This window comes from Pinus tabuliformis, chromosome 2_1 (genome assembly GCF_031772625.1).
Source record: "Pinus tabuliformis cultivar Carrire ecotype Pingquan chromosome 2_1, CPIR1, whole genome shotgun sequence".
Lineage (NCBI taxonomy): Eukaryota > Viridiplantae > Streptophyta > Pinopsida > Pinales > Pinaceae > Pinus > Pinus tabuliformis.
Window position 1 is genome coordinate 391,844,810 of NC_142299.1, and position 144,179 is coordinate 391,988,988.

General features: G+C 40.2%; 1 pseudogene; it reads right to left on the bottom strand.

Moving 5' to 3' along the window:
- Nucleotides 1-94,919: 94,919 nt before the first annotated feature.
- On the bottom strand, nt 94,920-97,572 carry LOC149200510 (uncharacterized; annotated as a pseudogene).
- Nucleotides 97,573-144,179: the final 46,607 nt, after the last annotated feature.

Sequence of the window (144,179 nt, forward strand, 5' to 3'; positions counted from 1 at the left end):
GTATACATACGCTGTAGTACACAGTCATATACACACGCTATATGTGGACAGTCATGTATATAATGGAACACAACCATAAGGGATTATATACAGTGTTCATAAAGTGATATTGCCTAGGTATATAAACTTCGGTGGCATAGAGATAAGAACGTTGTGTGATTTGGACACATATATATAACACAGTATTGGGCAGCAGCATGATGCATGAGATATTGTGGATGGGCAGCGCAATGATACATGGAGCATGAGCAGCAGCATGATGGGTAGCACAATGATACATGATATATGGGCAGCGTGATGTATGAGATCATGAGCAACATGATAATGCATGATGCAGCATGATGGTGCTACACAATCAGGGGCAGCAAATGGACGAGATGTAGAACGATGATAGGTGAAGGACTCACCTTGAGAATCAGTTGAAGAAGAATGTCTTCAACTGATCTCATCATGATACGAAATGATCTATGCTAGATCTAGATAAGTCAATGTATTGACTTCTGTTGTAAATGTACTCTCTCTCTCTCTCTCCTTCTCTGCTGAACTTTGAAGATAAAAGAAGATTTGATCAAAGGGTTTCCCCACACATTGTGGGGTCTGTCCCTGGCTCGTGCCATATCTTGTGTCCTCTTGTCTTGGCTTGTCTTCTGCATATTATATTTATGTTCTATCTACAATTTATTGTAATGTTGATGTGATTGCTAACTGTGAAAAATTAAATAAATTGCTCTAGCATAGAACATACCAAAACTAACATGGTATTAGAGCTGAGGTGAAGACGATGCCCAAGCAAGAGTGAAAGAGCAATCACCGAAGATAGTTGGGACAAGACAGAAGGATCAATGGGTTCCTCATAATTCACCTAGGGTGAAGTCAAAGCAGAGAATGTTATCAGAACGACGCAACGAAAGATTTTGATGGTCCATCTTAAGATCACTTCATTGGGAAGTTCAGATCTAAGGGTGGAAGAAAAGGCGGATGCCTTGTTGAAATAAGTTCGGCCATTATACGAAGGAGTGTCTGAATGGCAGAGACACATATCTTGATGAAGATAACAATCATTCCTGGGACATCTTCAATGATCAAAATAATGACTGGTAATGCAGGTCATCAAGGAAATGGTCAACTCTTCCACAAAAGCAAGGAACCCCAAAATCTCTTTTATGTACCTGATTGAACCAGATGTCCATCTCGGAAATGGAAGTCAAAGGTTACAAGGTGGCACTTATCGATGGAAAGGTACGTGTTTTGAAAATAGATTTTTTAAAGATGTTTTTGAGTTCAGGGTTGTATCAAGTTGCAGGAAGTCCACTGGGGACCATTTCTATTGACTCAGCACCGGAGGTCTGTAAGTCAGATGGTGACTAGGATGCCTGAATTCAAAAAGAAGCATGAAGGTACATGTACCGAAGGAAAATATTATAAGAGGACCATTCCCCTCATGCAGCAGGTTCACAGGTTTGGAACAACCCGAGGAGTTTGAGAATCATGATCAAGGAATCTCATGTGTACAGGTGGAAGAAAGCCCTCTATGGCTTGAAGAAAAACACCTCGGGCATAGTATGAGAGGATTGATAGCTATCTAATGCAGCTAAGATTCACTAGGAGTGAAACCGATCCAAACCATTACTCAAAGGTTGTGGATGATAAACCTTTCATACCAACACCTATGTCTAACAGGTGCAAACCCTCTCATTTATAGGAGACAGAGGGAGTTGGATTCTGAATGTGGGAAGATAAGCTGCAAGCCTGTGACTACCTCGAGGATCTTAACTTTCAGAAGTTATATGGTAATGATGTCGGACCAGATTTGGGAAATGCCTCTGAGTTTCATAAACTCATTTGCGTTGATGTTCTTAGAGAACCTCCGTCCGGACATCTGTGTTGCAGTTAGCATGGTGAGCTCATATTTGGTTGAGCCTCACTAGATTGGTGCCAAGAATCTTCTAAGATATCTTCAGGGCACAATCTCTCATGAATTGAGATACACTGCCGAAAATATGAAACCACATGATTATTCGAATGATGAGTGGGCAGGAAGTATGGAGGATCACTAGAGCACTTCTCAGTGCTGTTTGGATGAGCAGGAAGCAGAAGTCGGTGACTCTGAGCACCACCAAGGCAGAATACATTGCTGATAGTATGGCCTTCTGTGAGGCAGTCTGGTTGCTGAAGCTCTTCAGTGAGCTGTTTGTACACATGATGAATACCACTATGAATCTCTGTGACAACTAGAGATGGGATTCGATTATTGAGGAATCCCGTATTTGACAATTGCTCCAACAGATAGACATCAATTACTGCCTTATCTGGGATATGGTAAGTCGATGATCAAGGAGGCTCCATCACACTGAGATGATGTACAGGACAGAGCCCTGAGGAAAGATCAAATTTGTGATTTTCCCGAACAACTTGGAGTCGTCGAGAGACCTTTGTAAAAGGGTCCTGCATGCTGCATACATTGAGCTCTAGGAGCTTTGGGGGGCTTGCAGTTCTATTGGAGCAACATACGACCACAGGGTGACTCACCCTCCCCTGGTGATGTGCACTGAAACAAGATGATTCGCTCTCTTGTGGGACAAGATGATTCGTTCTCTTGTGTAGCAGGATGATTAGTTCTCCTGTGAGGCCTGGATTGATGTGTTCTCCATGGCGATTGTAGCAGGATTGATGTGTTCTCCTGTGAGGCCTGGATTGATGTGTTCTCCATGGCGATTGTAGCAGGATTGATGTGTTCTCCTGTGAGGCCTGGATTGATGTGTTCTCCATGGCAGCCTGGATTGATGTGTTCTCCATGGCGATTGTAGCAGGATTGATGTGTTCTCCTCTGAGGACAGGATTGATTAAGTTCTCCTGTCGAGGCATCCTACGGTCTACCCATGCAGTCTGGGACTCATGGGAAGTACCTCTCATCTGATCAATGAGCAGGGAAATGAAGTTAGGGACCATAGTAGTACTGATGGACGCATCGTTGTATCTACCGTACTCCCTACGCTAGGATGTCCTCCATTGATCTGGGATCAATGATACTGGTCTGGGACCAGTGGTAGGAGTTGTACATGCTATGACGCTGACTTTGGGTCGGCTGAGACTGGTCTGGGACCAGTGGTACATACTCCGAGACTGACTTCGTGTCAGTGCAGTACTGGTCTGGGACCAGTGAGGGTGGTACACACTATGACGCTGACTTCGGGTCGGTTGAGACTGGTCTGAGACCAGTGGTACACTCTCTGAGACTGCGATACTAGTCGGGGACCAGTGGTAGGAGTGGTACTTACTATGAAGCTGACTTCGGGTCAGTTGAGACTGGTCTGGGACTAGTGGTATGCACTCTGAGACTGACTTCAGGTCAGTGGAGAATGATATGACTCATTCTCGATCAATTCTTCTTCTTCATAGTTCAGCGGAGATGAGCAGAGCAGAGCAGAGCCAGCAGAGCAAAGCTAGCAGAGCTAAGCTGAGTAGAGCAGAGCCAGTAGAGCTGAGCAGAGCAGAGCCAGCAGCGCTGAGCAGAGCAGAGCTAGCAGAGCCAGCAGAGCAGAGCCGAGCCAGCAGGGCTGAGCAGAGCAGAGCAAAGCCAGCAGAGCTGAGTAGAGCCAACAGAGCTAGGTAGAGTAGTGCAAGGCACTAATGGCAGAGATAGTACAGTCGTACATATGGATCAGCGGATGGAGTTCTCCCTAGTTGAGAGGGAGTGATAAATTGGCAACTAGGGCCAAACTCCATGTGGGTTAGCTTATTTCTGGCAGCTGATATTTTTATTGGATCCCTCTCGTCGAGAGGTGTAGGATTGATCCAAAGATCATCCGATTCCGATAAGTATTTATGGAGATATGAATTTATTTTGTTTATGTAATTATTATCAAGCCAACCAACACTTATGTAGGCTCTAGAATCCCAACCGACGTGTCTATTCATTATCCACATTTTAGTATAAATTGGTGAGGATTTGAAGTCATTTTGGACAGGTATTCTTGAGGTGATCTCCTCTCCACGTCTGGGTTTTTGGAGAAGGAGAGAACCAAAAGAATACGCTGGCCTAAAAGGAGCCCCAGCTGCAAGATGATGCCCTACGCTGGTCATGAAGACATATCTATGCTGGTCATGGAGACAAGTCATACGCTGACATTACAAATGATGCCCTAGATCTAAAACGGATGAGCATTGGTCATGAAGAATTCTATTCCCAACAAGGGGAAGGGTCTATCCATAGCTGCAGAGAAGACTCTCCATACGAAACTACAGTAATGGTAATGAAGACGCAGTAAGCCCTAGCTGCAGTGGCCGTAGTGAAGCCCTAGCTGCTGTAACCGCAGTGAAGAAACCTCAACCCTAGCCACAGTAAGCCGCAGGCTTATGAGGAAATCTTATACACTGTCCAATAGCACTTAAATGCAGTCAAAAGATGGAATCTCTATACGCTGATACGTTGTAAACCCTATACAACATACACGCTGTTCATAAAAGATTCATATGCAGGGTATGGTGCAGACATGGCACACAGAATTGTTGACACTCTTGATGTATGCGGATCTAGCAGTGTAAATCATATACGGAACCCACAGGTTGAAACACAGTTATATATGGAATGCTACAGCCAAGGTATGAAGCCCTCAGTTTGGATTATATATGGAACGCAGATCATGCCATAACCCTCGATCCGTAGTCACATGGAATGATTACATGCAGTTCATGGACAGTGAACGTGATGCCTAGAACAGCCGCAGTCATAAAGTTATTAACACGCATTCAATGTTGTTCATGTTATACACGCTATATATATATATATATACGATGTTTATGAGAAATATATTCACGGTTAATGCAACACAGCATGGCATGTAGCAACATAGAAACTTGCAGCTATACATATATGCTGTTCAGAAATACGCAATATAGGAATGAAGATATTCATTATATAAACACTGTCATGATGCTATTGGAACACAATCATATATGAACGCAGCTGTATGTAGACAGATATTGGAACGCAAATATATATGCTATTGGACAGTAGCTGTATGTAGACAGATAATGGAACGCAGGTATATATGTCATATTTATTATGTAAATGCAGTCATAAAAGAACACATTTATATATTATGGAACGACAACAATTGTATGGAACGCAACATGATACAAGTCTTATTCATTATGGGACACAGTCACATTAATGATGTATGGAACACATGAGTGTATACATACGCTGTAGTACACAGTCATATACACACGCTATATGTGGACAGTCATGTATATAATGGAACACAGCCATCAGGGATTATATACAGTGTTCATAAAGTGATATTGCCTAGGTATATAAACTTCGGTGGCATAGAGATAAGAACGTTGTGTGATTTGGACACATATATATAACACAGTATTGGGCAGCAGCATTGTTAAGTTATGGTATGTTTTATGCTTATCACAGTTTACTTCTTTTCCTTATTATATTCCACGGATTAGCGATCACATGTACATAAAGTAAAGTGTAGATAGAACATTAAACGATCGACAGAAAACAAGCCAAGACAAGAGACACAAGATGTGGCAACTAGCCAGGGACAAACCCCACAATATGTGGGGAAACCCTTTGATCAAATCTTCTTTTATCTTCAATAATTCAGCAGAGAGAAATAGTACAATAAATCTGATTCATATGAGTAGTAGCAAACCCTAGATCAGTATCATCAGCATTAGCGGCTTCATTATCAAACTAGGGCAGACCATATCTCACAAACCGACAATCGGATTGACTTCATTCCACCACCAAAAGTTTCGGCTTCCAGAGGAGGTTCAGATGAACCTACAACACAGTTCAGATGAGGAGATATTCTAGGCCACACAAGTCAATCTTTACTTCTGCAGTTGCAGCTTTAGTTTCAGCAGTTTCCGGCTTCAAACTAGGGCAGTCGATATCTTGCAAACCGTTCGTCGGATTGACTTCATTCCACCACCAAAAGTTGCGGCTTTCAAAGGAGGTTCAGATGAACCTACAGCGCAGTTCAGATGAGGAGATCTTCTAGGCCACGCAAGTCAATCTTTACTTCTGCAGTTGCAGCTTCAGTTTCAGCAGTTTCCAGCTTCAAACTAGGGCAGTCGATATCTTGCAAACCATTCGTCGGATTGACTTCATTCCACCACCAAAAGTTGCGGCTTTCAAAGGAGGTTCAGATGAACCTACAGTGCAGTTCCAAAGAGGAGATCTTCTAGGCCACTCAAGTCAATCTTTACTTCTGCAATTGCAGCTTCAAATTCAACAGCTTCCGGCTTCACATGTGTGAGAGAGAGAGACCCATATCTGCGCAGTAGAGAGAGAGAGAGATGTGATGAGATGAGTGAGTCCAAATGAGGAAAAGTCCTCTTATATTTATACACAACGTTGGTGGGTGAATAGATGCGATTGTTGGGCTTCTGAGCCTACATGAGTTGCAGGTCGGCTTGATAATAATTCAATATTATTAACCATGAATAAGAAGACCCACATGAAGTTTTGCCCTGGTTGCCAATTTTAACAAGCATGATGCATGAGATATTGTGGATGGGCAGTGCAATGATACATGGAGCATGAGCAGCAGCATGATGGGTAGCACAATGATACATGATATATGGGCAGCGTGATGTATGAGATCATGAGCAGCATGATAATGCATGATGCAGCATGATGGTGCTATACAATCAGGGGCAGCAAATGGACGAGATGTAGAACGATGATAGGTGAAGGAGTCACCTTGAGAATCAGTTGAAGAAGAATGTCTTCAACTCATCTCATCATGATACGAAATGATCTATGCTAGATCTAGATAAGTCAATGTATTGACTTCTGTTGTAAATGTACTCTCTCTCTCTCTCTCCTTCTCTGCTGAACTTTGAATTCTCCCAAGTTTTCATTAGACTCTTTCTCTTATCTACTCAAGTAGAAAGGTGGAGTGGAGGTGTGTACAAGTCCGCAGGATGGCTGTTTTTCAGGGGGCATTACCCTTTGCCATTGATGACAAAGAGGAAGAGAAGGCGACAGGAAGAGGTGTCAAGATCGCAGGGGGAGTACTTGTGTTGCGATCAATGCCAAAGGGGGAGATTGTTGATTAGTGGTTGTCATTGATGTCAACCCAAGCAGCAGCAGGGACTACCCCAATCTTGCATGGGAATTTTGACTTGAAAACTTACTCTATTCTGAGTCAAGGATATCCTAGATGGATCCTACTCGTCAAGATGTTTACGTTGATATATTGTTAAGTTATGGTATTTTCTATGCTTACAACAGTTTACTTCCTTTTCTTATTATATTCCATAGATTAGCAATCACATGTACATAAAGTCAAGTGCAGATAGAACATTAAACGATTGACAGAAAACAAGCCAAGACAAGAGACACAAGATGTGGCGGCTAGCCAGGGACAAACCCCACAATGTGTGGGGAAACCCTTTGATCAAATCTTCTTTTATCTTCAATAATTCAGCAGAGAGAAATAGTACAATAAATCTGATTTATATCAGCAGCAGCAAACCCTAGATCAGCAGCATCAGCATTAGCGGCTTCATCATCAAACTAGGGCAGACGATATCTCACAAACTGACCATCGGATCGCTTTGATTCCACCACCAAAAGTTGCGGCTTCCAGAGGAGGTTCAGATGAACCTACAACGCAGTTCATATGAGGAGATCTTCTGGTCCACATAGGTCAAACTTTACTTCTGCAGTTGCAGCTTCAGTTTCAGCAACTTCCTTCAAACTAGGGCAGTGGATATCTTACAAATCGTCTGTCGGATTGACTTGATTCCACCACCAAAAGTTGTGGCTTTTAGAGGAGGTTCAGATGAACCTACAACGCAGTTCATATGAGGAGATCTTCTGGTCTACGTAGGTCAAACTTTACTTCTGCAGTTGCAGCTTCAGTTTCAGCAGCTTCCTTCAAACTAGGGCAATCGATATCTTAAAAACCGTTCGTCGGATTGACTTGATTCCACCACCAAAATTTGCGGCTTTTAGAGGAGGTTCAAATGAACCTACAGTACAGTTCATATGAGGAGATCTTTTGGTCCACGTAGGTCAAACTTTACTTCTGCAGTTGCAGCTTCAGTTTCAGCAGCTTCAGGCTTCACATGTGTGAGGGAGAGACCCTTTTCTGTGCAGTAGAGAAGAGACTCTTTTCTGCGCAGTAGAGAGAGAGAGATGTGATGAGATAAGTATGTCCAAATGGGGAGAAGTCCTCCTATATTTATACACAACGTTGGTGTTTGAATAGATGCGACTGTTGGGCTTCTGAGCCTACATGAGTTGTAGGTCGGCTTGATAATAATTCCATAATCAAAATAAATTCATATTTCCATGAATACTTATCGGAATCGGATGATATTTATATCAATCCTACACCTCTCGATGAGAGGGATCTAATAAAAATATTATTAGCCATGAATAAGATGACCCACATGAAGTTTTGCCCTAGTTTCCAATTTTAACACTCCCTCTCAACTAGGGAGAACTTTATCTGCAATCTGTCTATCGGTCATTTCTATTCATCCATTAAATGCACTGTCCTGTACAGCCTGACCCTTGCCCTGCTCTGCTCTATTCTGTCTGTTCTGCTTTGTCTTGTTCTACCTTGTACTGATCTGTATTGTTCTGCTCTGTTTTGCTCTGCTCTTGCATTGTTCAGTTCTGCTATGCTTTTGTCCATGTTGTCGCGCGGATTGACACGACAACGCTCAGACCGGGGGCTGTCACTCTGATCCCCGGTCTCTCCGTTTAAGCTTGTCTCCCACGGCTAAGGGGGGTAGACCCTGAGGAAAGATGAAGGCCAACTGCCAAACAGTTGGGCCGGGAGACGAGATGCACTAAAATGGTTTTATTGATTTGATAGACCAGTGCCTTGTTAGATTGGTGCCTAAATGATTACTTTCTAGGTGATATAAGAGCATAAATCATAAACAGCAATCACCTATCATCAAATGATCAGAACAATGCTTTAAATATCCAGTAAAAACCACAAAGTTCCTCGAATAACAATATCCGGCAAACTAAGAGAAATAAATTGCTTTGAATAACAGAGGAACCAGATACTTATTTCGTATTCAGACCTCAGCACGAAAGATATACGATGATAAACAACTGAAGGCGGTAAGAGCAATTCTCCACAAAAAGAAATTTTTATGCCTTTTCAAAAAAAAATTATTTATTTATTTATTTTTTTTTAATTTTTTTTTTTCAAAAAAAAAAAAAAAAAAAAATTCTAAAACTAAATTAATTTTAAAACTAAACTATATAAAAATTTAAAACTAAGTCTAAAGCCTAAATTTTTTTTTTATTTTTTATATTATAAAAATCTAAAAAAAAGAAACGATTTAAAAAATGAAATTTAGAATCTAAAATTTAAAAATTATAAAATCTAAATTCTAACTAAACTAACCTATTAAAATTTAATTAAAACAAATCTAACTAAACCAAAATCTGAAACATAACTAAACTAAGCATACAATCTAAATCTAAAAAAAAATAAAAAATAAAAATTTAAAGGAAAATAAAAATGAAACTTTATTAAAACTACTTCCAAAGCCCAAATCGTATAGCTTAAAAAACTACTGGAACGGATCAAACCAAAAAAGCTCTAGTCAAAACTAGAACACGTGACCACCAAAACGACTACGCCCAGCAAAATAAAAAAATGCAGGTATTGGAACGATAGTCGAACCAGCAGGAAGCAAGAAGGGTTTGCGTGACCATATGAGGGCGAATCGAGGGGGATTTACAGCAAACGACTGAAGGAAAAAATCGGACTGTGGTACTGTGTGCGACCAAGCAAAAAATGTGACGGCGGATATAAAAAATTGAGGGCAATGCTTCACGTCTGAGGCAAATGCAAAAACCGACTCCCACAATACGCTTCACCCAAGAAAAGAAAACGAGGAGCGGTATAACAGTAGACTAGCACGACAAAAAAAAAAACGCAGAGATGTTGACCTCTACCGGTCAACTACCCATGCAGTACCCCCCCCTTTTTCTTTGCAAAAAGGGGCAGCACCTGATCAGCGTGTCCGTGCCATCCTGCAGTCATCAGCAGCTTAATCTTTTTGATTGTAAACCCAGTCTGCATGTATTGATTGTAAATAATCTTAGCAGACATGAGTCATGTATGTAATTTGCCTAGGTGGACCTAACTTTCTGATGATAATCTATGTCCCGGAAGGTTTTTCGTCTCACCGATCCACGGATCGGCAGAGTTTTCCTTCAAACCTGACCCCAAAGCCGGGATTGATTTTGTCATTAGAACTTTAGGAGAATCCTAGTGTGTTGATCTGCTAGATTATCGTGATGTCGCAGAGCTGGGTGATTTATGAGGGTCTGTATTAAGTGGGCTTGTCCCCTTGAGATGTAAATTGTAAAAGTCATGATGTAATGTGTCCTGAGGGTCGAGAAATGTTTTAAATCCCCTCATGAGTCCTAAGTCCTAGGTCCTAGGTGATGTTTCCGAAAGCTTAGTTCAGTGATCCATGTTAAATGAATTAAAAAATTAAAAAATGAATAAAAATAATAAAATAATAAAAAATAATAAAAAATTAAAAAATGAAGCAAAAACCCTAACTAATAAAATAATAATATTTTAAGTTAATAAATCGACGGATGAGATCAAGAGATGTCTTGATCCTCATCAACGGTCGAGATCATTTCTACATGGATCACTCGAACTAGCCGTTAGGATCATTTCCTTTATATAGGGTCTTAGGGGGTCATTTCAATCATTCGATCTGTGAGTCAAAGACTGAAGAAGCTCTCTTGTAAATTTGTTTCTGGTTAATAAAGAAGACTTTGGGGTCCATATCTTGCTGGTGTTACTCTCTTGAAATGCTGTGAGATTGTTTTATTTTTCTGCATATGTTATTTTCAGCTGTTAATAATAGCTTTTGTAGAGTATTGTGGGTACAGGTATCTTGCTCACTTGCTAGGGTTTGGGTGCTGTTAGGGTTTCTGAAGTAATGGCAGGTATCTCCATTACTTCCTGAGATCTAGCAGCATTCTTGCCCTCTTTACTGATGGTTGTTTCTGAGCTGTGCAGAAAAACCCTTGCTGAAGAAGAATTGGTGGGCGTTAGGGGAAGTTCTCCGCTGAACCAGCCAACTCCCACAAGCATTTTCTGCTGAGCCCAGTGGATTTGATCCTGGGTCTATCATTCGGTTTTATTTCTCTGATCTGCATGAGAGAATTTCTGAAGTTTTTTCAGTGACAATCTGAAATTTCTTTTCTTAAAAATTTTCCGGTTCTTATTGTTAAATCTGGCTGTGAAGGGGCTAAATCTGTACATTAAATTAGCTGATCTAGGGTTTCATTTTCAGTTTCGCTTAGGACAGGTTTATTTAGGGTTTTGATTTTTGTTTTTATGTACATATTTTGGGTGATTTCAGGTGGCAGAAGCAAACACCAGATATTGATCTGAGGGCCAAGCCAGGTCCAAGCAGCAAAGCATTTACCGCCATAGGGCTAGAGGAAGCTCGCCTGAATTTTTTTTACTTGATATAATTCTGCGTTGAGGGTGCAATCAGTTTTCAAATCAATTTACTGGAAAGATCATCCAATGCTGGATTCCTCAGCACCAGATGCCAGCCGCTGACAGTTTGTTATCTAATGCGGTGGTCCATCGTCTCTTTCTCAGAGGATTTATCTGCATTTAGAAGAAAAAGAAACGGAGGACCGACCCATAAACGCAGCCGTCATCTATCACTCACGTTTCATGAACATTTCATCCTTCCGCGCGGGTGCTGCCTCAACACTGCTCTGTCTGTCGACTGTGGGAGGTGTCATTTTGGTTGTTTAAAGTGCTACAGCTTCCATCGAAACCGTCGGCGTATATCTGCGTGGGCATCAAATTTTTTTTTCTTGTTTTACGCCGGTCAGCAGAGATAAATTCAGAGCCGCAGGTAAAAAAATCGCTCCTCAGGTAAAGATAAACTCGCTGGATTATTGCCGTCGACATTGTATTTGCCACCGCAACTGTTAGCAAATCGTTCAGAACTCGCTGAGAAATCGAATCAATTCCACGCCATCACCTGCAAACCCTGCAAAATCGATTTTAAATTCTTCGTGGCCGCCGACAGAGGGTAAGCAGGTAAAAATCGCTTCATCGATCCTCAGGTAAGTATAGACTTGTTTCATATTTGACATCGACTGTGTATCGTTGCAAATTGGGCACGCGTTCAAATTTTTACGCCTTATGTTTTTATCGCAGGCCATCACTCAGGTATATCGTGGGTCACTGCTTTTCGCTTGCGTGGTTTCTTTTTAGGGTTTAGTCGTTTTTTTTTATTCCGATATCCATGCGTAATAGCCTTTTTTCGATTTTGGTTTATTTCTATAGATTCTAGCTTTAGATTTAAAATTTTTTATATAGTTTTGGTTTAATATAGACTTTAATATTTAGTTTTCGTTTAGATTTAATGTTTTAGATTTTTAGATTTGAATTTTTGTTTTATTATGGTTTTAAATAAAAAATAAAAAAGGACTTATTTTATTAAATTTTGGCTTAAGTTTAGTTTTAGTTTAATTTAGTTTTAAATAGATTTTGAATTTTAAATTTTTTTAGATTTTTTTAATTTCCCTTTTTTATAATATTGAAAAATAAAAAATTAAAAAATATTTAAAATTTTTTGAAAAAAATATAAAAATTTCTTGTGGAAAATTCTCTTCATCAGATCCAGTCACTTTCGGGAATTGTCATATCTTTCATGCTGAGATCTAGATTTTCAAGTCGAGATGCGAAGTTGATATCTGGTTAATGGTTTATGATTCGTGGTGGTTTAAAGCATTACTTTTTTTTAAAATTTTCAATTGCTGGATATCATTTTTGTCATTCTAAGAGCATTGTGATTTAGCTGATTCTAGCTGATGATAGATGATCGCTGTTCATGGTCCATGTTTTTATATCATTTAACAAGTAATCGTCTTATCTGCAATCTCTTAAGGCACTGGTCTGCTAAATTAATCAAATCCATCGAGTCCTTTTTATATCGTATCTCGTGTCTCCCAACCAACTGGTCGCCAGTTGGTCTCATCATCTCACAGGGACTACCCCCCTTAGCCGCGGGAGACAGGCTTAAACGGAGGGATCGGGGATCAGAGTGACAGCCCCCGGTCTAAGCGTTGTCGTGCCAATCTGTGCGACAACAGTCCAAATTATGAAGAAGAAGAAATGATCGAGGATGTATCATATTGACTCAAAGTCAGTCTCAAAGTATGTACCACTGGTCCCAGACCAATCTCAACCAACCCGAAGTCAGCGTCATAGTGAGTACAACTCCACTGGTCCCAGACCAGTAACATCCTCCATTGACTCAAAGTCAGTCTCAAAGTGTGTACCACCGGTCCTAGACCAGTCTCAACCAACCCGAAGTCAGCTTCATAGTAAGTACCACTCCTACCACTGGTCCCAAACTAGTATCCAAGCCTTAGAGAGTGTACCACTGGTCCTAGAGCAGTCTCAACTGACCCGAAGTCAGCGTCATAGTATGTACCACTCTCACTGGTCCCAGACCAGTACTGCACTGACACAAAGTCAGTCTCGGAGTATGTACCACTGGTCCCAGACCAGTCTCAACTGACCTAAAGTCAGTGTCATAGTATGGTACAACTCCTACCACTGGTCCCAGACTAGTATCATTGATCCCAGATCAATGGAGGTCATCCTAGCGTAGGGAGTACGGTAGATAAAATGATGCATCCATCAGTACCACTATGGTTCCTAACTTCATTTCCCTGCTCATTGATCAGATGAGAGGTACTTCCCATGAGTCTCAGACTGCATGGGTAGGATGCCTCGAGAGGAGAACTAATCAATCCTGTCGTCACAGAAGAACACATCAATCCTACTACAATCGCCATGGAGAACACATCAATCCAGGCCGCCATGGAGAACACATCAATCCAGGCCTCACAGGAGAACACATCAATCCTGCCACAATCGCCATGGAGAACACATCAATCCAAGCCTCATAGGAGAACACATCAATTCTGCTACAGTCGCCATGGAGAACACATCAATCCAGGCCTCACAGGAGAACACATCAATCCTGCTACAGTCGCCATGGAGAACACATCAATCCAGGCCTCACGGGAGAACACATCAATCCTACTACAGTCGCCATGGAGAACACATCAATCCAGGCCTCACAGGAGAACTAATCATCTTGCTACACAAGAGAGCGAATCCTCTTGTTCCACAAGAGAGCGAATCATCTTGTCCCACAAGAGAGCGAATCATCTTGTTCCAGTGCGCACCACTAGGGGAGGGTGAGTCACCCTATGGTCGTATGTTGCTCCAGTAAGAACCGCAAGTCCTCAGAGCTCCCAAAGCTCAACGTATGCAACATGCAGGACCCTTGTACGAGGGTTTCTTGATGACTCCCAGTCGTTTGTGAAAATCACAGATTAGATCTTTCCTCGGGGCTTTGACAAGGTGTATCGACCTATACATCATCTTAATGCAATGGAGCCTCCTTGCTCATCGTCTTACCATATCCCAGATGATGTCTATCTGCTGGAGCAATCGACAAATATGGGATTCCTCAATAATCGAATCCCACCTCTGGTTGTTACAGAGAATCACAGTGGTATGTGTTCAAACATCTCACTGAAGGGCTTCCCCAACCAGGCAGCTTCATACGAGATCATAGTCGTAGATATGTATCCAGTCTCGGCGGTGCTTATGGCAACCGACATCTGCTTCCTGCTCATCCATTATATCGAAGCAGAATCCAAAGAGAAACAACACTAAAAATTGCTCTAGTGATCCTCCACACTACCTGCCTAATCAGCATTCGAATAATCATGCAGTTACAAATTTCCGGCAATGTATCTCAATCCATGAGAGATTGTGTCCTGAAGACATCTCAAAAGATTCTTGGCACCAATCTAGTGAGGCTCAACCAAATATGAGCTCACAATGCTAACTGCAAAACATATGTTCGGATGGAGGTTCACCAAGAACATCAATGCGAATGAGTTTTTGAGACTCAGAGGCATTTCCCAAATCTGGTCCGACATCACTACCATATAACTTCTGAAAGTTAAAATCCTTGAGGTAGTCACAGGCTTGCAGTCCATCATACCAAATCTTTTCAGAATCTTCACCACATATTTTCCTTGAGATAGGAAAATTTCCCTTGGCTTCTGCCACACTTCAAGTCCTTGGTTCTTCATTTCAAATTCAGAAGCCAACTCCCTCTTACATTTGTGAATGAGAGGGTCTGCACTTGTTAGAAAGAGGTCATCCACATACAGCACCAGTATGAGAGGATTGTCATCTTCAACCTTAAAGTAAAGGGTTAGGATCGGCTTCATTCCTAGTGAATCCCAGCTTTATCAAGTAGCTATCGATCCTCTCATACCATGCTCGGGGCGCTTGCTTCAACCCATAAAGAGCCTTCTTCAACCTGCATACATGAGATTTTCAATGTAAATCTCAAATCCTTCGGGTTGCTCCACATAGACCTCTTCTTTGATCAAACCGTGCAAGAACGCGGTCTTGACATCCATCTGATGTAGGTTCCATCCTTGTGAAGCCACAAGGGCTATGATCAAGTGGATGGTCGTATATCTGGTAACAGGTGCAAATATCACATCATAGTCTATAGGTTCCTTATGGGAGAAACCATGAGCAACAAAACGAGCCTTATACTTTTCTGTACTTCCATCTGCTGAATGCTTTATCTTGTAAAGCCATTTAGAAGTGACAATTGTCTTGTCTTGGGGTCTGGGAACTACTTCCCAGACATCATTCTTCATAATAGACTCATATTCTTCGGTCATAACATCCTTCCATACTTGATGCTTGATGGCATCTGAGAATGATGAAGGCTCATTTTGTATGATTGTGCTCATGATGGTCAGGTATCCCTGATACATGTTAGGTTTCTTACTTTCACGGAAGGTTCCTCAGGGTGCAGCATGTCCTTCAACATCATCAAGTATCTCCCTAAGCCATGAAGGCCTTTCTTGGAAGAGGAAGGCTCAGGTGGATAAATAGGATCCATCGATTCTTCCACATCAAGCATTGTTACATCATCTACCCATAGAGACAGCTTCCACAATCGTACAGTTCTTCCTTTCCGCCACACCATTCTGCTCAAGAGTATGTGGTGTAGTAGTCTTCTTCTTAATGCTAGCCTCAGATATGCTTGAGTGAACCAACTGTGATATATCGGAGGTCTTGCTTAGGCTTGAGGGGAATGGTCCCTTTTTGAGCTTTCCTTCGGCACATCTTGGACATACACCTTTCTCTACTCGGAATTCAGGCATCCCTGTCACAATTTGTCTTACACCGAGTAGAGCTTTATAATGAAGGTGGGCAAACCTCCAATGCCAAAGTTCGGACTGAAGAGATGTGTCATAAGACATGACACCTAGCGGACTTCCATCGACCTAATATAATGAATCAACACTAAACCCAAGAGTAAAGGCATCTTTAACATTATTTTTCCATATACGTACCTTGCCATCGCTGAAGGTTACCTTGTAGCCTTTGTCTTCCATTGCCGAGATGGACACTAGGTTCTTTTTGAGGTCAGGTGCATTTAATACATCCTGGAATTTCTAGCCTTCTTGAATGGTTGTCCTCTTCCTCGATTCCCAGCTCTCCTCTTACCTTTGCTATTGAATTTGTCATTCCTTTGATTGCCATCAGAGGGATTTTGATCATCATCCCGGTGTGAGTCCTTTCTATCAGGGCACTCCCTTGCATAGTGACCTGCTTTATCGCAAATGTAACATCGTCATTTTCTTCCACCCTTAGGTCCAACCTTTCCTTTTGATTTAGTCCTGGAATTATTTCTTTTCTTAGCATGAGAAGAAAAGGCAGCAGGAGGACCTTTAGGCATGGGCATTTCTTGCTCTTCTTCCCTTGTTTCTTCTTGAATGCATCTAGCCATTAATTCCTCGAAACCAGGAATTACATTATTGTTCAGAAGAGTAGTCCTGAACACGTACCATTCGGATGGTAATCCTCCAAGAGTCATGAGTGCCATTTCCCTATCAGTAATAGTCTCCCCAATAGATAGTAGATCGTTCTTGATCTTGATTATTCTTAAGAAGTATGCTTGCATACTCTCATCTTTACCCTTCTTGATTTCCCTCAGCTTATTTCTAAGAAACAAAACTTGATTTGCATCATTAACTTTAAATAAACTCACCAGTCTATCGTAGATTTCCTTGGAGGTGTCCAGTTCAGAGATGTAGGCCACCAAGTGCTTGTCGATAGAGTCCCGGATGATCTTCTTTATTTTGACTTCTCCAGTTTTCCATTTGTACCAGGCAACAGCGGATGCATTTGATGGAGGCTCAACAATATTGCCTCTCACATGGTCCAACACTCCTTGATCTTTTAGGGTTAGATCGATAGGCATCTTCTATCCGTGATAGTTTGCTTTCTCACGGAGCTTGTCTTCGGCAGGAAAGAGTGTTGAGGACCTCATAGTTCTTTTAGGATAGCCTTGCCAATTTTCTCTTTGGTGATTGCTCTTGCTCTTACTCTTGCTCTTGCTCGGGCTTTGTCTTCACCTCAACTCTGATCCCATGTTAAGTTATGGTATGTTCTATGCTTACAACAGTTTACTTCCTTTTCTTATTATATTCCACAAATTAGAAATCACATGTACATAAAGTAAAGTGCAGATAGAACATTAAACAATCAACAGAAAACAAGCCAAGACAAGAGACACAAGATGTGGCAGCTAGCCAGGGACAAACCCCACAATGTGTGGGGAAACCCTTTGATCAAATCTTCTTTTATCTTCAATAATTCAGCAGAGAGAAATAGTACAATAAATCTGATTTATATCAGCAATAGCAAACCCTAGATCAACAGCATCAGCGTTAGCAGCTTCATCATCAAACTAGGGTAGACGATATCTCACAAACCGACCGACGGATTGGCTTGATTCCACCACCAAAAGTTGCGGCTTCCAGAGGAGGTTCAGATGAACCTACAGTGCAGTTCATATGAGGATATCTTCTGGTCCATGCAGGTCAAACTTTACTTTTGCAGTTGCAACTTCAGTTTTAGCAGCTTCCTTCAAACTAGGGCAGTCGATATCCTCCAAACCGTCTGTCGGATTGACTTGATTCCACCACCAAAAGTTGCGGCTTTCAGAGGAGGTTCAGATGAACCTACAACGTAGTTCATATGAGGAGATCTTCTGGTCCACGTAGGTCAAACTTTACTTCTGCAGTTGCAGCTTCAGTTTCAGCAGCTACCTTCAAACTAGGGCAGTCGATATCTTGCAAACCGTCCATCGGATTGACTTGATTCCACCACCAAAAGTTGTGGCTTTCAAAGGAGGTTCAGATGAACTACAATGCAGTTCATATGAGGAGATCTTCTGGTCCACGCAGGTCAAACTTTACTTCTGCAATTGCAGCTTCAATTTCAGCAGCTTCCGGCTTCACATGTGTGAAGGAGAGACCCTTTTCTACGCAGTAGAGAAGAGACTCTTTTCTGCGCAATAGAGAGAGAGAGAGATGTGATGAGATAAGCGTGTCCAAATGAGGAGAAGTCCTCCTATATTTATACACAACGTTGGTGTTTGAATAGATGCAACTGTTGGGCTTCTGAGCCTACATGAGATGTAGGTCGGCTTGATAATAATTCCATAATCAAAATAAATTCATATCTCCATGAATACTTATCGGAATCGGATGATCTTTATATCAATCCTACACCTCTCGACGAGAGGAATCTAATAAATATATTATCAGCCATGAATAAGATGACCCACATGAAGTTTTTCCCTAGTTTCCAATTTTAACATATATGGCATGCCAAGTAATTCTTCACGGTTTGAGAGATATTCCTGTTTGAAGTTAGTAACCCTAGTTAGTGGGCTAAAACCTTATCAGGTTGTGGCATGGCACTCATAATTGGTTTTGGTCATTGAATAGTCAATAATTAATAAAAAGAAAAAAATCTCCTAAAATCCCTCCAACGTTCACTTGTTGAGGACCCTCTCAACTCAAGACATTCATATAAATAATGACCCTCATGTCCTCCTCTAGTAGGGATTTTGTGGCTTCAAACAGGTCATTGTGGTATTTTCGCTATAACTTTTGTTTTGCGAAGCTTCAGAAAATGAGATTAAAACCCATTTAAGAGGAAATTTTGATGAACCGCATGAACGAATTTCAGATCTTGGTTCGCTATATTTTCGGAGTTATGATCTGAGGAATTTAGGGTTTTTATAGGCTCCCAAATTCCCTGTCAAACAGGGGACATTGGGAAAATCATCATAACTCTCTCTGAGCATTGGATTCAAATTTCGTAAATAGTCACAGAAATAGGACGGATTTTAGATTTTTGAGTAGCGTTTTCTGGGCCGAAGGTTGCAACAGTGACACGTGGCACTTTGTAGAAGTTCGCTCTACTGAACTAATCTATAATCAGGTCATTGTGGGAGATTGGCATAAATTTGTCTTGAAGAATCCAATCCTTATCAGACCTGTGGGGTTGGAAAGAGACTCAGAGGACTACCACAAGACGAAATTTCAGACCCTGGAGACCCGAAATTACATAGATACAACAGATTCAATATCGAGCTCCTAGAAGGCAAGAAAAAACTTGCATTCAAGGATCACTGTAGTAAGGACCACACATCAACGGTCAAGGGTAAGTCTCCTACAACAAGGTATGTATGATTAGTGTTTACATTTGAATTTTGAGTATCATCTCTGATATATTTTTTGCAGGACAACGTAAGTATATACAGTGTCTCGGTTATATCTCTATGTCTCTCTATGTCACAATTAGTTTTTCGGATGTCCTATTCTTGATACTACACATTTTATGCTACATATTCTTGATGCTACACCAAGTTTGCTAAATCTATATGAGGTTGTAAGTTCATGTTACTTGTCTTGTCTTGGTTGATAGAATGGTCCCTGTTGTTATACTTAGAACTTGGTCCATCACAAGTCTAGGGTCTGTCATCAGTTTTTATTGTATATATCTTTAGGTCAATTTTGGATATAGTCTTGCATAGAGTCCATGCATATATCAAGAGTGGGAGCCCTTGTCTACTGCTGCAACAAGTCAACAACAAAAGTGACAAACACACTTTAGGTACGCATTGTAATTTTAATTTGTATTTATTCATTATTATGCACTTACATGTGTTTTGCAGGCAGAGGTAAGTTGAAGGGTATTTTGTTTTGTTTTGGGATTGGTTTCGCCGGGCAAATTTTGCATGCAAGTAGAAGAAGATTCAAGTACAACTTCAAGCAAGAATTCAAGAGCAGAAGTATCAAATCAAAGGAAGTATTGCAGCGGGACATCCTTTGAAGACATGACAACTATCCGTATATTATGAAGTCTCAAGGCCAAGAGTCATCATTGTAAAGTTGTAAAAGAATCATTTGTAAAGTTTCATCATTGGAAGAGTCATTATTGTAAAAGAGTCAATCTGCCTAGAGTCGAAAAGGCATTATTGGGAGGTATAGGAGTCTCTGTTGGGATGATGTCATGGTTGGGTTGCAGGTCATAGTGTGATTGGGTGTTCGGTCAAAATCATTGTAAATCATATTATATCGTGGATCGTTGTCCCTAGTATGGGAATCCACATCCTTGTCTCATTTCATTCATTATAGGGTGGCAGGGAGGTGCTAGACTGGTGCATGAAGTTGCCTACAGGTTGGAGCCTGTGAATACTTGAAGGTGGTAGGTTGGTCAAGGATGTTGGGGCATCCATTCAGTTGACTACTGAAGAAACCAAGGTGTTTGGGCATCCTTCCAGTAGGAGCTGGAGAAGAATGCTTTTCTAGAATTCTAGGAAGTTGTTTCTTTCATTTCAGTTGGGGCTGAAGATTAAAGAATTTATTAGAAAAGCATTCGGTGGTTTTTGACCCAGAGGGGGTTTTCCACCTACAACTCTTGTGTCTACTGTGTCCTTTTATTTACTGTTATTACTGCATAAACCTTAATAATAATTGAAGATTAACTAATGCTCTGAAAAGATTTAAAAGTGCTAATTGATAAGGAATATTAATTCACCCCCCTCTCAGTATTTCCAACAATTGGTATCAGAGCTTGGTTCCTTCAGTAACAGCTTAACCGCTGGAAGTCAATTTTCAGAGCATAGAGATCAGAAAGTCAAAGAAGCAGGTTTCAAGGATTTCAAAGGAAGGTACAGGTACAATAAAATCTGAATAAAGGGAGTATTGTGTACGAACCCCTGGTTTTGATGTAGATAATTACTGGATATGGGAATCCGGGATGGAAGTACATTTGCAGGCACATGGAGTATGGGAATCAATTGTTTCTGGAGACACATCTACGGTCGAAGCTAAAAGGTACAATTCAAAGGTCATGAATGTAATTTTGAATGTTTTACCAAATTCTGTGAAAACAAAAGTTGGTCAGTGTTCAACAGCCAAAGCTCTTTGGGAAAAGCTTCATAATCTCTATTCAATAAAGCAATCAAGTCAAGATGTTAATTAAAATTTAGATCCTTCTGATTATGACTAAGAAATGGAGAAATGAGTAAAACAGAGTTTCAAAATCAAGTGATCAAGGTGATAAAGGAACTCAAAAGTCAAAAGGAAAAGACAAGACTTTTGGAAGCAGAATTGAAGATAGCAAAAGAACTCATCAAACAAAATGAAGAGTCTGAGAAGATGATTAGTAATCTTAGAACTCAATTGGAAAAAATCAAGAATACAGCGATACGAGACCTCAAGAGAGAAGTCCAACAGAAGCAACAAGAACTCGACTGAACGTTTGCAGATATTAGTAGGATCACACAACAGATGCAGGAAGCAAAAATTGAAAGGAAGGAATCTAATCAAGGATACATATCCATTGTTGACCAAAAGATAAAAGGAATTAGAAACATCTTCAGTTGAAATAAGCAGGCTCAGGATTGAAAATGAAAAGTAGAAGGAACAAATACAGGTTCTCAACGGAGAAGTAGAGAAGACCACTCTTCTCAAGCTACAGGTTGAGGACGCAGAAAAAAGAAGGAAGATCTTGAAAAGATGGTTTCAAGAAGATCTTGCTCAAAAGCATGAAGAACTTGATGCAACCCATGATGAGATCAACAAACTCAAGGGATCACAAAAAGAACACTTACAAGATAAGACAAATGAAGAAGCAAAATTGAAGGCAATTAAAGATGGTAAAGCTTCAGTTGATGAAGGTACAAGCTCCACATCTTCGTCGGATGATTCCAAGAAGGAAGTTGATCAAAGTGAAAAGCCAAAGAAGAATGAAAAATCTTCAAGGTATGCCCTTTTATTTAATGGTTATTGTTTTTCATGCGCTAACTATGGACATATGGCCAAGGATTGTAAAGTTATTCACAGGTACAACTATCAAAGACCATCACATCCTGATGAACCATTCAGGTACGCACATTTATTTAATGGTTATTGCTTTTTATGTGCTAACTATGGACATATGGCTAGGGATTATGAAGTTTTTGATTGGTACAATCATTATTTGCAAAACCCTAGAAGCAAATTTGCAGGATCACGAGACAGGTTCCACGATGATTTTTTCAGAAGAGAATACATGCTAGATGGGCCAAACATTAAATGTTTCAAATTCCATAACTATGGCGATAGCGCTCGCAGTTGCAGATATAATATGGAATCACCTATGGACAACATTGAATGCTTCAAGTGTCATAACTATGGCCACATGGCTCGATATTGCAGGAATAAGAAGGTCTGGAAAAGGAAACAAGTACAGGAAGACAAAGCAAATAACAAGGTTTCAGCAATTATGCTGTCAGCATTTGTAAAAGCAAAAGGTCATGAGGAATTAGCAGTTGCTTCAGATAATGATTCAATTCAAGATGGCCCTTTAGGTGACTCACTATTTTGAACAATCTGGATTGTTGACTCCTTAATGTTTGTAGAGGAGGAGTCTATGCAACAGGATATGGCACAAGTCTATGATTGACAGGAAGGTAGTTTGAACAAGATGGCAAGTTCATTACAGGATCAGGGGGAGCAAAAGAGTTGAAGGATTACAGGTTACCAAGAACAAGGCAAGATTAGTCTGCAAAGGATATGCACAAGTTGAAGGAATCAATTTTGAAGAAACATTTTCTCTCATTGCCAGAATGGAAGCTATCATGATGTTTCTCACTGATGCTTACTCAAGAAAAATCAAGGTCTACCAAATGGATGTTAGCTTTTCTAAATGGTGAATTGGAGGAAGAAGTTTACATTGAACAACCCAAAGTTTTTTTTCTCTCTGACTAAGAAGACTACGTTTGCAGATTAAAGAAGGCTCTATATGGTCTCAAGCAAGCTTCTAGGGCTTGGTATGTTCGTCTTCACAGATATCTACATCAACAGGGATTCAAGAAAGGAAGTGTTGACAACAATCTTTATGTGAAAGTGGATCGAGATAACCTAACAATTATCAAAGTATATGTGGATGATATAATATTTGGAAGCAGTGATGACAGATTAAGTAAAGACTTTGCCACAAAAATGTAAAGTGAGTTTGAAATTTCTATGATTGGCAAACTGACATACTTTTTAGGGATTTAGATTTCTCAGCAGGAGAAAAGAATATTCATATATCAAACCAAGTACATCAAATAAATGTTCAATAAATTCCAAATGGAAGATTGCAAGCTAGTCCTTACCCCCATGGTAACATATTGCAATTTAAGCTTAGAAAATTCGTGAAAGGATGTGGACCAAAGGTTGTATAGATCCATGATTGGTAGTCTCTTATATGTGACAGCCTCCTGGCCTGATTTGATGTAGGCAGTTGGACAAGTAGCAAGATTCCAGGCAGCACCAAAAGAATCTCATATTATTTCCATGAAAAGAATTCTTCGGTATCTTAAGGGCACAATGGAATATGGTCTATGGTATCCCAAAGGAAATGATCTGGTCATCCAAGCTTATACAGATGCAGATTAGACAGGAAGTGTTGATGATCGTAACGGTACCAGTGGAGCAACATTCTATCTAAGTTGTTGTCTTGTTTCATGGTTAAGTAAAAAGCAATCTTCAATCTCATTATCGATAGCAAAAGTAGAATATGTCACAACAGTAGCTTGTTGTACTCAAGTTCTTTCGATGAAGCAAACTTTGCAAGATATTCAAGTCAAGTTCGATGATTCCCATCTTTTATGATAACACCAACACCATCAATATCTCCAAGAATCCTGTGATGCATTCCAAAACAAAGCACATTTCGATTAAATATCATTTCGTTAGAGAGCAAGTCGCTCAAAAGAATATCAAGCTTGAATATGTTGGCACAAAGGAACAAATTGCTGACATCTTTACCAAACCATTACCTTGTGAAGCATTTGAGTATCTTTGCCAAAAGCTTGGGATTCTCCCAAGTTTTTATTAAACTCTTTCTCTTATATACTCGAGTAGAAAGGGGGAATGGAGGTGTGTACAAGTCCGCAGGATGGCTGTTTGTCAAGGGGAGGTACCCCTTGCCATTGATGACAAAGGGGGAAAGAAGGTGGTAGGAAGAGGTGTCATGATTGCAGGGGGAGTACTTGTGTTGCGATCAATGCCAAAGGGGGATATTGTTGATCAATGGTTGTCATTGATGTCAACCCAAGTAGCACCAGGGGCTACCCCGATCTTGCATGGGAATGTTGACTTGAAAACTTACTCTATTCCAAGTCAAGGATCCTCTAGATGGATCCTACTCGTCGAGATGTTTCCGTTGATATATGGCATCCCAAGTAATTCTTCACGGTTTGAGATATATTCATGTTTGAAGTTAGTAACCCCAGTTAGTGGCCTAAAACCCTATGGGGTTGTGGCCATTGAATAGTCAATAATTAATAAATAAAAAAAATTCTCCTAAAATCCCTCCGACATTCACTTGTTGAGGACCCTCTCAACTCAAGACATTCATATAATTATAAATAATGACCCTCATATCCTCCTCTAGTAGGGATTTTGTGGCTTCAAACAGGTCATCGTGGAATTTTCGCTATAATTTTTTTTTTGCGAAGCTCCAGAAGCTGAGATTAAAACCCATTTGAGCGTAAATCTTGATGAACCACGTGACTGTATTTTAGGTCTTGGTTTGCTATATTTTAGGAGATATGATCTGAGGAAGTTAGGGTTTTTGCAGGCTCCTGAATTCCATGTCAAACAGGTGACGTTGGGAAAATCGTCATAACTTTCTCTCTGAGAATTGGATTAAAATTTCATAAATAGCCACAGAAAGAGGTCAGACTTTAGTTTTTTTAGTAGCGTTTTCCGGTCCGAAGGTCACAACAGTGACACGTGGCACTTCATACAAGTTCGCTCTATTGAACCAGTCTATAATCAGGTCATCGTGGGAGATTGGGCATAAATATTTTTTGAAGTATCCAATCTTGATCAGACCTATGGGGTTGGAAAGAGGACTCAAAGGTCTACCAAAAGATGAAATTTCAGAACCTGGAGATGTTGGCATTATGATGGATGTGTTGTGATGGAAACCCACTTGTATCAGAACAACTCACTTGTATATGGTAACTAGATGAATCTACAGGAGAGATATCAAATGTGACAGAATGCATGGCAGTTGTGTTCACAAATGTGACAAAATGCAGGGCAGTTCAAAGGAATTAGTTCAGAAGTAATGTACAATGGAAAATCACATTATAACAGATCTATTCAGAGGGAACAAAGTAATGGTACAAAAGAATAGGAAGAAGGAACAAAGGACTATAGATCATAATTGAGAAGTTGAAGAAAAAGGGCATTTTCAGGTATGTTAAGTTGTATACGCGGGTTCACTTTACAAAAAGAGCGTATACGTATGCACACACTTTAACAAGAGGAAAAGTGCGTATGGGTTGGAAAATCAAGGAAATTCAAAAGTAAAGATTACCAAGGGTCAACACCATGGTATTAGCCCACAATATTGAGCGGAATAACGAATACTTGATCCCGTCCATGAATACCACAGGTTCTAAGTGTTGTTTTGGTCTGAGGTAGTGAGAAAGGCTAAAACTATATAAGGAGGAGAAGATCAAAGGGATAAGTTCATATGTAATGAATATCTTATGAAGTGTTAGATCAAAAGCAATTATGCATGTTATGGGTTTTTGATGCTTTATTTGATTTGAACTAAGTATGCACCTAAGTGTTTGATGATGGATGAGATCTACTAGTGGATCAGGATCATAATGACTTATCATTATCTGATAATGGATAGGCTAGATCTGAATGCTAACGAATGTTTTATCCTTTATATGTCATGATATGGGTATGTCTAAAGTCTGGAATGGCTGCGAAGTTATAAGTAAGTAATTTTAGATATATACGCTGGTTCGCCTTGGTGAAGGCGCATATACACGCTAGTTCGGCATTTCCAAGTAGCGTATGCAAAAGAAAAGTCTGTTGTTCAGAGATGACTGATCTATCTGATCAGTGTTGCTGTTTTACTATTGTTTGTCAATGATGTCTTCATTAGATCTGAAAGTAAAATTGATTGTATAAGGAGATTGAGTCTGGTTGATTGATTGATTGAGTAAGAAGGGTGATCCTTGCTACTATCTATTTAGAACTCTGTAAATTGATAGTAGATCTTCAGAATGTCACTGATTGGTACAGTTTATGGTTCAGAGGTTTTATGATTCAGTATCTTTAGAGGTATACGCAGGTTGGGCTAAAGGAAGTAGCGTATACACGCAGGTTGGCTTCATTGAAGGAGCGTATACATTCTAACACATGACTTTTGAGGTTACAATTGGTTCTGGTTGTTGATGCAGTGTTCTGGGTTCAGATCTATGTACTAGTTACAGTGATTTTTCTGTTCTAGTTGATTGGTTGAATTTGACTAAGTTTCAATGAATGGCCGATTTAGTTGTGTCAGAGGTTCAATGATTTTTTGATTCAATATGTCAGAAGTTTCAGTGATTGGTTGATTCAGTTATGGTTTATTCAGAGATTGATGATTGGGTTTCAGTGATTGGTTGATGCAGATGTATTTGTTGGATGTATTGCAGTGGTGATTGATTTTAAACTTCAATGTCACTGATGGGTCCAGTATGAAAATTTGATGAAACGTGGTGTACATATTGTGTTGTTGTGTACCAGGAGTATCCAGTCTGAAAAATTATGAAACGTGGTCCCCAGAGGATACTGAGGGTTGGAGCCTTGAGTAAGGAATTTGAAGCTTCCTACTAGTAGTGGTTGGTGATTTAATTAGGGGGTTGGAGCTCCCTTCTAGTAGTAGCTGGAGAACGAGTGAAGATTGTAGTCTTCTATAGGCCGGCACCTACATACTGGTAAACATATTTGGCTAGTACAAGAGCTAGGGGGTTGTAGCTCCCTTCCAATAAAAGATGGAGAATGAGAGAAGGTTGTAGCTTTCTGTAGGTGGGTGCTTGCATACTAGTATGAGTCTGCACCAGTACAAGATTGTAAACAAATTATTATTTATATTAAAAGAAGACAGAGACAACAACAACAGGTGGTTTTTCTCCTGCATTGGGTTTCCACCTTAAATCTTGGTGTTCATGTGTGTTGCTTATGTGTGATGGTTTATTCTGTTATTACTGCACATGGTTACTGTTTAATGTTTAATAAAGTACTGATGCACTGATTAAAGATCAACATATGATGAATTAACTGAATCATAAGTTCACTGGATATACGTTGGTTTCCTTAAGGACAATTGCGTGCACACGCGAGTTCCCTTCACTGAAGTAGTGTATATAAATCTCACTATGGAAACGAAAAATTTATTGATTTGTAAATACTGATTCACCCCCCCAGTATTATTCCCAACAGGAGATCCGAAATTACATAGATACAACAGATTCAATATTGAGCTCCTAGAAGGCAAGAAAAAACATGCATTCAAGGATCACTGCAGTAAGGACCACATATCAACAGTCAAGGGTAAGTCTCCTACAGCAAGGTATGTATGATTAGTGTTTACATTTGAATTTTGAGTATCATCTCTGATATAATTTTTTGCAGGATAACGTAAGTATATACAATGTCTCAGTTATATCTCTATGCCTCTCTATGTCACAATTAGCTTTTCGGATGTCCTATTCTTGATACTACACATTTTATGCTGCATATTCTTGATGCTACACCAAGTTTGCTAAATCTATATGATGTTGTAAGTTCATGTTACTTGTCTTGTCATAGTTGATAGAATGTTCCCTCTTGTTGTACTTAGAACTTGGTCCATCACAAGTCTAGGATCTGTCATTAGTTTTTATTGTATATATCTTTAGGTTAGTTTTGGATATAGTCTTGCATAGAGTCCAGGCCTATATCAAGAGTGGGAGTCTTTGTCTACTACTGTAACAAGTCAACAGCAAAACTGACAAGCACACTTCAAGTAGGCATTGTAATTTTAATTTGTATTTATTCATTATTATGCACTTACATGTGTTTTGTAGGCAGAGGTACGTTGAAGGGTATTTTATTTTGTTTTGGGATTGGTTTCGCCAGGCAAATTTTGCATGCAGGTATAAGAAGATTCAAGTAAAACTTCAAGCAACAATTCAAGAGAAAAAGTATCAAATCAAAGGAAGCATTGCAGTGGGACATCCTTTGAAGACATGACAGCCATCCATATATTGTGAAGAAGTGTCAAGGCCACAAGAGTCATCATTGTAAAGCTGTAAAAGAGTCATTTTTAAAAGTGTCATCATTGGAAGAGTCATTATTGTAAAAGAGTCAATCTGCCTAAAGTTGAAAAGGCACTATTGGGAGGTATAGGAGTCTTTGTTGGGATGATGTCATGGTTCGGTTGCAGGTCGTAGTGTGATTGGGTGTTCGGTCAAAATCATTGTAAATCATATTGTATCGTGGATCATTGTCCCTGGTACAGGAATCCACACTTTTGTCTCATTTCATTCCTTATAGGGTGGCAAGTAGGTGCTAGGTTGGTGCATGAAGTCGCCTACAGGTTGGAGCCTGTGAACACTTCAGGGTGGTAGGTGCATCTAGGATGTTGGGGCATCCATCCAGTTGACTACTGAAGAAACCAGGGCGTTTTGGCATCTTTCTAGTGGGAGCTGGAGAAGAATGCTTTTCTAGAATTCTAGGAAGTTGTTGCTTTCATTTCAGTTGGGGCTGAAGATTAAAGAATTTATTAGAAAAGTGTTCGATGGTTTTTGACCCGAATGGGGTTTTCCACCTAAAACTCTTGTGCCTATTGTGTCTTTTATTTATTGTTATTAATGCATAAACATTAATAATAATTGAAGATTAACTAATGCTCTGAAAAGATTTAAAAGTGCTAATTGCTAAGGAATATTGATTCACCCGCCCTCTCAGTATTTCCAACAATTGGTATAAGAGCTTGGTTCCTTCAGTAATAGCTTAACCACTGGAAGTCAGTTTTCAGAGCATAGAGATGTGAAAGACAAAGAAGCAAATTACAAGGATTTCAACGGAAGGTACAGGTAAAACAAAATCTGAATAAAGTGAGTATTGTGTACCAACCCCTGATTTTGATGCAAATAATTACTGGATATGGGAATCTAGGATGGAAGTACATTTGCTGGCACATGGAGTATGGAGACACATCTAACAACGAAGCTAAAAGTTACAATTCAAAGGCCATGAATGTAATTTTGAATGTTTTGCCAAATTCTGTGAAAACAAAAGTTGGTCAATGTTCAACAACTAAAGCTCTTTGGGAAAAGCTTCATAATCTCTTTTCAACAAAGCAATCAGGTCAAGATGTTATTAAAATTTCATTTATTTAATGATTATTGTTTTTCATGCGCTAACTATGGACATATGGCCAAGGATTGTAAAGTTATTGACATGTACAACTATGAAGGACCATCGCATCCGAATGAACCATTAAGGTACACACATTTATTTAATGGTTATTGCTTTTTATGTGCTAACTATGGACATATGGCTAGGGATTGTGAAGTTTTTGACAGGTACAATCATTATCTGCAAAACCCTAGAAGCAAGTTTGTAGGATCACGAGACAGGATCCACAATGATTTTGTCAGAAGAGAATATGTGCTAGATGGTCCAAACATTGAATGTTTCAAATTCCATAACTATGGCCATAGTGCTCGCGGTTGCAAATATCAGATGGAATCACCTACGGACAACATTGACTGTGTCAAGTGTGATAACTATGGGCACATGGCTCAAGATTGCAAGAATAAGAAGGTCTAGAAAAGGAAACAAGTAGAGGAATACAAAGTAGATAACAAGGTTTCAACAGTTATTCTTTCAAGATTTGTAAAAGAAAAAGGTCATGAGGAATTAGCAGTTGCTTAAGATAATGACTCAAGTCAAGAAGGCTTGTTAGGTGACTCACTATTTTGAACAATCTGGCTTGTTGACTCCTTAATGTTTGTAGAGGAGGAGTCTATGTAGTAGTATATGGCACAAGTCTACGATTGACAAGAAAGTAGTTTGAACAAGATGGCAAGTTCATTACATGATCAGGGAGAGGAAAAAAGTTGAAGGATTACAGGTTACCAGGAACAAGGCAAGATTAGTCTACAAAGGATATGCACAAGTTGAAGGAATCGATTTTGAGGAAACATTTGCTCCCATTGCCAAAATGGAAGCTATCAGGATGTTTCTTGCTTATTCTTGCTTAAGAAAAATCAAGGTCTACCAAATGGATGTTAAGTTAGGTTTTCTAAATGGTGAATTGGAGGAAGAAGTTTACATTGAACAACCCGAAGGTTTTACGCTCTCTAACAAAGAAGACTACATCTGTAGATTAAAGAAGGCTCTATATGGTCTCAAGGAAACTCCTAGGGCTTGGTATGCTCGTCTTGATGGATATCTACCTCAACAGGGATTCAAGAAAGGAAGTGTTGACAACAATCTTTATGTGAAAGTGGATCGAGATAACCAAACAATTATCGAAGTATATGTGGATGATATAATCTTTGGAAGCAATGATGACAGATTAAGTAAAGACTTTGCCACAAAAATGTAAAGTGAGTTTGAAATGTCTATGATTGGCGAATTGACATACTTTTTAGGGATTTAGATTTCTCAGTAGGATAAAGGAATATTCATATATCAAACCAAGTACATCAAAGAAATGCTCAAGAAATTCCAGATGGAAGATTGCAAGCCAGTCCTTACCCCCATGGTAACATGTTGCAAGTTAAGCTTAGAAAATTCGTCAAAGGATGTGGACCAAAGGTTGTATAGATCCATGATTGGTAGTCTCTTATATGTGACAGCCTCCCGGTCTGATGTGATGTAGGAATTTGGACAAGTAGCAAGATTCCAAGGAGCACCAAAAGAATCTCATATTATTTCCGTCAAAAGAATTCTTTGGTATCTTAAGGGCACAGAGAAATATGGTCTATGGTATCCCAAAGGAAATGATCTAGTCATCCAAGTTTATACAGATGTAGATTAGACAGGAAGTGTTGATGATCGTAACAGTACTAGTGGAGTAGCATTATATCTAGGTGGTTGTCTTGTTTCATGGTTAAGTAAAAAGTAGTCTTCAATCTCGTTATCCACAGCAGAAGCAGAATATGTCGCGGCAGCAGCTTGTTGTACTCAAGTTCTTTGGATGAAGCAAACTTTGCAATATCTTCAAGTCAAGTTCGATGAGCCTATTCCCATATTTTGCGATAACACCAGTGCCATCAATATCTCCAAGAATCCTATGATGCATTCCAAAACGAAGCACATTCCAATTAAATATCATTTCGTTAGAGAGCAGGTCGTTGAAAAGAATATCAAGCTTGAATATGTTGGCACAAAGGAACAAATTGCTGACATATTTACCAAACCATTACCTCGTGAAGCATTTGAGTATCTTCGCCAAAAGCTTGGGATTCTCCTAAGTTTTCATTAGACTCCTTCTCTTATCTACTCAAGTAGAAAGGGGGCATGGAGGTGTGTACAGGTCCGCAGGATGGCTGTTTGGCAGGGGGAGTTACCCCTTGCCATTGATGACAAAGGGGGAAAGAAGGCAGTAGGAAGAGGTGTCATGATCGCAAGGGGACTACTTGTTTTGCGATCAATGCCAAAGGGGGAGATTGTTGATCAATGGTTGTCATTGATGTCAACCCAAGCAACACCAGGGGCTACCCCAATTTTGCATAGGCATTTTGACTTGAAAAATTACTGTATTCTGAGTCGAGGATCTTCTAGATGAATTCTACTTGTCGAGATGTTTCCGTTATACGGGGCACGCCATTTAATTCCTCACGGTTTGAGAGATATTCATGTTTGACGTTAGCAACCCTAGTCAGTGGGCTAAAACCCTATGGGGTTGTAGCATGGCACTCATAGTAGGTTGTGGTCATTGAATAGTCAATAATTAATAAATAAAATATTGCTCCTAAAATCCCTCTGATGTTCACTTGTTGAGGACCCTCTGAATTCAAGACATTCATATAAATAATGACCCTCATATCCTCGTCTAGTGGGGATTTTGTGGCTTCAAACAAGTCATCGTGGAATTTTCGCTATAACTTTTTTTCTGCGAAAATCTTGATGAACCCATTTGAGCGAAAATCTTGATGAATTGCGTGACCAAATTTCAGATCTTGGTTCGCTATATTTTCGGAGATATGATCTGAGGAAGTTAGGGTTTTTGCAGGCTCCTAAATTCCATGTCAAATAGGTGACATTGGGAAAATCGTCATAACTTTCTCTCTGAGCATTGGATTCAAATTTCGTAATTGTCACAGAAACAGGATGGACTTTAGTTTTTTGAGTAGCGTTTTCTGGGCGAAGGTCGCAATAGTGACACGTGGCACTTCGTACAAGTTTGCTCTACTGAACCAGTCTATAATAAGGTCATCATGGGAGACTGAGCATAAATCTTCCTTGAAGAATCCAATCTTGATCAGACCTATGAGGTTGGAAAGAGGACTCAGATGTCTACCACAAGAAGAAATTTCAGACCTTGAAGATTTGAAATTACATAGATACAAATGATTCAATATCGAGCTCCTAGAAGGCAAGAAAAAACATGCATTCAAGGATCACTGTAGTAAGGACCACATGTCAACAGTCAAGGGTAAGTCTCCTACAACAAGGTATGTATGATTAGTGTTTACATTTGAATTTTGAGTATCATCTCTGATATAATTTTTTGCACGATAACGTAAGTATATGTAATGTCTCGTTATATCTCTATGTCTCTCTATGTCACAATTAGTTTCTCGGATGTCCTATTCTTGATACTACACATTTTATGCTACATATTCTTGATGCTACACCAAGTTTTCTAAATCTATACGATGTTGTAATTTCATGTTACTTGTCTTGTCATAATTGATAGAATGGTCCCCCTTGTTGTAATTAGAACTTGGTCCATCACAAGTCTAGGGTCTGTCATCAGTTTTTATTGTATATATCTTTAGGTCATTTTTGGATATAGTATTGCATAGAGTCCAGGCCTATATCAAGAGTGGAGTCTTTGTCTACTGCAGCAAAAAGTCAACAACAAAAGTGACAATCACACTTGAGGTGCACATTGTAATTTTAATTTTTATTTATTAATTATTATGCACTTACATGTGTTTTGCAAGCAGAGATAAGTTGAAGGGTATTTTGTTTTGTTTTGGGATTGGTTTCATTGAGAAAATTTTGCATGCAAGTAGAAGAAGATTCAAATAAAACTTCAAGCAACAATTCAAGAGAAAAAGTATCAAATCAAAGGAAGCATTGCAGCGGGACATCCTTTGAAGACATGACAGCCATTCGTATATTGTGAAGAAGTGTCAAGGCCAAGAGTCATCATTGTAAAGTTCTAAAAGAGTCATTTGTAAAAGTGTCATCATTGGAAAAGTCGTTATTGTAAAAGAGTCAATCTGCCTAGAGTCGAAAAGGCATTATTGGGAGGTATAGGAGTCTCTGTTTGGATGATGTCATGGTTAGGTAGTAGGTCATAGTGTGACTGGGTGTTCAGTCAAAATCATTGTAAATCATATTGTATCGTGGAGCGTTGTCCCTGGTACGGGAATCCACACCCTTGTCTCATTTCATTCATTATAGGGTGGCAGGGAGGTGGTAGGCTGGTGCATAAAGTTGCCTACAGGTTGGAGCCTGTGAACACTTCAGTGTGGTAGCTTGGTATAGGATGTTGGAGCATCCATTCAGTTGACTATTGAAGAAGCCAGAGCATTGGGGCGTCCTTCCAGTGGGAGCTGGAGAAGAATGCTTTTCTAGAATTCTAGGAAGTTGTTGCTTTCATTTCAGTTGGGGCTGAAGATTAAAGAATTTATTAGAAAAGCGTTCAGTGGTTTTTGACCGGAGGGGGTTTTCCACCTAAAACTCTTGTGTCTATTGTGTCCTTTTATTTACTGTTATTACTGCAAAAACATTAATAATAATTGAAGATTACCTAATGCTCTGAAAAGATTAAAAGTGCTAATTGCTAAGGAATACGGATTCTCTCCCCCTCTCAGTGTTTCCAACAATTGGTATCAGAGCTTGGTTCCTTCAGTAACAGCTTAACCACTAGAAGTTAGTTTTCAGAGCATAGAGATGTGAAAGTCAAAGAAGCAGGTTACAAGGATTTCAAAGGAAGGTACAAGTACAACAAAATCAGAATAAAGTCAGTATTGTGTACCAACTGCTGATTTTGATGCAGATAATTATTGGATATGGGAATCTAGGATGGAAGTACATTTGCAGGCACATGGAGTATTGGAATCAATTTTTTCTGGAGACACATCTACCAACGAAGCTAAAACGTACAATTCAAAGGCCATGAATGTGATTTTGAATTTTTTGCCAAATTTTGTGAAAACAAAATTTGGTCAATGGTCTTTGGGAAAAGCTTCATAATCTCTATTCAACAAAGCAATCAGGTCAAGATGTTATTGAAAATTTGAATCCTTCTAATTATGATGAAGAAATGGGAGAAATGAGTAATATAGAGTTTCAAAATCAAGTGATCAAGGTGATAACGGAGCTCAAAAGTCAAAAGGAAAAGACAAGACTTTTGGAAGTAGAATTGAAAACAGCAAAAGAACTCATAAAACAAAATGAAGAGTTTGAGAAGATGATTAGTAGTCTTAGAACTCGATTGGAAGAAATCAAGAATACAGCGACACAAGACCTCAAGAGAGAAGTCCAGAAGAAGCAACAAGAACTTGACATTGCATTTGCAGGGATTAGTAGGATCACACAATAGATGCAGGAAGCAGAAATTGAGAGGAAGGAATGTGATCAAAGATACATATCCGTTGTTGACCAAAAGCAAAAGGAATTAGAAACATCTTTAGTAGAAATAAGCAGGCTCAGGAATGAAAATGAGAAGTAGAAGGAATAGATGTAGGTTCTCAACAAAGAAGTAGAGAAGACCACTCTTCTCAAGCTACAGGTTGAGGAGGCAAAAAAAAGAAGGAAGATCTTGAAAAGATGGTTTCAAGAAGATATTGCTCAAAAGCAAGAAGAACTTGATGCAACTCGTGATGAGGTCAACAAACTCAAGGGATCACAAAAAGAAAACTTACAAGATAAGACAGATGAAGAAGCAAGAATGAAGGCAATTAAAGATGGTAAAGCTCCAGTTGGTGAAGGTAAAAGCTCCAGAGCTTCGCAGGATGATTCTAAGAAGGAAGTTTATCAAAGTGAAAAGCCAAAGAAGAATGAAAAATCTTCCAGGTATGTTTGTTTATTTAATGGTTATTCTTTTTCATGCGCTAACTATGGAAATATGGCCAAGGATTGTAAAGTTATTGAAAGGTACAACTGTCAAGGACCATCACATCCAAATGAACCATTCAGGTACGCACATTTATTTAATGGTTATTGTTTTTTATGTGCTAACTATGGACATATGGCTAGGGATTGTGAAGTTTTTGACAGGTACAATCATTATCTACAAAACCCTAGAAGCAAGTTTGTAGGATCACGAGACAGGTTCCACGATGATTTTGTTAGAAGAGAATATGTGCTAGATGGGCCAAACATTGAATGTTTCAAATGCCATAACTATGGCCATAGCGCTCGCGGTTGCAAATATCAGATGGAATCACCTATGGACAACATTGAATGCTTCAAGTGTCATAACTATGGGCACATGGCTCGAGATTGCAGGAATAAGAAGGTCTGGAAAAGGAAACAAGTACAGGAAGACAAAGCAGATAACAAGGTTTCAGCAGTTATGCTTTCAGGATTTGTAAAGGAAAAAGTTCATGAGGAATTAGGAGTTGCTTCAGATAATGACTCAAGTAAAGAAGGCTCGTTAGATGACTCACTATTTTGAACAATCTGGCTTGTTGACTCCTTAATGTTTGTAGAGGAGGAGTCTATGTAGCAGTATATGGCACAAGTCTATGATTGACAGGAAGGTAGTTTGAACAAGATGGCAAGTTCATTACATGATCAGGGGGAGCAAAACAGTTTAAGGATTAGAGAATACCAGGAACAAGGCAAGATTAGTCTGCAAAGGATATGCACAAGTTGAAGGAATTGATTTTGAAGAAACATTTGCTCCCATTGTAAGAATGGTAGCTATCAGTATGTTTCTCACTGATGCTTGCTCGAGAAAAATCAAGGTCTACCAAATGGATGTTAAGTTAGCTTTTCTAAATGGTGAATTGGAGGAAGAAGTTTACATTGAATAACCCGAAGGTTTTCTGCTCTCTGACAAAGAAGACTACATCTGCAGATTAAAGAAGGCTCTATATGGTCTCAAGCAAGCTCCTAGGGCTTGGTATGCTCGTCTTGACGGATACCTACATCAACAACGATTCAGGAAAGGAAGTGCTGACAACAATCTTTATGTGAAAGTGGATTGAGATAGCCTAACAATTATCGAAGTATATGTGGATAATATAATCTTTGGAAGCAGTGATGAAAGATTAAGTAAAGACTTTGCCACAAAAATGTAAGGTGAATTTGAAATGTGTATGATTGGCGAACTGACATACTTTTTAGGGATTTAGATTTCTTAGCAGGATAAAGGAATATTCATATATCAAACCAAGTACATCAAGGAAATGCTCAAGAAATTCCAGATGGAAGATTGCAACCCAGTCCTTACCCCCATGGTAACATGTTGCAAGTTAAGCTTAGAAAATTCGTCAAAGGATGTGGACCAAAAGTTGTATAGATCCATGATTGGTAGTCTCTTATATGTGACAGCCTCCCAGCCTGATGTGATGTAGGCAGTTGGACAAGTAGCAAGATTCCAAGCAGCACCAAAAGAATCTCATATTATTTCCGTCAAAATAATTCTTCAGTATCTTAAGGGCACAATGAAATATGGTCTATGGTATCCCAAAGGAAATGATCTGGTCATCCAAGCTTATACAGATGCAGATTGGGTAGGAAGTGTTGATGATTGCAAGAGTACCAGTGGAGCAACATTCTATCTAGGTGGTTGTCCTGTTTCATGGTCAAGTAAAAAGCAGTCTTCAATCTCATTATCCATAGCAGAAGTAGAATATGTCATGGTAGTAGCTTGTTGTACTCAAGTTCTTTGGATGAAGTAAACTTTGCAAGATCTTTAAGTCAAGTTCGATGAGCCTAATCCCATCTTTTGCGATAACACCGGCACCATCAATATCTCCAAGAATCTTGTGATGCATTCCAAAACGAAGCACATTCCGATTAAATATCATTTCGTTAGAGAGCAGGTCACTAAAAAGAATATCAAGCTTGAATATGTTGGCACAAAGGAACAAATTGTTGACATATTTACCAAACCGTTACCTCGTGAAGCATTTGAGTATCTTCGCCAAAAGCTTGGGATTCTCCCAAGTTTTCATTAGACTCTTTCTCTTATCTACTCTAGTAGAAAGGGGGAGTGAAGGTGTGTATAGGTTCGCAGGATGGTTGTTTGTTAGGGGGAGTTACCCTTTGCCATTGATGACAAATGGGGAGAGAAGGCGGTAGGAAGAGGTGTCATAATCTCTGGGGGAGTACTTGTGTTGCGATCAATGCCAAAGGGGAAGATTGTTGATCAGTGGTTGTCATTGATGTCAACCCAAGCAGCACCACGGGATACCCTGATCTTGCATGGAAATTTTGACTTGAAAACTTACTTTATTTTGAATTAGATATCTTCTAGATGGACTCTAATCGTCCATATGTTTCCGTTGATATATGGCACGCTAAGTAATTCTTCACGGTTTGAGAGATATTCATGTTTGAAGTTAATAACCCTAGTTAGTGGGCTAAAACCCTATGGGGTTGTGACATGGCACTTATAATTAGTTGTGGTCATTGAATAGTCAATAATTAATAATAATAAAAAATTATCCTAAACTCTCTCCAACGTTCACTTGTTGAGGACCCTCTCAACTCAAGACATTCATATAAATAATGACCCTCATATCCTCCTCTAGTAGGGATTTTGTGGGTTCAAATAGGTCATCGTGACATTTTCGCTGTAACTTTTTTTCTGCGAAGCTCCAGAAGCTAAGATTAAAACCCATTTCAGCAGAAATCTTGATGAACTGTGTGACCTAATTTTAGATCTTGGTTCGCTATATTTTCGGAGATATGATTTGAGGAATTTAGGCTTTTTGCAGGCTCTCGAATTCCATGTCAAACAGGTGACATTAGGAAAATTGTCATAACTTTCTCCCTGAACATTGGATTCAAATTTCATAAATAGTCACAGAAAGAGGATGGACTGTAGTTTTTTTAGTAGCATTTTCCAGGCCGAAGGTTGCAACAGTGACACGTGGCACTTCGTACAAATTTTCTCTACTGAACTAGTCTATAATCAGGTCATCGTGGGAGATTGGGCATAAATCTTCCTTGAATAATATGATCTTGATCAGACCTGTGGGGTTGGGAAGAGGACTCAGAGGTCTACCATAAGACGAAATTTCAGACCCTGGAGATCCGAAATTACATAGATACAACAAATTTAATATCAAGCTCCTAGAAGGCAATAAAAAACATGCATTCAAGGATCACTGCAGTAAGGAAAACACATCAATAGTCAAGGGTAAGTCTTCTACAGCAAGGTATGTATGATTAGTGTTTACATTTGAATTTTGAGTTATCATCTATGATATATTTTTTTGCAGGACAACGTAAATATATATAGTGTCTCGGTTATATCTCTATGTCTCTATATGTCACAATTAGTTTTTCGGGTGTCCCACTCTTGATACTACACATTTTATGCTACATATTCTTGATGCTACACTAAATTTGCGAAATCTATATGATGTTGTAAGTTCATATTACTTGTCTTGTCATAGTTGATAGAATGGTCCTTGTTGTTTTACTTAGAACTTGGTCCATCACAAGTCTAGGGTCTGTCATCAGTTTTTATTGTATATATCTTTAGGTCAGTTTTGGATATAGTCTTGCATAGAGTCCAGGCCTATATCAAGAGTGGGAGTCTTTGTTTACTGCTGCAACAAGTCAACAACAAAACTCACAAGCACACTTCAGGGACACATTGTAATTTTAATTTATTCATTATTATGCACTTACATGTGTTTTGCAGGGAGAGGTATGTTGAAGGGTATTTTGTTTTATTTTGGGATTGGTTTCGTTGGGAAAGTTTTGCATTCAGGTAGAAGAAAATTCAAGTACAAATTCAAGCAAGAATTCAAGAGCAGAAGTATCAAATCAAAGGATGCACTACAGTAGGACATCCTTTGAAGATGTGACAGCCATCTGTATATTGTGAAGAAGTGTCAAGGCCAAGAGTCATCATTGTAAAGTTGTAAAAGAGTCATTTGTAAAAGTGTCATCATTGGAAGAGTCACTATTGTAAAAGAGTCAATCTTCCTAGAGTCGAAAAGGCATTATTGGGAGGTATAGGAGTCCGTTTGGATGATGTCATGGTTGGGTTGCAGGTCAAAGTGTGATTGGGTGTTCAGTTAAAATCATTATAAATCATATTATATCGTGGATCGTTGTCCCTAGTACAAGAATCCACACTCTTGTCTCATTTCAGTTATTAACTTATTATAGGGTGGCGGGGAGGTGCTAGGCTAGTGCATGAAGTCGCATACAAGTTGGAACTTGTGAACACTTCAGGGTGGTAGTTTGGTATAGGATGTTGGGGCATCCATTCAGTTGACTACTAAAGAAACCAGGGCGTTGGGGCGTCCTTCCAGTGGGAGCTAGAGAAGAATGCTTTTCTAGAATTATAGGAATTTTTTGCTTTCATTTCAGTTGGGGCTGAAGATTAAAGAATTTATTAGAAAAGCGTTCGGTGGTTTCTGACCCGGAGGGGGTTTTCCACCTAAAATTCTAGTGTCTCTTGTGTCCTTTTATTTACTGTTATTACTGCATAAACATTAATAATAATTGAAGATTAACTAATGCTCTGAAAAAGATTTAAAAGTGCTAATTGCTAAGGAATACTAATTCACCCCCCCTCTCAGTATTTCGAAGAATACCGACCAAAACAACATCTACAACTTGAATTTTAAAATAAAAACAAAATTTCAGACTTCAGTCAAGGACCCTTTACCTCCTCTTCCTTTTGCTAGAGGTCTTGCTGGTGGACGCTTTGGTCTTTGAAGCTTGAGGTGTGAGGTCAATTTTCTCAGTGGGTAGTGGCAGGTTAGGTTTTTCTTCAATTATAGCCTTACATCTCAGCCTTGGCACTCTTCCAGGTGAAGGTGCTTTGGCTGCCTCCTTATACTTCTTAACCAATCACCCTGATTTGTCCAAACTCTTTTTCATCCTCCTCAGTTTTGCATTCAATACTAGATTCCTGAATGGACAATTTCACAAAGTGTTTGCCTCTGCTGAGAGCTCTAGATGCCTCACATACCTCCTTGTCACAATTCTCAAAAACATGCTGCACTGACCTCTTATAGTTCTGATTTTCTTTCCTGAACCTCTTGACTTGTTCCTGACTTTCCTCCAGCTCTTCTAGGAATCTTTGATATTCTTTCTACTGATCAAAATGTGGCTTGCCAGGTGCTTGAGCCACCTTTTTCACCGATTGTACGTAACTGAGTTTTGACTTGGATGCTCTAGTTGAGGGTCCACTGGACTCCACTGCAATATCCTTGGCCTGTTTAGCAAATGAGACATGTTTACCTTTTCTCTTAGCAACAGTTTTAGGAGGTGACTCTGCCTTTCTAGATGCTGGTTGGCCTGCTTCCTTCAGACCTTCGTTTTTCCTTTTCAGGAATGCTATTTTCATTTGATATTTTGAAAGGGCTTCTTTCATCTTGACCATCTTAGGGTATTTTTCCTCATACTTTATGGTGTCTTTTTCATATTTCATTGTGATTTCTCTTTTTTCAAATAAGATTGGTTCATCTTGCTTCACTTCATCTTCTTTGTTGTCTTCTTGTTTTTCTTCCTTTCTATCCTTGGAAATTTCAACAACTACTTGAGGGTTTGTGTTGATTTGTGGTAGCATCGGATGTGATCTAGCCATGAAAATTGGTGGAGAGGCTAAGGCACATGAGATCTCCAAGACCCAGATATTGTTTGGGGAAATTCTACCAGAATGGAGAGATATTAAAATAATTAATATTTTTAATGGGGTTCCTAAGTCTGAACTTAGGAAAATTAAAATATTAATGTGTATTAATATAAAATGGGTGAGAAAGTTCTAAATGATGAGGATCAAGCCAAATATAATCTTAGCCGTTGATTAGGGACTTAATCTCGACTGTTGAATCGTCAATAGGAAAATTATAAGAGGAGGCTTGAGGGTCAGTCGGAGATACACCAAGTAGATCAAGAATTCGATTTTCTGGGGTAGGGTTTGCTGAGAAATCGTGTTAGTGGTCTTTTGCAGCAAGGGGAAGCTCGGAAGAAGGTCGAGAATACATATCAGAGAGGCAGAGAAAGTGTCAGAGAGACAGCGTAGAGCCTTGGAAGGTTGACGCAAAGGCAGCCAAGACTAACGCAGAGGTTGAGGAAGCCGGTGTAGGTGACACAGAGGGCCAAGAGGCTGACATAGAGGCAACAAAGACTAGCAGAGCTGACGCTAGGTTGAGGAGGCAGTACTGAGGAACTTCCGTGGGGCTTACTGGGAGCTGAGAGGCAGACGCAGAGCAGAAGAGGGTGACGCAGTCCCTGGAGGATGATGCAGTTCCATAAGGAAGCTTGGAGTATCTTTAGTTTTCCACCTAAGGAACTGTCTAAGTTGTTGTGGGATCAATCATCCGGTTGTTGATCAGCCAAAATATCTATCTCAAATGAGAGGTACTTTTGCCAAGGAAATTCTCTGAAGGGTGAGCCATTTCTGGAAACCTAGTTGTATTCAGAAACTGCATAATAATAAAACCCTCATATCTACTGCACCGATTTTTCCGACATGGGGTTTTTCCGGGGACGATTTTCCAAAAATAACAGTGTCTCTTGTGTGATTGTCTCAATTATTTTAGTTGTTGATCTGTATATGTGTGAAGGTTGCATTTGTGTTTATTTCGATATTTGTATTTATAAATAACTTGTTAATGGAAAGAACAAGTAGGAGATAATAAACAAGATAATGCAGTAGGGATTTCTGATGTGTTGGACTTAGAAATATCAACGGTCTAACCCCTCCACATTCTTCTTTGTGCTTGACCTAGTCCTAGGTCTCATCACGAACTCTTCATTCTTAACTGTCTCTTCTACCTTGACCTAAAACTTGGTGGTCTGAGATGATGCCTCCTGAACCTTGGTTTCTAAATTTTTCTCTTTGCCTTTCGAAACCTGCTTCTTACCTTGTTTGCCAAGTTTACCTTTGAACCTTTTGTTGGGTTTCTCATCTTTTTCTTCAACTATCTTGGCCTATTTAACTGAGTGAGTGACCTTCTTCTCTTGTATTTCATGAACTTCTTCCTCCTCACAAATCTTTACTGATGAAGATTTTGTCTGTGGTAGTAAACCAATGTTAGACAAGAAGTCAGACCAGTAAATCTTCCTCCTATCAACTGCAAACTTGACCAAAATTTTTATGAGGGAGAAATGAAAAGGACTGGACATATGATTATTTTTCTGCATCTGAACTTTGGTTTCCATCCTTTCCAAACTTTTAAATAAGAAAAAGGGCAAGTTCATAGATTTCTTGTCTGTGAAGTGCCATAGAAGTCTCAAATGATACTGGTATACCCTATTGAATCTACCCTCACACGTGAAATACCTCTAGATAAATTTTAACAGTCCATAATAATGGTCCTAAAGGTAGATGGTAGGAAACGTTGTAGCAAACTTGTCACAGAACTCAATCTTGACAAACTATTTAAAGGTTGAGATGTCAAGTTCATCTCCTTTGAACCATTTTTCACCTCTTGTGGGGAGACTTGTAGCATCTGCAATGAATTTTTCTGTAACAATGATCTCCAGATTCCCTAACTTGGCCTTGTTATCATGGAGGTTCAGGGCGAAAAGGCTAGCCAATTTGATATTGTGACACTCCTTTTGGACTTTCTGACAGAATGGAATGCAAGCAGCATTCTCGAAAGAAACTTTGATGGTTGGGGAGAAATTTATGAGGTTTAAGGTGTTGGGTTCAACGCGTACTATATCCCCTTCCTTTCTGCTAGTAGTGGGAGCCATTAACCCTAATACCTGGCTGGCTCGACTCAAATTTTATGAAAGGTTACGTGTACAATTCAAAGAGTGCAAGACTCAACAAGCGTGATAGCGCAGACTTAACAAAACAGGTGTATGAAATAGTGATGACAAAGTAGGCTTCAAATTTCGAAAGTGAGTGGGCATACACTTTATTTCCCTTTACAATTCACCTTGACCACCCAAGAATTCATGATGGTTACATTTCCTTATCAACAAGACACAACTTTAAATTAGAAATTGACTGTGCACGTGATTGACAGGCAAGGTATGCGTAGCGAATTTTTTCAAAGAGAGAACAAAAAGATCTTTACTGTGCTTAATTGGGTTGTTGAGCAACAAATTCACAAACAAGGAAACTAATTCCTACCTCCCATAATGTTGAGACTGATTTGCATGAGCTCTGGCAACTTCAGGGACACTATGAAACTCTCTGTTGCCTGCCTTCAATGTGTGACCAATTCTTCAGACCTCCTACACGACGAACCAATTCATTCGCCTGTGATCATAAACAAGGACCATTTTATTCTCAACGTTTCAACGACATTCATCCTTCTCATTTCCTCATCTTTCTTCTCATTTCTCATCTTTTCATTTGAACCAGAAACGGCAACATTTTTTTGGTGCCGTTGCCGAGGAAAAGAGTTTTTTCTGTCCCCAACATTTCAACGACATTTTATCTTCATTCTTCTCTCTCATCTGGAATCTGGAATCTTTTCATTTGAGCCAGCAAAATCAACATTTTTTGGCATCATCTCATCTTTTCCGCCATTCATTAGCCTGTCAGACGGCCAACATTCTTTGGCATCATTCGATCTTTTTAGCACCTTATCTTTCGTCATATCAACACCTACTCTTCAGTTCGTTTCTTGTTTGGGTAGCGACTCCATTTCTTTTCATTTATTTTTTCCCAAACAAGAAGCCTCCCTCATATCTGCTTGTTGGTTGCTTTTTGGATCCTAGAATTAGATTCATTGTTCAAGTGGCAACTCCACTTCTTTCATCTCTTGATTTTCTTGAACCAGGATCTCTCTCTATCATCCATTTGGTCCCTCGTTATTCATCATGGATTATTCGTTTAAACCATGTCATTTTACTGATGATCTCCATGATTTTCTGGAAGTGGCCATTTCTAAATTACCTTTGTTCTCGGGTGGTGATTCAGTTGCTGTTAGAAGGCATTTATGGAGTTTTTATCGTATAACGTTCATATATTGTAGATCTCCTCAGTATGATCATGAAGATGTCAAAATGCGTCTATTTGTCCTTTCTTTAGAGGGTGATGTTTTGAATTGGTTTAATAATTGTCCTGAAGACTCTTTTACTTCTTTACAAGACATTTTCAATGCTTTTAAAGATAGATATGGTTATCTAGATAGCTCGCCTTGTGCCCCTAAAATTGTGCAACAGAATGAAAGTAATCTTATGAAAGGTCCAGCTATTGATGAAAGATTTCAAGACAATTCTTCATATCAGAGTGTGTCATCCACCTGTGCCATTGTAGATCAAATCCAGGATAGTGGAAAAGCAGGGACAAATTGTGAAATCAATGACAAGGAAAATCAGAAGCAAATTATAGAAGAACTAATGCGGCTGGTAAAAAATACGGAGATCAATTAAACTAATTACGCCAATGATGTAAGAACTTTATGCACCCACTTGGAAAAACGTAATAAGGAAATGGAGATCGTGAAAATTAAATACTCTGATCACGTAACCGACATGCAAATTCAACATGCTAAGGAAATTGAGACCATGAAAGCTAATCATGACAGGGAAATTAATTTTATACAAAGCAAGTTATCAGGCTTAGAGGAAAGTATGACGATCATGGAATTCGATTATAATAATCAGTTGGCTACCATGTAAGAAAATTATAAGAAAGAGATGAACTCTATGCAACATTGCTGGATGACCATAAAGGCAAAGGATGATAAAGTACTAAAATATATGGAAGCTAATTAGATATGTCTTTAGAATAAGTTACTGACCATGGAAGAAGACCATGCCAGGGAAATCAGTGCTTTGAAGATTGAACACTCTAGTCAGATGGATGCCATTAAAATACAAGTTCAGAAATTTCAACAGCAGTCAGAGGATGAAAGAAACCAGGAAACATTAATAGATCAAAGGCCTCCTTATCTGTTGCAACAAGCTCCATCGTATTATGAGGTCCTTTGTTCCATTGAAAAGTGGATAATTGAAGGTGACCTGGATAAAAGGGAAATTAATGATCAGGTTGACGCTCACACGGTTAATCCACCAGTCATTGAAGATCAAGTTATAACTCATGGCACTTGTGAGATTTATCCATCATCCTTGACAGGGAAGATGCAGAATGAAGAAAGACATGTCACGCATATCTTACATACTTCATTTGAGAGCTTTGAAGCAGAATGTTCCACATCATCAGTGATATAGCCTGCCACAAAGAAAAAACGCAAAAGAAAGAGAATGAGAAGACGATTTGATGCATCAGACGATCGTGAGCAGCTTGATTTTCGGATAGGAAAAAGTCCTACCGTATGCAAAATTGGACATGGCACATCCGAGAAGCAGCCGATAGATTTGCTTGAAAGCAGGCAAATGCTCAGTATACACTATATTGAACACATCTGATGGCATGGGGCATCCCTTGTATTTCTAACCCTACTCCTTCTTCTTTCAGCATTTTCATTTCTGTTTTAGGATTAGATTTACTTTTCATGTTACTAGATAGTTAATAAATGAAGAGCTTATATCTTTCATGTGCTTAATGTTATATGATGATTTTTGGATGGACGCTACTTATGTTTTGTGGTGTCTTGCGTGGATGCAGATTCTGGATTCTCACAATCCTACAATGCAGCAACGTGTCCCCAAGTAGAGCCAGATGTTGACCACTACGTGTCAACTACCCATAGCAGTACACCCCCTTTCACAAAAGGGATAGCGCTTGATCGACGTGTCCGTGCCATTCGACTGTCATCATCAGCCTGATCATGTTATGTTCTAAACCCAGTCTGCATGTGTAAATTGTAAATAATCTTAGCAGATCTGAGTCATGTATGTAAATTTCCTAGGCAAACCTAATTTTCTAGTAATAATCTACGTTCCAGAAGGTTTTTTGTCTCACCGATCCATGATTGCCAGAGTTTTCCTTTAGCTTAACCCCAAAGCCGGAATGGATTTTGTCATTAGAATCTTAGGGGAATCCTAGTGTGCTTCGAGTCTATGTAAAAGTAATTTGGAAATAATCCTAATTATTTGGTTAGGTCATTACAAATTACTTGATCTGTTAGATTATATTTGTGTCGCATAACTGGGTGGTCCATGAGGGTCTATGTCAAATAGGTTTTGCCCCCTTGAGATGTAAAACTGTAAAAGTCATGATGTAAAGTGTCTTGAGGGTTAGAAAATGTTTTATCCCCTCATAAGTCCTAGGTCTTAGGTGTTTTTTCCCAAAGGCTAAGTTCGAGGATCCAATAAAAATAATAATACAAATAATACAAATTAAAAAATAAAAATAATAAAAGATATAAATAATAAATAAAAAATTTAAAAATTTAAAAATAATAAAAATAAAAATTGAAAAATAAATCAAAGTTTTGAGGAAATAAATGCAAGATTTTTTTTTTTTTTAATATATTAAAATGCATTTAAAATTTCAACGGATGAGATTAAAAGAGATTTTGATCCTCATCGACGATCGAGATCATTTTGACATGGATCACTCGAACTAGCCGTTGGAAAATTTTCCTTTAAATAGGGTGTCAGGGGTCATTTGAGATCATTTGATCTTAGAGTCGTGTGCTAAAGAAAGCTCTCTTGTAGTCATTTTTTTTTGTGCAATAAAGAAAGACTTTGGGGTTGAAAATCTTGCTGGTGTTACTCTTCTGGAAATGTTGTAAGATGTTTTATTTTTTAGCATAAATTTAGTTTCAGCCATTGATGATAGCTTGATGAAGATTGATTTAGGCACAGGTATCTTGTCTGATCTCTGGGGTTTGAATGATAGTTTAATTTATGAATAAAATGGCAGGTATCTTCATTTGATCTGAATTTCACTGTTGTTTTCTCCCTCTATGTTAATGGTTGATTTAAGCTGTGCAGGATATCCTTAATTTTGAGTTTACTAGGCATTAGGGGAAGTTCTCGGCTGAACCAGCCAACTCCCGGATTGCGTTTTCTGAAAGAGCCCAGCCAGTTTTAATCCCGGGCTTATCATTAAAATTTTTGTTGCAGATGCATGAAGGGTTTTCTGAAGCACCTCACATTAAGTTTAAAATTCTGAAAATATTTCTGTGGCATAACGATAAATCTGGCTACTTAGAGCCTTTAATTTGTAATTACTGTAATTATTTAGCTAGTTTTAGGGTTTTTAGTTTTGTTTCTTGCACATTTTTTTCTGGGTGTTTGTTTTTGTTGTTACAGGTTTCAGATTTGAAGATATAATCTTGTTCTGAAACCAGATCTATGCCCTGCAGGGTAAGATCTAGCCTCAGCATCATTTTTGCAAGGATACTCTTCAAAAGATTTTCAAGTTTTTTGAAAAGGTTCAAGGTTTTCCAAGCCATCTGTCTGCTGCTACCTAGGGTGCCTGGGGTTTCATTGAAAAATCCGAAGTACATGTGTGAAATCCGTTTTCTGGAATTCGAACATTCTTCTGAGGGTTTCAAGATTGTTTTTAATCGTTCTGGCAAATTTAGAAAAAATTTCTTGCTGCTATAGCCACCCTCAAATCCTTGCGTCCATTACTGCCAACGCATCAGTTGCCCTCATCCATGCAGTCTCGCTCTATTTTCGTTTCCTCCTGCCTCATGCCATCTTTACGCTGCCTACCGTATCCAAAACGCTTTTCCCTCTCTGCATGATCTCCTTCGCTCCTTAGCAACGCTACCTTCACTCTCTTTCTCTCCACGCATTCCTTCTCACCTGCTCTCTTAACCCTTTCACCTTCAAAATATATCCGCATTCGATCCTCCATACCCTTCGATCCACCATCCCTGCAGATGCCATAAGCCTGTACGCTGCTCCACATTCAGCTGCCATCGATTTTCCAATTCCTCGCAGCAAACCACCCTCGCTTTCCACGTTAACCTGCAAACAAATTGCCAAACGTTGTCCATGCCTTTCTATGTGCTGCCAGGACTGTCCTCCAGATGCTCATTTCCCCTCCAGATTCGCGTCCTTCTGCCACTACCCACGTTGCTTCCTTCCACAGCTCCCACACTCTTCCACGCAGCCATCTAAAACCTGTGCAGTCATATTCTCATCTTTGCCTCCGTCAAATTCCTCTCACGCAAACCTGCATAGCCATAAATTAAATGCGATTTTTTCTTTCTTAACTGGTTGGGGTTTTTCATATGCATTGGTTAAGTTTAGGTTAGGTTTTTGTTTAATTTAGATCTGAGTTTTTTTTAGTTAGGATTTAGATTTGTGTTCTATAAATTTTCATTGTTGTTATTATTTTCATATGTTAAAGCTAGACCTTAGGTTATAGTTTCAGATTTTTGTTTCTATCGTATAGTTTAGATTTTTTTTTATTTGATTTTCATTTAAATTTTATGTAGATTTTAGATTTTATAAATTTCACTTTTTTGCATATATTAGATCAGGTTTTAATCTCTAGTTATAGTTTAATTTTAGTTTGTTTTATTTAAATTTTGAAAAACAAAAATGGTTTAAAAAATAAAAAAAAAGTTCTTTTAGGATTTAGTTTTAATAATTTTAAGTTTCATTTACTTTAATTTGTTGCTTAGTTTAGTTTTGTTTTATTTTAAAAATATTAAAATATTTAAAAATTAAAAATTTTGAAAAACCTTAACAAAAAATTGAAAATTCATTTTTGGCGTCTTTCGTGGTATCTATGTTCCACTTTTCTATGGTTAAATGCACTTAAATGTTTATTTAAAATTAGCTATATGAAAGTGGTAATTGGTTGGCATTTAAATTGTATGGTGGTTTAATGTATTCAATCTTTATAGATTTAATTGTTGGATCATTATCATAGCGTTGTGAGTATATTGAATATCTTGCATTGCTGGGGTTATTTGATGATATATGATTGTTTTACGAGGTTCATATTTTTGCAACATTTAATAAATAATCATTTAATCATTAACTCCATAAGGCACTGGTACATTAATTTCTAAAATCAATCAGGTGCTAAATTGCCTTGCTGTGTCTCCCAAACCAACTGGTCCACAGTTGGTCTTCCTTTATCCCATAAGGTCTACCCCCCTTAACCTCGGGAGATGGCTTAAATGGAGAGATCGAGGATCAGGGTGACAGCCCCCGGTCTAAGCGTTGTCGCACTGCCTGGACAATCTGTGCGACAACAGGTTCAACGCGTACTATATCCCCTCCCTTTCTACTAGTAGTGGGAGCCATTAACCCTAATACCTGGCTGGCTCGACTCAAACTTTATGAAAGGTTACGTGTACAAGTCAGAGTGCAAGACTCCACAAGTGTGATAGCGCAAACTTAACAAAACAGGTGTATGAAATAGTGATGACAGAGCAGGCTTCAAATTTCGAAAGTGAGCAAGCATACACTATATTTCCCTTTACAATTCACCCTGACCACCCAAGATTTCGTGATGGTTACATTTCCTCATTAGCAAGACACAACTTTAAATTAGAAATTGACTGTGCACGTGATTCACAGGCAAGGTATGCGTAGTGAATTTTTTCAAAGAGAGAACAAAAATATCTTTACTGTGCTTAATTGGGTTGTTGAGCAACAAATTCACAAACAGTGAAATTGATTCCTACCTCCCATAATGCTGAGACTGATGTGCGCGAGCTCTGGCAGCTTCAGGGACACTATGAAACTCTTTGTTGCCTGCCTTCAATGTGTGACCAATTCTTCAGACCTCCTGCACGACGAACCAATTCATTCACCTGTGATCATAAACAATAAAAATGGCTGCCTCTTGGAGAGATTTGAAAATGATTCAAAATTTGTGCTGATGTAATTAAACTTATTGCTTAAATAACGCTCCACCTGAAAAACAATCATATTTAAATTTTGGGAGAGTGATAGGATCTGGGAAAATGGTGTGGGTATGATGACCAAGCTTATGTATGGTGTATTCGGGTGAATTTTAATCACCATACGAAATGATGTTTTAGTAGGGGAATTTAGGCCTAGGATTAAAAGGGACTTAGGATTAGGATAAAGGGGATTTAGGCCTAAATAGGAATAAGGGATGCATGAATGATTTGAAATAGGGAATAATTCTAAAGAATAAGGGGATAAGGGAATAGGACAAATAGGAAATAGAGCATGAGGGGAATAAATGATATATGAAGAGGGAGAAAATTGTAATATTTGTAACCATGTTGCTTTGACATCATTCCTTTTGACTGTAAACACATTGTTTAGTTGAACAACTCTATCAAATCCCCAAGCTCTGACTCAAAAATGATAATGACAACTCTCAAAACTAAAACACCCCTTCCCATTACTGATTAAGACTTTGATGACAAATGAAAACCACTTTTATAATGACTTCCCAGGCAGTGGTTAGTCAAACTCATAATAGTGAAAAAGTTTGTGAGTTTGACCTTTTGTATGACAGCAAGACTATGAATTTTCAAAGACCTTTGACTAGTAATAAACTAACTGACTCTAACATTGGCTCCATTGGGGATGGCAGCCTCCCTGTGAGGTGCCAAGAATGACACCACAGACCAGAAGCCTATCCATTGGGCAACGGAAATAATGTACAAAACTGAGAAAAAGACTGACAAATCTGAAAAATTTAGTGACCGGACTGACTGAAAAAGACAACATAACTGACAGACTCCTATCTGACAAACTGATTTATTTATGGCAACAGAAAGCCAAGACCTTATGGCCTTCACCTTGGGCTTCAAATCCCAACTCGTACTACCCACACTTGCATTATTCAAAAGTAAAATGGTATAGACAATGACATGATATTGCAGCTGTGACATTATGTGAGAAAATGTTTGAGCAGCCTGCCATTTACAGGCCCTACTCCAACTGATTGATCAGATAAATCCTCAAGCAGATAAGCATTCTTTCCCCTGAATGCAACAATTTTAAAAGGTCCCTTCCACAGATTTTTGAACTTTCCATGTTTGCCCTTGTCTTCATTTCGGGCATCCCACTTTAATACTAGATCTCCAATTTAAATATTTGTTGCTTTTGTTATTTTGTCATAAATTCTTTTTATTTTGTCTTGTATCTGCTGTGTGGTTTTGAACACCTCTTCTCTGGACTGTTGTAGTTGAATCATTTGGCTCTACTTTAGCGTCTTGCAATAGCTTCATAACTGGGACTCCCAATGAGGAAGGAAAGAGTGCATCTGTTCCATAGACCAGTTGAAATGAAGACATGCCTATCGACTTCTTAGTACTCACACGGTCTGCCCACAGCACATGTACCAACTTTTTGTGCCAACTCTTCTTATTTTCTTGCAGCATTTTCTTGATAATATTTACCAAACTTTTATTCAAGGATTCTGCCAAGCCATTACCTTAAGGGTAATAGGCTGTAGAGTGTCCTAGAACAATGTTGTATCTGTGACAGAACTATATCATCTTTTAGATCTAAAAGCAGCGGCATTATTTGTGATAATCTTTTGTGGACAACCAAAACGAGACAAAATGTTACCTTCCAAAAATTGGATGATTACCGTGTCCGTAGCTTGTCTGGTCGAGATTGCCTCAATCCACTTGGTAAAATAGTCGGTTGTTATCAATATCCACTTGTGTTGTCTAGAAGAAGTGGGATGAATTTCACCAATAAAATCGAGTCCCCATTGTTGAAATGGTGACTCAACTGCTATAGGCTTCAGGGATAGCGAGAGCAACTTCTCTCTTCCTTCAAACATCTGACATTCCTGACAATTGGGCACCTTTTTATAAACATCAACAAACAAACTAGGCCAATAAAGCCCAGCTCTTAAGATTTTGTTCGTTGTTGTTTTCCAATACAAGTGCCCACCACAGTCTCCTTTGTGGAACTCCTCCATTACTACTTGAGCCTCGTCTTCTAGCAAACAATTGAGTAGCATTCAACTGGGATCCTTCCAGTATAAGAACTAATCAATAATGGAGAATTTAACTACCTTCAATTTTAGAAAGCGAGCTTTAGTTTTAGGCCAGTCTGGAGGTGCTTGTAAATGTTTGAAGGAAGAAAGAAGTTACTCTCGCTACCCTTGAAGCCTATAGCAGTTGAGTCACCATTTCAACAATGGGGACTCGATTTTATTGGTGAAATTCATCCCACTTCTTCTAGACAGCACAAGTGGATATTGATAGCAATCGACTATTTTACCAAGTGGATTGAGGCAGTCCCGACCAGACAAGCTACGAACACGGTAATCATCCAGTTTTGGAAGGTAACATTTTGTCTCATTTTGGTTGTCCACAAAATATTATCACAAATAATGCCGCTACTTTCAGATCTAAAAAGATGATAAAGTTCTGTCACAGATACAACATTGTTCTAGAACACTCTACAACGTATTACCCTTAGGGTAATGTCTTGGCAGAATCCTCGAATAAAAGTTTGGTAAATATTATCAAGAAAATGCTGCAAGAAAATAAGAGTTGGCACAAAAAGTTGGTACACGCATTGTGGGCAGACCGTGTGAGTACTAAGAAGTTGGTAGGCATGTCTTCATTTCAATTGGTCTATGCAACAAATGCACTCTTTCCTTCCTCATTGGGAGTCCCAGTTATGAAGCTATTGCAAGAATATGAAGTAGAGCCAAATGATATGCAGCGGAGGATTGGCCAAATGATTCAACTACAGCAGTCCAGAGAAGAGGTGTTAAAAAACACATAGCTGATACAAGACAAAATAAAAATAATTTATGACAGAAGAACAAAGGCAACTGATTTTCAAATTGGAGATCTAGTATTAAAGTGGGATGCCCGAAATGAAGACAAGGGAAAACATGGAAAGTTCGAAAATCTATGGAAGGGACCTTTTAAAATTGCTACATTCAGGGGAAAGAATGCTTATTTGATTGAGAATTTATCTGATCAATCACTTGGAGCAGGGCCTGTGAATGGCAGGTTGCTCAAACATTTTCTCACATAATGTCACAGCTGCAATATCATGTCATTGTCTATACCATTTTACTTTTGAATAATGCAAGTGTGGCTAGTAGGAGTTGGGATTTGAAGCCCGAGGTGAAGGCCATAAGGTCCTGGATTTCTGCTGCCATAAATAAATCAGTTTGTCAGATAGGAGTCTGTCAGTTATGTTGTCTATTTCAAACAGTCCGGTCACTAAATCTTTCGGATTTGTCAGTATTTTTCTCAGTTTTGCACATTGTTTCCGTTGCCCAATGGATAGGATTCTGGTATGCGGTGTCATTCTTGGCACCTCATTGGGAGGCTTCCATCCCCAATGGAGCCAATGTTAGAGTCAGTTAGTTTATTACTAGTCGAAGTTCTTTGAAAATTCATAGTTTTGTTGTCATATAAAAGGTCAAATTCACAAACTTTTTCACTATTATCAGTTTGACTAACCACTGCCTAGGAAGTCATTATAAAAGTGGTTTTCATTTGGTCATCAAAGTCTTAATCTGTAATGGGAAGGGGTGTTTGAGTTATGAGAGCTATCATTATGATTTTTGAATCAGGGTTTGGGGATTTGATAGAGTCGTTCAACTGAACAATGTGTTTACAGTCAAAAGGAATGATGTCAAAGAAACATGGTAACAAATATGACAATTTTCTCCCTCTTCATATCATTTATTCCCCTCATGCTCTATTCCCTATTTATCCCTATTCCCTTATCCCCTTATTCATTTGAATTATTCCCTATTTCAAATCATTCATGCCATCCCTTATTTCTATTTAGGCCTAAATCTCCTTTATCCTAATCCTAAGTCCCTTTTAATCTTAGGCCTAAGTTCCCCTACTTGAACATCATTTCGTATGATGATTGAAATTCACCAGAATACACCATATATAAGCTTGGTCACCATACCCACATCATTTTCCCAGATCCTATCATGCTCCCAAAATTTAGATATGATTGTTTTTTAGGTGGAGCGCTAATTAAATAGCAGGTTTAATTACGTCATCATAGATTTTGAATAATTTTCAAATCTCTCCAAGAGGCCGCCATTTTGATTGTTTCTGATCACAGGTGGATGAATTGGTTCGTCGTGCAGGAGGTATGAAAAATTGGTCACATATTGAAGGCAGATAGCAAAGAGTTTCAGAAATTGTGCTGCGTCGTCACTATGCAAGGTGCTACACAACCGCTACACATATTGTCCCTGAAGCTACCAGAGCTCGCACAGATAAGTCTCAACATTATGGGAGGTAGGAGTCAGTTGCCTTGTTTGTGAATTTGTTTCTCAACAACCCGATTAAGCACAGTAAAGGTCTTGTTGTTCTCTCTTTGAAAAAATTCGCTACACATACCTTGCTTGCCAATGATGCACATAGTCAGTTTCTAATTTAAAGTCATGTCTTGTTGATGAGGAAGTGTAACCATCACGAAATCCTGGGTGGTCAGGGTAAATTGTAAAGGGAAATAAAGTGTATGCCTTCTCAATCTCGACATTTGAAGCCTACTCTGTCATCACTGTTTCATACACTTGTTTTGTTAAGTCTGTGCTATCACACTTGTCGAGTCTTGCACTCTCTGACTTGTACATGTAACCTTTCATAAAGTTTGAGTCAAGCCTGCCAGGTAATACAATTAATTGCTCCCACTACCAGCAAAAAGGGAGGGGATATAGTACGCGTTGAACCCAACACCTTAAACTTCATAAATTCCTCCCTATCCATTAGAGTTGCTTTTGAGAATGCTGGTTGCATTCCATTCTGTCAGAAAGTCCAGAAGGAGGGTTAGAATACCAGATTGGATAGCCTTTTCGCCCTGAACCTCCATAATAACAAGGTCAAGTTAGGGAATCTGGAGATCATTGTTACAGAAAAATTCATTGCAGATGCTACAAGTCTCCCCACAACAGGTGAAAAATGGTTCAAAGGAGATGAACTTGACATCTCAGCCTTTAAACAATTTGTCAAGCCTGAGTTCAGTGATAAGTTTGCTACAACGTTTCCTACCATCTACCTTCAGGACCATTACAGTGAATTGTTAAAAGTTATCCAGAGGTATTTCATGTGTGAGGGTAGATTCAACAGGGTATACCAGTATCATTTGAGACTTCTATGGCACTTCACAAACAAGAAACCTATGAACCTACCCTTTTTCTTATTTAAAAGTTTGGAAAGGATGGCAACCAAAGTTCAGATGCAAAAAAATAATCATATGTCCAGTCTTTTTCATTTCTCCCTCATAAAAATTTTGGTCAAGTTTGCAGTTGATAGGAGGAAGATTTACTGGTCTGATTTCTTGTCTAGCATTGGTTTACTGCCACAGACAAAATCTTCATCAATAAAGATTTGTGAGGAGGAAGAAGTTCATGAAATACAAGAGAAGAAGGTCACTCACTCAGTTAAAGAGGCCAAGATAGTTGAAGAAAAAGATGAGAAACCCAACAAAAGGTTCAAAGGTAAACTTGGAAAACAGGGTAAGAAGCAGGTTTTGAAAGGCAAAGAGAAAAATTTAGAAACCAAGGTTCAAGAGGCATCATCTCAGACCATCAAGTTTCAGGTCAAGGCAGAAGAGACAGTTAAGAATGAAGAGTTCGTGATTAGACCTAGGACTAGGCCAAGCACAAAGAAGAATGTGGAGGGGCCAGACCCTCAAGTAGTTGTTGAAATTTCCGAGGATATAAAGGAAGAAAAACAAGAAGACAACAAAGAAGCAGAAGTGAAGCAGGATGAACCAGTCCAATTTGAACAAGGAGAAGACAAATTTAATATGAACAAGACACCATACAATATGAGGAAGAAGACCCTAAGATGGTCAAGATGAAAGAATCCCTTTCAAAATATTAGACGAAAATAACATTCCTAAAAATGAAAAATAGAGATCTAAAGGAAGCAGCTCAACCAACAACTGAAAAGGCAGAGTCACCTCCTAAAATTGTTGATAAGGGAAAAGGTAAACATGTATCATTTGTTGGACAGGCCAATGAGATTGCAGTGGAGTCCAGTGGACCCTCAACTAGAGCATCCAAGTCAAAACTCAGTTATGTATAGTAGATGAAAAAGGTGGCTCAAGCACCTGGCAAGACACATTTAGTTATGTACAGTAGATGAAAAAGGTGGCTCAAGCACCTGGCAAGCCACATTTAGTTATGTACAGTAGATGAAAAAGGTGGCTCAAGCACCTGTTAAGCCACATTTTGATCAGCCTAGAAGAGCTGGAGGAAAGTTAGGAATAGGGCAAGAGGTTCAGGCAAGAGAATCAAAACTATAAGAGGTCAGTGCAACATGTTCTTGAGAACTGTGACAAGGAGGTACGTGAGTCATCTAGAGATCTCAGTAGAGGTAAACAGTTTGTGAAATGGTCCATTCCAGTGAGGAGACAATGTAAAAACCTATATGTCAGGAATCTAGTATTGAATGCAAAAAATGAGGAGCGCGAAAAAGAGCTTGGACAAAGCATGGGGATTGGTTAAGAAGTATAAGGAGGCAACCAAAGCACATTCACCTGGAAGAGTGCCAAGGCTGAGATCTAAGGCTATAACAGAAACAAAACCTACCTTGCCACTACGCACTGAGCAAATTGACCTCACACCTTAAGCTTCAGATACCAAAGCTTCCACCAGCAAGACCTCTAGCAAAAGGAAGAGGAGGTAAAGGGTCCTTGACTGAAGTCTGAAATTTTGTTTTTATTTCAAAATTCAAGTTGCAGATGTTGTTTTGGTCGGTATAATGGTATGGTTCTGATGTTTGGAGCGGCTTATACTAGCATGATGGTGTTTTGTTAAGACTGGAAGGAATTTAAGAGATAGTTTTGAAAATGTAGTCACTGCACAGCTGTTGGGTAGGCCCTACTTATACACTTGCACGCATATTGGGAGGAAGCCACTTGTCAGGGTTTGAAGCTATGAACATGGAACAAATGTGGCAGCGGACTCAAATCTTCAGCAACTAGCCACATGTCAATTTTGAAAGGAAAAAGCATCGACACAGTCGTTTCCTAGTCGTTGCTCAGTCAGAGTCTAGATTTCCCTGCTTTTACTATTTTATTTGGCTCATGAAGATATGTCTTCAAAGATAAACTTGTTTTACATAAATATTTAGTTTTTTTCTAAAGTCATGAATGCGTTATGATTTTTGTTTTTGATCATAAGGGGGAAAGGACTTAAAACAACAAAAAGCTTTCCTCTTTTTAAATTTTGCTTCGATCCATTGTTGGATAAGTGATGCAACGAACCTAGACACTTATTATATTTTGTTTATGGTCTATTTAAGATGGTTAATACATATGAAATAGGTGGTTGTTGGCATTGTTTTAAAAAGCAGCTGAGTCGACTCCGACTCGGCCGAGTCAGACTGAGCCAATCCCTCGCCGAGTCGGCTCGACGGCGTAAATGGAACGACTGGCCGAGTTGTTACCGAGCCAATCATTGACTCAGTTGGCTCGGTATCAACTCGGTAATGACTCGGCCGACTCGATAACAACTCGGCCGACTCGGCTCTTTGACAAAAATCCTGAACCACATTTGTCAAAAGTTGTTCTACCTCTTACATATCAATGGTTGGGTTGTTTTTTATTGTTTTTTATTGCATATTTATAGCCCTAAAGTAATCTATCGCTGTGAGAAAGTTTTGAAAATTACAAGGCCAAAGTATGGTTATCCTAGTGGCATGAATTAGAAAACTGAAACAATGCATTGAGCCATACAATGTTTTTAAAAAAGCAAATATTCTGGAAATGGACTAATAAATACATATTTACCTCTGATTGTTCTGGAGCTTGACTAGAATTAAATCAAGGGTTTTGGGACTTCATTAGGGGCAGAGAATTGGTATTATTATTGTTGTAGTCTAGTGATTGTCCTTAGGCTGAGGCAGAAAAGAATTCTGGCATTGGTGGCTAAGTATGAACTTTGTATTGGACAATGCACTGGGTGTCATTTTGATATAATGGATATATTCATGAGCCTACTTTGATCATATGTTGTCTTCTCTCTATACTCTAAAGCTTTGTGTTTGGAAACATGAATGAAAATCTTTAAAATTATGTTTTTAATATAAAAACAAATATTTAATGTATTTTTTACAACGACCGAGTCATTGAAATCAAACCGGCCGAGTCGATACCTAGTCAGAGTCGGAGTCAGAGTTGACCCTCGGTCGTTTCCGAGTCGGAGTTGGAGTTTTAAAACATAACTTGTTGGTTTTAAGATTGTTTCTAAGCTATTGTAGCCATATGTTGTGATCTATATTAATGAGTATGCATTGATGCTGAAGAGATTCTAGTTATATTGTAGAGATATTTGTGGTATGAATGCTTCGAAATTGTTGTTCTTTAGTTTATGTGTAATCTTCTTTATGTTATATTCTTAATCTACTTTAAAGGTGTATGGAATAGCTATGCTTGAATTCATTTCACATGCTCTTGTCTAGTTGCACCGAAATATTTCAGTTGCAAATGGAATGTTTATACCTTTGAATGCTTTGTCTTTTTCCTCTTGATATTCATTCATCCAAGTTGCAGTAATGAAATGTCATTTGTTCTACCATTATAGATGAGTGCCTTGATGTTCCTATTCCGCTATACTACAAATTGTTTTCTCATTTCGAAGTTGTACTAGTCAAGCCTCTGTATATGAAACTGGTTGGGAAATGCATAGGCATGATGGACCAGGGAGGTCATGATCACATGCATTAGTTTTCCTAGAATCCTCTACCACCCCCAAATCAAAAAATTAAACACTTTTCAAATCTAGTCTCTGCTAAATATTGTGTTTCAAAGTTTTTATCTCTGAGTTTTCTCAGTGAGGGAGCCCCCTCAGGTTGAAGAAGACCAGTCTGCCAACATTCCCAACAGCTGGCCACCTTTTTATACACATCAACAAACAAACTAGGCTAATAAGGCCAACTCTTAAGATCTTGTTCGTTGTGGTTTCCCAATACAAGAGCCCATCACAGTCTCCTTCATGGAACTCCTCCATACTGCTTGAGCCTCATCTTCTAGCAAACAATTGAGTTTTCGCCGGGATCCTTCTAGTATAAGAACAAATCAATAATGCAGAATTTAACTGCCTTCAATTTTAGAAAGCGAGCTTTAGTTTTAGGCTAGTCTGGAGGTGCTTGTAAATGCTGCAACACGTATAAAATATCAACATACCAAGGTGAGGCAACAAACTTTTCCAGCACTTGTTGCACAGTACTTGAAAGATCTTCTTCTGTTGACATAGCCAAGAAATTAATTTGAAGTGATTGTAGATTTGATTCAGCCAACATTCGAGCCAAGACTTGGACTTTAATCAATTTTGTTGGCTTGATTTCGATGTCATCTTCAAGTATCGAAGTGATCCACTTGCCCCTTCTTCCATCTAGATCACTTTGAGTTAAAATGTTTTTTACTGCAGCACTAGGCACATAAGCCACAACATGAGAATGCAAAATGTATACCCAAAAATCCTTCAAATCCTTAACAAGAGCAAATGCTTGTTTCTCCATTATGTCATATTTGAGCGTAGCATCTCTGAGCACCCTACTAAAAAATGAAATAGGTTGTTTTACTCCCTGCTGATTTTTCTGCAATAGGACAGCAACAATACTGTGCTCAGAAGCGAAAGAAAATACTATGAATTCTCATGCATAATCTACACTGGCCAACGTGGGAGCACGAGACAATGTTGCCTTAACTTCACTGAAAGATTTCTTGTTTTCTTCACCCCATTTCACCTCGTTGTCCCGCTTTAACATGTTTGTAATTTTCCTCAAAATTTCAGCCAAATTCGGAATGAACCTCCTCAAAAAATTGATTCTGCCCAAAAAGGATTGAATCTCCTTTTTACTCCTAAGAACTTCCATTTTCTGAATGGCTACAACTCGGTTAGGGTCTATTTTGATACCATCTTTTGAAATAATATGTCCCAAAAGCATGCCTTCCTCCAGCCCAAACAATGATTTCTTGGGATTCAAGGATATGCCATATTTCCTACACTTCTCAAAGACTGCTCTTAAGTGCTGTAAATGATCATCATCAGACTGTGAATAAATAGTAATATCATCAAGGTATATGACAAGAAACTTATCTTTTTCTTCTGCAAAAGGTATATCCATAGCTCGCTGAAATATTGCCCCTACATTCATCAGACCGAATGATATCTTGGCATATTTGAAAGTACCCCAAGGTGTGGTGAAGATAGCCTTATCTTGGTCTTTTGGGTGTGTTGTCGCGCGAATTGGCACGACAACGCTCAGACCGGGGGCTGTCACTCTGATCCCCGATCCCTCCGTTTAAGCCTGTCTCCCGCGGCTAAGGGGGGTAGTCCCTGTGAGATGATGAGACCAACTGTCGACTAGTTGGTTGGGAGACACGAGATACGATATAGAAAGCACTCGATGGATTTGATAAATTGATCAGACCAGTGCCTTATAAGATTGTTATTAAAATGATTACTTGTTAAATGATATATAAAAAACATGGACCATGAACAACAATCATCAATCATCAGCTAAATCAAAACGATACCCAGCAACTGAAAGATTCAAAAAGATAAATGCTTTAAACCACCACGAGAATCCTAATCTAGATATCAATTTCGCATCTCGGCTTGAAAATTTTAGATCTCAGCATAAAAGATGATAAATCTCGAAAATGACTGGATCTCACGAAGAAAATTTTCCACAAAAATTTTATATTTTTTCAAAAAAAATTTTTTTTTAATCTTTTTTAATTTTTAATTTTTCAATATTATAAAAAAGAAAATTAAAAAATCTAAAAATTTAAAATTTAAAATCTATTTAAAATTAAAATCCAAAACACTAAACCTAAGCCTAAATTTTTTAAATAAAATCTTTTATTATTATTTTTTTATTATTTTAAAACCGAAATAAAACAAAAAATTTAAATCTAATCAAATCTAAAACATAAAATTAAAACAAAACTATACAAATTTTAACCTAAAAATCAAATCAAAATCTAAATGACGAAACTAAGCTTGACCCTTTTTTGTTTTATTTAAAATAATAAAATCTAACCAAAATTAAATCAAAAAAAGAGCTAGTTAAAATTAAAACAAAACTATACAAAATCTAAATTAAAACAAAATGAAAACTCAGAAAATTTAAAATCTAAATAAAATCTAACTTTTTAAAAGAATGAATTAAAAAAAAAAAAAAAACTAAAGTTATCAAATCCTAAAATCTAACATAGGCTAAATTTAAACACTAACTAAAATACAAAAACCTACGCTAACAAGAAATGCACGTATCTAATCCTAAACTAAAATATGAATCAAAAGAAAACCTAAATCCTAAAAATATAACGTAACTGATATTTCAAAGGCATTGTGCATATATGATATAACAAAAAAAAAAAAAAAATTCTTAATCTAAAATTAACCTATGGAAACCAAACCACATATATATCTACCAAAAAATCGAACGAGCGTAATGAGAAAAAGGCTCAATAAAAAAAACACGATTCAAAGGGATCGAGACTGACGGCAGAGGTTCCGGAAAGCCTGCGGGAAAGCTTTGCGAGGAGAAGATGGATGATATAGTGAGAAACGACAGCTGCAGGGAGATGAGGCTACGTAAGGCAACAAAGACTTCAGCTTGGACGGATTTGATCGCCAACGATTCTATCAAAACCCAAGCAAAATTTCCCTGACGCCCACCAGAAAAGCTCAAGGACTGAATACGCGGAGAAAGTTCGATATGAGGAATGGCGACGGCGGAGTGATTTACCTGGCGGCGGCTTTGAATCGATTTTCTGAAACTTACCTGGAACGAAATGGTACACACCGGAAATGCATTTCTTACCTAGACGGATATTCATGCAGTCGTTAAAGTTTGAGCGATTTTCAATCTACCTGATACCGCACGCGCAAATTCGCTGACGCCCACGAAATATTTAAAAAAGAAAACGATGCTGCCTGGGGCGTGGACTGTCTGTAGGTGATTTTAATGGCGGAACGCATCAAATCACTCTTCGTTGATATTTCTTTTCGGGCCAGGTTTGCCAGGAAATCTGACTTCTTCCCCGCTTCCGAGAGCCAGTTAATGCGTGCACAATGGCATCAGCGTCCTCGCTGTCTTAGGCAAGAGATTAGTCGCCAGCGGATGGATTTTCTCTTTGCAGCTTTAAAAAAAAAAATCGAACTCCTTACTGTTCAGTGCAAAGAACAAAACCTGGCCCGATGGTGAGGATGACAGACGTATTGCAGTTATTGAAAATTTCTGGCCGATATACAGTATGTGGATTGTTCTGGCGGACAGGGATGTGATCACAAAATTTTCTGCTCATAAACCCCTGAAGAGAAACCCTTTTCCTACAATTTCAAAAAAAACAAAAAACCCTAATTAAACCTGCATAAAGGAAAAATTTGAAACCCTAAAACAGCTAATTAATTTACAGATTTGGCCCCTCAACAGCCAAATTCAGCGATAAGCACGGAAATGTTTTTAAAGAAACAGAAATTTCAGACTGTCACTGTGAAGAACTTCATAAAATCTCTCATGCAAAAATAAACCGAATGATAGACCCAGGATCAAATCCCACTGGGCTCAGCAAAAAATGCTTGTGGGAGTTGGCTGGTTCAGCCGAGAACTTCCCCGAACGCCCACAAAATCTTCTTCAGCAAGGGTTTTTCTGCACAGCTCAGAAACAACCATCAGTAAAGAGGGCAAGAATGTTGCTAGATCTCAAGAAGTAATGGAGATACCTGCCATTACTTCAGAAACCCTAACAGCACCCAAACCCTAGCAAGTGAACAAGATACCTGTGCTCACAATACTCTTAAAAAAGCTATTATCAATCACTGAAAATAAAATATGCAGAAACTAAAACAATCTCACAGCATTTTAAGAGAGTAACACCAGCAAGATATGGACCCCAAAGTCTTCTTTTATTAACCAGAAACAGATTTACAAGAGAGCTTCTTCAGTCTTAGACTCACAGATCCAATGATCTGAAAATGATTCCTAGCACCCTATTTAAAGGAAATTATCCCAACGGCTAGTTCGAGTGATCCATGTAGAAATGATCTCGACCGTTGATGAGGATCAAGACATCTCTTGATCTCATCCGTCGATTTATTCACTTAAAATATTATTATTTTATTAGTTAGGGTTTTTGCTTTATTTTTTAATTTTTTATTATTTTTTATTTATTTCATTTTTTAATTTTTATTTATTTTATTATTTTTATTCATTTTTTAATTTCTCAATTCATTTTAAAATGGATCATCGAACTAAGCCTTCGGAAACATCACCTAGGACCTAGGACTTAGGACTCACGAGGGGATTTAAAACATTTTTCGACCTTGAAGACACATTACATCATGACTTTTACAAATTACATCTCAAGGGGACAAGCCCACTTAACACAGACCCTCATCAATCACCCAGTTCTGCGACACAACTATAATCTAGCAGATTAACACACTAGGATTCTCCTAAAGTTCTAATGACAAAATGCATCCCGGCTTTGGGGTCAGGTTTGAAGGAAAACTCTGCCGATCCATGGATCGGTGAGACGAAAAACCTTCCGGGACATAGATTATCATAGAAAGTTAGGTCCACCTAGGCAATTTTACATACATGACTCTGATCTGCTTAGATTATTTACAATTCATACATGCAGACTGGGTTTACAATTGAAATGATCAAGCTGCTGATGACTGTAGGCTGGCACGGACACGTCGTTCAGGTGCTACCCCTTTCTGACAAAGAAAAAGAAGGGGGTGTACTGCATGGGTAGTTGACCAGTAGAGGTCAACATCTGGCTCTACTTGGGGACACGTTGCTGCTTGCAGGAATGTGAGAATCCAGAATCTGCAACCATACAACACAAAAATAAGTAGCGTCCATCCAAAAATCATCATATAACATTAAGCACAGGAAAGATAAAAGCTCTTCATTTATTGACTATCTAAAGCAGAAACAAAAATGCGGAAAAAACAAGGAGTAGGGTTAGAAATACGATACAAAGGATGCCCTACGGCATCAGATGTTTTCAATATAGTGCATACTGAGCATTTGCCTGCTTTCAGGCAAATCTGTCGGCTGCTTGTCGGATGTGCCATGTCCAATTTTGCATATGGTAGGACTCTTTCCTATCCGAAAATCAAGCTGCTCGCGGCTGTCTGATGCGTCAAATCTTCTTCTTATTTTCTTTCTCTTGCGCTTTTTCTTTCTGGCTGGTTGAATTACTGATGACTTGGTACTTTCTGTTTCAAAGCTATCAGATGAAGTATGTAAGATATGTGTGCTATGTCTTTCTTCATCTTGCATCTGATCTTTATCATTCTTAAGTCTGTCTGGATCACCCTCAATCAACCATCTTTCAATCGAATCAACAACCTCCCAATAATAAGATGAATCTTGTTGCAGCAAATGAGAAGACTCCTGATCTGTTGATGTTTGCTGGTTTCTCTTATCCTCTGCCAGTTGCTGAAACCTTTGAACTTGTATTTTAATGGCATCCATCTGACTAGAGTGTTCAACCTTTGTAGCACTGATTTGTCTGGCATGGTGTTCTTGCATGTCTTTTATTACTTTAACATTCTTTTCCTTTATGTCCATCAAGCAATGCTGCATAAAATTTATTTCTTCTTTATGATTCGCTTGCATGTCAGCCACTTGATTATTATGATTGAACGTCATGATAGTTATTTCCTCATCCATAGTTAATAACTTGTTTTGCATAGAGTCAATTTCCTTATCATGATCAGCTTTCATGGTCACTATATTTTCCTCTAAGACTGACAACCTGCTTTGCATGATTTTAATTTCTGTTTCATAATTAGTTTTTATGGCCTCAATTTCTTTAGCATGGTGACTTTGCGTGACCTCAATCTCCCTATTACGTTTTTCCAGATGGGTGCATAAAGTTTTCACACCATTGACATAATTAGTTTGATTGATTTCCATATTTCTCACCAGCATCATTAGGTCTCGTATAATTTGCTTTTGCTCTTCTTTTTCATTGTCATTTGTCCCTGATTTTTCACTATCATGAACTTGATCTGCAATATTTCCAGTGGATGACACATTCTGACATGATGAATCGTCTTGGGATCTTTCAGCTGGACCTCTGATCAAATTACTTTCATTCTGTTGCACAATTTTAGAGGCAGAAGGCAAGCTGTTTGGATAACCATATCTATTTTTAAAAGCATCGACAATGTCTTCTAAAGAAGTGAAAGATTCCTTTGGAAAATTGTTAAACCAATTCAAAGCATCATCTTTTAAAGAAAGGACAAATAGACGCATTTTGATATCTTCATGATTAAACTGAGGGGATCTACAGTATATGGTCATGATGCGAGTAAACAAGACTATATGCCTTCTAACAGCGATTGGATCACCATCCGAGAAAATAGGTAACTTAGGAATGGCATCTTCCGGAAAATCATGGAGACGTTCAGTAAAATGACATGGCTTAAATGAATAATCCATGATGAAAGATAAGGGATTAAAAGGATGATAGAACTAGATACCTGCTCAAGAAAATCAAGAGATGAAAACAGTGGAGTCGCCACTTGAACAATGAATCTGATTCTAGGATCCAAAAGGTAACCACAAGCAAATATGAGGAAAGCTTATTGTCTGGGAAAAATGAGAAAGTGGAGTCGCCACCCAAACAAGAAACAGACTGAAAAGATGCTACTGATATGGCGAAAAATAAAGCAATAAAATATCCAAATGATAACCCAAAAGGTTGAATTTGCCAGCTCAAAATGAGAGATGAGAAATATGAGAAGATGAATGTCGATGAAACTCCAGGAATAGAAAAACTCTGTCCCCGGCAACGGCGCCAAAAAATGTTGGCGTTGCCGGGCCAGATGAATGATAGACAGATGAATGATGAATGATGAAAAGATGTTGAAACACCAAGGACAGAAAAACTCTATCCCCGGCAACGGCGCCAAAAAATGTTGTCGCGCGAATTGGCACGACAACGCTCAGACCGGGGGCTGTCACTCTGATCCCCGATCCCTCCGTTTAAGCCTGTCTCCCGCGGCTAAGGGGGGTAGTCCCTGTGAGATGATGAGACCAACTGTCGACCAGTTGGTTGGGAGACACGAGATACGATATAGAAAGCACTCGATGGATTTGATAAATTGATCAGACCAGTGCCTTATAAGATTGTTATTAAAATGATTACTTGTTAAATGATATATAAAAAACATGGACCATGAACAGCAATCATCAATCATCAGCTAAATCAAAACGATACCCAGCAACTGAAAGATTCAAAAAGATAAATGCTTTAAACCACCACGAGAATCCTAATCCAGATATCAATTTCGCATCTCGGCTTGAAAATTTTAGATCTCAGCATGAAAGATGATAAATCTCGAAAATGACTGGATCTCACGAAAAGAATTTTCCACAAAAATTTTATATTTTTTCAAATTTTTTTTTTTTTAATCTTTTTTAATTTTTAATTTTTCAATATTATAAAAAAGAAAATTAAAAAATCTAAAAATTTAAAATTTAAAATCTATTTAAAATTAAAATCCAAAACACTAAACCTAAGCCTAAATTTTTTAAATAAAATCTTTTATTATTTTTTTTTTATTATTTTAAAACCGAAATAAAACAAAAAATTTAAATCTAATCAAATCTAAAACATAAAATTAAAACAAAACTATACAAATTTTAACCTAAAAATCAAATCAAAATCTAAATGACGAAACTAAGCTTGACCCTTTTTTGTTTTATTTAAAATAATAAAATCTAACCAAAATTAAATAAAAAAAAGAGCTAGTTAAAATTAAAACAAAACTATACAAAATCTAAATTAAAACAAAATGAAAACTCGGAAAATTTAAAATCTAAATAAAATCTAACTTTTTAAAAGAATGAATAAAAAAAAAAAAAAAACTAAAGTTATCAAATCCTTAAATCTAACATAGGCTAAATTTAAACACTAACTAAAATACAAAAACCTACGCTAACAAGAAATGCACGTATCTAATCCTAAACTAAAATATAAATCAAAAGAAAACCTAAATCCTAAAAATCTAACGTAACTGATATTTCAAAGGCATTGTGCATATATGATATAACAAAAAAAATAAAAAAAAATAAAATCTTAATCTAAAATTAACCTATGGAAACCAAACCACATATATATCTACCAAAAAATCGAACGAGCGTAATGAGAAAAAGGCTCAATAAAAAAAACATGATTCAAAGGGATTGAGACTGATGGCAGAGGTTCCGGAAAGCCTGCGGGAAAGCTTTGCGAGGAGAAGATGGATGATATGGTGAGAAACGACAGCTGCAGGGAGATGAGGCTGCGTAAGGCAACAAAGACTTCAGCTTGGACGGATTTGATCGCCAACGATTCTATCAAAACCCAAGCAAAATTTCCCTGACGCCCACCAGAAAAGCTCAAGGACAGAATACGCGGAGAAAGTTCGATATGAGGAATGGCGACAGCGGAGTGATTTACCTGGTGGCGGCTTTGAATCGATTTTCTGAAACTTACCTGGAACGAAATGGTACACACCGGAAATGCATTTCTTACCTAGACGGATATTCATGCAGTCGTTAAAGTTTGAGCGATTTTCAATCTACCTGATACCGCACGCGCAAATTCGCTGACGCCCACGAAATATTTAAAAAAGAAAACGATGCTGCCTGGGGCGTGGACTGTCTGTAGGTGATTTTAATGGCGGAACGCATCAAATCACTCTTCGTTGATATTTCTTTTCGGGCCAGGTTTGCCAGGAAATCTGACTTCTTCCCCGCTTCAGAGAGCAAGTTAAAGCGTGCACAATGGCACCAGCGTCCTCGTTGTCTTAGGCAAGAGATTAGTCGCCAGCGGATGGATTTTCTCTTTGCAGCTTTAAAAAAATAAATTGAACTCCTTACTGTTCAGTGCAAAGAACAAAACCTGGCCCGATGGTGAGGATGACGGACGTATTGCAGTTATTGAAAATTTCTGGCCGATATACAGTATGTGGATTGTTCTGGCGGACAGGGATGTGATCACAAAATTTTCTGCTCATAAACCCCTGAAGAGAAACCATTTTCCTACAATTTCAAAAAAAACAAAAAACCCTAATTAAACCTGCATAAAGGAAAAATTTGAAACCCTAAAACAGCGAATTAATTTACAGATTTGGCCCCTCAACAGCCAGATTCAGCGATAAGCACGGAAATGTTTTTAAAGAAACAGAAATTTCAGACTGTCACTGTGAAGAACTTCAGAAAATCTCTCATGCAAAAATAAACCGAATGATAGACCCAGGATCAAATCCCACTGGGCTCAGCAAAAAATGCTTGTGGGAGTTGGCTGGTTCAGCCGAGAACTTCCCCAAACGCCCACAAAATCTTCTTCAGCAAGGGTTTTTCTGCACAGCTCAGAAACAACCATCAGTAAAGAGGGCAAGAATGCTGCTAGATCTCAGGAAGTAATGGAGATACCTGCCATTACTTCAGAAACCCTAACAGCACCCAAACCCTAGCAAGTGAACAAGATACCTGTGCTCACAATACTCTTAAAAAAGCTATTATCAATGACTGAAAATAAAATATGCAGAAACTAAAACAATCTCACAGCATTTTAAGAGAGTAACACCAGCAAGATATGGACCCCAAAGTCTTCTTTTATTAACCAGAAACAGATTTACAAGAGAGCTTCTTCAGTCTTAGACTCACAGATCCAATGATCTGAAAATGACTCCTAGCACCCTATTTAAAGGAAATGATCCCAACGGCTAGTTCGAGTGATCCATGTAGAAATGATCTCGACCGTTGATGAGGATCAAGACATCTCTTGATCTCATCCGTCGATTTATTCACTTAAAATATTATTATTTTATTAGTTAGGGTTTTTGCTTTATTTTTTAATTTTTTATTATTTTTTATTTATTTCATTTTTTAATTTTTATTTATTTTATTATTTTATTATTTTTATTCATTTTTTAATTTCTCAATTCATTTTAAAATGGATCATCGAACTAAGCCTTCGGAAACATCACCTAGGACTTAGAACTCACGAGGGGATTTAAAACATTTTTCGACCCTCAAGACACATTACATCATGACTTTTACAACTTACATCTCAAGGGGACAAGCCCACTTAACACAGACCCTCATCAATCACCCAGTTCTGCGACACAACTATAATCTAGCAGATTAACACACTAGGATTCTCCTAAAGTTCTAATGACAAAATGCATCCCGGCTTTGGGGTCAGGTTTGAAGGAAAACTCTACCGATCCATGGATCGGTGAGACAAAAAACCTTCCGGGACATAGATTATCATAGAAAGTTAGGTCCACCTAGGCAATTTTACATACATGACTCTGATCTGCTTAGATTATTTACAATTCATACATGCAGACTGGGTTTACAATTGAAATGATCAAGCTGTTGATCACTGTAGGCTGGCACAGACACGTCGTTCAGGTGCTACCCCTTTCTGACAAAGAAAAAGAAGGGGGTGTACTGCATGGGTAGTTGACCAGTAGAGGTCAACAGGGTGAACCAAAATCTGGTTGCCCGGAAAAACCATCCAACAATGACATTCTTTTTGCACCAACTACCTTCTAAAGTATATGGTTCATTTTTGGCAGTGGATAGTTGTCCTTGAGCGACACCCTGTTCAAGTTTCTAAAATCTACACACAATCTGATCTCACCTATCTTCTTTTTGACTAGTACCAAGTTAGATAACCAATCAAAAAATCGAAGAGGTACTATAATGCCAGCATCAAACAACTTCCTTACCTCTTTCTCGATCAAGGGCAACAACACCGGATTTGTCCTTTGCAACTTCTTGAATGGTTTTTGATCTGCTTTGACTGGTATTGTGTGTTGGATAATGTCTTTATTATACACCTTCAAGTCTTCATACCCCTAGGCAAACACATCGGAAAATTCAGTAAAAAATTCCGAGTATTTTTTCTTCATTTCTGGACTCAAGGTCTTGGATAGTTTTATCATTTTTGGGTGTTCTGTTGTACCTATATTGCATTCTTCAACTCCTTCTCCCACAGGTGCTAGTTTTGGCCTTTTGGCCACATCATTCTGGTCAAACAGTTCCTCCAAAGGTACAAGCCCTCTTGGAAGGACATTGTCTTTGAGCTGCAATATTTTTAACTCAGTACCCTGCTTATCTAACTCTTCTTTCAGTTGATTAATAAAAATCTCTTTATCTACATCTTCCCATCCGCCATCCCTTTCCAGTTTCATTTTGGCAAATTCCTCCATTAGCAAAAAATTCTCCAACTGCTTGTCATTTTTGAAGACTTGCCAGTGCTTCATGTTATCTGGGACAGCAGGCCTATGTCTGACTTCTACCTTGTATTTCCCTTTAACACTACTGGGAATTTCAAAATCAAAGGCCAAAGTGGCCAATGCATCCGCAACAACATTATCCTTCCTAGGAACAACTGAAAAACTGTACTCAACAAAATTCTACAAATAATCTAGGACAACATTACGATAAGCATGCATCCGGGGGTGTTTTGTTTGATATTCACCTTTGACTTGTCTAACCACCAGCTCAGAATCCCCGTAGACAGCTATTCTTCTAGCTCCTGATTTCTTCAAATTTCGTAGACCCAAAATAAGAGCTTCATATTCCGCTACATTGTTAGTACAATCAAAAACTAACTTGTATGAACATAGCTTTGACTTACCAACTTCTGGGCTGATTATCCATATCCCCACACCAACACCTTCTCTGCTTGTTGCCCCATCGAAATGCATGGTCCAAACATGCTGTTTTTTCTGCTCTTTTTTACCCCTTTCAGCCTTCAAACTTTCAGATTTCTCATGGACAGTTTGGCTGCTCTGTTCCTCATTTTTGCTGCTGTCCTATTCCTCCATTTCATGACTGTCTTCTTCATAATTTTGCTTGTTGTTTGCTTCTTTTGAAATGTCTAGAACAACTGATTTTATTCTGCTGTCTTGTTCAGAATATTTGCCCAAAATTTCTAAATTCTGAGTGCTGTCCTTTTCCTCTTCCACATCTGAAGCGGTCTCTTCATCATTGGGACAATCCGAATTGAACAACACAAATGAGTCCAGATCGGAATGAACAGCATACCCTGGACGATTCACGGGTTTATCTTTACTACCGGTCATGTATTGCATGAGTGATTCCCTGTATAACCTCCTTGACTTCCCTCCGAAAACTGAAACTGTGATATAGGACATGTATGTTTGCAATGCTCCGTGCAATTTCGCCATCCAGGATCTAGACAAAATCATACCATACCTGGGAGCTATATCCGCCACCACAATATCCATAGCCATGCATTTTGAAGCAATTTGAGTTAAAGACACTGCTAAATGTTTAATTAATCCCAGACATTTCACTTTATTGGAATCAAATGAATAGAGGTCTTTGTATGGTCTTGTAATATCTAGGCCTTATCTCCATAATCACTTTCGGCATTAGATTGTGTGAGGCTCCAAAGTCTAGCATTGCATTATGCAGTATTTGCTCATGCACATTCAAACTAACATAGAAAGGACAAACATCCCCATCTTGCCCTTTGTAATCTTTGGTCCAAAAATCATAGCTGGATGATCATCTGCTATATTGACTATATCAGAGGATTTGTCTACTTTGAGTACCTTTGAAATCTGAGATTTATATTGATTGTTCTTTACCAATTCACCAAGAGGAATGGAGATCTTTAATTTAGCAATTTCATCTTCAAGGTTAAAGGGGTTTGATATCCTTTCAACCTATTTATGTGCAGCTTCCTTCTTTTCTGAGCATCATTGGACGTATATTCTTTCCTCTGTAAGATGGTGATAGGTGGCTCCTTCTTTTGGGCACTTGTACTAGGAAAATCCTTATTTTGAGTACTTCTACTAGGAACATCCTTCTTTACATTGCTAACTGCCATTTCTTTCTTTGTTGTATTGCTGATTGGTATTTCTTTTTTCGCTGCATTCCTGCCCATAGTTCTATTCCTCAAATTATATTGTCGCTACACTTGCATGATGGCATTTTGATATCCCTTCCTATACTCCTCAGATTCAGTCATTAACACATCACTTTGAGACTGAGCAAACAACAATTCTTCATCCTCTGCCTCAAAATTTTCAAACAGCTCCTGCTCTTCATCTTCTTTAGTCAAATACACATCTTGCTGCCCATCACCAAAAAACAGAATTTGATCTTCCAGTAATTGCTCATCCTCATCTTGATCTTGAGCATAATTCTGCTGAAATGGTGGTCTTACTTGCTGTTGTGACTGCTCCGGACCCTTCTGCTCTCTGGGTTTGTTTGGCAATTGTGGCTGCCTTCGAAAATTTGGGTTTCTAATTTGTGTACCAATATGAGGTTCTCTAGCTGCTGCCCGGTCAGTCAGAGAGATTTTCTCCATCATCTTCTCCATGGTTTTGACCAATGTATCAAACTTAGCATCAACAAAAGTAGTGGGCTCTTATTTTATTATCACTCTTTTCTCTGCTTTCATTTTGGATTTCTTTGCTAACAGATTAGCCTCCACACTGACTGCATTGTTTTGCATGTCCTCCAGTGTTGTCGAATTCCTCTCCCTAAGCTGGTAGGCCATCTCAGGGTCAAAAGCATCAGGATAATGAAGGCCAGCCCGGGAGGCGGTTTTATCTCTACAGGAATAGAATTGTACACTTTATTGAACCTTACAGAAAAGTCTTGGACAGTTTCTCCAAGCTGTCTTTTTAGATTATTATACTCAGCCAAAATTTGCAAGGGATTCTTCTTCTCACCCCACCTTGCAAGGAAAGCATCTTCCAACTCTTGATAATTGGAAAAATCTCCTGGGCGAGAACTCCTGAACCACTTCTTGACATCACTAGAAAAGCTTTGAGCAAACAATCTGACTTTAACATCATCATGGTCTACTTCCTCCAAATCTACAAAATCACTGACCTTATCAACATGTTGCTTAGCAGTAACTTCTCCTACACCATCATATTGGGGAAGCCTTTGACCATAATTAAGAGGCAAATCATGAAGCTGAGCAGGAAAAACCAGAGGGGCATATCTTGCTACCATAACTACTACCTGAGTAGTTGGGTGACTAGTAGATGGTGTGCCAGAAACTACAAATGATGGAAAAATTTTGATTTGGGGTAGCATCGGATGTGCTCTAGCCACGAAAATTACTGGAGAGGCTAAAGCACATGAGATCTTCAAGACCCAGAAATGGTTTGAGCAGAATCTAACCAGCTTGGAAGATATTAAAATAATTAATATTTTTAATGGAGTCCTTAAGTCTAAACTTAGGGAAAATAAAATATTAATGTGAATTAATATAAAACTGAGTTAGAATGGTCCAAAAGTCATGGATCAAGCCAGATCTAATCTTAGTCATTGATTAGGGACTTAATCTCGGCCGTTGATGGACCAACGAGAAAAGTATAAGAAGAGGCTTGAAGGTCAGTTGGAGAACGCACTTAGGGAGACCAATCAGTTTGATTTTTGGTGCAGGGTTAGCTAAGAAATTCGAATTAGTGGTCTGGAGAGCAACAAGAGGCAACAAGTACTGAGCAGAGAGTCAGGATAAGCAACAGAAGACTAACGCGGAGGCAGGAGAGGCAGACGCAGGGCCTTTAAGGTAGACGGTGAGGCAGCAAGAGGTTATGCAGTCATTAGAGGGCCTGCGTGGGTGACGCAAAGAGGCCCAAGGTTGATGCAAACAAGAAGGGGCTGACGCAGAGTGTCTGGGAGCTACGTAGAGGTCAGCCAAGCTGACGCTAGGACTGGGAGAAGTGCTAGAGAATTTTTCTCTCTGTTGGGTAAGCCAGTTTGGCACCCAGTTGTACTGAAGAATTGTTGAATAATAAAATCCTCCCTTGCTGCACTAGTTTTCCCACATTGGGTTTTTCTGGGGACTGTTGTCCAAAATATTTGTGTCGATGTGTTGATTCTTGTGCATGTGTTTGTCTCTGTATTATGGTGTGTTATTTGCAGCAAAATTTATTTTAATGTTTATTGAAGGAATTTCATAAATAACTTATTGAAATTAAGTAGGCAAAGTAAATCAGATGTTGCAGTGATAGAATTTTCACATGGTATCAGAGCAAGTAATCAGAGACAGGAAGGGAAAATCAGTTATGGGTCGAGACCATGATGCAGAGGCATCCACATCAGGGGAATCACACATATTTTCAGAAAATTGCACAAGAGATTTCGGTTTCTCCATGTTGGCTTCTAGGATGGAAGAAGAAGTGGCTTGCATGACTAGTTTTGCATCATCAGAAGTATGGTATATAGACAGTGGAGCCTCTTGGAATATGATGGGAATTAGGGAATGTTTCTCAGAGTATCGAGAAGAGAAGATGAACTTTCAGATCACCATGGGAAACAAGGCAAAGTGTACTCCAGTAGGGAAGGGTACCATAGTTTTTCAAACAGAATCGAGAGAACGGTTCTGTGATACAAATGTGTTGCATGTACCAAGAATGGGGATGAACTTACTTTCTGTGTCGCAACTTCAAAGCAAGGACTATGATGTCTACTTCATGAAGGAGAATGTATACGTCAAACACCCAAGCTAGAAAAAGAAATTGCAAATCAGGATCAAAAGTAACAGGTTATACAGATTACAACTAGAATCACCAATGGCACTAATAGGTAGTCATGGAGACAAGGACTTGAACGAACTATGGCACAGAAGAATGGAACATTTGCACCATGGGGATCTGAGAATTCTCAAGAGCATTGTAACAGGAGTTCTGGATCTTAGTATGCAATGAGATGATGTATGGAGAGGATGTGCTCTAGGAAAGTATGCCAAGGCAACATTTCCTAGGAGTAAACACATGGCCAAGAGTGTACTAGGATTGATACACTCAGATATCTGTGGACCTATGTCCACCAAAGCTCTTAGTGGTGCCAAGTATTTCCTTACCTTCATTGATGACCACTCAAGGAAAACTTGGATTTATTTTCTGAAAACCAAGGACGAGGTTTTCTGTCGATTCAAAGAGTTCAAGGCTCTAGTGGAGAATCTGATTGGGAAGAAAATAAAAGTTTTGCGCTTAGATAATGGAGGAGAGTATGTCGATAAGGACTTCATTGATTTTTGCGCTAAGGAGGGCATTAGAAGAGAGTGGACAACTCCATACAATCCGGAGCAGAATGGAGTAGCAGAAAGGAAGAACAGGACTATTGTAGAAGAAGCTAGGGCCATGATGTATGATCAGGATATGCCAAAATTCTGTGAGCAGAAAAATGCAAGACAACAGTCTATGTTCAGAACAGGACTCCTCATCGAGCGTTGGGCAAGATTACTCCAGAGAAAATTTTCACAGGGAAGACACTTGAAGTCAGTCATTTTAGGATATTTGGGAGTTTAGCATATTGCCGCATACCCGAGGAAAAGAGGAAAAAGCTGGATCAAACTACGGAAAAGGGATATCTAGTGGGATAGAGCGAGAATGCTAATGCATACATAATCTATCTTCCAGGGAGCAGGAAGGTAGTGGTTCGACGATATGTAAGTTCATGGAGGACAGGCTTTCAGAAAATCTCGTGAGATGCCTTCCGAGGAGCAGTGAAAAGAAGAGTCATTGGTTAAACCTCTTCAACCAAAGGAAGTAAAGAATTATTCCTCGGATTAGGAAGAGTCACAAGATGAGGAAGAGCTAATAGAGGCGCCTGCTGGCAGAGGAAGAACTAGCAGGGAACTTCGTCAGATTCTGCTAGATGCAGAGGACTTCATCGGTGCCCCAAGAAACAATAAGAGGGAGTGAAAACAGCCTGATAGATATCAGGCATTAGTAGCTCAGGATGGGGAGCTGGCTAGTTTCCAAGGAGCATCTCAACATCAAGTTTGGCTAGATGCGATGGTACAGGTATACAACTCCATAATGGTGAACAATGCCTGGGAGGTAGTGCCAAGGCCTCAAGATAGATCAGTGGTAGGTTTGAGATGGATCTACAAGATCAAATATGCTACAGACAACAGTGTTGAGAAATACAAGGCTAGGTTTGTGGCTAAGGGGTATGCTCAAAAGGAAGGAATTGACTACGAAGGGACCTTCGCCCTAGTAGCAAGGTATACATCTATTAGGACCGTGATATCTCTTGCAGCTCAGATGGGGTGGGAGATTCATCAGATGGATGTCAAAATGACTTTTCTGAACAGGGTAATAGAAGAAGAGGTATACATTGAACTACCAGAGGGCTTTGAGACACATGAGAAGAATTCTCATGTATGCAGATTGAAGAAAGCCTTGTATGGGCTGAAACAGGCACCTAGAGCATGGTATGGTTGAATTGATGGCTACTTGTAGAAGATGGGATTTGTCAGGAGTGACGCGGATCTGAATCTCTACTATTTGGTTATAGAGAATGAGCCACTAATCTTAGTATTGTATGTGGATGATCTCTTTCTGACAGGATCATCCAAGCTCATTGGGAACTACAAGAAAAATCTAGCCATAGAATTCAATATGAAGGATTTGGGACTAATGCATTACTTCCTAGGGTTGGAAGTTTGGCAGCAGAAGGGAGAGATATTCCTTGGGCAAGGGAGGTATGCTACAGAAATCCTGAAAAGATTCAGGATGGAGGATGGTAGACCCATGGCTACTCTAATTATCACCAACTGGAAGAAGATTGATGCATCAGAAGACAAGAATGTTGATCCCACCCTATACAGGCAGCTCATAGGGTCCCTAATGTATCTGGTCAATACCAGGCCAGACATCTGCTACGTTGTCAACACCCTTAGTGAGTTCATGGTGGAACCGAAGAGGGTGCACTGGGTAGCAGCCAAACACGTTCTCAGGTATTTACAAGGAACAATCGATTATGGACTCTTGTACACCAGGGGTAAGGATATCAGATTGAGTGGATTTGCTGATGCAGATTGGGCAGGAAGTTCAGTGGATCAGAAAAGTACCTCTGGGTACTGTTTCAACATTGGATTAGGAATGACTTCCTAGGGCAATAGGAAACAAAAGTTTGTGGCTCTAAGCTCATCTGAGGTAGAATATATGGCGGCAAGTACAGCTTCGTGTGAGACCATATGGCTTAGAAAACTGCTTGTGAACATATTTAGAAGGAAAATGGAGGTGACCAGGATCATGTGCAATAATCAGAGTTGCATCAAGCTCTCTAAGATCTAGTATTTCATTATCAGTCAAAGAATATTGATATCCGGTGTCACTTTGTAAGAGACTGTGTCCAACGAGGAGCTGTACAGTTGAGCTACACTCCTATAGGAGAACAAGTGTCGAACATCCTCACCAAGGCCCTCGGAAGGACAAAGTTTGATTACTTTAGGGAAAAGATGGGGATGGTAGTAGCAGAAATAGGGGTGATAGCAGCACGGATGCAGAGTGAGTTGCAGTGCGGATGCAGTGTTGGGAGAAAAGGACCAGCAGAAGCATGAATGCAGAGGGAGTTGTTGTATAGATGCAGCAGTGGCAGTAACAGAGCCATGGGCAGCAATACAGGATGCAGCAGTGCAGAGGATGTTGGGCAAGGAGGCTTAGAATCAGCATAGGGATGAATGCCGAATGATCAGGGTGATACTCAGTGAGGAGTATTACTAAAGCACAGTCCTCGCTAAGAGTGAGTGTTGATTTTGGGTAGCATCCGATGTGCTCTAGCCATGAATATTGTTGGAGAGGCTAAAGAACATGAGATCTCCAAGACCCAGAAATGGTTTGGGTAGAATCTAACCAATTTGGGAGATATTAAAATAATTAATATTTTTAATGGAGTCCCTAAGTCTAAACATAGGGAAAATAAAATATTAATGTGAATTAATATAAAACTGAGTTAGAATGGTCCAAAAGTCATGGATCAAGCAAGATATAATCTTTGCTGTTGATTAGGGACTTAATCTTGGTCGTTGATGGACCAACGAGAAAAGTATAAGAAGATGCTTGAGGGTCAGTTGGAGAACATAATGAGAGAGACCAGTCAGTTCGATTTCTAGAGCAGGGTTAGTTGAGAAATTCAAACTACTGATCTGGAGAGTAGCAGGAGGCAGTAAGTACAGAGCAGAGAGTTAGGATCAGCAACAGAAGACTAGCATAGAGGCAGGAGAGGCAAATGTAGGGCCTTTCAGGCAGACGTTGAGGCAGCAGGAGACTACGTAGTCACTAGAGGGCATGCAGGGTGACGCAAAGAGGCCCAGGGCTGACGCAGAGTGTTTGGGAGCTACGCAAAGGTCAACCAGGTTGATGCTAGGACTGGGAGAAGTGCTGGAGAATTTTTCTCTCTGTTGGGTAAGCCAGTTTGGCACCCAATTGTACTGAAGAATTGCTGAATAATAAAATCCTCCCATGCTGCATCGGTTTTCCCACATTGAGTTTTTCTAGGGGCTATTGTCCAAAATATTTATGTCGATGTGTTGATTTTTGTGCATGTGTTTGTTTCTATATTATGGTGTGATATCGGCAGCAGAATTTATTTTAATGTTTATTGAAGGAATTTCTTAAATAACTTATTGAAAATATGTAGGCAAAGTAAATCAGATGTTGCAGTGATAGAATTTTCACAAAAAGCTAGATGGATAGAAGTTGAAACAGATGATGAAGGAACCAGAAAAGATGAGAAGACAGAACTAGAACTCAAACTGACTTGTAAAGGGACTGTTTTTTGGGATAAAACTGTCTTTTCAATAGTTTTCTTAACTTTATTAACCAAACTTTTCAGTTTATTGAAGAATATTCTGACTGAGCTCCCTTTCTAGAAGTGTGATATTGTAATATCCCTTATCAGGAATATTCCTCAAACACAAGCCAACTCCAACCAGAGATGGACTGGGAGGGCATTTACCAGATATGTTGTCTCAGAAAAGAGGACGAGATCCGGAGGCTACCTGGCCCTTTCCAGACTCTGTCTAAAGAGTATAAGAGAAAACACACAAGTGGTATAATGGTCGAGAATGCTCAAGAGATAAAAATAACAATGGTGCAGCATATAACAATATAACCATAATAGACACTCAAGAAATGCAGAGATAAATGCTAAGCCATTTTATTATACTGAGTAATAGAATGAGTACAGGAGGTAATCAGAAAGATGGCACCTTGACTTGTACAAGGCAAGTGAAGAAATACACTCAGAATAGCAAAGGAATGGCCCCTCTCTGAACTGCGTCCAAGATGCTGGAGCACTGTTGTGCTGCTGCTGCTGTTAGAAGTCAAACGAGGATTTGGGGCTGCTCCCCTCCTCAAAAAAGGCTAAAACTCTAGAATCGGACTCTACTCAAGAAACCCAGAAAGCTTTCCTGAAATGGCCAACCCCCGAAAATCATGCCCTTGGGGTTCTGCGCAGTCTCTCAATGCTCTGCGCTGCCACTGAATGGAACCCTCCTGAAATTTGCCTGAAACCTCTACCAAGCTCTCCAATATGTAAGGGCTGATCCCCTACTCTATCTCTCAGCACAAATCCAACTGCAAACCCTCACCCAGAACTCCTGCCAGAAAGAACTGCATCACCCCTCTCAGTGCTGCGCAATCCTCCAAAACGCTGATGGAACTGCTGTTGAAATGCTGATGAAAATACTGCTGAAATACCAATAGAAATACTTTGCCCAAGCAGGCACTCGAAGTCCCCAGGGGCTAAGGGTGAGATCTCCGAACAGAGACACTCAATGCACTAAACAGTGCTGCAGACTAGCTAAACAGCCAGCGTGCTCTAAGTCGAAATGACTATCACAAATGCTCATAACTAAATGATCAAAATGAGGGGGCTCCTCTCTCCTTTATAGCCTTTGCCTCTCTCAATCCCAAGGCTCACCTCCTCCTGCGTGATTCCTCTCTTGCCACGTGTTTCTTCCCTCCTGCACAGTCCCTCCATGTGTCTACGTGGGCTCCATTTCTGCGTCCCCCTTTGGCCCCCTTGGCTCCCCTTTAAGTCACAACGTTGTGCTACTAGGAAGTGACTTTTTATTCTAAAAGTGAGTTATGTCCCCCTTCCTCACTTTTTTATTTACAAATAACTATAAAAGGCAAAATTTGAACAAAATGAATATTCCAATTAGCCATGGCTAATTAAGAATATTACAGTCTCCCCTGGCAAAATGTTGCTTATCCTCAAGCAATTGAAGTGATGGATGCTGTAAGATCTTCTCACTCTCCCAAGTGGCATCCTCATTCGGCAAATTCTTCCACCTCGCCAAGAATTCCCAGACCGTCCTGCTCCGCAGCTGCCTCTCCCTGGTATCAATGATAGCCTCTGGCTGCAATACCAAATTCCCCTCATCATCCATGGGTGGTATCTCATCTGTCACTGTCACCTGTTGCCCCAATGCCCTTTACAAGCATGACACATGAAAAACGCTATGAATCTTGCTGCCTTAGGGCAGCTCCAACTCATATGCAACATGTCCAATCCTGCGTATCACCCTGTATGGCCCATAAAAGCGGGGCTTGAGCTTCTCAGCCCCCTTCTGCTTCAGTGACGACTGTCGGTATGGCTGTAATCATAGGTATACCATGTCCCCTACCTCGAACTGTCTCTCCACCCGACCCCTGTCGGCATACAACTTCTGCTGGTTCTGCGCTGTAGCCATGTTATCCTTGAGAGCTCGGAGGATATCTTGACTCTCTTGGATCCAAATCTTGGCTCTAGGAGCCTTGCTATCACCAAACATCACGTCAGCAAAAGATAAAGGATGATACCCATATAAGGCATAGAATGGTGACATACCAATGGTCATGTGATGTGAAGTATTGTAGCAGTACTCCCCCCAGATGTAGCCACTTCAGCCATGCTCGTTGTTGCCCACTGACATAGTTACGCAAGTAGCCCTCCAACCACTTGTTAACTATCTCTGTCTGCCCATCCATCTGTGGGTGATAAATGGTACTCGGTGTCAACTCCGTCCCCACCAACCAGAAAAGCTCCTGCCAAAACCCGCCCATGAAACGGCTGTCCCTATCATTGACGATGGTCTTAGGAAGACTATGTAGCCTGAAGATATCTCTGAAGAATAGCTTGGCCACCTGTGCTACTGTATAGTGTGCGGATATGGCAAAAAAATGTGTGTACTTCGTCAGTCGATCAACGACGACAAAGATACAATCCTTGCCCTGTACCATGGGCAACCCTGTGATGAAGTCCATCGAAATACTCTCCCATTTCCTCTCCAGAATCGGAAGAGGCTGCAACAAACCCGCGGGATGGCTCATCTCTCCCTTGTTCCTCTGGCAAACATCGCACTCCCGGATGTGCTAGAATACGTCCTCCTTGAGGCCCTTCCATGAGAACTTCTCTCTAATGGCCCTGTAGGTTTTGGTAAACCCTTGATGTCCTGCCAATGGTGAATCATGTGTTGCTTGGAGTATCTTCTTCTTGAGCTGAGACCCCTCAGTCAAGAAGATCCGGTCCCTGTAATAGATGATCTCATCGACCACTCTATACCTGTCATCTGCCACCTGCCCATCAAGAACCTCACATGCAAACCTGTCCTTGGAGTACTCTACTAAGAGTCGAGCCCTCCAGTTTGTATCCAAGCTCATAAGAGACAACGTGGCTGGTCTACGTGAAAGGGCATCCGCTACCATGTTGTTCTAACCCTTGACATACTCAATGTCAAAGTCATATGCTTTGATCTTACTAATCCACTTCTGCTGCCTCTCCTGTAGCTGCTTCTGCTCTAAAAAGAACTTGAGGATGTTGTGATCAATCCTCACCCTGAACCTGTTACCCACCAAATACTGTCGGTACTTAGCCAATGCATGCATGATGGCCAACATCTCCTTTTCGTATATAGAATACAACCTCTAGTGCAGAAGGAGCTTCTGGCTCTCAAAGGCTATAAGGTGACCTCCCTGCATCAACACTGCGCCGATCCCCTCTCCTGACGCATCACACTCCAAAACAAATGGCTGTGTAAAATCTGGCAACGCAAGCACTGGGCAGCTGCTCATAACCTCCTTGAGCCTGTCAAAGGCTCGTTGCGCTGTATCCAACCAACTAAATGCTCCCTTCCTCTTCAAATCTGTCAGGGGTACAGCAAGCTGTGAGAAACCTTTGAGAAAATTCTGGTAGTAAGTACAAATGCCAATGAATCCTTGGAGTTCCGTCACGTTTCTTGGCTCCGGCCATTCTCTGATGGCCCTGATCTTCTCCTCGTGGACTCTCACTCTGTCCACCCCTATGATGTGTCCCAGATACAACATCTCTGTCAACCCAAACTCACTTGGAGAGTTTGGCATAGAACTGCTGCTCCTGTAAGATACGCAATACTATCTCAATGTGCTGGAGATGCTCCTCCCAAATTTTGCTGTAAATGAGGATATCATCAAAGAATACCAACACAAACTTCCTCAAGTGACTACGGAAGATGTGATTCATGCAGGACTGAAATGTAACGGGGGCGTTGGTTAGCCCAAAAGGCATCACCAAGAACTCAAAGTGTGTTAGGGTCCCACCCTAACCCCCTTATTTATGTAATGGGATCACGTCATAGTCAAGAGTCAATAAAGCCCATATTAATAATTGTAAGTGGTTAATCCGCAATTAATGACGGAACCACAGTTAGTTGCAAATGGGCCGTAGTATTAGATAGATGGTATTAATAAAACCCATGGTATTGGCCCATGGTATTGCATGTATGAGTCATATATAAAGGATAGAGACTCCCTGCGAGGAGCATTGTGTCTTATTTTGTAGTCGAGCTCTGCTCTATTGGAGGTTGCCCCCTCGAAGAGGCAAGTGAACATTACTCTCTGAATAATAAAATCATTGCTATTCTGTGTTTTGGGTATCTTTTCTTCGCATATTCTATATTTGGGTATCATTTTGCAGGTTAAGAGCATAACAAGTGGTATCAGAGCACTTTCCAGGACTGGTTGGATCTCCATTTCTTAGCAAAAAAATTTTTGGCTAGAGATGTGTTCCGGCGTCTTTAAACCACGAGATCTGTCGTTGAGCGCATAAACCTGCGGATTTGGGGAGGCATGCACGCAGGAAATACAAGAGGTGGTCACGTCTGTTGGACTCCCTTGTAACCCCTGTGGGTATCCCTTCGAGTAGTAGCGCATTAGACAGAACCGCGCACGGATTGTCTTCCACATACCCTCTGGGTATATCGGAAGCCCCCTAAGCTCCCTTGAAACCTCGCCATAGATAAACCGTCGGCCGTTTTGCAGCTATAGTACACCGAGAACAGCACTCGGGGAGATTACTCGCCCGTACGATAGGGTAGTCGGGTTGTATGGCTAAGGGTACGGTTGATCCTCCTTAGTTAAAGCCCTGAAACATTGGGCCGAGTACTACTGCTAGACCCTTATGTATATTGCGATCTGTAGCACCTGACACTCCTCAAGACCATAGTTCCCTTTTCTATCGGGGGATCACACAACATCTCTTCCAGATCCGCTTGTGCGAAGGGGTGCAGCAGTAGCAGACATCAGATCCGCAAAAGCAGTCTGTTCCGCCATCAGATCCGCCATTCAGATCTCTCTGATCCACTAGATCGGAGTCGTTGTGAAGGGTTCCTATACCGGGGTATAATTTTCGCAGGACTTTTGGCCGCATTGACATTTTGAGGATTTGGCCACTGCAGTATTGATAAGGAAGGAGTAAAACTCCGTTAGGAGTTTTCAAAAAAAAAAAAGTCTGAGATCTTTCGGGGTGCTTATTGGTGATCTAGCCCATCAGAATCAGGACGACGAGCTGAGCATGGTGGTACCATTCACTTCTTAGTGAAAATTTTTTAGGCGGTCCCAATTTTCAAAAAATCCGATTGGTGTATGGTAGAAACTAGAGCTCAAGCGATGGCCAATGAAAGGATGGAAAAACTTGAAGAATCAATGCACAACCTCCACATTCAGCTTACCGGACTATGTAGCATGGTCGAGAAAATAGTCCCGAAGGGCAAGGAGCAAGCCCACGAGGAGTATAATGGCACTGAACACAATGAGGGTGAGTCTAGCCACTCTCCTCACGTCTGGCACACCCACCCACCACCCAGTCAGCGACCTCCCAAGTTGGATATGCATAAATTTGACGGTTCTCACCCGTCGACTTGGATAGCACAAATGGAGCAGTATTTCAAACTGAATCACATCTTCGATGATGCAACTCTGCTTATGTTGGGGAGCATGTACTTGGACAATGAAAGGTGGCAATGGTGGGAATGGCATCAGCGTTGCACTGGACCTTTTAGGACTTGGACCAAATTCAACAAAGCTCTTCAAGACCGCTTTGACCAGGAATCATCTTTTTTGGGTCGTCTTACTAAGCTCCGACAGACTGTACAGTGGATGAATATATTACAGCTTTTGAAGCCTTAGCCTTCCGCACTTGGGGTCTCTCAGATGTGTTCTACACGAAATGTTTTATCAGCGGTCTTAAAGAAGCTATCAAAGCCCAAGTCCTACTGCACCACCCTCCCACATGGATGGAGGCTTGCAAGGTAGCTCGTAACGTGGAACATGCATTAGCAGCCCAATACAGTCGCCCAAATTTCTCCGCTAAAGGTCGCCCCCCACAGGCTCACAACACGACTCAAACACTTAAGGTCCAAAAGGTGTTACCTGTGGAAATCTCCGAAAGAAGAAAGCAAGGCCTATGTTACTACTGTGATGAAAAATACTCCCCAGGTCATAAATGCAAGGAGCCCAAATTTTTTCAAATTGATGCCACTGACTACAGCTCAACACAGGAAGATCCACCACTGGAGGAACAGGAGCCGCTAGAAGAAGACAACCAAAAGGACAATGTCTCTGATGAACCAGTTATTTCGTTGCATGCTTTGGCAGGGATTTCTTCCCCTCAAACTCTCAAAATCAGAGGTTTTATTAAACATCGCCCAGTAGTAGTCTTGATTGATAGTGGAAGTACACATAATTTCATCCATCAAAAAGTCGCAGAAGCAGTGCATTGTTTTGTACGAGCAGTTTCTAACTTCCAAGTTCAAATTGCGAATGGAGGCACAATGAAATGTGAAGGCCGTTGTGAAAATGTCAAACTTCAAATGGGGGATTATCAGTTGAAAACCCACATGTTTGCCATACACATGGGGGGTTGTGACATTGTCCTCGGCGCTGAATGGCTCCGCACTCTTGGGCCAATCACAATGGATTTCCAGGAGTTATATATGAGTTTTAAGCAGAACAACTACACACATACCCTCCGTGGACTCCAGGTGGGAGCCCCCTCTATCATCAGCTCGCATAGGGTGGAAAAATTGTTAAAAAAGGGCAATCATGGAGTTGTAGCTCAATTTAATGCCATCCAGGCAGTCGAAACAAAGCCTCTGCCAATTCATCCTGAGATGCAACAGATTTTAAATAACCATCTACCGGTCTTTGACAAGCCTCATGAGCTTCCACCCTCGCGAGGGGAACATGATCATAGCATCACCTTGGTTCCAGGGGCCCAACCCCCAAATGTGCGCCCATACAGGTATCCGTTCACCCAAAAGAATGAAATAGAAAAAATCATCAAGGAACTTTTGGAAGCAGGTGTCATTCGTCCCCGCATTAGTCCCTATTCATCCCCAGTGGTCATGGTGCTCAAGAAAGATGGGGAGTGGCGGATGTGTCCCGACTTCAGGGCCCTCAATAAGTTGACAGTCAAAGATAAATTTCCCATCCCGGTGGTTGATGATTTACTGGATGAACTCAATGGGGCTCAATTCTTCACTAAGCTGGATCTTCGCTCAGGCTACCACCAAATTCGCATGAAGGAAGTCGACATCCCCAAGACTGCTTTCAGAACTCATGAAGGCCATTATGAATTCCTGGTCATGCCATTTGGTCTTTGTAATCCCCCCTCTACTTTTCAGAGCCTTATGAACCACATTCTAAAACCATATCTCAGGAAATTTGTCCTTGTCTTCTTCGATGACATCCTCATCTATAGTTGCACTTGGGCCGCACATCCTCAGCATGTAAATCTACTCTTGCAACTGCTCCGCAAGCATAAATTATTTGTCAAGATGTCCAAGTGTTCGTTTGGCATGGCAGAAGTAGAGTATTTGGGCCACATTGTGGGGCGTGAATGTGTCAAGGTGGACCCCAAAAAGATCCAGGCAATGCAGGAATGGCCTCAACCTAGGACCTTGAAGAGCTTGAGAGGATTTTTGGGTCTCACAGGCTATTATCGTAAATTTGTCCACAACTATGGTCGCATAGCGAAGCCCCTCACCCAACTCCTAAAGAAAAATTCATTCTTCTGGAATGAGGAAGCACAACAGGCCTTTACAGCTCTAAAAAATGCCATGTGTTCCACTCCAGTCTTAGCACTACCTGACTTCACCAAATCTTTTGTCATTGAATGTGATGCTTCGGGTACAGGTATTGGGGCGGTCTTAATGCAGGAAGGGCGACCGTTGGCCTTCACAAGCCAACAACTCAGTGGGAGGAATCTGGGCCAATCTACCTACGAGAAGGAAATGATGGCCATCTTACATGCAGTCGAGACCTGGCGACCTTACTTATTGGGGCGACATTTCCAAATCCGTACAGATCATCACAATCTTAAATATTTTTTGGAGCAACACCTATCCTCCCCACAACAAAATAAATGGCTAGCCAAAATGCTGGGATATGATTATGAGATCATTTACAAGAAAGGGAAAGACAATAGTGTAGCAGATGCATTATCTCGCCAATTTGAGGAGGAAAGTACTCTGCTAGCAATTTCCCTCCCCATTCCAGAATGGATTGAAGAGGCTCGCAGGGAATGGTTTTCACACCCCGGGCTCTCCCAACTCATTTCTCAATTGCAGGTAGATCCAAATTCCACCAAGGGCTACTCGTGGCAGGATGATATTCTTCGCTACAAGGACAGAGTCGTAATATCACCATCCACCCTCAAAAGTCGCATTTTGGCATAATTGCACTCATCTCCCATTGCAGGACATTCGGGCTTTCAGAAGACGTATGCTCGCACCAGAAGATCATTTTTTTGGACAGGCATGAAAAAGGACATCCTTACTTTTGTAGCAGAATGTGATGTCTGTCAATGCCACAAAGGGGAAACCATCAACACACCAGGCACATTACAACCATTGCCCATTCCGGCATCAATTTGGACGGAGGTTTCTATGGATTTCATTACAGGTCTTCCAAAGTCAGGGAACAAGTCAGACATCATGGTGGTTGTGGACCGACTGTCGAAGTATGCTCATTTCTGCGCCCTACCCCACCCATTTACACCAAATTTGGTTGCTCAATCTTTCATGGATCAGATATTCAAATTGCATGGCATGCCCACTTCTATTGTGTCCGACTGCGACCCGATCTTCACCAGTAATTTTTGGCAGGAACTCTTTAGAATACAAGGCACTCAACTCAAACTCAGTACTTCCTATCATCCGCAAACAGATGGTCAAACCGAAGCCGTCAACAAATGTCTAGAAACCTACCTTAGGTGTTTCACTTCAGAAAAGCAACACCTTTGGGTACAGTGGTTACCTCTGGCTGAATGGTGGTATAACACCAACTATCATGCCACCACCAAAATGACTCCCTATGAAGCAGTATATGGTCAACTCTCGCCTTCACCTACTTCGTATCTCAAGGGATGCTCAAAAGTACAAGCAGTGGATCAACTCCTACAACAACGTACAACCATGCTCGCCCATCTTCGAGAGAATCTTCATCAAGCTCAGAACCGCATGAAGCAACAGGTAGACCAGCATCGCTCAGAGCACCAATTTCAAGAAGGGGATCAGGTCTTTTTACGGCTACAACCATATAAGCAAACATCACTCAAGGACAAGGGGTGTCAGAAACTCTCTCCCAAATTCTACGGTCCATATCAAGTACTTCAGCGCATTGGAGAAGTGGCCTACAAGTTGGCCTTGCCACCTACTGCAAAAATTCATCCAGTTTTCCATGTCTCATGCCTCAAGAAAGTGATTGGGAACAATTGTAGAATTCAGACCAGTCTACCTGAATTGGACGAAGAAAGGTCCATTTAGCTTCAACCCGAACAGGTCCTAGACACACGAGACAAGCAACTGCGCGGCCGCATGATTAAGGAAGTCCTCGTCAAATGGAAAGACACCTCTCCGGAAGATGCAACTTGGGAACCAGCCACTATTCTTCAGCAGTTTTCGCAGCTTCAGCCTTGAGGACAAGGCTCGTCTTAAGGGGGAGGGCATGTTAGGGTCCCACCCTAACCCCCTTATTTATGTAATGGGATCACGTCATAGTCAAGAGTCAATAAAGCCCATATTAATAATTGTAAGTGGTTAATCCGCAATTAATGACGGAACCACAGTTAGTTGCAAATGGGCCGTAGTATTAGATAGATGGTATTAATAAAACCCACGGTATTGGCCTGTGGTATTGCATGTATGAGTCATATATAAAGGATAGAGATTCCCTGCGAGGAGCATCGTGTCTTATTTTGTAGTCGAGCTCTGCTCTATTGGAGGTTGCCCCCTCGAAGAGGCAAGTGAACATTACTCTCTGAATAATAAAATCATTGCTATTCTGTGTTCTGGGTATCTTTTCTTCGCATATTCTGTATTTGGGTATCATTTTGCAGGTTAAGAGCATAACAAAGTGCCCATACTGACACCTGAAGGCGGTCTTGGGAATGTCCTGCTCCCTCACACGAATTTGATGGTACCCAGATCTCAAATCAATCTTTGAGAAGAAACGTGCTCCTCTCAACTTGTCCATCAACTCATCAATCCTAGGTATGGGGTACCTGTTCTTCAGGGTCTTCTTTTTCAAGGCCCTATAGTCAATGCACATCCTCAATGTACCGTCTTCTTCTTCACCAACACCACAGAAGAAGCAAAAGGACTCGTGCTTGGTCGAATGTGCCCAAGAGCCAGCAACTCCTGGATAGCCCGCTCAATCTCATCCCGCTAGGCCTTGGGGTGCCTATAGGGGGTGGTGATCACTACTTGTATGCCCTGCTCAAGCTCGATGGTGTGCTCAAACCCCAGATCCGATGGCTGTCCTGGTGGAATCTCCCCAAACACTATGCCATACCGATCAAGGATGGATTGTATCTCTGGATGTACCGTCTGCCCTGTAGTCCCTGCCTCTGATGCATGCAGCTCCACTGCCCACTCTATGTCTTCCTTCCGAAAGACTGCCTCCATCCGATGATTCGAAGCAGTCTGAGGCGGATATGTTTGTTGTGCCCGTATCTTCTCATGCCTCCCTGTCTTCTCATCATCCCACTCCATTTCTAGGGTCTTCCAATCCGTCGTGACCTTCCCTAGAGTGATAAGCCACTGAACACCCAATATCATGTTGGTGTTCGGAATATCGACCACGAAAAAGTGGTCAGTCAATGTGTAGGTGCCCATCATCACTGAAAGCTCTGGAACATAACGAGCACATATCATGGTCTGATCTCCTGGGACCAAGACTGAAAACCCATCGAAGCTCTCTGTCTGTATACCTCTCCGCTCAACCATCTGTGCATCGATGAAGTTGTGGGTCGCCCCACTGTCAACCAAAACTGATACTTGCTGGCCACGTACTATCCCTCGTACGTGTAGCATCAGATACTTGGGAACTCCTCGCAGGGCTGCAAGGGCCCCTCCGGTGGGTGCAAAAGATGCACCACCTGCTGCTGGCGGTAGAGGTGGCAAAGGTCCCTGTAAGGCATGGCTATCTCCTGCCTCCACATCATCCTCATCATCCTCTTCTCCACTGCTCTCGGAGAAGACCTTAATAAAGTGTGCTTTGCCAGTAGCACATCTATGTCCTGGTGCCCACAGCTCTTGACAGGTGAAGCAGAACCGCTTATTCTTCAACTCCCTCCTAGCATCGTCGTCAAGATGTACTCGTCCTGGATTCCCTTTTGGGGGTGGAATCCTCACATCCTTCCCCTTAGACTGAAAAGTCCGTCTCTGGGGGTAAGGTGTCCGGGTCCTGGGTAAGACATCCTGTAAGTCCCGGGTCCTATTGATAGCGTCCTGGAGTGTGGCTGGTCAAGTGGATCGGACTAAACCTCGAAGTGGCTCTGCTAACCCCTTAACATACATATAGACCCTCCGCGCTGTGGATAGGTCTAGCACCATCACGAAGACCCTCAAGAAATCTGCAATGTAGGTCTCTGGGCTCCCTGTCTGTTTGAGCCTTGTCAGCTCAACAAAATGCTGCTCTGGATCCCTCCGATCAAATTGCTCCATCAATCTCCTAGTAAACTCAGCATATGTCGTCACTGTGGAGTGCCAGAGTGTAACCATCCCATGAAACCACCAATCCTGGGCCTCACCATCCAAATGCAATGTTGCCACCTTGATAGCCTCTGTCTCTGACATCTGGTTAAGCTGGAAATAAATATCCAGCTTCTCCACCCAAGACTTTGCCGAACTGTTTGATGAACCATCAAACGTAGGCAAGTGGAATCTACTCGCTGCACGGTGGGTGTCACCATCATGGTAATGTCGGTACCCTCTGTGATGGTTGCGGGGTCTATTATCCCGCTGGAGCTGAACAAAATCTTTGAATGAGAGGGCTTCCCTAAACTCCTGCCCATATGCCTGGTACTCTGCAAAATAATCACCCATATGTCCGAGCTCTGCCTCCTGCTGGGCTACGGCCCCCGTGTCTGCTCCTAAGAAGGTGGGCATGGTAGAGCGTGTAGGGGCATGTGAGGCCACCTGCTGCGCAGTATCACGCTGCTCTGGCAAATGGTGGGATGCGCCCGATCCCTCACCAACCTGGAAAACCCATGGGCTCTCACGTTGTCTGGCCTCTACTGCCATGAATCTCTGCCCCATCACCTCAATCTGCCTCGACAGATCCTGCACTGATTTGAGGAGCATATCTGCAAATCTCTTCCCGTCATCATCTGCCATCAGATCCTTTTGCTCTGCATCCACCACAGGCTCCTTCTATTCTGCGTCCACCGTAGGCTCCTCCTATTCTGCGTCCACCACCGGAACACAGTCTCCCTCTCCGTAAGTGTTCTCCAACCTACTCCCAGTGTCTCTGTATCTCTAATCTCTGTAACAGATGTAGGGTTTTTCCCCCTGTGTCATAGATTGCTAGCTCCATAGGCTAAGCCAGATCTATTCTCTGATACCACTGTAATATCCCTTATTAGGAATATTCCTCAAACACAAGCAAACTCCAACCAAAGATGGACTAGGAGGGCATTTACCAAATATGTCGCCTCTGAAAAGAGGACGAGATCTGGAGGCTACCTGGCCCTTTCCAGATTCTGTCTAAGAGTATAAGAGAAAACACACAAATGGTATAATGGTCGAGAATGCTCAAGAGATAAAAATAACAATGGTGCAGCATATAACAATATAACCATAATAGATACTCAAGAAATGCAGAGAGAAATGCTAAGCCATTTTATTATACTGAGTAATAGAATGAGTACAGGAGGTGATCAAAAAGATGGCACCTTGACTTGCACAAGGCAAGTGAAGAAATACACTCAAAATAGCAAAGGAATGGCCCCTCTGAACTGCGTCCAAGATGCTGGAGAACTGTCGTGCTGTTGCTGCTGGTAGAAATCAAATGAGGATTTGGGGCTGCTTCCCTCCTCAGAAAAGGCTGAAACTCTGGAACCGGACTCTACTCAAGAAACCCAGAAAGCTTTCCTGAAATGGCCAACCCCCGTAAATCACCCCCTTGGGGTCATGCGCAGTCTCTCAATGCTCTGCGCTGCCACTGAATGAAACCCTCCAGAAATCTGCTTGAAACCTCTACCAAATCTCTCCAATATGCAAGGGTTGATCCCTTGCTCTATCTCTCAGCACAAATCCAACTGCAAACCCTCACCCAGAACTCCTGCCAGAAAGAACTACGTCACCCCTCTCAGTGTTGCGCAGTCCTCCAAAACGCTGATGGAACTGTTGCTGAAATGCTGATGAAACTACTGCTGAAATGCCAATAGAAATACCTTGCCCGAGTAGGCACTCGAAGTCCCCTGGGGCTAAGGGTGAGATCTTCGAACGGAGACACTCAATGCACTAAACAGTGTTGCAGACTAGCTAAACAGTCAGCATGCTCTAAGTCAAAATGACTATCACAAATGCTCATAACTAAATGATCAAAATGAGGGGGCTCCTCTCTCCTTTATAGCCTTTGCCTCTCTCAATCCCAAGGTTCACCTTCTCCTGCGTGATTCCTCTCTTGCCATGTGTTTCTTCCCTCCTGCTCAGTCCCTCCATGTGTCTGCATGTGCTCCATTTCTACGTCCCCCTTGGGCCCCCTTGGCTCCCCTTTAAGTCACAACATTGTGCTACTAGGAAGTGACTTTTTATTCTAAAAGTGAGTTATTTCCCCCTTCCTCACTTTTTTATTTACAAACAACAATAGAAGGCAAAAATTGAACAAATTCGAATATTCCAATTAGCCATGGCTAATTAGGAATATTACAGATATAATCAACAGATGAGTCCACTAGAATCTCGGGGATACAGGAGCAAGATCTGGTTTTGGACAAAGGAACTTGAGAAGCAATTTCTGGTAAAGAGACAAATCTTATAAGAGGTATATTACTTGCTTGACTTTCAACCACAATCCTCTCCTTCCTAAGTAATCTTTCAGGATCACAAACAACCACAAGGGGATTTGGATCAGGATTCTTCCTAGTATACCTCCTAGAAGCTAGATCTTCTCATATAAAGTTGCATGCAACTAATTTCACTAACAATCAAAACAACTATGAAAATTTCAGCCTATGGTGTGAATTTGAAAATGAAACAACTTCCGTGGAAAATTAGACTTTTCAATCCCTGGCAACGGCTCTAATATGTTAGCACTCCGTAAATTTCCCTAGGTTGAGGAGAGCAATCACAAAGGTAACCACAAACCTCTTTTAGGCTAAGGTCCAACCCCCCTAGCCTTGGAGGGCTCTCTCGCTATGTTCTCCTATCAATCAATTGAATGACTGATGGGATCTAGGTTTTAGGCTGGTTATGATGATCAGAGAATGGCTTTAAGTTTGATTTATTGAAGGTGGGTGTAGAGGACAAGGCAAATCAAGATCAAGGCATTATTGAAGATCTGAATGAATAAGGGATATGGTGGCAATCCTCACAGGGGAAAGATAGTCAGATCTATCTGTAATCTTTGAAAATCGTTGTAGTGGTAGGATGAATGAGGTAGAAATGACAAACTAGGCATCTATCGAGGATGAATTCAATCTATCATAGAGGAAAAACACTTATAATTTTCAACAAGTTTATTCAGAGCAAACTCATTTGAATTCTGAAAAAATTCTTCAAACTAACCATGAAGAGATAAACAACATGGATCTATGAGATATAAGAAAATCTAAAGAGATAATATCACATCACAGAGACAAACAACATACCAATAAAATCCAACACAGGTATCTCTACTCAAACCAACTCCTACCTTCTTCTATTCATTCATAAAAATATGTACAATTTGCAGAATGGTAAAGCCTAACCTCTAACACTCCAACTAGAACCTTTTCCATGTCTTTCCATTCATACATACAAAGAGGAATTCGAAATTATCACCAAGGTGGCCGAATTCCCTTAAAAAAAAAAACAAATAGGCCAAATACAATGTATCCTCTATCTGCAAAGAAGATCGATAAACTCCTATTTTAGAAACATCATGACTTAAAGCTTGATAAAAACTCGGCAACATCTAGTTTAGAAAATTAATCTTATCCACTAAGCTTCAAAATTATCCTTCTCGATCATGATAATATAGTTCCCGATTCAAGATAAAAATTGAAACAACAGAGAACTTGTGTTGTGCAGTGACTCCAAGTTGGGACGCACACCTGTAGCACTGATGGATAGATGGTTGATGGAAGATTATGAATAGGTTGCTGAGGTGGAGAGAGACCCATCTGATGTCTCAAACCTTTCAAAAATTCGAATTCACAAATCGAATTTCAAAACAAATTTCAGAATTCTGGCTGCAAGTTGTGAAAATGGGTCTCCAAGTGACACCTATAACTACCAAACTATACCACCTGTGTAAAACATGGGATACGTTTTCTTAGATAAACTTGTTTTGGAGAGAAACCTCTCTCAGTTTCCTCACATTCTTCCCCAACTCCTCAGAATCTGTTCCCCAAAATCATGGCTGAAACAGTCAATTACACAGTCTGAAAAATAGGCTTTAAATATGCAGTTGAATCTCCCAATCCATGGTACCTGTGCAGAAACTGAAGAAGGTTTTTGTTTTTTAACCCGTGATGAACAAAAACCTCTTTTGGTCTTCCAAAATTCATCTTCAGTTGGTCAAAAATATAGTTTAAAAATGGTGACTAAAACAGTCACTTTGCGCAGCATAATGTGGCAGAATTTTAAATCTGTGGTTGCACCATGTCTTTTCTTGTGATATTTTGAAACACAAAATAGGAAATTCTACATGAGAGATTGAAATTTAAAAATATAAAGGTTCCCAGAGCTTGTAGCAGCAACTAATTTCAAACTTGCAATACCAACTTCTTTTAATGATCACTAGTAAATGTTTATCAACATTGGTTCACACAGGTTTATATTGTTTTAACTCTTCTCTTCCTGAAGTGGCACGTTAATGCTTCAGGTACAGTCAATTTTCATGGAGAAATTCATCTGACTATGGTTGGCATGGAATCTATTCATCACATTGTTAATGTCTCCATCCTCTTGAATGGCCATCCTCCATTGGTGGTTGCAGAAAACCAATGAACTTTGTTCCATCCTTGGACTATCGAGCACCATAACATTCTTTAATTCTTATTTCAAAAGCACAACAATTTGGGTGAACATGATATATGTTTCCTCCATTGACCATAGGAAATTATGCGACAAATGATCTCCATTGCCATTTCATTTTTCTCAATCCCATCGCCCATAGATGGGCCCCACCATCCATCACTACTTCTATGAACATGCTTTGCTAAAGCTTGTGCTCCCACTGTCAATATATTTCATTTGGATTGTTAACAGCTAAGAATGAGGACAAAAGAACAGATCTTGGAGGTGGAAGTGCATTAGGAACAGTTCCAGTTGTGGATATGAGTCCCAATAAAGTTGTTACTCCTTCAACTTGCAAATCCTCTTGGTGCATTGTTGAACAAGTTTATAGGTTGACAACTCTTCTGATATCAGCAAATACCCCACGCTTGCCCTGTGGTATGAAATAATTGATGCCAAGTTGCAAATATCATTTTGAAGCATAGTGAGCATATCAGACATAAAAATATATGGTTGGTCAAGGACTGTTGCAACATCACCAAAACACTTCCAGATTTTTCTTTTTCTTCAGAGTAGAACCTTTGATATACTTGTACCCCTTCCTTGACTGTTTTGATACCAAGAAGAACGTTCCCTATACTCTGTGCCTCTATCATTTCATAAAAGGAACCATACCAATTCATAGCCTTCACAGTAAGCAGTAAACATCGGTTTACAAGAAAGAAATCTCTAGGCAAAATTCTTTTGTAATTCCCAAGAGCACATCTTCCTTCCACTGTCTTTTGTCCATTGTTGAGTTGTGTAAAGAAGGGTTCTTGCACATTAATATGAAATTTTCCCCTCTCTAGTATATTTGTCAAATGAGATCCAACATTAACAAGTATCTTCATCCACTCTTCAAACTTCAATGCCCATGTTTCATTCTCATTAATCACTGGCATAGATTCATCCTTTCTTGGAAATGTTCCACAAGTTTTGGACTTATAAAATGCAGTTGCTAACTGTTTATACAATGGATAAACTGGCATGCCCTCCTCAAGTGTTTCTGCAAACCCCCCTCAGACTTTAATAAAAATAATTTATGACTACGTGGATGCCTTGCAAGGTGCCAGAGAATCACTACGCAGCGGTTGCGCAGTATTGTGTAGTGACCAGGTTGGGTAGCGTTTGCACAGTGGATTTCTTCAGTGAAGAAGAGCTTTGTTTCTCATGACAAAGACTGACACAACCCCTTTCAACTCTGACTCAATGTATAAACATTTGCAACCTCGTGACTCAGACTCTTTCAAACTTTGGATGAACCCTTTATGGAAGAATTTCAACGATGTCGAATAGTAACTTTGAGGCTATGACAGCAACAGTAGTCATAGGCTCAACTTGTTCAAAAACCGAAAATTAAAGGACATGGAAAACACATTTGACGATGAAAACTAATGACCCTAACACTACACTTCCTATCTAGCCAACCATCAAACATCACTGTGCATCTAGACATCTCCTATGTCTGTTTCAACTCCACCAATCTAGAGTTGATGTACTGCTTTTCTGCTTGAAGGATTGGCCCCCGCAACTCCTCATATGTAGCACATTTGTACCTTGGGCTTACAATAGCAATAGCATCACACATTGGCTACCAAAATGGATTGGTTTTGGTGATGTTGAGAGGTAAGTCGCTCCAGAAAAGACAAATCCCCATAACTCTGTCTGTTTCTCGCTTCTCCTTTCTTTTAACAACTGATTTTATGGAACTGTTGGGTTGTGTTATATTCTTTCCACGACTAGCCCTAGTAATTAAACCGGGGGGTTAGAGGGGGGCCAGAGATTCCCCTTCGTTGCGTTGGGTGCAGTGGGGGGGTTTGAGGGGGGTAGTAGCCCCCCTCTACAGGGTGCGGGGCAGCGCCCCGGGTAAATTTTTTTTGGACCTTATATTAGATGGGTGGACTTACTTATGGTTTTGTGCATGGATTTCGCACATGGTTTTGGGTGCGATGGTTTTCGGTCCATGGTATTTTGTATATCCGGTCAAGGGAAATACGGTTATGTTCTAATCCAAGGTTAATGGATTGGGGTTTATGGATGCTTCGGCATGTATATATGTGTATTGTAACATTGAAAGGAACATAATGAAAAATCAATCTCGTAGTCCCGGTTTTGGGATCCACGGGAAAATCTCTATGTATATTTGTTTTATGTGTTATGCTCTCGCCATTGCTTATTTTCGGTTTTTGGAATTCGTATGCAGTAATTTTTGAACGGGGTTAAAACCTACAGGAAGGTTGTGCTCCATGTTCGATTCGTGGAACAAAAAAGGATGACCTCCCACTCCCAGTAGCATTACCACTACAAGGTAATGTTGTGGAGCCCATCCCACTACCCTTAGTCTCAAAATCGGAAGAAGATATCCCAAAAGATTTACCTGCACGTTCAACCTTATTTCTTTCTGCCTCTTCTTTCATTCTCTCTTTTTCCTCAATTGCTTGAAGAGATTTTTGTATAAGCTCCACACTAAATTCCTTACAAAGCTCAACTTCATGTCCAGGGAGTCTAGCCAGATGGTATTTCAATCGTGTAACCCCTCTTGTCATCTTGTCCCCACACAATTTTCATGTTAGATATGCCCGATTTGTCCCACTATCAAGTTTCCCATACTCCCAAAATGGGTCCATGGGCTTTAGCATGTTTGTGGTGGATTAATTCAAACATAGGGAACCAAAAAAAAATTGGCATTAAACCGCCATACACAAAAAATAACAGCCACCTCATTTTAAAAATATTTTTTTTACTACATTACTTGCAATGAAAAATGGCAATAAGAGGATGCATAAGAAAATTAAAAAAGAAAAATGAAGCCTGCTGTCCAAATATGGAGAAAACCCTTGCACTGGCTCATGGGCATGAAAATCATAGCAAATGGAAGAAAAACAAATGAGAAAAAAGTTGGTAGGGAAAGAGGCAAGCAAGCGTAACCCTAAATCTATGAAAAAAAATTAACATGGGGGTTTTTAAGAACATACCTATTAATGGAAGAAACGAAGTTTGTCTCAACGTTCTTGAATCTTTGATCCACAAAACATTTTTGGTTGGTGATGATAATGGTTGTTTGATCCTCAATCCCTCCTTGAAAACTACCACAAAGCTCTTCCCCTTCCTTCTCCAAGACCAACAAAGCAAAATGAGCAAATAAAAATAAAAAATTTGCTTGTGTAGCCGCGAACCAGCTTGCCTAGTGATATTTTGGGTCATTGTGTGATTTTTTGGCGATATATTGGCAATATTTTGAAATATCATAGATATTATCAACACTGATATATACAAAGATTTCAAGATGAATTTATCATATATACATATTAATATTTGATGTTTCGATTTAATGTGATGAATGATTGATATGCCAATTCAATGCTTGGTTAGCTATAGAATCAACAAATGCATTATCTAATCATGGAATGTGAATGAATGTGATAAAATTAAATGGCATTTGTAATAATTTCACTCTCAGAATTTGACGATGTAATGAAGGATCCCTCACACGATAAATGTTATTTAACTGAGACACCACCAGTTGTGAGTCCAACTACACCACTAATGATTCAATACCATAAGGTATTGCCTCAAAAAGTAAATTAATAACAACAATGTATTCAACCATATTATTAGAAGCAGGACCAATACATATGCCTCTTGTGACCAATAACTAACCAAATGGATAATGAATTCCCCATGATGTGAAAGCTAGTTTCCTGGTGTTCCTACTAGCCCCATCTACTAATCCTAAGTACATTGAATCACCCATCGAAACCTGCCAAAGCAAATAAAGAACACCATTGTCACCATGATACTCATAGGCAGAAACTAAACTACATACAATATTTACAAAACAAAGCAAATGCTCAGGCAAGAGCCTAAGCATAATACTTCTTGAGATAAAGCCCATTTCTAGGTTCCAACAACACATTCCCTTCAAAATCAACTAACTCATAAGCACCTTTCTTCAAGACCATTTTGACAATGAAAGGATTGTACCACATAGGTTTGAGTTTTCCTGCCCCCAAGGTGTATTTATCTTGGTCGTAGACCAAGACAAGGTCATCTTCAAAGAAAACCCTAGGTCGCACAAACTTATCATATTGAGCTTTAACTCTTTTCTTATTAGCCTCGTTCATTGTGGCAACATCCCGATGCTGCTCATCAAGATGTTCTAAATGGACAAGGCGCTCTTCTAAACTTGAGGTGTCTGGAAGAAGTTGGACTACAAACTTAAGAGTTGGAATCTCACATTCTATAGGAAATATTGATTCCAAACCATAAACTAACTGAAAATGAGTGAAACCATGGCAGTCTTAACAGAGATTCGATATGCCCATAAAGCAGGATAAATCATGATGTGCCAGTTGGACTTAACTTGATTAATCATCCTTTGCAGCATGGTCTTAAGGGATTTATTAATGGCTTCAAATTCTCCATTAGCTTGAGGATAATAAGGAGACGGATGCTCCTACCGAAATCCTAGTTTCAAATTCAACTCAAACATCATCTTATTCTGAAAGTGACTACCATGGTCAATGAAAATCTCTTTAGGGATATCAAAATGCAAGATAACTTGATTAAAAAGGAAAATAGTTTTTGTCTCACCATCATTATTGAAAGTGGGCATAGCTTCGACCCACTTCATAAAGTAGTCTACTGCTACAATAATGTACTTGTGCTCCTTAGCCGAAGTCGGGTGACAAGTCGTAAAATCAATTCCCCACTTAGCAAATGGACCGACAGTGATGACAAGAAAGAGTGGAGTTGGATGATCGCGCATTTTCCGAGTACAGATTTGATAAGGGTGGCATTTTTTTATCGCTTCAATACAATCTTTGAAAATTGAAGGCCAAAATACCCTGCACGCAAGATCTTTTGAGTTGTTGCAAGCCCAGACAAATGATCACCACTAGCCCCACTACAATAGTAATTTAAAACTGACTCGGCTTCTTCTAAGGTCAAACAACGCCTAAGGATTGAATCAACCCCATGACGATATAAGGTATCACCAATGATCAGATAACTCTTAGCAAGGTGACATAATTTTCAGCGTTCCTCCTTAGAAAAAGACAAAGGAAATTTTGAAGTTTGGAGATATACAATGATGTATCAATACCAAGGATCTTGCGAGGAGATAAGAAAAAGATGTTCATCCGAAAATGATTCTTCATAAGTGACATCTCCCTCACAAGGAAATTCCGAAATTAATTTTGCGAAAACCAAAGATTCATTTGATTTGGCTGACATGAACTCTAGATTGAACTCTTGTAAAATCACAATCCATCTGTTGTATTTTCCCCCAATCACTCGACTACTTAGGAAAATATGAAATGGATTGACATCAGCTATTACAAAGGTTTTTCTCAACAAAATGTAATGGCAATGTCGTTGAACAACATGAACTGCTGCTAAAGCCAATTTCTCAACATGGGAATATCGGAGTTCAGGACCAACTAAGCCACGACTTAGATAATAAATCACATGATCTCTAAGGGCATCATCTTCCTGAACCATAACCATACCTATGGTTGATTCTACTGCCTCAAGGTACAAAGGAAATATTTTCTATAATCAAGTGGACTCAAAAGGGAATCATAGGTCAATGCCTTTTTCAAAGCATCAAACAAGCGTTGAGTGAATTCGTCCCAAACAAATGGATCTCCTTTCTTAAGTAACACATAAATCCTTTTTGTAATCTCAGAGTAGTTCACGATAAACCTCCTTAAAAAGTTGGCCTTTCCTTGGAGACTTTGAAGTTGACGAAGTATTGCCTCAACCTTGGAAGGATCAACCTGAATCCCTTCAATAGAAACAATGAATCCCAACAACCGACCAGATGCAACGGTGAAAACACATTTATTAGGGTTCAAACAGATTTTACAGTGACAACATCTTTCAAAAGCTAAACAAAAATGCTTTGGATGTTTCATTCTCTTGCAAGAGCGAGCAGCTAAATCATCCAAATAAGTCTAGATTTTGTGCTTGATGTCGTAGAAAGCATATGACATAGCCCATTGAAAGGTAACTCCAACATTTTTAAGGTCGAAAGGCATTTTCCTATATGCAAATGTACCCCAAGGGAAAATAAACATCATTTTATGTTGATCTTAAGCACGAATTGTTATTTGATTATATCTAGAGAATTCGTCCATGAAGGAAACAATTTCATTTCCAGCACACTCATCGATTATATGATCTATAAATGGAGTGGGGAAATTGTCTTTTGGATGCTCTATTTGAATCCCTGAAATCGATGCATACATAGATTGTTCCTTGTTTTTTGTCCACAGGGATTGGATTTGAAACCCATTTAGTAAGAGGAACAGGGTAGATGAAACGTGCTTTAAGTAGTTTCTCCACTTTTGCCTTGATAGCCACAACTTTACTAGGTTGACCAGTCGAAGCTTTTGATGCACAGGCTTTGCATTTTCGGAAGTCTTCATCTCATGCTGAACTATACTAGGATCAATCCCAAACATTTCCTCATAAGACCAAGCGAATACATCTCTAAATTCTTTGAAGAGGTCAATATAAATTTCAATCTCTTCACGGGAACAATCAACTCCGATGAAGATATTTTCAATGACGTTGAGATTCTTAGAAATTTCCATTGGAATAGTTTCTGAGATGTTAGCCATATTACCTTTGGCAAAGATATGTGTTGGAGCCAATGGGTTTAAAATTTTGTGAACACTTCCTTAAGAAGGAGGACTAGACAAACTTGATTCAACTTTATGCAAGTCAGGCAAAAAATAGGACCGATGATGCAAGTCATCCCACAGTCTCTCTACACCAGTCATTACTTCTAGAATTGCCTTCTCAGATGGTAAAATGATATCAAGGAAATTCATAGCCAAAGTGGAATCATTTGCATATGGGTGCCACATCATCATCGACATCCTTTGATGAAATGGGGATAGGATCAGAATCTGCAGTATTAATAATGGCTTGATATGCAATTTTTGCTGCAGATATAAGATAAGCCATTCCACCAACTTTCCCATCTTCTAATGTGGCAGTAGGAGGGGCAAGGTCCAAGGATCCAAAAAATAATGAGTTCTAAAAGAACATTCTCGAGGGACCACCTTGGAGGATGAGATGGCATTGATGTAAGCAATACGAGGTGGAAGATCAAAAGTACACATCAATGAAGAACACATTCAAACTCCTAAATTCTTAGTAGGTTACTTGGTATTCTTTACTAAGGGAACAATGGAGTCAACGAATGCATTTGGGTCATTGGTGGAATAAGCTGACTGATCAATCGTAACAATTCTCCCTTAATGACGAAAACATATGATGCAAAACAAAGATGAAACTATGGCATCCATCGCATATACCCAGTTCCGACCCAATAAAATATTATAATCAAGACTGGCATCAACTATCTCTACTTCCACATTAACAACCTTGCCTCCTACAAAAATAGGGAAGGAAGATAGAATCCCATGAGGCCTATGAGAATGACCATCGAATGCGGTTAAAAGTCTAGGAGAAGAAACAACTTCAAGGGACTCGATAACTTTCCAACATGACATAGACGTGACACATGTTGATCCAGGAGGATCTCATCAGATCATTGCACAGGTGTTCAAGTGTCATCGTCAGTGTTCAATATTGTCGTCAGTTTCGACAGTGTTGGTTATGGATCAGGTTGTTCAGGTAATATGGTTTTCATGGTGCTTAGTTGATATGGGTTTGTACCTGGCTTTCAACTTGTGTTCATCGACAGTTCCACTAGGATTTGGTCGACGACATGTGTCTTGTCGTTGCCTCGTAGGATTTGATCATCGACATGGGTGTTGTCCATTGCAGAGGTTCGATATGGTTCGTCGTCAAGTTGTCGTTGCAAATGCCACTTGTGTCAACAACGTGCATTTTGGGTTTTGTCTCATGTTTCTAATGTCGCTTTGTGACATTTGGGGACAAATGGGTTTTGTTTATCTATTTTGATAAAAAGTTCTAAAAACCCTAATACATTACATTCCTAACCTAATGCATTAAGAAAAGAACCATTCCCTAATGTTAAAACCCTAAACCTATGCTATACCAAACCATCGCATTAAATCTATTACGTAAACCTAAGTTCTAAGTGCAAAACCTAAGCTATACCAACTCTCGGCCTATGTAATTGCAAACAAAAACATTATAAAACAATAAAATTAAAATACATAGGCCCTAAACCGTCACCCTAACCACAGTGCAACCGCGAAGGGGACAGGGCACATGTGACAAGGGCATTGATAGACCGTCGGGGTTTGTAACCACAGTCAGTTGACCGCGTCAGAGTTTTCACCGCAGCTTTGACATGTGAACGTATTGAAACCGTCGGAGTTAACGGGGTTAGGTGGTAACTGTTGGGACTTCGGAACCATAGCAGGGGTGGACATAGGCAACCGTTAGCGCGAGGGTAGCCGGAACCGCCGGAGCAGACCACGGAGGTGGCAGCTTGCGGTTAGACCGCGGCTGGTGACACGCAACCGCCAACCTCCTCCACCCGGTTAGTTGACCGCCTGCGGTTTTGAGTTAATACAATATTTATTTTTGGGTTTTAAATGGTTTGTTCATTGGAACTACTGCGATGACCTTAGGAACTAACCCTAGATGTCAAAACCCAACAAGACCGATTTCTAAAACACATCCTGAAGCAACCAATTCATCCGGAAGTCAACCCAAGGTGGTTTTGATGCATCTACAGGCCTATAAGAGGCGGATTTCATTCATTTATCAAGAAGAGAGTGGTTTTGGTTTTTGTTTGCAGATTCTGGAGGTCATTGGCAGTTTTTTTTCTTCAGTGTAACAAGCGCATCAAGAGTCGGAATTGGGAACCGTGAACCATGACAAGCGTTGGAAAGATTGTTCAGAGGGCTATTTGATGACAATGATTAGAAGTGCCTGCAAGCACATTCAGACTGATCAAATATCTGTGTAATCAGCCTCGTCTGTTTTAATCCTAAAGTGGTTTCCCTCTTGAAAGTGGACCTAGAGACGTAGTCCATCAAGGACGAACTCTGTAATCAACTTTGCTATCTGGTATCGCTGTGTTTTTACTATTTTCACTTCTGTTATGCATCTTTCTTATGTTTAATCAGTTGTCGTAAAGTCTTCTTCTCAAGCAGTTTTCCTCGATTTCCGTGCTTTGAGCTAACATTCAAATCAGTTAATGGCTAATCAATTCCACATCAGTTTAAGTCTATGATCACATTTAGATCACATGTGGAAGCCCCTTCTTACGATATGTAGATATAATTTGAAAATCCATGTGATGAGGGAGTCTCTTTTTGACATTTGACATATCAAATGTAATCACTAGAGAGTTTTTAGGGTCAACTGCTCCAATTGCATTGAGAAAAGGACTCCTTTGCACAGGACACGACTGGAGTACCTCTTACACCGACATAGCATAGAGGCTATGAGCTAAATATTCAAGAATGGAATAGTTTTGAGCAGCCCTAGTGTTTGGATTATAAGGCGATTGTTTTGAGGAGCCTTTCAACATTCGAGGTATATTTTCAACTATCGGCCTCTCTATATGAAGAGGTTCTTGAGTATCGGAAGTAGTTTTGGCCTTCAAAGATTTCGGTTCTCCATAATCATGAGCTCTAGTTAAAATATCAACATGAGACTTAACCATATAACATTCAATGCGGATTCCCCTTCCTAGTTGCCCCCTGTTGTGTATGGAATTTGGAAATATAGTTTTTTAATATTAAGTCAATTTTGCATGGGTAAAGTGACTACCTAGGGCCATTCATCATTTTTCCCATCCGAGTCCAAATGTGTCCATTGGGTCCACATAGGATTAGCCTCTACCTCCTCTTGTCCACACCTTGGGTCGGTCTTGGAACAATGCCCATGAGGTTGATGCAGATAAAAAGGACCGAAAAAGCATAATTTGGCCACTCTCAACAGGAAATGTACCACAAAATGCAAAATATGTCTGGTACATACAAATTTAGCACTTGGGAAAAAACCACACATGAGTTCTACCCCATATTTATTTCCATCACCCTCGTTCCTAAGGGCCCTAGATGAGCCCCCTCCATATTAAGGAACTCATGATTGTTCCAACCCCTTGTGGGCAGTGAAATGCCCCATCTCAAAAGGGGGTACCTACTGCTACATCCTACACATCATGCTCTCATCCCTAGAGCTCCGAGCAGTTATGAAGCAAAATCAATCAAAGGAAAAAGGAATATGAAGAAGGGTGGAAAAATAAAGGTCGGGGTAACTCATGTAGCATGATTTACGAATTTCTATATCATATTCTTGGATCTTTGAAACCCATTCCCCTGTTGGCATTATGATACATATGTTGTACTTGATGGCAACCCACTCATCTCAGAAATTATAGTGCAGCAAAGTTCACGCACTTTCATGAAGAGAAAAGTTTCTTTCATGTAGAGAAAAGTTCACGCACTTTTATGAAGAGAAAAGTTTATTTCATGTATTTTTATGAAGAGAAAAGTTTATTTCATGTAGAGAAAAGTTCACGCACTTTTATGCAGAGAAAAGTTTATTTCATGTAGAGAAAAGTTCACGCACTTTTATGTAGAGAAAAGTTTATTTCATGTAGAGAAAAGTTCACGCACTTTTATGCAGAGAAAAGTTTATTTCATGTAGAGAAACGTTCACGCACTTTTATGCAGAGAAAAGTTTATTTCATGTAGAGAAAAGTTCACGCACTTTTATGCAGAGAAAAGTTTATTTCATGGAGAGAAAAGTTCACGCACTTTTATGTAGATAAAAGTTTATTTCATGTAGAGAAAAAGTTCACACACTTTCATGCAAGGAAAAGCACGTATATGTTGGAGAACTTACCTTTGGTCCATGGTAGTTAGTCCTTTGTATTTGAACCTATGGTTTTGGACCATGGTACCTCGTCAGAAGTGTTGATCCCAAGTATTGGGTTCGTGGTATTGGTTTATTATGGTTTTGGTCCGTGGTATTGCATGTAGAGAAAAAGTTCACGCACTTTCATGCAAGGAAAAGCGCATATATGTTGGAGAACTTACCTTTGGTCCATGGTAGTTAGTCCTTGGTATTTGAACCTATGGTTTTGGACCATGGTACCTCGTCAAAAGTGTTGATCTCACGCACTTTCATGGTTGGTTCATGGTATTAGTTCAACAGTTTTTGATCCTATGGTTTTGGCCCGTGGTATTGCATCCAAAAGGGTTGATCTCACGCACTTTCATGGTTGGTTCATGGTATTAGTCCAACAGTTTTTTTGATCCTATGGTTTTGGACCGTGGTATTGAGAAAGGACTAAGGCTATAAAAGAGGAAGGAGATCATTTGGCAAAGCATCATCTTAATTATCTGAATATATGATAAAGTGCTAGATCTGGAATACTGTGATTGGGTTATGGTGCAGATCTGGATCTGAGCTAAAGAGGGATCTCACCGGTTGATGGAGAACAAGATCTAAGGATAGATCGGGATCAAATGGTTTGAAATGAACTATCTCTATATATTTGATTATGCTTATTCTAGATCTGTATATTGAATGATCTGAACTGGGTATAACTTAAGTTTGAAATCGCTGCAAGTCATGTTTGAATATTTATAGATCTGTACGTGGGTTGGCTTTGGTGTAAGCGCGTATATATGCAGGTTTGGTTCATTGTAGTAGCATATACAATTTGAGCTATGATATTTGAAGTCACAGGTGGTTCTGGTTGTTGATGGGTTCTGATGACAGCTTAAAGGTTTAGCTTCAGTATTGATGGATGAGAACTAATATTGGATCAGGATCATAATGACTCATATTTGTGTGATCTGATGGACTAGATCTGGGTGCTAACACATATATTATCCTTGTATATGTATTGATCTGGTGTTTGGGTGATTCAGAAGATTGATTATGTGCTTCAATGATATTAATGGGTCCAGTATGAAAATTGGATGAAACGTGGCCTTTCAAATTATGTGTTGTGCTTCAGGAATATCCAGTCTGAAAATGCATGAAACGTGGTACCTGGAGGAGAGAAGATTGTAGGCTGGCGCCTACGTACTAGTATCTAAGCTAGTACAAGAGCAAAGGGGGTTGTAGCTCCCGTACTGGTATAAGACTGCACCAGTACTAATATTGTAAAAGGATTTTCTTATTAAGAAGAAGATTGAGATGACTTGCAGCAGGTGGTTTTCTCCCACATTGGGTTTCCACCTTATATCATGGTGTTCATGTGTGTGACTTATGTGTGATGATCTGTTCTATTTTACTGCACCAATTTATTGTTAATATGGTTGATAATGTTCTAATGCACTCATTAAGGATCAACTATCTGAATCATAAGAAGTTGTGGAAGTAGCATATATGAATTTGAATATGGAAATGAAAAAGTTTTATTAATGTAATAATACTGATTCACCCCCCCCCTCTCAGTATTATTTCCAGCAATTGGTATCAGAGCAGGTCCTTTGGTAGAAGCTTGATCGCTTGAAGGAGATCCGTGGAACAATGGGAAAGAAGCTTAAGAAGAAAGCTCATAAGAAGAAGAAGACATCTCAGAAGAACTATGACAGTGGGAGAATCGATTGGGGATTAGGTATAAGAAGCTCTTCAGATTCAGATTCAGATTTGGAATCATTTCAGAATGAAGATGAACTATCAGGTATGAATTTGCTATCCTCTGATGTTCCAGCTATCTATCCATTTGGAAAAGATGGAAGTGATAACGAAACAACTGAATGTGCTCTTATGGGTGAGGATGAAGGATATCAAATAGAAGTAGAATTTAACAGGATGACAAACAAAATTAGTGAATAAGAAAGACTTCTAAACATAAAGAGTGGTGCCCTCAAAGAAGCTGTTACTAGACTAAAGGCTCAACGAGAGTTATTCAAGGAGAAATATCAAAAGTTGCAGGTTGAAGCAACATCTCTAAGAAATGAAGTCAATGAAAAGGACACAACCATCAAGAAACTCAGAGATAGATCCAGTTACTATGAAAGTCTTGAAGCCACGATCCGCTCGCTAAAGGAAGATCTTGAAGAATCAAAGAAGCATAATAAAGACCTAGTCCAAGATATTGAAAAACAGGGAAACGAAGTTATCAGCTTAAAATCTCAGCTAGAATGTGCCTTCAGAATTCGTCAAATGCAACAGGATCTGAATGAAAAACAAGAAAAGGAGATTCTCAAGCTAAAGCATCAGTTGGAAGAAGAAAAGAAAGTTGAAGAAGACATGAAGAAGCAATATCTAGAAAAAGAAGAACAACTTCAGGTTGAGGTAAATATCTTGAAAAGTAAATTAGAAGAAAAGGATAAGCTCTTACGTTTTCAAGATAGTACTAAAGTCTTGGATGATATTCTTAATAGTCAAAGATCTCCTGCTATCAAAACTGGTCTTGGCTTTCATGAATCTGTTGAAGGTGAATCTAGTTCACAAGGTGAGGCAAGGAACTCTAAAGAGAAATCTAAAATGATCAACAAGGAGATAAGAGAGATGAAAGGTCAATCTCATCATCAACCAAGGAAAGAAATTCTTCAAAGAAAATCTTTTACTCCTCCTATGAATAATGTTGAATGTTATGTATGTCATAACCTTGGACATGTTGCAGCCAGATGTAGAAGAAGAAGGGTTCAAGATCATCAAACAAACAGATCATCTCAGTCAAGGTACTTTAATGGATATTGCTTTGCTTGCAATATGTTTGGTCACAAAGCTGCTGATTGCTACAAAAGGAATATGAAACATGTAAGATGTTATGCATGTAACAAGCTTGGACATATAGCAAAGGAATGCAGGAACAAAGCACGGACATCACACCAAAAGGAGAAAACGTCATCACACTTGAAGATATGGAAGAAAAAGGAAGTTCAGTCAGAAAGTGGCGGCACAACATATTATACAGACATAACAGAGGGAGCCGGAAGTGTAAAACTTCAATCTCCTACGCAAGCTTGATAAAGGGAAGTTGCATATATACGCGAATTTGTTACTGCACAGTCGCGTATATGATTGTTTGAAGAAAGGCAGTAGGGACAGATTCAAGAAAAGGATCAGTTTTGCTCTAATTGATAATGGTTGCTTTTTGATAATGATGTGTGGATATGATGGTTAGAAGTATTTTGGTTCTAACTTGATATTGTTGATTAATATGCATGATCAGATCTGACAGATGGCACAGGTTTAGGGGGAGCATATGCTCTTAATGCATTGTTGGCATTATGGTTAATAGTCCTTGGTGATGATGCTTATATGGATAAATGATTCATCTTGCTATGATATGGTTATGAGTTGTTCAGATGATTCTTGGGGTTACATAGTTGATATTTAGTTCAGATTTGTGGTTGATTCTCTAATGGTGCTTACATAGTGATCTTCATAAGGATAAGGAGAAGTACATAGCTTGAATTCACATCTTCTTTACTTGATGATGAGTCACTCATATGTTGTTGTCGTCATATGCATAAAGATCATATATTACAGTTATGATGCAGGATTCCTATTGTTCTTGGCACATATATGGATGAGGATTGTTAGCTGGATACATGGATGATTATTCAATGTTGCATTGTTGGAGACATGATGATGATGAGTTCTTACCTATATGATGATAGGTTGTTTCGTACATATGTTGATTAATATTCCCAATTGATGATACGTGGTCCATGCAGATCTGGATGGCTATGGTGTTTCTCACATATGATAGAATGATTCTGTATATACAGAATTATGTTCAAAAGGATGAGTTGAAATGGACATACCTTGATGATTCATGCACTAATACAAGTTGCTGGTGACAGATGCTATGGAACAGATCATTCAGTGTCATTGTTGATGTTTATCATGATCCTATTTAGGTATTTGGTCTCTATTATAAATGTCATGTATATCATTCGATGTAAAGGTCATATCAAGACTCATGATGTAATAGTGTGTCTCTATCTATTGTAGTCATTTGATGAAATATTTCAGTCATATCAAGGTCATGTAACGGCCTATGTTGGTTTCCCCACTATGCCTGGGATGAATGATGTAATGTAATTGGTTGTCATTTTCTGGTATATCCCCACTTGGTTGGGAGATGGATGTATGTATGAGTATTTGGTGATAGGAAGGTCATTTATGATGTATAGAGCCATGTACTTCTTGTAGAACATCTTTTTGCAGACCTTGCTTAACAGTCAGGGGGAGCATGAACAAGCATATTTCAGCAGAGCAGAGATTTCAGCATGTTCTCAGAAAAAGCATGGACAGATTGGTGCACCATGGCATATACTAATGGGGAGCTCATTCAGAGATTTCAGCAGGTACTCAGGGGGAGTATGGACAGCAAAGGAAGAGAATATCTTGGTTCGCCCTTTGCCCTTGATGTCAAAGGGGGAGAGTGATTTGGTATTGTTGCCATCAAGTCCAAAGGGGGAGATTGTTGGCATTATGATACATATGTTGTACTTGATGGCAACCCACTCATCTCAGAAATTATAGTGCAGCAAAGTTCACGCACTTTCATGAAGATAAAAGTTTCTTTCATGTAGAGAAAAGTTCACGCACTTTTATGAAGAGAAAAGTTTATTTCATGTAGAGAAAAGTTCACGCACTTTTATGCAGAGAAAAGTTTATTTCATGTAGAGAAAAGTTCACGCACTTTTATGCAGAGAAAAGTTTATTTCATGTAGAGAAACGTTCACGCACTTTTATGCAGAGAAAAGTTTATTTCATGTAGAGAAAAGTTCACGCACTTTTATGCAGAGAAAAGTTTATTTCATGGAGAGAAAAGTTCACGCACTTTTATGTAGATAAAAGTTTATTTCATGTAGAGAAAAAGTTCACGCACTTTCATGCAAGGAAAAGCACGTATATGTTGGAGAACTTACCTTTGGTCCATGGTAGTTAGTCCTTTGTATTTGAACCTATGGTTTTGAACCATGGTACCTCGTCAGAAGTGTTGATCCCAAGTATTGGGTTCGTGGTATTGGTTTATTATGGTTTTGGTCCGTGGTATTGCATGTAGAGAAAAAGTTCACGCACTTTCATGCAAGGAAAAGCGCATATATGTTGGAGAACTTACCTTTGGTCCATGGTAGTTAGTCCTTGGTATTTGAACCTATGGTTTTGGACCATGGTACCTCGTCAAAAGTGTTGATCTCACGCACTTTCATGGTTGGTTCATGGTATTAGTTCGACAGTTTTTGATCCTATGGTTTTGGCCCGTGGTATTGCATCCAAAAGGGTTGATCTGACGCACTTTCATGGTTGGTTCATGGTATTAGTCCAACAGTTTTTTTGATCCTATGGTTTTGGACCATGGTATTGAGAAAGGACTAAGGCTATAAAAGAGGAAGGAGATCATTTGGCAAAGCATCATCTGAATTATCTGAATATATGATAAAGTGCTAGATCTGGAATACTGTGATTGGGTTATGGTGCAGATCTAGATCTGAGCTAAAGAGGGATCTCACCGGTTGATGGAGAACAAGATCTAAGGATAGATCGGGATCAAATGGTTTGAAATGAACTATCTCTATATATTTGATTATGCTTATTCTAGATCTGTATATTGAATGATCTGAACTGGGTATAACTTAAGCTTGAAATCGCTGCAAGTCATGTTTGAATATTTATAGATCTATACGTGGGTTGGCTTTGGTGTAAGCGCGTATATATGCAGGTTTGGTTCATTGTAGTAGCATATACAATTTGAGCTATGATATTTGAAGTCACAGGTGGTTCTAGTTGTTGATGGGTTCTGATGACAGCTTAAATGTTTAGCTTCAGTATTGATGAATGAGAACTAATATTGGATCAGGATCATAATGACTCATATTTGTGTGATCTGATGGACTAGATCTGGGTGCTAACACATATATTATCCTTGTATATGTATTGATCTGGTGTTTGGGTGATTCAGAAGATTGATTATGTGCTTCAATGATATTAATGGGTCCAGTATGAAAATTGGATGAAACGTGGCCTTTCAGATTATGTGTTGTGCTTCAGGAATATCCAGTCTGAAAATGCATGAAACGTGGTACCTGGAGGAGAGAAGATTGTAGGCTGGCGCCTACGTACTAGTATCTAAGCTAGTACAAGAGCAAAGGGGGTTGTAGCTCCCGTACTGGTATAAGACTGCACCAGTACTAATATTGTAAAAGGATTTTCTTATTAAGAAGAAGAATGAGATGACTTGCAGCAGGTGGTTTTCTCCCACATTGGGTTTCCACCTTATATCATGGTGTTCATGTGTGTGACTTATGTGTGATGATCTGTTCTATTTTACTGCACCAATTTATTGTTAATATGGTTGATAATGTTCTAATGCACTCATTAAGGATCAACTATCTGAATCATAAGAAGTTGTGGAAGTAGCATATATGAATCTGAATATGGAAATGAAAAAGTTTTATTAATGTAATAATACTGATTCACCCCCCCCCCCTCTCAGTATTATTTCCAACATCCCCCTTGATCCCAAACAATCAGTTTGGGCAAGCACATATTTAACAGCAAGACAAGGAACATATGCATGTATCTTATTGTACCCCGCGTTTATTCTAAAATACTTCAATGACTTGACCAAGGTGTATGCTTATTTCTCAGTGAGGGTATATCTGGTTTCAACATCTCTTAAAGTTTTGATCATTAATGTTATCAGTTTCTCATTATCTTCCATGTCCTTTTGCATCAATACCCCAACTATAGTATCCTCAGAAGCAAATGAATAAATAATGAAGTCTTTGGAAGAGTGAGGGCTCGTCAATATAGGAGAAAAATCTATTATATCTTTGATTTCCATAAATGATTTGTCTTGGAGGTCATTCCAAATATATGGCACATCCTTCTTCAACAGATCATTCATGGATGTAACCACTTCAACAAAGTTTGTGACAAATCATCTAACAAAGATTATCTTGCCAAAGAAAGATTGTAATGATCCTTTGTCTTTAGGTTCCGGGATGTTCTTAATAACATCAAGTCTTTCTTGATCTATGTTGATTCCATCCTTGGATAGGATGTGCCTAACAATTTTCCTTGATCTACCCCAAAAATGGACTTCTTTGGGTTAAGGGAGATATTGTATTACCGACATTTTTCAAATACTTTCCTGAGGTGCTTGTAGTGATCATATTTGTCCTTAGAGGCAACTGTCATATCATCTTGATAAAGTTCCATTATCTTTCCTATCAAAACTTGGAAAGAAAATTCCATGTCTCTTTGAAAGGTGGATCCAACATTAATTAATCCAAAGGGCATCCTTAGATATTTATAGGTTCCCCATGGGGTTTTGAAGGTTGCTTTTAGTTGATTTTCCTCACTTAACACTATTTGGCTACAGCCTAAGAATCCATCAAGAAAAAACATCATTTGGTATCCTATTATCCTTGGCAAGAGATTTTCCATGTTTGGCAAAGGGTAATTATCCTTTAATGAAACTTGATTCCAATTCGTAAAATCAATACACATTCTAACGTTTCCAGTTTTCTTCCTAGTCACCATAGGATTAGATACCCATGACAAATGCCTAATAGGGACAATGATACCAACATCAACCATCTTCTTGAGTTCTTGTTTAACCAAAGGGGCCAGCTTTGGTTTAATTCTTCTCAACTTCTACTTAACAGGTTTTGCAGAGGTATAGTATGTTTGATGATATCATGACTATATGCTTTTAGATCTTGATAAGACCACACAAAAATATCTTTGAATTCATGTAATAGCTTCTCCAAATCCACTCTCTTAGGCTTGGTGAGATTCTTTCCTATCTTGATTATTTGAGGAGATGATGGGGAACCTAGATTTAAATCAATGGTATCCAAGGATTCCCGAAATTCATTGATGATTCAGGTTCTATCATTTCTGTCAAATTGACTTTCCGATCAATATCCTTTTCTATATTCCTCACCTATTCTTCACCTTGCATAAAACCAACTATTTCTTTATCATCCTCAAACATAGGCCAATTCTTGGAATAATCATGTATAACAAGACAACATACGGTATCAATTACACACCTCCCATGTTTGAAAATCTATTTATCCAAGATTTGATCACTAGAAGCAGCTACAACCAAAGTATTATCCAATTGATTATAATTTCTAGGAAACCTTAATGGAGAAGTCTTAAAGCTTTCAATTATTTTGGATGCTCTTTCTTTGTAGGGAATTAAACCTTCACTCTTAGTACTGCAAGATCCTTTGAATTACGAGACAATAATGTCAAGATCCCCAATAACTATCAATTTCTTGATTTTCTTAGATTTTGTAGTTTCTAGCCCCAAGGTCAAAGCTTCATATTCAGCTATGTTGTTAGTACATTTAAAATATAAGCATTGAGAAAACAAAGTATGCTTTGCAGATAAGGATATGAGAACTATGCCATCTCTTGCCCCTAATTTTAAATAAGATCCATCAAAATATATAGTCCATGTGCCTTCAACTTCAGGATCAGGATCAGATTCATCAATATACATCTTCCATTTGCCAAACTTTTCTTCCAATAACTTGTTACTGCTCAAACTAACAAGGGTCCTAGGAGGGGGATCCATAGAGAAACTACTAGATCAAGGGGCAACAATGGAGTGATAGCCCGTTGTCACCTCATTTAAGGCTCCCTTCTCTTTACAGACTTTCACCAATGGGAGGAGACCCGGTATAAGAGGAATCACGATGATGAGTATATCAGTGAATGGATAGAGAGTGATTCCTAGAGCCTATTTGCAAGAGACACTCAATTATGTGGCTTACTTGCTTAAGTTGCAAGGGGATGGACTCTTTGGGAAGGGCTAGGAGGATACTTAAGCCTAGAGTTTGAGAATATCTCTTGACAAGAGGATTCCTAGGTCTAAGGATCCCTGTGGAGAAATGGCTTAGATGCAATCCTTGTAGAATATGAGTTACAAAGTTTTGGGACCACAGAGAAGCCAAGCGGACCCAAACTAGGTCAAGGGTATGGAGTTGATCACTCAAAGAGGAGCTTGACCTGATTGGGGAGGAGAATAGGATCAAAGGACTAATTTTCTTTTCAGATTTGAATGCAATGATCCAAATGAGGACACTAACCCAAATCAACTTACGGAGAGAAATGATCCTCAAGCTAGGGCTTGAAATGGTCCCTTGTTGGAATTGCTTGAAATTTGGAGGACCCCTTGAAAATACCCAGCGCAGTTGTGGACCAATTTTCAAGGTGTTTGGATGGCTATAAAATATTTCACTTGATGCCCTAGGTGACCCTCTAGGGTTAGGCCTAGAAATTGGAAAAGTGAGGAAAAGAGAGGTAAATTTGACCACCAAAGGGATACAAGGATCAGTTCCTTATTGCTTGGGCTTAATGGAGTCAAGAATCAAGATACACATAGATCATGAAATTTCGTGAGCTAAGGAGCCCTAATTGACCTTTGCTAGCCTCTCTAAGGGCAACGACTAGGTCAATAAAGATTTATACTTCAAATTTGCGAAGGAGACAAAGTTTTGAGGTATTTAACCTAAGAGGTGCCTCTAGGAACATTCGCCCAATCCCTCAAAGTTAAATGCATGCATTTAATTACTTATTCAAGGTCCTAGAAGAATTTCACATTTACTTTAACCCAACAAGAATAATGATAACCATAACATGTAGTAAACCAGTAAAATAACAAGAATAGCATCAAAACTCGACTTACATGAGAGAGAGAGTATATCCATTCATCAACTTCGTATTAAAAATAAGCTCCAAAGACTAGCGAAAATCCAAAGATCATAGTGCATCAAGAAATCTCCGAAAAGTTTACCTAGCAAGAAGTGCGAAAATCTGTTAAGAGATATGTTAATTTTAGGATAACAATGGTATGTTCTATGCTTAGAGAAATTTTACTTCAATCTTCTTTCTTAGCCCAATATCATATCTAGTATAGCAATCACATCAACATGATAGTAAAACGCAGATACAAGATAAACAATAACGGTAGAAAACAAGCCAACGCAAGAGGACACAAGATATGGCACAAGCTAGGGACAAACCCCAGTATGGGAAAACTCTTGATCAATTCTTCTTATCATTCTTCAAAAGTTCAACAGAGAGAGAAAGTACAATTTACAATATTCACTTGCCCAAACTGATCAGTCAAAACAACAAAAACAAAAAGCCCTAACCAAAAAGTCAATGTTGGTCAATAGGGATGAAATTGAACTTCAAAAAAACTTGGTCAACCTTGGTCAACTCAGCCTCCAACAACAAGATAATGCAGCCCAAAACAGTGTGAATAACCAGTCAAATCTAGTCAACAAAAAGTCAATGCAACAACCTGAATTAGGGCAGTCAACACTGGTCAACGTAGGGGTCAAACTACCTCGGTTTTTGGCCTAGAATAGCGGACTGCCCAAACAGAAGTCTCCCTCACAAAACTAAAGTCAAACAGGGTCAACGCTGGTCAAAGTCAGTCTCCTGAAATTTTGCTCAACTCTGGTCAACACAACAGCTAGAAAAGACAGTCTTCCTTTCCGCACGAGTGGAGAGAGAGAGACCCAAAAATCCATACCCAATCGATATGAGAGAGAGAGAAAGATGAATGCGATGAGATCCCAAAATGAGGAGGAGGCACTTTGTATTTATATGCAACGTTGAACGTTGGAGGAGGCTAATTTGATGGTTGGCCGACCTTTTAGTTTGTCCATAATCAAAATAAATTCAACTTCATTTGTACATGTCAGAATGGGATGATCTTTAGATCAATCCTACACCTCTCGGAAAAAGGAATCCAAGAAATATATCAGCTTTCTCATAAGAGCTGTCCAAAGTGATGTTTGGCCCTAGTTGCCAAATTTAACACTCCCTCTCAACTAGGGAGAACATCCCCTACCAAACTGTCTGACAATCTGTACCATCCCTGTCACTGCACTTCTCTACTCTGCTGAACCATGAAGAAAGAAGAACTGATCAAGAATGTATCATACCATTCTCCACTGACCCAAAGTCAGTCTCCAACAACAGAGAGTGTGTCATCCACTCTTAATTGACCCATAGTCAATTTCCATTGATCCTAGATCAATATCAACATCCTAGCATAGGAATTACGGTAGTACATAATGTGCCCATCGGTAGTACTATGGTCCCTATCCTCATTTCCCTACTCATTGGCCAGATGAGAGGTACTTACCATGAGTCCCAGATTTCATGGGTAGGATGTGGTAGTAGGAGAAGGTGAACCATTCATCTTGCTCATATGCCACAGGGAAGGGTGAATCACTTAGCCTATGCATATGCCACCATGGGGTATCACAGGGGAAGGTGAACCATTTACCCTGTACACAACGTACCACTATGGGAGGGTGGTCACCCTATGGTCGCTTATCACTCCAAGAAGTATTCCAAGCCCCTCGGAGCTCCCAGAGCTCACTATCCATCTCATACAGGACCCTCATAAGAGGGTCTCTCCACGACTCCAAGTCGTTCACGGAAGGTTAAGAATTTTACCTTCCTGAGGGTCTTCGCAAGAATATCGGCGACCTACTCCTTGGTCCCAATATGATGGAGCCTTATTGCTCCCCGTTGTACCATATCCCGAATAAAGTGGTACCTTATATCAATATGCTTGGAGCGATCATGAAACACGGGATTCTCAGAAAGATAAATCCTACTCTGGTTGTCACAGAAGATCATAGTGGTATCTAGCACATGTCCAAACAGCTCACTAAAGAGCTTCCTCAACCAAACAACTTCATAGGAGGCCAAACTAGCAGCAATGTATTCAGACTCAATGGTGCTTAAAGAAACCAACTTCTGCTTCCTGCTCATCCGTGACATTGAAACAAAACCTAGAGAGAATCAACATCCTGATGTGCTTTTGTGATCCACCACACTGTGAAAATTCCTACACTCTGAAGGAAACCCTACTACAGCAAAATTGAATCTACTTCACCTACTTGATTTTTAAATTACATTCATCAAGTTATCCTTCTGAATACACTAATTTTATATTTGATCTCATGAAACAGAAAATAGAGCAAAGAACAAGATACATAGGACACACTTATTTTTGGACACAAAAGTCCCTGGAAAAATCCAATGCGGGAAAACCGATGCAGCAACTTTGAGGGTTTATTATTATGCAGGAGAAATATCTGAAAACAATTCTAGGATGCTCATCTAGAAATCCATTATAGAGAAAATACTGGTGGAAAATTTGAATGAGTTTTACCTCACTTCACTCGACAGAATTTCAGCTGATCCGGCACAAGACTAGCTAACCCTGGCTATTTCTACACTGGCTCTACGTCAGCCCTGCGTCACCTTCTCTACCCTCTCCGTCATCTCTCCCGACTGTTCTGGTAGTTCCAGCAGTTCTGACAGTTCCCGAAAGTTTCAATTGTTTCAACAATTCTGGATTCTGCATGACAGACAACTTTTCTGTGTCATCTCTCTCAGCTTATATGCTTCCTCTCTGCAAGCTCTCTTCGCCTCTCTGTCAATATTCTCCAGAAATTCCTTCTCCCAGATTCTCACTGCCCTTCCGCTGCAAAATGATCACGTAGTTCGAATTTCTCAGCTTCCTAGCCCCAAAAATCGAACTCTAGATCAATTCTCTCGCTCTGTATGTGTTTCCAAATGAACCCCAAGCCTCCATTTTATACTTTTCCTATTGAGTCCTCAACCACCGAAATTATGTCTCTAATCACCGACTAAGGTTAAAACATGTCTTGATCCACCTTCTACATCATTCTCACCCATATTTTGATTAATACTCATTAATATTTTAATTTCCCTAAGTTTAGACTTAGGAACCCCATTAAAAGTATTAATTATTTTAATAAAATACAATTCAGGTGGAATTTCACCAAATGGTTTCTAGGTTCTTTAGAACTCATGTGCCTTAGCCTCTCCACCAATTTTCAAGGCTAGAGCACTTCCGATGCTACCAAAAGCTAACACTCCCTCTTAGCGAGAAAAGTGCTCTAGCACAATGTCCACCTGCATGTTGCTCTTTTTCTAAAGCACCTCATTTTTGCACTGCTGCTGCCACCAACACTATGTTGCTGTTGCTACTGTACTGTTGCCCATGACATTGCCACTGCCACTGCTGCATCTGTACTACAACTCCCTCTCAAATGTTGCATCTGTTATGTTGCTAGCACTGCCACTGCTAACACTGCATCTGTACTACAACTTAGTTGCTGAGAGAAGCAACTGAAAAACATCCAAAATTAGTTGAACTTAACTGTGTTCAACATAATACAATGAATGTTGGAATCTGACTACTGTTGATTCTGACCCTTTGAATCTTCTGCGTTGTTGCTAACTCCTTGTTGATTTTGGGTAGCATTGGATGTGCTCTAGCTCCGAAGTTTTGTGGAGGGGCTAGAACACATGAGATCTCCAAAACCCAGAAATCGTTTGGAGAAATTCCACCCGAATGAGGAGTTATTAAAATAATTAATATTTTTAATGGTTCCTAAGTCTAAACTTAGGAAAATAAAAATATTAATGGGTATTAATAAAGATATGGGTGAGAAGATTCTAAGAGACAAGGATCCAGTCTATTTTAATCTTAGCCATTGATTAGGGACTTAATCTCAGCCATTGATTCATCAACAAGAAAAGTATAAGAGTTGGTTTGAGGGTCAATTGGAGATACACTTGAGAGATCAGTCAGTTTGATTTTTCTGGGGCGAGGTTTGTTGAGAAAATCGAACAAGTGATCTGTTGCAATGAGAGGGGCAGTAGCAGAGAGTTAGATCGGAAGGGAGTTCCAAGCCAACGAATACCAAATAGAGAGGCAGCAGTAGCATCAGAGAGGCAACGAAGAGGCCTAGGTAGCCTAGGAAGGAGTTGACGCAGGCCAAGAGTGTTCTTGTAGTGGCAATGCAAGATAATAGAGGGAAGTTCGAGATTTTGCTGGGAGTTCGATGTTCTGAGTTGAGAGGGCTGAAGTCGAAGCTTCTGAGGGCAAATCGATCCAATAGAGAAGTGACGCAGTCTCCAAAGGCAAGACGCTGGCCCACACAGAGCAGATTGTGCTGGGATTCTTCAATTGCTTGCCGGAGTCGACCATTCAGTGGATCAATTGAGACGTGGAGAATGAGGTAAACCCTCGTATGTATTTCTTGTTGTCGTAATATCTCTGAAAGGTTACTCGATGTGAGAGGCAACCTGTTGTACTCAGATTCTTCTTGCTTAATAATACAAACTCTCTATATGTTGCACCAATTTTCCCAAATTGGGTTTTTCCGGGGACGATTGTCCAAAAATAATGGTGTCCCTTGTGTATTTATCTTGTTCTATTTCATTTCATGATATGTATGTATGTGTAGTCTGCAATAGTGTTTTCATCGCTATTTAAATAATTAAATAACTTGTTGAATGTAAAAACAAGTAGGAGATGATAAACCAGTGATTGCAGTAGGATTTCTAATCTGTAGATTCAGAAATTATCACATGGAATCAGAGCATTTCCGATCATAGGAGACTGAAGACACTAGCTGAGAGATCTAGAGAATTTGTTGCAGTGAAGCAGTTGTCCCGAGTGACATCATCGTTTCAAAGGCAGAGGAGCAACTGAAGGTGTGATACAGAGCCAGAAAAGTGATGCTGAGGCTCATGCAATGCCTGCATTAGCATTTTGAGCCTGCAGAGGGTGACGCAAAACCCAAGAGGAGCTCAAGCAGTGACTGTGTCAGCTCTCTGGGCCAGCGCATAGCCTGAGAGGCCCGAATCAGTCAGTTGTCGAGGCTGGAGGAGCAGAGCAAATTCAATCAGTGGAGTTGGTGGGACATTGTTGCTATTGGTGCAGAACAATGTCTGTGGAGACAGAGTCGAGGTAGAGGGAGTCACTGCCTTGATAAATTTCTAGCAAAGAAATCTAGATCCGAGTTGCATCAGCAAAGGAGGATTGGATAGGAGTGATTCGAAATTTGGCAGGAGGATTTTCGTGAAGGAAATCAGGACTTAGAGGGAGTCTAGAGGAGCTTGTTCCTTAGAGGGTTTCTTGTGCCAAAGAAATATAGATCCGAGCCTTGCTGGATTAGCAGCAGGAGAGGGAGAAGAGAACCAGTCCTATATTTTTTGAGCAAAGATGGCAGTCAATGGACTGAGGAATCAGGATAGATTGGATGGAGCATCCAATTTTGTCATCTAGAAGGCCAGGATCATGGCAATCCTAGACAAACATCGCATCAAGGACTATGCCTTGAAAGTAGTTGTTCTGGTCGACGTTGATCTGCTGTAGAAGTACGAGGAGGCCCAGGCGAATGCTAAATGCATGATTCTAGATGGGGTCAAAGATCATGTGGTCCCACACATTGCTAAGAAGGACACAACAAGGGAGATGTGGGAAATGCTGACCACCTTGTATCAGGACACTTCCGTCCAACAGAAGATGCTATTAGAAAATCAGCTGAGACAGTACTAGATGCAAAAGGGAGAAGATATTGATCCCCTTCTCCTCAGGTTCCAAGGGATTCGCGACCAATTGACTTCCGTGGGGTCTACACCAGATCCTAAATTCATGGTCAGGACCGCCCTGAATGCAGTCACTGAGGACTGGGAGACATTTGTCCAACTATCTTAGGCAGAGCGACTCTCCCCAATTGGGAGGAGATGTGGGCAACTCTTTGAAAATAATAGGTCAGGAGGTTGACCAAGGCAGGGAGTAGCGACAAAGGAGCCCAGGTCAAGAAGGAAGAGGAGGAGGATGCAGCTCTCACATCATCGGGACAACAAGGGCAGCAAAAGAGAAAGAAGAAGGATATTTCCAAGGTCAGATGCTTCAAGTGTGGGGAACTTGGACATTTCGCCACTCAGTGCCCCCAGAAGAAGGGCAAGGAGGAGGCTTTTGACTCAAAGGTTGCTCCAGCAAAAGCTGACAGGGAAGGTGAGGATGACGATTGTGCCATGAGTGCTCATGCGCCTCTAGAGAAGAGGTGGGGCGACATGGAGTTGTAGTCGAGAGGACTACATGAGGGGCAGGATCCTTGAGGTGCCCAAACTCTTGGATCACATACAGCTACGGGAGCCCTTAACGACAGTAGCAAAATGACGGGTGTCGGTTGGAGCGAGGTGTGATGGAGCGACAGTGGCAGAGCTAGAGTGCCAAAGTTTGAGGCAACGTAGTGGATGTTGTAGCAGTGCGAGAGGCACATAGTAGTTTGCAACAATGCAGTAGCAGCAAAGGGCCAGCTCAGATTAGTAGGAGGGGTAGCTTCAGCATCATGATGCATCCAGACTGACTAGCATGTCAGTGTTTGGGTGAAGTTTCAGTTTCTTACTTCTCAACAACGGAGTTGTAGTGCAGCAGTTAGCAGTGGCAGTGCTATGGGCAGCATGAGGGAGCATTTTGAGAGGGAGTTGTAGTACAAATGTAGCAATGGTAGTTGCAGATTCATGGGTAGCAATATAGGAAGCAACAGTGCAGTAGATGAAGGGCAGCAGGCCAAGCATCAACATCACAAAGGATCGATGCATTGGATCAGTGTAGTACTTCTGTTGAGAAGTGTTACTAGAACACATTCCTCGCTAAGAGGGAGTGTTGATTTTGGGTAGCATCGGATGTTCTCTAGCTCTGAATTTTGTGGAGGGGCTAGAGAAAATGAGATCTCCAAAACCCAGAAATCGTTTGGAGAAATTCCACCTGGATGAGGAGTTATTAAAAAAATTAATATTTTTAATGGGTTCCTAAGTCTAAACTTAGGAAAATAAAAATATTAATGGGTATTAATAAAGATATGGTGAGAAGCTTCTAAGAGACGAGGATCAAGTCTTTTTTAATCTTAGCCGTTGATTACGAACTTAATTTCGACCATTGATTCATCAACAGGAAAAAGATAAGAGGAGGCTTGAGGGTCAGTTGAAGATACACTTGAGAGATCAGTCAGTTCAATTTTCTGGGGCGAGGTTTGCTGAGAAAATCAAACAAGTGATCTGTTGCAGTGAGAGGGGCAGTAGCAGAGAGTTGGATCGGAAGGGAGTTCCGAGCCAACGAGTACCAGGCAAAGAGGCAACAATAGCATCAGAGAGGCAGCGCAGAGACCTACACAGCCCAGGAAGGGTCTCACGCAGAGATGACATGAGCCAAGAGGGTTCTTGTAGTGGCAGTGCGAGATAATAGAGGGAAGTTCAAGATTTTGCTGGGGGTTTGATGTTTTGAGCTGGGAGGGCTAAAGTCGAAGCTTCTAAGGGCAAATTGATCCAGCAGAGAAGTGACGCAGTCTCCCAGAGGCAAGATGCTGGCCCAAACAGAGCAGATTGTGCTAGGATTTCTGTAGTGCTTGCCGGAGTCAGCCATTCAGTGGATCGGTTAAGACTTGGAGAACGAGGTAAACCCTCGTATGTATTTCTTGTTGCCGTAATATCTTTGAAAGGTTAGCCGGTATGAGAGGAATCCAGTTGTACTCAGATTTTGCTTGCTTAATAATACAAACCCTCTATATGCTACATCGGTTTTCTCGATTTGGGTTTTTCCGGCGACGATTGTCCAAAAATAACGATGTCCCTTGTGTATTTGTCTCGTCCTATTTTAGTTCATGATCTGTATGTATGTGTAGTTTGCAATAGTGTTTTCATCGCTATTTAAATAATTAAATAGCTTGTTGAATGTAAAAACAAGTAGGAGATAATAAACCAATGATTGTAGTAGGATTTTTGATGTGCAGATTCAGAAATTTTCACACTCCTACACTGTGCCAACTGCACTGCTGCCAACCTTGCTTTGCGCTAATCAGTCTCTGGTCCCTAGCTACTGCATTTGTCTTCCAAACACTCCATTGCATCATCCGACACTAAGTCCATCTCGCTACTGTTGAATCTTGGGCTCCCGTGGCAAGGAATTGATCCAAGAGGTGGACTCCTCAAGGATCCTGCCCACATGTAGTCCTCTCAACTACAGATCAATATCGCCCCATCTCCCTCGTGGAGATGCGTGGGAACTCATGGAAAACTCATCCTAGTCAATCTTTGCTGAAGCAACCTTAGGATCATGTTTCTCATCCTTGTCCTTTTTCTTCAAAGGACACTCGGATGTATAGTGGCCCAACTCGCCACAATTGAAACATTTCACCTTCGAAATGTTTTTCTTTCACTTCGGCTTCTGCTGTCCCTTCGATGCTAGAGCTGCATTCTCCTCCTCCTCCTTCATCTTTGTGCCACTCCCACTGCTTCCACTGAGGTTGACCTTCACTAGGTCCCTCCTTAACTCCTCCTATTGAAGAGCCGCCCACATCTCCTCCCATGAAGGTAGTTTTTCTTTGCCCAATATGCTTTGGATGAAAACTTGCCATTCATCTAAGACTCCATTCAGCGCTATCCTCACCATCACGGTTGAATGAGGAGTGGACCCCACTTCACCCCTTCTCCTTTCTACATCAAGGTCCACTACAACTTATGCTCCAAATACATCTTTCGCTGTTCGAAAGAGCCTTCATACAGAGAAGACAAGGCTTCCCACATCTCTCGGGTTGTATCCTTGCCCTGCAAGTGTGAGACCACATGATCTCAAACTCCATCGAGAATCAACCTCTTTGCCTTCCTTTCTCAGCCTTGTAGTTCTTCTTTTGATCGTTGTCAGCAGGAACAACTACAACATTTTTGATGTAGGCCTCGAGATCATATTCCTCCAAAACAGCTAAGATTCTGGTCTTCCATATGACATAGTTGGAAGCAACTTCCAACCTTTCCTGATCTCTGAGCCCATGCAATGCCATCTTACCAAACTATCGAACTGACTCCTTTAGTCACTGCTTAGCACTGCTCAGCTACTCAGCAAGTGAGAAATTCGAACTTTCTAGTGGAAAGTTCTCTGAGGAGAAAATTCCCCTTCTACGTGTCTTTGTTCTTTTCCATCGGATTTCAGCCTCGGAAGAAACTGCGCCCTTCTAACACTGCGCTAAGGCTCTACATCACTCCCTCTGCCTCTGCAAGCTTACAAACTGGAAATCGTACCTCTCTGTCGTCTCACTCAGAGAGAGATTTCCTCGAATCTGCTTCCCGACAAGGACTACACAATCCCTTCAAGGGGATTCAAATTACTGCCAAGTTCAGATTTCGGCCTCACTGATCAACACTAGATCTGCTCTTCATGTTTCAAAATCAATGCTCTAATACCATGTGAAAATTCCTACACTTTGAAGGAACCCCTACTGCAGCAAATCTGAATCTACTTCACCTACTTGATTTTTAAATTACATTCATCAAGTTATTCTTCTGAAGACTGAAGCAAATTACTTCTGTAGCCTACACTAATTAAATATTTGATCCCATGAAACATAAAACAAAGCAAAGAACAAGATATATAGGACACACTTATTTTTGGACACAATAGTTCCCAGAAAAACCCAATGCGGGAAAACCAATGCAGCAACTCTAAGGGTTTATTATTATGTAGGAGAAATATCTAAATACAAATCTAGGATGCTCATCTAGCAATCCTTTACAGAGAAAAAACTGGTAGAAAATCTGAGTGAGTTTTACCTCACTTCACCAGGCAGAATTTCGATTGATCTGGCACAAGACTGACTAACCCCAGCTATTTCTGCACTGGCTCTGTGTCAGCCCTGTGTCACCTTCTCTACCCTTTGCTTCAGCTCTCCCGGCTATTCCAGTAGTTCCCAGCAGTTTTGGTTGTTCTGACAGTTCTAGATTCTACGTGACAAGCAACTTTTTTGCATCAGCTCTCCCGACTTCTACGATGCCTCTCTGCAAGCTCTCTCTGCCTCTCTATCAGTATTCTCCGGAAAGTCCTTCTCCCGGATTCTCATTGCCCCTCTATTGCAGAATGATCTCTTAGTTCGAATTTCTCAGCTTCCTAACACCATAAATCGAACTCTAGATCGATTCTCTCCCTCTGTGTATGTTTCCAAATGAACCCCAAGCCTCCATTTTATACTTTTCCTGTTGAATCTTCAATGGCTGAGATTAAGTCTCTAATCAACGGCTAATATTAAAACATGACTTGATCCGACTTCTAGATCATTCTCACCCATATTTTGGTTAATACTCATTAATATTTTAATTTCCCTAAGTTTAGACTTAGGAACTCCATTAAAAAAATTAGTTATTTTACTAAAATACAATCCAAGTGGAATTTCACCAAAAGGTTTCTGGGTTCTTTAGAAATCATGTGCCTTAACCTCTCCGCCAATTTTCAAGGCTAAATCACTTTCGATTCTACCAAAAATTAACACACACTGCCAACCCAGTCTGCATCAGAGTAACCATGGAGCCTCACATTCCCAACAGTGCATCTCAGTCCATAAGTGATTGTGCCCCAGAGATATCTCAAGAGATTCTTGGCAGCGATCCAATGTAATGATGAGGCTTGACCATAAACTGACTCAATGTGTTCACTGCAAAACATATGTTCGAATGGAAGTTCACCAAGAACATCAAGGCCCCTATGAGTTGACGATACTCAGAAAGATTTCCCAAATCGGGCCCGGTAGCACTTCCACATAACCTTTTGAAGTCAATTTCCATCGGAGTAGTCACAAACTTGCAGTCCACCATCCCAAATCTTTCAAGTAGCTTCACAACATATTTTCCTTGAGAAAGGAAATCTCCCTTGGCTTTTGCCAGACCTCCAACCCTAGGAAGTAATGCATTATTCCTAGTTTTATACCTAAATAAGAGGGTCTGTACCTGCTAGAAATAGATCGTCCACAAAGAGTACCAAGATGAGAGGTCTATCATTCTCAATCTTAAAGTAAAGGTTAGGATCAACTTCACTTCTTGTAAATCCCAACTTCATTAGATAGCTATTGACCCTCCCATACCAAGCTCGGGGTGCTTACTTCAACCCATAGAAGGCTTTCTTCAATCTGCATACATGTGTCAAATGATCTTGAACTTCAAACCCCTTAGGTTGTTCCACATAGACTTCCTCCTTAAGTGAACCGTGCAAGAAGGTAGTCTTGACATCCATCTGGTGTAGATTCCATACTTGCGAGGCAGCAAGGGCCATAATCGAATGGATGGTGGTGTAGCGAGCAACGGGTGCAAATATCTCATCATAATCTACACCTTCCTTTTGAGAGATTCCTAGAGCAACAAATCTGGCCTTGAACTTCTCAGCACTTCCATTAGCACCATGCTTGATCTTGTAGAGACATTTAGAGGTGACAACAGATTTGTCCTTGGGTCTAGGGACCACATCCCAGACATCATTCTTCATAATTGACTCATACTCTTCGTTCATAGCTTCCATACTTGTCACTTCACAGCGTCTTCGAATGAGCAAGGTTCAGATTGAATAATGTTGCACATAGCAGTTAAGTACCCTTGGTACCTATTAGGATTCTTGCTTTCACGAAATGTCCCCCTCGGTGAAACATGTCTCTCAGCATCTTCGAGAGTTTCCCTTAGCCATGAGGGTCTCCTTTTGGAGGAGAAGGGCTCATGAGGAGGAGGATCAATGGGATCCATCGGTTCTTCAACATTGGGCATCGGCTCATCTTGCAATGCTCCCCGATTTCCTGCATCTTCTTCTTTGTCCTTCCTTGGAATAGGAAGGTTTCTAATCTTCCTTAGGGCAACATCCTCATCAAAGGTGACATCATGAATCAACTCTACTTCTCTTTGACCAGGCACATAGATTTTATATGCCTTAGAAGTTTCACTGTAGCCCACAAAATTTCCTTTCTTCCCAGATGCCTCCAATTTACTTCTCTTTTGTTTCCGCACATGAAACATCAGGTTTCTTACTGGTGAAAACTTCTTTGGGAGTTTTGGAGTCCAATGCTTGATGAGGGCATCGATTTTGAATGTACACAACAATGTTTGCAGCTTCTCACCATAGGAACTTTGGAAGTCCTTGATCATGAAGCATGGCACGAGTGGCTTCTATAATGGAACGATTCTTCCTTTTAGCAACACCATTTTGCTCGGGAGTATACGTAGTAGTAATCTCCCTCTTAATTCCAACTTCTCGCAATAGTCATTGGATTCATTTGACTCATACTCGGTTCCATTATGGATCCTCAATATCTTGATCTTCTTCCTTGTTTGGTTTTCCACCAAGGCTTTGAAGGCACGAAACCATGAGAATATTTCGTCCTTCTTCTTTAAGAAATATATCCAAGTTTTGCGAGAGAAGTTATCCACAAAGACAACATAATATAAATATCCTCCTAATGATGTCATAGGCAACATAATAGATAGATCAGAATGAACCAATTGCAAAATGTCTGTGGTGTTGCTATCACTTGAGGGGAATGGTCCCCTTGTATGTTTTCCCTCGGCACATCCCTAACATACACCTTCATGCTCTATTTTGTATTCGAGCATACCTATAACCATCTTCCTTGCATCGGGTAGAGCCTTATAGTGAAGATGAGCAAACCTCTGGTGCGATAGTTTGGATTGAAGAGATGTGTCGCAAGGAATGGCTTCCAGTGGACTTCCTCCAACTTGATATAAACTGTTAACCTTGAATCCAAGAGTGAATGCTTCTTTGAAATTTCTTTTCCACACACGTACCTTTCCATCGATGAATGCCACCTTGAATCCTTTGTCTTCCATCCCTGAGATAGACACTAGATTCTTCTTGAGATTAGGTATATATAGTACTTCTTGAAGATGAACGGTGTTACCTTGATTCAATTGAAGGGTAACATTCCCAACTCCATTCACGGGATAGGTGGCATTGTCTCCATGGATAATTTCCAAATTTGTATCCTTCTCTATCAGATTTGAAAGAGCTTCCTTGTACCAGGTGAAGTGCCTTGAGGCAACTCTATCAATCAACCAATTTCCCAAAGTATCCAGAGGAGAGGTAGTAGAGAGGGCAGATATAAGATAAAATTCCTTTTGCTTAGAATTAGTAGAAGCATTCATTTTCCCTTTGTTCTTGAACTGCCATTTCTTTGATTGTTGTTGTTGCCCTTAGAATGATTGTGATCATCATCATGAGATGTGTCCCTTCTATTTGGACACTCGCTGGCATAGTCACCCAACTTGTTGCAAACGAAGCATCTACCCTTCCTTCCATTTTTGAATCTTAGTCTTCCTTGACTTTGCTACTTTGAACCTGCATTGTTCTTCCTCTTGGCATGAGCGGAGAATGTGGTAGGATTATTCCTATTCAAAGGCATCTCCAATTCCATCATCCTTGTTTCTTTTTTAGAACATCTAGTCAACAATTCTTCAAAACTTGGAATTTTGTCATTATTCAGAATAGTAGTGTTGAACACATGCCATTCGGGAGGAAGCCCTCCAAGGGAAATATCCTCACCTCCAAGGGATTGAATATCCTCACCTTTTCCCTTCTTTATATCCTTCAGCTTGTTCTTGAGGAAAAGAATTTAATTTGCATTGCTAGATTTGAACATGCAAACCAACCTGTGTCTTAGTAGCAGCCAGTGCATTTGAAGGAGGTTCCAGAATCTTTCTCTACACATAGTCCATGACATCTTGCTCTTCTAAAGTCAAATCAAGAGACATCTTCCATGCATGATAACCAGACTTATCATGAAGCTTATCATTAGACTTGAAGTAGGATTTGGAGGCCATTGAAGCTTGTTCTTGATCAGAGATTGCTCCTCTTAATGATTTATCTTCACTCTTGCTTGGGCTTTGTATTCAGCTCAACTCCAATACCATGTTAATTTTAGGAAAACAATGGTATGTTCTATGCTTAGAACAATTTTACTTCAATTTTCTTTATTAGCCCAATATCATATCCAGTATAACAATCACATCAACATGATTGTAAAATGAAGATAGAACATAAACAATAATAGTAGAAGACAAGCCAACACAAGAGGACACAAGATATGGCACCAGCCAGGTACAAACCCCAATGTGGGGAACCCTTGATCAATTCTTCTTATAATTCTTCAAAAGTTTAGCAGAGAGAGAGAGTACAATTTACAATATTCACTTGCCCAAACTGATCAGTCAAAACAACAGAAACAAAAAGCCCTAACCAAAAAGTCAATGATGGTCAACAGGGTTGAAATTGACCTCCAAAATAGCTCGATCAACCTTGGTCAACTCAACCTCCAACAACAAGATAATGCAGCCCAAAACAGTCCGAAAATAACCAGTCAAATCTGGTCAACAAAAGTCAATGCAACAACCTGAATTAGGGAAGTCAACGCTGGTCAATGCAGGGATCAAACTGCCTCGATTTTTGTGCTTAGAACAACGGCCTACCCAAACAAAAGTCTCCCTCACAAAACTGAAGTCAAACAGGGTCAATGCTGGTCAAAGTCAGCCTCCTAAATTTTGGTCAAATCTGGTCAATGCAGCAGCTAGAAAAGATAGTCTCCCTTTCGCACGTGTGGAGAGAGAGAGGCCCAAATATCCGTACCCAATCAAGATGAGAGAGAGAAAGATGAATGAGATGAGAGGACAAAATGAGGATGAGGCACCTTGTATTTATATGCAACGTTGAAGGCTAGAGGAGGCTAATTTGATGGTTGGTTGATCTTGACAATTTGTCCATAATCAAAATAAATTCATAACTTTATTTGTACAAGTCAGAATGGGATGATCTTTAGATCAATCCTATATCTATCGGAAAGAGGAATCCAAAAAAAATATCAACTTCCTCATAAGAGCTATCCAAAGTGATGTTTGGCCCTAGTTTCCAAATTTAACACTCCCACTCAATTAGGGAGAACATCACCTACCAAACTGTCTGACAATCTGTACCATCCCTGTCACTGTACTGCTCTGCTCTGTTCTACTATGTTGAAGCATGAAGAAAGAAGAAATGATTGAGAATGTATCATACCATTCTTCACTGACCCGAAGTCAATCTCCAACAACAGAGAGTGTGTCATACCACTCTTAACTAACCCATAGTCAATTCCCATGGATCCCAAATCAATATCAACATCCTAGCATAGGGAGTACGCTAGTACACGATGCGTCCATCGGTAGTACTATTGTCCCTATCTTGTAGAGACATTTAGAGGTGACAACAGATTTGTCCTGAGGTCTAGGGATCACATCCCAGACATCATTCCTCATAATTGATGCGTACTCTTCGTTCATAGCTTCCATACTTGTTGCTTCACAACTTCTTCGAATGAGCAAGGTTCAGACTGAATAATGGTGCTCATAATAGTTAAATACCCTTGGTACCTATTAGGCTTCTTGCTTTCACAAAATGTCCCCCTCGGTGCAACATGTCTCTCAGCATCTTCGAGAGTTTCCCTTAGCCATGAGGGTTTCCTTTTGTAGGAGGAGAGCTCATGAGGAGGAGGATCAATGGGACCCATTGATTCTTCAACATCGGGCATCGGCTCATCCTGCGAGTCTCCATGATTTCCTGCATCTGCTTCTTTGTCCTTCCTTGGAATAGGAAGGTTGCTAATCTTCCTTAGGGCAACATCCTCATTGAAGATGACATCATGACTCAACTCTACTTCTATTTTACCAGGCACATAGATTCTATATGCTTTAGAAGTTTCACTGTAGCCCACAAAAGTTCCTTTCTTCCCAGATGCCTCCAATTTTTGGAGTCCAATGCCTCATGAGGACATCGATTTTGAATGTACACAGTAGTGTTGGTAGCTTCTCCCCATATGAACTTTGGAATTCCTTGATCATGAAGCATGGCACGAGTGGCTTATATAATGGAAGGGTTCTTCCTTTCAGCAACACCATTTTTCTTAGGATTATATGAAGTAGTAGTCTCCCTGTTAATGCTAGATTCCCTGCAATAGTCAGTGAATTCATTTGACTCATACTCGGTTACATTATAGGTCCTCAATATCTTGATCTTCTTCCCTGTTTGATTTTCCACCAAGGCTTTGAAGGCATGGAACCATGAGAATATTTAGTCCTTCTTCTTCAAGAAATATATCCAAGTTTTGAGAGAGAAGTCATCCACAAAGACAGCATAATATAAATATCCTCCTAATGATGTCATAGGCAACATACCAAATAGATTAGAATAAACCAATTGCAAAATGTATGTGGTGTTGCTCACTTGAGGAGAATGGTCCTCTTGTATGTTTTCGTGCGGCACATCCCTGACATACACCTCCATGCTCTATTTGGAATTTGGGCATACCTATAACCATCTTCCTTGCATCGGGTAGAGCCTTATAGTGAAGATGAGCAAACCTCTGGTACCATAGTTCGAATTGAAGAGATGTGTCGCAAGACATGGCTTCCAGTGGACTTCCTCCAACTTGATATAAACTGTCAACCCTGAATCCAAGAGTAAATGCTTCTTTGAAATTTCTTTTCCACACACGTACCTTTCCATCGATGAATGCCACCTTGAATCCTTTGTCTTCCATCCCCGAAATAAAAACTAGATTCTTCTTTAGATCAGGTACATATAGTACTTCTTGAAGATGAACAGTGTTACCTTGATTCAATTGAAGGGTAACATTCCCAACTTCCTTCACGTGATAGGTGGCATTGTCTCCAAGGATAATTTCCAAATTTGTATCCTTCTCTATCAGATTTGAAAGAGCTTCCTTGTACCTGGTGAAGTGCCTTGAGGCGCCACTATCAATCAACCAATTTCCCAAAGTACTCAAAGGAGAGGCAGTAGAGAGGGCAGATATAAGATAAAATTCCTTTTGCTTAGAATTAGTATAAGCATTCCTTTTCCCTTTGTTGTTGAACCTGTGATTCCTTTGATTGTTGTTGTTGCCCCTGGAATGATTTCGATCATCATCATGAGATGTATCCCTTCTATTTGGAGTCTGGACACTCCCTAGCATAGTGACCAAACTTGTTGCAAGCAAAGCATCTTCCCTTCCTTCCATTTCTAAATCCTAGTCTTGGTTGACTTTGCTTCTTTGAACCTGCATTGTTCTTCCTCTTGGCATGAGTGGAGAATGTGGTAGGATTATTCATATTTGAAGGAATTTTCAAATTCCATCATCCTTGTTTCTTCTTGAGAACATCTAGTCAGCAATTCTTCAAAACCTGGAATTCTGTCATTATTGAGAATAGTAGTGTTGAACACATGCCATTTGGGAGGAAGACCTCCAAGGGCAATGAGAGTGAGCTCCTTGTCAGCAATAGCTTCACCAATCGAAAGAAGATCATTTTCTATCTCGGTAATCCTCATGAAGTAGGATTGAATATCCTCACCTTTTCCCCCCTTTATATCCTTCAGGTTGTTCTTGAGGAAAAGAATCTGATTTGCATTGCTAGATTTGAACATGCCAACCAACCTGTGTCTTAGTAGCAGCGGGTGCATTTGAAGGAGGTTCCAGAATCTTTCCCTGCACATAATGCATGGCATCTTGTTCTTCTAAACTCAAATCAAGAGACATCTTCCATGCATGATAATCAGACTTATCATGAAGCTTATCATCATACTTGAAGTAGGATTTGGAGGCCATTGAAACTTGTTCTTGATCAAAGATTGCTCCTCTTAGCGATTGCTCTTCACTCTTGCTTGGGCTTTGTCTTCACCTCAGCTTTAATACCATGTTAATTTTAGGATAACAATGGTATGTTCTATGCTTAGAACAATTTTACTTCAATTTTCTTTATTAGCCCAATATCATATCCATTATAACAATCACATCAACATGATAGTAAAATGCAAATATAACATAAACAATAATAGTAGAAGACAAGCCAACACAAGAGGACACAAGATATGGCACCAGCGAGGGACAAACCCCAATGTGGGGAAACCCTTATTCAATTCTTCTTATAATTCTTCAAAAGTTCAGCAAAGAGAGTACAATATACAATATTCACATGCCCAAACTAATCAGTCAAAACAATAAAAACAGAAAGCCCTAACATCTGAAATTGACCTCCAAAACAACTCGGTCAACCTTGGTCAACTCAGCCTCCAACAGCAAGATAATGCAGCCCAAAACAGTCCGAAAATAACCAGTCAAATCTGGTCAAAAAAAGTCAACGCAACAACCTGAATTAGGGCAGTCAACGTTGGTCAATGCAGGGGTAAAACTGCCTCTGTTTTTGTGCCTAGAATACTGGTTTGCCCAAACAGAAGTCTCCCTCACAAAACTGAAGTGAAACAGGGTCAACGGTGATCAAAGTCAGCTTCCTGAAATTTTGGTCAAATCTGGTCAATGCAGCAGCTAGAAAAGACAGTCTTCCTTTTGCACGTGTGGAGAGAGAGAGGCCCAGAAATCCATACCCAATTAATATGATAGAGAAAAAGATGAATGAGATGAGATGCCAAAATGAGGAGGCACCTTGTATTTATATGCAACGTTGAAGGCTGGAGGAGGCTAATTTGATGGTTGTCTGACCTTGACAATTTGTCCATAATCAAAATAAATTCATAACTTCATTTGTACATGTCAGAATGGGATGATCTTTAGATCAATCCTACACCTCTCAGAAAGAGGAATCCAAGAAAAATATCAACTGAATCATAAAAGCTGTGCAAAGTGATGCTTGGCCCTAGTTGCCAAATTTAACAAGATACCAATCCAATCCAAGTGATGATAAATGAGAGAGAATGCCTCTCTTCTAATTATACAATCCTCTAAGGGATTTGAATACCCTAATTTGGACTAATAATGCCCGTAAAATAAAATAATGTGCATAATAACAATACTTTTGGTGACAAGCCCACCAAAATAGCTCAATAATATAAGAATAAACCTCTCAAGAGGGCAGAATGATCCATAGTGAGTCGTTGGGCCTTTGAGGAGGCCCAATGAACTCCAAGGGGTGCCATGATGCAAAAATTGAATCCAATCATAGTGGACAGAGGGTTGGCAAGCAAGAACCTATGGTGCTCCCAAGTGAGTGTGGGGGCACAAGGACATCCTCATGGATCTCCAAGTGGATCAAAAATGCCTGTAGACCATCTGTAAGGCCTAGGATGATGACATAAGCCCTCCCTCTATAGTGAGAGACATCCTTTGGACCCTAAAACATCTACCAAGCGTATGGTGCAAGTGTGGAGGTAGTTGGGCATGGTGAACCAGGTGCATCATCCTCATCGAAAAGGTCGGACACGAACAATCAATGAGTGGTTTTGGGGATCCATGGAGTACTTCCTGCTATGGTGGAGGCCCATGGCTCTCAACGCTCACACTACAAGTTCCAATGTGGCCCTCTAGAGGGCTAGGACCCCGTATAGGGAGACTGATTTCCAAATGGAGACCCACATGCAATCCTGCATAAGATCGAATGTGCCCCCTTGCCGTCCAATACTTCATGGTGGCATGCCCTTCATTAGTGGGCTTTGGCATGTACAAGTGTCTCCAATCTCAATAAAGGGATAATCAAGGACCCCATTAGGTGGTTTCAACCTTTAAAGGGGGTGACATGTCCATGGTACATTCCTCAAGTGGCAAGTGACAAATGATATAGTAATGGAACAAAGTGGGGATCAAGGGAAACATCTAGACCACATGTCATGGCACAAGGGTAGCCATAAAAGGGGAAGCCCACACTTAGGTATATGAGTGTAGGAGGGAGAAAATCATGGTACGTGAGTTACCCCGACCCTTGTTTTTCCACCCTTCTTCATATGCCTTTTGTCTTTGACTGGTTTTTTTCATAACTACTCGAGGCTCCAGGGGACGAGAGCATGATGTATAATAAATAACAGTGGATACCCCCTTAAGGCGGGGCAGTTCATTGCCCACCAAGGGTTGGGAAAATCATTGGTTCCTTAATGATGGATGGGGCTCATCTAGGGCCTATAGGAACCAGGGTGATGAACATTGATAAGGGGTAGAGCTCATGTTTGGCTTTTGCCCACGTGCTAAATTTGTATGTCTCGGCCATATTTTGCATTTCTTCGTACATTTCCTGTTGAGAGTCGCCAAGTTATGTTTTTCTTTTCTTTTTAGCTGCATCAATCTTTGGGGCATCGTTCCAAGCCCGACCCAAGCTGTGGACAAGGGGAGGAGGCTAACCCTATGGGGACCCAGTGGACACATGCGGACCCGAATGGGAAAGGAGATGAATGGGGCTAAGATGAGTGGAAAGGTGGTTATGTATGTGGTTTCGGGAAGTGGGACCACACAACCAAAGTCAGCATTTCCCAAGTAGTGCCAACCCTAAAGCTAGTGGCTAGTAAAGGAGATCCCATGGGACTAGTATACAAGGTTAACCACAAAATTGGGCAATGGAGACAAGAATACAGACCTATCCCACTCTTTCTATCGAATCCCCCCACCAATTCATGCCCAAAAATGCCCATGACAAGTAAGGAAAATTACTCAATTATACCAATGAATATCCATACCTTCGGGGTTGGGAGACCCATCTTCAAACATACAATCATAACAAGTGGGAGAGGGACCACATGGCTGGCTCAGGTGGTGGAGATGATGGCACATCGAGCTATCTGGTGGCTGCAAGAGGCTGCTAGCAGCCGACTGAGGACCATCTAGGAGAAACTTTTTCTCCTATATACACTACCCACAGGTGGTGGGTAACATAACTCATGATCAAAATCCCCATGGAGGATAATAAAAGGTCTAGTAGAAGGTTGTGGATAAAAAATGATATAATAATTTTCTCACATAGGAATTTTGGCTTGAGACTTGTTAGCAGAGAAATTGGTTTAGAAAATTTCGAGAAAGAAGGATTCCCCATTCAATCAATATATATACCACCAATATGTCAATTGTAATTTTTTGTCTTAGGGTATCCTTCCAACGATACTTTTGACCCCATACACCTTAACCTTTTTAGATCCAATAGTGCACGTATTCCTATATCTTCTAGTCTTTTTCAGATCTAAACCTCTCATTATCATAAGTGGCATGATGTTGGTGATAGATCTTGAATAGAGAATACAATTCTTAAATGTCTTATCCCCAAATCTAAGCAGTATATAGAATGGCACAACAAGTATTTGCATGGGATATATCATAATAGGAGGGTCACTACTAATTTGGGGGCCTTTTCAGTCATATTGGGTTGCCCAAATAGATTATCAATTTTAGAACATATGAGGCTTTGTTCTTGGCACAAAACGAGGGTCTGATTATTAATCTCATCCATCAGAGTGGTGACCTGACTATTATCCTCAAATGTTACATGAATAGCCTCTTGGGCAGCTCTACTAATCTTAAGAGCGTGATTTTTGGCATCCAGAAGACTAGATGGCTCATAACTCCTTAGGTTGTATACCGATGCTCCCTTGAAAGCTTGTTGATAAGTGATCCGGATTTAAACAAGAACGCAACAAAATACAAAGATAACCATATACACAAAGATGCAGTGGAAATAATACTTCATTTCATTAATGTAAAATACTGAAATATGCTTACAAACAGAAATGGAAATAAGCCAGCTAGGGTGATGGTAGCTTATCTCTGAGAAGAGATGTGGTGGCTACATGCCTCTGAACTGTGTTACAATGAGGCTCGAAGGCCTATTTATTGTTGAGAAACAATGGAAAACCCCTAACATCCCAAAACCTAACCCTAGAAGATGAAATGCCAAATTGTGGGCCCGTTTTGGGTAAGTTGGTACATCAACTTCCCAGGGTCGTAACTTTGGCACCCGATCTTCGTTTGACACATACAATAGCTCATTAGAAAGATCTATCCGAGCACTACAACTTTGGGAAGAGCAACATTGGTCCATGGACTCATGTTGCACCCAGATTTCCCAAAAAACGTCGTTTAGGGCCTCAAAACAGCTCCGAAAGTTCAGGACCCAAAAAACTGCTAAAAATAGTAAATTGTGCTACAATTACGGAAACTGAAAAACTAAAAGAGACAGTTGTGGGGGTCCAAATGGGATAGGTGGGTGGCCACCAACATCCACCTGGATCATTCCTCCCCCCTTAGGAAGCAATGGTCCCCATTGCATTGAGTTCCTCCATCTGCTGAACTTGGTCCTTAGTGAGCTGTTTTGCAATCTCTGATGTGTCTAGTAATGGTGGGAAGCATGGTCGAGGGTGTTCCACATTGAACACTCGGTGCAAGCAAAGGAATGGAGGAATGTTGTGCTCCAAAGCATTATTTCCCACAGCCTTGGTAATGGTGTAAGGACCATGTCGACGTGGTCAGAGCTTCTGATGGGCTCTTGTAAGGTGTTCTTTCTGCAGATGCAACTAGACTTTGTTGCCCACCTGAAGCTTGTGTGGTACCCCTGTGGGTGAGGAGAAGTTGTTCCTGTGTTCTTTCATGACCGTATCCCTCTACTGCTGCTACTGTGTGGAGGAACCCTTCGTGGGGGTCATGGATGTGGTGATGATCTTCCCCTTACTTTGGGAGCAAACCAGACAGAAAATGAATTTCCTAGTCCGGGAGATGATCTTGCTGCATTTCTTAGCAAAGATCAAAGAAGTGGCAGTAGGTGGGGCTACCTCTGGTATCCTATATAATGAATTACCGAAAGTAATAATAACAACGCGAGGCTTTGACTCATACACAGCATGTCGCCTCCACAAGTATGGCTAGCCAAATAGTACATCACAAACATTCAGAGGTGCAACATCACACAATACCTCGTCTGTGAAGGGCTTGATGCTGTAGGGAAGGCAGTGGTGCTGGCGAACTTGGAGATCTCGTCCTTGGTGAAGCCACTCGATACGGCTGCGGGTGTGGTGTAGTCGGTAGGCCCAACCGCTTCACAACCTCTGCTGAAATGAGGTTCTTTTGGCTGCCACCGTCGACAATGAGTTGCAGTGGTGAACCCTTCTCCCACATCTGTGAGTGGAAAAGATGTTCCCCCTCCTCTGGATCTTCGGGCTCATTCTTCTGGATCTTGGCAGTGACAACAGTGACGCTGGGCTCCGCATCAATGATCTGCTTCCCTTTTCCATTCCCCTTGTTGGGTTCTGACTCAGGGTCAGAACATGCATCTGATTCTGAAGCCTTCAACTTGGGCACCAGTGACTGCTTGCTCCGACACTCACTTGTGTTGTGAGTGGGGATTTTGTGGAACTCACACCACTTTCATGTGTCCTTCTTCGACTTCGTGGTGTTTTTCTTTTCTTGCGGCTTCGATGGGTTGTCTTGGGTCACCCCACCTTGGCTTTGTCTTTTGGTCTTTGTATTTACAGATCCAAAGTCTCGCTTCTTTTGTTTAAACTTCTGCTCGATTTTGACAGCCTACCGGTACGCCGTGCCGAGCGAGGAGATGTTCAGGAACTCCATCTCTTCCTAGATGTATCTGTGTAGGCAACTGCAGTATTTGAGTACCAAATGTGGCTCAGAATCCTTGATACCCAACTGTGTGCGAAGGGTATGAAAAATGTTTGTGAACTCTGGCACATCTTGGTCCCTTCCCTGCCGCAGCGAGGTCCACTTTATGTATTTGTCCTCATAGCTTTTGATAGGGTAGTACTGCTCCTTGATGGCATCACGGAAGGAATTCCAAGTGGGTGCGGCTGAAAATAGTGAGCTCGTACTTTCATCCTTCTGCTCGTAGTAGGTTTCCTACCAGTCCTTGACATGGGGGGCTACTTTGAGGAGCAAAAATAATCCTTTCCCGACTAGAAAAATCATGAATAGAAAATACCCATCTAGTAGATTTAACCAATTATCTACAGCATCTGCATCTATTTGACCTTCAAAGATGGGGATTTCAAAATTAACTTGTACCTTAAAGGGTGTGGCGTTTCCAGAGTAGCTGTTGGAAGCCGATGCGTCGCCTCTGGGTAGTCGCTAAAGGATCTGGGCAAAGTTGTCCATCATCACGTTCCTTTGTTGCTCGAGGGCTTCTTCGAGCAAGATTTTGATAGGATCTCCTGCCCCCTCATCTTTATTTTCATCCTCCATGGGAGGTCGTCAGGATTTTCAAGGTTGGTTTTGCAAAGGTTTGACCAGTTCAAGCCCTAACTCCTTATATCCCGACCTCGTTGGGGACATGCAAAGAAAAACAGAGAAAAAGCATATCGCTCTGATACCACTGATCCGGATTTAAACAAGAACACAACAAAATACAAAGATAACCATATACACAAAGATGCAGTGGAAATAATACTTCATTTCATTAATGTAAAATACTGAAATATGCTTACAAATAGAAATGGAAATAAGCCAGCTAGGGCGACGGTACCTTATCTCTGAGAAGAGATGTGGTGGCTACATGCCCTTGAACTGTGTTACAATGAGGCTCGAAGGCCTATTTATTGTTGAGAAACAATGGAAAACCCTTAACATCCCAAAACTTAACCCTAGAAGATGAAACACCAAATTGTGGGCCCCGTTTTGGGTAAGTTAGTACTTCAACTTCCCGGGGTCGTAACTTTGGCACCCAATCTTCATTTGATGCGTACAATAACTCGTTAGAAAGATCTATCCAAGCACTACAACTTTGGGAAGACTCCCAAATTTCCGAAAAAACGTCGTTTAGGGCCTCAAAACAGCTCCGGAAGTTCAAGACCCGAAAAATTGCTAAAAATAGTAAATTGTGCTACAATTACGGAAACTAAAAAACTGAAAGGTACAGTTGTGGGGGTCCAAATGGGATAGGTGGGTGGCCATCAACATCCACTTGGATCAATAAGACTCTATAATGACATCATCGAGAGGCTTTAGCTTTTCTGGAACAAGTTGGACATACATGTTAAATCTGCAATTAAAGTCTTCTATGGGTTCCTCTTCTCCTAACTTGACCAGGATAAGATTTTTGTTCAACTCGACAATACTTTTTTCTTCGACCCATCTTTTAATTCATTGCTCAAGGAAGCTATCCCAACTTGATATGGATTTGCATTAGATATTATTAAAAAATTCAAGAGCATAACTGGTGAATGTGTGAAAAAATAATCTCATAACCACGTCCTCAATTCTTTTATCAATCAAGAACCTAAAATAAGCCTCTAAGTGTTGTTGTGCATCTTCTTGTTTGCCTCCACCAAAAATCGATAGTTCTTCGAGATCTTGAGGAGTAGGATGAGGAGCCCCTAAGATATTTCCAAAGTCAAAAGGACCTAAAGTATGACATGTCCATTTAGTAGGTATTAACTTTAGACTAACCTTATCGAAAAATGATATAGGTGGGGTTCCTCCATCCCTCCTTTGATACGCTTATGCATTAGTTTCCATACTTAGAACACTTCAGGGTCGCCAGAGGAGTATCTATAATGTTGGTTTTAAGAATCGACCCCTCAATGATTCTAGGGAAGGCAAACTCATTTCTTCCCTGGCAATGTCGCCAAAAATGTGAAAATTTCTGAATTTAACACATCAAAAATCCATACTACTATTTCTGATTTACTATCTCCTACTTGTTCTTTACATTAACAAGTTATTTAATCATATAAACATCAAAATAAACAAAGTAGCAACCTTCACAAATATACAAATCAACAACTGAAATAAACTGAGACAACACAAGGGACACCGTTATTTTTGGACAATCATCCCCGGAAAAACCCAATACGGGAAAACTGGTGCACTAGATATGAGGGTTTTATTATTATGTAGTTTTCTTAATACAACTAGGGTGCCAGAAATGGCTCACCCTTCAGAGATTTTCCTCGGCAGCAATACCTTGCTCCAGAGACAGATATTACGGCTGATCAACAACCGGATGATGATTCCCACAGTGACTTCGACTGTTCCTCAGCTTGACAGCGACAGCTACCCCAAGCTTCTCTATAGAACTATGTCACCCTCCAGGGACTGCGTCACCCTTTATGGCTCTATGTCTACCTCTCAGCACTCAGTCTGCCCCACGAAAACACCATAGCGCAACTATTTCTGCCCAGCGTCAGCACTGCCAGCCTCTACGTCTGCCTGTGTCAGCTCTGCATCAATTTCTTGGCCTCCTGTGTTACTAGCGCTAGCCCTCCAAACCTTTGCGTCAACCCAGACTTCCTCTACACTCTATCTCCAACACTATCTCTACCTCTCTGCTATGTATTCTTGGCCTTCTGTCGAACTACCCCTTGCTGCAACTTGTTCGATTTCATCAGCAAACCTCGCCCCAGAAAATCGAATTGATTGATCAACTTGGTGTGTTTCTAACTGACCCTCAAGCCTCCTCTTATACTTTTCTTGTTGACGATTCAACGGCCGAGATTAAGTCCATAATCAATGGCTAAGATTAGATCTGGCTTGATCCTCGTTATTTAGAACTTTCTCACCCATAATATGTTAATTTACATTAATATTTTAATTTTCCTAAGTTTATACTAGGAAACCCAATTAAAATATTAATTATTTTAATATCTTTCCATCCAGGTGGAATTTTCCCAAACGATTTCTGGGTCTTGGAGATCTCATGTTCCTTATCCTTTCCACCAATTTTCATGGCTATATCACATTCGATGCTACCAAAAATCAACACTCCCTCTTAGCAAGGAATGTGCTCTAGTAATGCTTCACCACAGAAACATCACACTAATCCTCCGCGTCGGTACCTGTGTTGATGCTTGGCCTGCTGCCTCACATCCTCTGCATTGTTTCTCCCTGTACTACTTCCTATGAAACTTCCACTACTACTACTACATTTGTACTGCAGTTTCCTCTCAATATGTTGCCCATGTTACCCCTAGCACTGCCACTGCTAACTATTGCACTGCAACTCAGTTACCGAGAAGTAAGTAACTGACTTCTCCCAAATATTGACATCCCAGTCAATCTGGAAGCCTTGTGATGCTGAAGCTACCTCTACTGCTATCTTTTGCTCCCTCTATTGCTACTGCGTTGCTGCATACACCTCTGTGCCTCTCGCACTGTTGCAACCTCCACTACGCTGCCTCAGATTTCTACACTAAAGCACTACCTTGCTACTCCACTACACTTGCTCCACCCGACACCTTTCATCATGCTACTGTCGTTGAGGGCTACCGTACCCAAATGTGGTCTAAGAGATTGGGCACCTCAAGGATCCTGCCCCTAGTATGTAGTGCTCCTCACTACAACTCGATGTCTCCCCACCTCTTCTCTAGAGGCGCATGAGAACTCATGGCACAATCGTCATCAATCTCGACCTCTTTCTCCGCTTTATCTAGCGCTACCTTTGAATCGAAAGCCTCTCCCTTGCTTTTTTTCTTGGGACACTGGCATGCATAATGTCCCAACTCCCCACAATGGAGCACTTAACCTTGGAGATGTCCTTCTTCTTCCTCTTCCCTTGTTGTCCTACAAATGCTAGAGCCACATCCTCCTCCTCCTCTTTCTTGACTTGAACTCCCTTACCACTACTCCCCGCCTTGGTCAACCTCCTGATCTCTTTCTGTCGAAGAGCTGCCCACATCTCCTCCCAACTAGGGAGAGTCGCTCTGCCCAAGATGCTTTGGAAAAACGTCTCCCAATCCTCGGAGACTACATTCAGAGCAGTCCTGACTATAAACTCTGGATCCGGTGTAGACACCACAGAAGTAAGCTGGTCCCGAATTTCTTACAACCTGAGGAGGAAGGGATCTATCTCCTCTCCCTTCTGCATCTGATATGACTGCAGTTGATTCTCCAATAGCATCTTCTGCTGCACGGAAGAGCCCTGGTATAAGGTTATCAAAGTGTCCCACATCTCCTTTGTTGTGTTCTTCAATAATTTATGCGTTATGACATGATCTTTGACCCCATCAAGGATCATGCACTTCGCCCTCGCCGGGGCATCCTCATACTTCTCGTTCTCAGCTGGGTCAACTGGGATAGCCACTACTTTCAAGGCATAGTCCTTGATGCAATGTCGATCCAAGACTACCAAGATCCTGGCCTTCTAGATGATAAAGTTGGAAGCCCCGTCCAACCTATCCTGATCCCTCAGTCCCTTCTTCCATTTCAGCTCCTCTTTTGGGCTCCCTCTGAGTTCTGATTTGCCTCTTGGAAATCCTTTTGCCAATTGTCGAGCCGCTCCTCTCCAATCCTACTTTGTGACTGCAACACAGATTTAGATTTCTTGGCTAGAAATCTGACGAAGTAGTGATTCCCTTTACCTTGGTTTCGTCTCCTTAGACATTGTTCTACTTTGACAGAAACAACGTCCCACCAGCTCCTCAAATCACAATTTGCCCATAGCACCCCAAGCCCTGGCAACTGAAGAAACTTAGCCTTTCAGGCTCTGCGCAATCCCGACAATATCTGAATCTGCTCCTCCAGCCAACTGCGTCAATCCTACCTGGCTGAAAAGGATGACGTTGCTCTTCGTGAGACTCTTCTGCCTCACTCTGCCTCTGCGTTGGCCCTTCCCTTGGCTCATACTACTGACATAGGCTCTGCGTCACCTCTTCTCTTGCTGCTTCTACTCTGGAACAACATTGTCTTTCAGGATAGCTGCTACTGCTGCAAATTTCAGATTTCTGTTGGTGTCTTCAGTCCTCCTGTGATCTGCAATCGCTCTAATACCATGTGAAAATTTCTGAATTTAACACATCATAAATCCCTACTACTATTTCTGATTTAGTATCTCCTACTTGTTC